The sequence below is a fragment of the Phyllobates terribilis genome, unplaced genomic scaffold, assembly GCF_046119375.1.
Source record: "Phyllobates terribilis strain yellow unplaced genomic scaffold, ASM4611937v1 Scaffold_203__1_contigs__length_3528282, whole genome shotgun sequence".
NCBI classification, from domain to species: Eukaryota; Metazoa; Chordata; class Amphibia; order Anura; family Dendrobatidae; genus Phyllobates; species Phyllobates terribilis.
Genome location: NW_027362963.1, coordinates 1343055 through 1487233, shown reverse-complemented (window position 1 = coordinate 1487233; position 144179 = coordinate 1343055).

The window sequence follows — 144179 nt, the reverse complement described above, 5'->3', positions numbered from 1 at the left end:
AGATGGTCGGCAGCACCAAGGCGGCAGGCATGTGAGGGTGGGGGAGATGGTTTTACCAGGGCGCATGGTAGCAGCCAAACTAGTGAGGAAGGTGGAGGACGAACTGATGGAAGACTCATCAGATGAGGGAGACCTTGATCACATTTCTGTTGTGCGAGGTTGGGGGGAGAGGGCAGAGGAAGGAAGCATGATTGTTACCTCGCCACCAACACAACAGGGACTTGGTGCTCCTGGGTGCGCAAGACACATGAGTGCCTTCTTGCTGCACTACCTGCAACATGACCCTCGAATTGTGAGAATTAGAAATAATCCTGACTACTGGGTTGCCACACTTAGATCCCCCGGTACAAAAGTAAATTTGCAGAAATTATTCCTGCCATAGAAAGAGATGCACGCATGCTGGAGTATCAGCAGAGACTGTTTCAGAATCTTACATGTGCTTTTCCACAAAACACTAGTGGTGCACGTAGTGAGTCTCACAGTTCCAACTTGCCAACCGTGGGACCGTCGAGTGTTCAGCACTCAAAACTTAACATAAACACAGTATCTGCTGGTAACATCAATTTTGCGGAATCATTTCACCACTTTTTTAGCCCATCCTTTGCAAGGCCACAGGAGACAAGAAGTCTGACATAGTCAACGCCTAGAGACGATGGTACAGGAGTATATCCAAGTAAACATTGAAGCCATGACTGTGTCACTGGACCCTTGCTCTTTTTGGGCTTCCAATCTGGATAAATAGCCGGAGCTTGCCACTTACGCCTTGGAGATCTTGTCATGCCCCGCAGCCAGCGTTCTGTCTGAACGTGTGTTCAGCGCTGCTGGTGGTGTGCTGACAGATAAGCGCACGGGGCTCTCCACTGATAATGTAGACAGATTCACGTTCATAAAGATGAACAAATCATGGATCCGAAACGACTTTTCTACCCCTGTGTCATGCTGGGGAGAGTAAAAGCTTGATGATTTGTTAAAATCACCTCACCAACCGTTATAAGCTTTCAAATTACTAATCATGTTTATCTGTATCTTGGCTGGAAAATAATTTGGGCCTTGTAGCAGTTTACAGCACTGATTCTATTAGACCATCTATACTAAACTCCACCAGCTTTCAAATTAATAATAATTTTTTGCTGCATCTAGCCCGGAAAATAATTTTGGGGCTCCGAGATGCGCAAGACACATGAGTGCCTTCTTGCTGCACTACCTGCAACATGACCCTCAGATTGTCAGAATTCGAAATAATCCTGACTACTGGGTTGCCACACTCTTAGATCCCCCACACTCTACGATCAACCTTTTCATTTTAATAAAGAGCAAAAAAATGGTCATTTTTGAAATTATAAGCATTAGCCGGTTATTACAAACTGTAATCAAACAGTTTTCAGCTCAAAAAACTTTATTCTAGGTGATGTTACATTTGCACATAGGACCCCTTGTTCGAAAGGAGCTTCTGAACTCTCTCGTCCATTGAATTTGTCAGGTTTTGGATGGTTTCTGCTTCAATTGTTTTGCATGAGGACAGAATACCCTCCCAGAGCTGTTGCTTAGATGTGAACTGCCTCCCGCCATCATAGGCACTCCTTTTGATGATGCTCCAGAGGTTCTCAATGGGGTTGAGGTCAGGGGAGCATGGGGGTCACACCATAAGTTTGTCCCCTTTTATGCCCATATCAGCCAGAGATGCAGATGTTATGTGCAGCATGAGACTGTGCATTATCATGCATGAAAATGATCTTGCTGCGGAATACACGGTTCTTCTTCTTGAACCATGGCAGGAAGTGCTGTTTGAGAAACTCCACATACATTATGGAGTTCATATTTACCCCTTCAGGGATCCTAAAGGGGCCGACAATCTCTCTCCCCATGATTCCAGCCCAAAACATTACTCCACCTCCTCCTTGTTGGCGCCGTAGCCGTGTTTGCATGGGGTGTCCATCAACCAGCCATCCTCCACTCCATCCATCTGGACCATCGAGCGTTGCACGGCACTCATCGGTGAACAAAACAGTTTTGAAGTCAGTCTTCATGTATTGTTTGGCCCACTGCAGCCCTTTCTGCTTGTGTACATTAGATAGAGGAGGTCGACAGGATAACTTGCGCACAGCTGCAAACCTCTGAAGGACCCTGCATCTTGTTGTTCGGGGGACGTTGGAGGCACCAGCAGCTTCAAAAACTTGTCTGCTGCTATGACAAGGCTTTTTTGCCGCTGCTCTTTTAACCTGACGTAATTGCCTGTAGGAAAGAGTCCTCAATTTTCCCTTATCAGCACGCACACATGTGTACTGTGAATCAGCTACATACTTCTTGATTATGCGATGATCAGGATGAAGTGTCTTGGCAATGTTGATTGTAGTCATGCCTTGACCTAAACAATCCACAATTTGTTGCTTCTCAGCAGCCGACACATCCTTTTTCTTTCCCATTTTGGCAGAAAATGTAGGCTGCTTAATGTGGGACAGCCTTCTTAAGTAGTCTTGCCTTTCATTGGACACCCCTGCCAAACTAATTAGCACAGGTGTCTGCAATTGCTTACATTGATATAAAGAGCCCTGACACACATCACCATCAATGAGTTTAACTGACAAACAAATTCTTCCCTTATCACTCCTAAACACTTTTTGCATAATTTGGAACACAGTGTACATGTGCTTTTCCACAAAACACCAGTGGTTCACGTAGTGAATCTTACAGTTCTAACTTGCCAACCGTGGTCTGTATGGAGTTGTTCAATAAAGGGCCCAAAATTAAGATTACATAGACGGGAGAGGTCTCTATGAATATGAATTCCTAAGTATTTGATACCCTGTGAGGGACAGGCAAAGGGAAAGTTGGACTGGATGGAATCCTGTATGGATTTGAGGAGGGAGACATCGAGGGCCTCAGACTTCGCTGCATTGATTTTAAAATTTGACCATGTAACAAAGTGATCTATTTCAGCCATAACAGCAGGGATGGATATATGTGATTGAGTGCTATATACTAGGACATCATGAGCAAATGCAGAGCACTTGTACTCTGTGCCTGCCACCTCAATCCACCTAATATTGGGGTTATGGCGAATTGATGAGAGCAGGTGCTCCATCACTAGGATGTATAAGAGGGGACAGAGGACATCCCTGCCTTGTCCCATTGGTGATTATGAAAGGTGATGAAAATGTTCCATTCATCTTCAGCCTAGGTGACGTATTGCGATACCGGGCTGTGATTTTGCCTATGAAAGGGTCCCCTAGATCCCTACACCAAGCTTTTTAAGAGAATAATATATGGCGTGCCAGGAGACTCTATGGAATGCTTTCTCAGCATCCAACGAGAGTATCTAATTACAAATTTTTAACTGTATCTAGCCCAGGAAATACTTTGGACCTAGTAGCAGTGTCTGCTAGTCAGCGGATTATCCCAACTGTTAAGCAAGCTGCACCACCTGTAGTTTGGACGCTTAATTTTTTCAAAGGAAATGCATCGGGCCCCCGGGACACTCAGTGAAGAGCATCGGGGAGGCACCCCAAGGCACAGGGCCTGGGACTGGCGGTAGGACGCCTTGCGGTGGACCGCCGAGCTCGATCTTATAAAAGCTTTTTAACTGCAGCAGCTTTAGTGGACGCTACTAGAGCTGGAATTCCCGCGGCTGCTGGCATCAGACTTGCCCTCCAATAGATCTTTGTAAAAGGATTTAAAGTGTACTCATTCAAATTAGAGAGACAATTTAAATTAAAAAGCTTAGACCTGCCTCCACCGCAGGGGGGCTCGCTCGACCCACCAGCGGACAGGCACCAGTATTGGGAGAGGGTGCTAGCCGTCAGGGTCCACCGCAGCTCTGGCACAAATCCGGCGACACGGAGGTCGCACGGGCAGGAACGGACTGGCCGTGTTAGCTTCGCATTTTTGGGGTTTTAGAAGGGCATGACATGCCTATATCTGTGTCTCCCCCTCCTTTTACTCCTCCACCTCTTTTCTTTTCGCATGACTATTTGTACATGTCACTTTTCCATGTGTTAGTTGTGTCTACTGAGCAGTTTGTCAGCTTTTGGACACCTTTTGTGTTTTTGTTTGCCTGCCATTGGTTTTAAGTGTTCGAAGGTGTTCGGCGAACATACGGGTGTTCGACGAACCGAACTCTAACACTACGGGGGTGGCTCAACACTACTTTTCAGATCCTATATGGAGAACCTAATGGTAAACCCTGGATAAATGAAGCTTGTGACCTGGTTCCTGTTCCCCACTAGGTTTCTGGCACTTCTGATAAGACAGACGAGCAGCAGTACCCCGACACTGAGAAGTTTGTTCCCTACAATCCTGCAGGTAACTTTTCCACACTTTGCTGTACCTATTGCCTGCCATTAGCCACTGGCCATTACATTTAATTTTGAGCATCAGAATCAATTCTAATACTTGCATCTGAAGCTGGATGGGGTTAGTGAATTTGTCACCAGGATTTTGCTGCCCCATCTGAGAGCAGGGTGATTTAGGGGCAGAGACCCTGATTACAGTGATGGATCGCTTGGTGCAGTTCAGAGTAAGGCTATGTTCCCATGCTGTGGAAATGAAGCAGAAATTTTCTGCTTCATTTCTGCATGTCCTCTCCCGGATAAACGCATGCGGAATTGCCTTGAGTTTTTAATTGCACTGCAAAGGCAATTCCGCTTGCGGAAACGCAAAATTAATGAGCGTGCTGCGGATTTTTCCCCGCCGGAAAAACGCTGCGGAAAAAAACGCAGCATGGGCATTGAACTTGCGTAATCACATTGGGGACCATGGGGGGCGGATAACATAGCGCTAAAAAAGCCTTTACGCTGCGGAAATTCTGCAGCATATCCTCTTGAAAAACGCTTCGTGGGCACATACTCTAACTGTGTCTGCTGCAGATCTAATTCTCTGAATGCTGGGCTCTGTATAACCCCACCCACACCACTGATAGGCAGAAAGCTACCAATGCACAGTGTACAGAGCTATTCATCAGTTGTGGGGACAGGGTTGGACTACATGGCAGCAGCTTTACTAGTCCTCTGGTGGCAGTCTCCTGCTGGTGGAGGATCACTTATCAAAACTACATCAGTCAGCCCAGAGAGCAACACGTCGCTGGAATTGGGGATCTTTGTCCACACGTTGTGCTGTGCTCAGATCAGGTGGCAATAAACCTAGTGACATTCCCTTTGTCAGGCAAAATGTATTTTTGTCCTAGTTTTAAAAATGTTGAAAGGACAGCCAGAGATGTCTTAAATCTCCGTCCCCTGTTCACTTGGAAGGGACCTCCATAGAACTCTACTCTTGCTTCCCCCAAACAAGGAATTTTTATAACCGCCATAAACCTCAGCCCAGGGCAAGCATACTGGTTTACACTGGATTTCCCCTCCAAAGCTCTATTGTGTAACTGTACAAACTTTTAATGTCAAGTTTAATAATGCACATGACTGTCACAAACACATGGACCACATTTTTGGGATGCTCGCCTTTTTCCAGTTATGATGGTGTATCTTTCATAACTGGGAAACCACCAGAAACCTAGGAAATGGTTTCTGAGCTTCTGAACGTCATAGAAATATTATATTTGGTATCAATCTCCGTCAATATTGGTGACGGCAAACTTGCCTTTGGAAGTGCATTGAGGTGAAGGGTGTATTGCTGGAAAAGGGGAAAAAACAAAACCTCTTTAAATCTCTTAATTTGCGAGTGTGAACGAGCGGAGTGTGACCAGAGCGTAAGTGTGTGACTTATTTTTCAGTGACTTGGATTCAGGAAGTTTGGAAGGGAGGACTTTGGACTGAATTGCTGTCTGTATTTCATTAATTCTTTGCTTTTCTTTTTACTTAACATTCTGTCTATTGCAATCCCCATTAGGAAATGAGCTCCATTATTGACAATGCTATCCAGTGTACATCTTGCCACATGTATGCAATCCTGAACAGCCGGTCGTGGTTGCTTACTGCTGCGCGAGATGTGAGCACGTTGTGCGTTTGGAAGCCCAGATACTGGATCTAAATGAGCAGCTGGCAACACTGAGATCCATTGACAACATGGAAAGGAGTCTGCTGCTCGCTGAGCAGCCGCTCACTGGGGTAGATGTGGGGGAGGGTGGTAGTCTGGAGCTGCAGGACAGTGAGGCTGTTAGTTGGGTGACAGTTAGAAGGGGGGGTAGAGGGAAGAGTGCAAGGGAGGCTAGTCCTGATCTGGCACACCCCAATAAGTTTGCAAAGTTGGCAGATGAGGGGAGTGATGGTACAGGGGTAGCACTGCTGCAGCAAGGCATGTATCCTGAAAGCCGGAGGAGTGTCAGCTCCAGTAAAGAGGGAAATAGGAGAGTAGGGCAGGCCAGGCAGGTGCTGGTAGTGGGCGACTCAATTATTAGGGGAACAGATAGGGCAATCTGTCGCAAAGACAGGGATCATCAAACAGTGTGCTGCCTAGCTGGCGCTCAAGTCCGGCACATCGCTGATCGGGTTGACAGATTACTGGGAGGGGCTGGTGAGGACCCAGCGGTCATGGTGCACATTGGCACAAATGACAAAGTTAGAGGTAGGTGGAAGGTCCTTAAAGATGACTTCAGGGAATTAGGCTGCAAGCTGAAAGCAAGGACCTCCAAGGTGGTATTCTCTGAAATACTACCGGTACCACGTGCCACGCCAGAGAGGCAACGGGAGATTAGGGAGATAAATAAGTGGCTCAAGAACTGGTGTAGGAAGGAGGGATTTGAGTTCCTGGAGAACTGGGCCGACTTCTCAGTTGGCTACAGACTCTACGCTAGGGACCGACTGCACCTTAATGGGGAGGGTGCAGCTGTGCTGGGGGAGAAAATGGCTAGAAGGTTGGAGGAGTGTTTAAACTAGGGATTGGGGGGGGGGGTATTCATTTTATAGGTGGGGAAGATAGTGCAGATAGTGACCTGGGCACAAATAAATTGGGGGTGGGGTTAGAACAGCCAATAAAGTAAGAAGGAATAGAGGTACAGAGAGATACATAAAATGCATGTACACTAATGCCAGAAGCCTCACCAACAAAATGGAGGAATTAGAATTAATTTTGTTGGAAAATAATTATGACATGGTAGGAATATCGGAGACGTGGCTGGACGAGAGCCATGACTGGGCAGCTAATTTACAGGGCTATAGTCTGTTCAGAAATGACCGTACAAACAAGCGAGGGGGGGGGGGGGGTGTTTATATGTAAAATCATCCTTAAAACCTGTCTTGCGGGAGGATATATGTGAATCTAATGAAAATGTAGAGTCCCTGTGGTTGGAGATAAGGGGAGGGGGAAAAAATAATAAATTACTGATAGGGGTTTGTTATATGTCTCCAAAAATAATGGAAGTAGCGGAGAATATCCTCGTAAAGCAAATAGATGAAGCAGCGACTCAAGGAGAAGTCATTATTGTGGGAGACTTCAACTACCCTGAAATACGTTGGGGGACAGAAACATGTAGTTCAAGCAAAGGTAATAGATTTTGACAACTATGAGAGACAATTACCTTTCACAACTGGTTCAGGACCCAACAAGAAGGGGGGCACTGCTAGACCTAATATTAACCAATAGGCCAGACCGCATATCAAATATACGAGTTGGGGGTCACTTGGGTAATAGTGATCACAAAATAATACATTTTCATGTAACCTTTAATAAGATGTGTAGTAGAAGGGTTACAAGGACACTAAACTTCAGGAAGGCTAGTTTCCAACGGTTGAGAGATGATCTTAGTGCAATAAACTGGGACGATATCCTGAGACATAAAGCTGCACAAAGCAAATGGGAGACATTTATTAACATCCTGAATAGGACCTGTGCACAATATATACCCTTTGGGAATAAACATGCTAGAAATGGGAGGAAACCACTATGGCTAAATAGAGCTGTAAGGGGCGCAATAAGTGACAAAAAGAAAGCATTTAGAGAACTAAAGCATGTAGGTAGTGATGAGGCATTAAATAAATATAGAAAATTAAATAAATTATGTAAAAAGCAAATCAAGGCGGCAAAGATTGAGGCAGAGAGAATCATTGCCAGAGAAAGTAAAAATAACCCCAAAATATTCTTTAACTACATAAATAGTAAACAACTAAAAAATAATAGTGTTGGCCCCCTTAAAAATAGTCTGGGTGAAATGGTGGATGAGGATGAGGAAAAAGCCAATATGCTAAATGATTTTTTTTTCAACCGTATTTACACAAGAAAATCGCATGACAGAAAACCTGATTAGTGATAACAAAAATTCTCCATTAAATGTCACTTGCTTAACCCAGCAGGAAGTACGGCGGCGTCTAAAAATCACTAAAGTTGACAAATCCCCGGGCCCAGGTGGGATACACCCGCGAGTACTGCAGGAATTAAGTAACGTCATAGACAATTATTTTTAATCTTTAAAGATTCAATAATAACAGGGTCCACACGACTGGCGTATAGGAAATGTGGTGCCAATATTCAAAAAGGGGACAAACTGAACTTGGAAATTTATAGGCCAGTAAGCTTAACCTCTACTGTGTGTAAAATCCTGGAGGGTTTCCTAAGAGGTGCTATAATAGAGTATCTGAAGAAGAATAACCTCATGACCCAATATCAACATGGATTTACGAGGAACCGTTCCTGTCAAACTAATCTGATCAGTTTTTATGAGGAGGCAAGTTCGGGACTGGACCAAGGAAATGCAGTGGATGCTGTGTATATGGACTCTTCAAAAGATTTTGATACGGTTCCACACAAAAGGTTGATACATAAAATGAGAACAATGGGGATAGGGGAAAATATATGTATGTGGGTTAAGAATTGGCTCAGTGATGGGAAACAAAGGGTGGTTATTAATGGAAAACACTCAGACTGGGTCTCAGTTAACAGTGGGGTACCACAGGGGTCAGTATTGGGCCCCCTTCTTTTTAACATATTTATTAATGACCTTGTAGGGGGCATACAGAGTAATATTTCAATATTTGCAGATGACACTAAACTCTGCAGGGTAATCAATACAGAGGAGGACAATTTTATATTACAGGAGGATCTATGTAAACTAGAAGCTTGGGCTGATAAATGGCAAACGAGCTTTAATGGGGATAAATGTAAGGTAATGCACTTGGGCAGAGGAAATAAAATGTATAATTATATGCTTAATTGTAAAACACTGGGCAAAACTGTAACTGAAAAAGACCTGGGTGTATTGGTGGACGACAAGCTCACGTTTAGTGGCCAGTGTCAGGCAGCTGCTGCAAAGGCAAATAAAATAATGGGATGCATTAAAAGAGGCATAGATGCTCATGAGGAGAACATAATTTTACCTCTATTCAAGTCACTAGTGCGACCACACTTAGAATACTGTGTACAGTTCTGGTCTCCGGTGTATAAGAAAGACATAGCTGAACTAGAGCGAGTGCAGAGAAGAGCGACTAAGGTTATTAGAGGACTGGGGGGTCTGCAATACCAAGACAAGTTATTACACTTGGGGTTATTTACTGCGGAAAAAGAAGGCTTAGAGGTGATCTTATTACTATGTACAAGTATGAGGGGACAGTACAAAGACCTTTCTACTGATCTTTTTACTCTGAGGCCTGAGACGGGGACAAGGGGACATCTTCTACGTCTGGAGGAAAGAAGGTTTAATCATAATCACAGACGGGGATTCTTTACTGTAAGAGCAGTGAGACTATGGAACTCTCTGCTGCATGATGTAACGAGTGATTCACTTTTTAAATTTAAGAAGGGCATGGATGCCTTTCTTGAAAAGTATAATATTATAGGTTATAAATACTAGATTCCTTGATAGGGCGTTGATCCAGGGAACTAGTCTGATTGTCGTATGGAGTCGAGAAGGAATTTTTTTCCCCAATGTGGAGCTTAGTGTTTTCCACATGTTTTTTTTTTTTTCCCTTCTTCTGGATCAACATGTTAGGCTATGGGTTGAACTAGATGGACTTAGTCTTCCTTCAACCTTAAAAAAAAAAATAAAAAAATGATGTATTCATCTTGGATGTGGGGCTCCCCCATACCAAGATATGGAAGATGAAGGATTTTTATGTCTTGTGCAGCTGGGTGGGTTCACAAAACAGAGCCCCCGTGTGAGGTAAACATGGGTGTGTCCTAGTGTTTTGCCTCCTTACTAAAAACCAGAATGTCCATGTTGGCTCATTCCAACCCAGGGACGTCAGATGCAAGCACTCCTCGCTGCGTGGAGGAATCACACCTAATTTCCGGGGAGCCGTCCCGCCACAGAATCTGAGACCATCACCTCGTGGCGCAGGTTTTGCTATTTACCCCTTTTATTTTAACTGTTTTATGCATATATGTAAATTCTTTTATAAAATCTTGTATATCTTTTGTAAACACTGCCAACTTTCGGGAGTAAATTATTATTTACCAGCTTCGTTCTTCTTGTCCTATGTCGAGCAAACACGTTCCTCACCCGCTAATTCACGTTACCTAACTGGTACCCGATCCACCTGTTAAGAGATCGGTGGTGGCAGCATACGGTGTATTTATGTGATATTGTGGTTGAGGGTGGTGGGATTGAGGTATATATACGTTCCTGGACGGAACTGGTGGTATATATACGTCCTGTCACATCACGTGCCACAATAGTCGACATAAATGAGAGCAGCTGCGCCCTGTTGCTTATCCTCAGTCAATACCGTGTTTGACCAGCAGGATAAGGGAGCGCCAGAGGGCTGCAAAGTCTGACTAAGTTTTCCTGACACCCTTTAAATGCAGTTTAGGGCCATCTCTGTTGCACTCTTACTCTCTATTAGCTGCAGTGTCCCATCTGCCTAATGCTGCCACAGATCTCATGGCTGCAGTATCCAGATCTTCAGCAACTTGCTGACATCGTGTCAGTTAATCCAATGAGTGTTTGCAGTGACAGCAATGTCTGTTAGCTGGGTTTCTGATGCTGCTCAGTTGTGGAGGAGAGCAGACAGATGTCAGTGTGGTGTTCGGAGGCTCCTGAGGCCCCTGCACATGACCTCATGAGTGCCAGAGATCCAGCATGTGATCTTGTGATCTTGTGGTCTTGGGCTCCAGTATACAGGTGGGACTTTGCAGCTATTTGGGGGGGCGGGGGAGAAGGGCACAACACTGACGTGTGCAGTGAAGGTGGTTAAAGTTCATTGACGCTAGATGACTCATTTTGGTGCATTGACCCCATAGGCAAACTAGGAATGTCAAAGAACCAATCAAGAACAACCGAACAAAATTGTCAAATTATGCATAAATAGGAAATTAAAAAACGTATAATAAATACACGGTTAAGTAAGACACCCTAGAGACAGGCACTCACACCAATGTACATACAATAGTTAAAATCGAAAAATATAGAATAGATGTATACTACCAGGAGTAGTTCTAGAAGCGCCCACCAGGAGCAGTATTAGAACCACACACTAGAAGAAAGTTCTAGAACCGATCATGGCACCAGGGGTAGTTCTAGAAGCGCCCTCCAAGGGTAGTTATAGAAGATCACATCGGCATCAGGGGTAGTTCTAGAACTGGACACTAGGAGTACTTCTAGAAGTGCCCACGAGGGGTACTTCTAGAAGTGCCCACGAGGGGTACTTCTAGAAGTGCCCACCGGCACCAGGAGTATTTCTAGAACCGTACACCAGCAACGAGGGTAGTTTTGGAACTGCCCACCAGGGGTAGTTTTGGAACTGCCCACCAGGGGTAGTTTTGGAACTGCCCACCAGGGGTAGTTTTGGAACTACTCACGGCACCAGGGGGTGGTTCTGGAAGCACCCACCAGGAGCAGTATTAGAACCGCACACTAGAAGTTCTAGAACCGCTCACGGCACCGGGAGTAGTTTTACAAACGCCCATCGGCACCGGGGGTTGTTCTATAAACGCCCACCAGGAGCAGTATTAGAACCGCACACTAGAAGTTCTAGAACTGCTCACAGCACTGCGGGTAGTTCTAGAACTGCACACCGGGTGTAGCTCTAGAAGCGCCCGATGGCAACCCGGGGGTAGTTCTAGAACCGTCCATCGGCACCGGGAGTAGGTCTAGAACTGCACACTAAGAGTACCTCTAGAAGCGCCCATCAGGGGTAGTTTCAGAACCGCTCACCGGCACTAGGTGTAGTTCTAGAAGCACCCCCAGGGGTAGTTCTAGAGCTGCACACTAGGAGTAGTTTTAGAAGAGCTCACCGGCACCAGGGGTATTTCTAGAACTGCTCACTAGAGTACTTCTAGAACCACCTACCAGGAGCATTATTAGAACTGCACACTAGTAGAAGTTCTAGAACCACTCACAGCACCAGGGGTAGTTTCAGAACCACCCACCAGGGGTAGTTCTAGAACCGTCCACCGGCACCAGGTGTAGATTTAAAAGCGCCCACCAGGAGCAGTATTAGAACCGCACACTAAAAGAAGTTCTAGAACTGCTCACGGCAACAGGGGTAGTTCTATAACCGCCCACCAGGTGTAGCTCTAGAACCGCCCACAGACACCAGGGGTAGTTCTAGAAGCGCTCTCTATGGGTAGTTCTAGAACCCCCACAGGCACAAGGGGTAGTTCTAGAACTGCATATTAGCAGTAGTTCTAGAACTGCACATTAGAGGTAGTTCTAGAATCACCCACCTGCACCGGGGGCAATTCTAGAACCGCCCACAAGATGTAGTTCTAGTAGCGCCCACCAGGGGTAGTTCTAGTAGCGCCCACCAGGGGTAGTTCTAGTAGCGCCCACCAGGGGTAGTTCTAGTAGCGCCCACCAGGGGTAGTTCTAGTAGCGCCCACCAGGGGTAGTTCTAGTAGCGCCCACCAGGGGTAGTTCTAGTAGCGCCCACCAGGGGTAGTTCTAGTAGCGCCCACCAGGGGTAGTTCTAGTAGCGCCCACCAGGGGTAGTTCTAGTAGCGCCCACCAGGGGTAGCTCTAGCAGCGCCCACCAGGGGTAGCTCTAGCAGCGCCCACCAGGGGTAGCTCTAGCAGCGCCCACCAGGGGTAGCTCTAGCAGCGCCCACCAGGGGTAGCTCTAGCAGCGCCCCACGGGCACCAGGGGTAGTTCGAGAACTGCACACTAAGAGTACTTCTAGAAGTGCCCATATGGAACAGTATTAGAAACGCACACTACACTGCGGGTAGTTTTATAATCGCCCACCAGGAGCAGTATTAGAACCGCCCTCCAGGGGTAGTTCTAGAAGCGCCCACCTGGAGTCGTTCTAGAAGTGCACTCTGGCACCAGGGATAGTTCTAGAAGCGCCCACCGGCACCAGGGGTAGTTCTAGAACTGCATACTAGGAGTACTTCTAGAACCGCCCACCAGGGTTAGTGCTAAAAGCGCCCACCAGAAGCAGTATTAGAACCGCTCATGGCACCAGGTGTAGTTCTAGAACTGCCCGCCAGGGGTGGTTCTAGAACTGCCCGCCAGGGGTGGTTCTAGAACTGCCCACCAGCACAATGGGTAGTATTAGAGCCGCAATCTAGAAGAATTTCTAGAACCGATCATGGCACCAGGGGTAGTTCTAGAAACGCACACAGACACCAGGGGTACTTCTAGTACTGCACACTAGGAGCACTTCTAGAACCGCCCACCAAGGGTAGGTCTAAAAGCGCCCACTAGGAGCAGTATTAGAACCGCACACTAGAAGTTCTAGAACCGCTCACGGCATTGGGGGTAGTTCTAGAACGGAACACTAAGAGTACTTCTAGAAGCGCCCACAAGATGTAGTTCTAGAAGCGCCCACCTGGAACAGTATTAGAACCGTACACTACACTGCGGGTAGTTCTATGACTGGCCACCAGGGGTAGTTCTATGACTGGCCACCAGGGGTAGTTCTAGAAGCGCCCATCGGCACCAGTAGTTTCAGAACCACCCACCAGGGGTAGTACTAGAACTGCCCACCAGTACAATGGGTAGTACTAGAACTGCCCACCAGTACAATGGGTAGTACTAGAACTGCCCACCAGCACAATGGGTAGTACTAGAACTGCCCACCAGTGATAGTATTAGAAGCGCCCACCAGGAGCAGTATTAGAACCGCAATCTAGAAGAAGTTCTACAACCGATCATGGCACCAGGGGTAGGTCTAGTACTGCACACTAGGAGTACTTCTAGAACCGCCCACCAAGGGTAGGTCTAAAAGCGCCCACCAGGGGTAGTTCTAGAAGCGCCCATCGGCACCGGGGGTAGTTCTAAAAGTGCCCACCAGGAGCAGTATTAGAACTGCACACTAGAAGTTCTAGAACTGCTCACGGCACTGCGGGTAGTTCTAGAATTGCACACTAGGAGTACTTCTAGAAGCGCCCGTGAGGGGTAGTTCTAGAAGCGCCCACCGGGGGTAGTTCTAGAGCTGCACACTGAGTGGTTCTAGAAGAGCCCACCGGCACCAGGGGTATTTCTAGAACTGCTCACTAGAGTACTTCTAGAACCACCTACCAGGAGCATTATTAGAACTGCACACTAGTAGAAGTTCTAGAACCACTCACAGCACCAGGGGTAGTTTCAGAACCACCCACCAGGGGGTAGTTCTAGAACCGTTCACCGACACCAGGTGTAGATCTAGAACCGCCCACCGGCACCAGGGGTAGTTCTAGAACTGCATACTAGGAGTACTTCTAGAACCGCCCACCAGGGGAAGTTCTAAAAGCGCCCACCAGGAGCAGTATTAGAACCGCACACTAAAAGAAGTTCTAGAACTGCTCACGGCACCAGGGGTAGTTCTATAACCGCCCACCAGATGTAGCTCTAGAACCGCCCACAGACACCAGGTGTAGTTCTAGAACTGCACACTAAGAGTACTTCTAAAAGCGCCCACCAGGGGTAGTTCTAGAAGCGCCCACCGGAGGTAGCTTCAGAACCGCTCACCGGCACTAGGTGTAGTTCTAGAAGCACCCCCTAGGGGGAAGTTCTAGAACTGCACACTAGGAGTAGTTCTAGAAGAGCCCACCAGCACCAGGGATATTTCTAGAACTGCTCACTAGAGTACTTCTAGAACCACCTACCAGGAGCATTATTAGAACTGCACACTAGTAGAAGTTCTAGAACCACTCACAGCACCAGGGGTAGTTTCAGAATCACCCACCAGGGGTAGTTCCAGAAGCACCCTCCGGCACCAGGGGTAGTTCTAGAACTGCATACTAGGAGTACTTCTAGATCCGCCCACCAGGGGAAGTTCTAAAAGCGCCCACCAGGAGCAGTATTAGAACCGCACACTAAAAGAAGTTCTAGAACTGCCCACCAGGACTAGTTCTAGTACCGCTCACTGCACCGGGGTAGTTCTAGAACTGCACACGGAGTACTTCTAGAAGCACCCACCAGGTGTAGTTCTAGTAGCGCCCACCAGGGGTAGCTCTAGAACCCCCCACGGGCACCAGGGGTAGTTCTAGAACTGCATGTTAGCAGTAGTTCGAGAACTGCACACTAGAGGTAGTACTAGAACCGCCCACCTGCACCAGGGGTAGTTCTAGAACCGCACACTGAGTACTTATAGAAGCACCCACAAGATGTAGTTCTAGAAGCGCCCACCTGGAACAGTATTGGAACCACACACTACGGGTAGTTCTAGAAGCGCCCACCAGCACAATGAGTAGTACTAGAACTGCCCACCAGTGATAGTATTAGAAGCGCAATCTAGAAGAAGTTCTACAACCGATCTTGGCACCAGGGGTAGTTCTAGAAGCGCACACCGGCACCAGGGGTAGTTCTAGTACTGCACACTAGGAGTACTTCTAGAACCGCCCACCAAGGGTAGGTCTAAAAGCGCTCACCAGGAGCAGTATTAGAACCGCACACTAGAAGTGATAGAACCGCTCACGGCACCAGGGGTAGCTCTAGAAGTGCCCATCGGCACCGGGGGTAGTTCTAGAACCGTCCATCGGCACCGGGAGTAGTTCTAGAACTGCACACTAAGAGTACTTCTAGAAGCGCCCAGCGGGGGTAGTTTCAGAACCGCTCACCGGCACTAGGTGTAGTTCTAGAAGCGCCCACCGGGAGCAGTTCTAGAACTGCACACTAGAAGTTCTAGAACTGCTCACGGCACTGCGGGTAGTTCTAGAACTGCACACTAGGAGTACTTCTAGAAGCACCCATCGGGGGGTAGTTCTAGAAGCTTCCATCGGCACCGGGAGTAGTTCTAGAACTGCACACTAAGAGTACTTCTAGAAGCGCCCACCGGGGGTAGTTTCAGAACCGCTCACCGGCACCAGATGTAGTTCTAGAAGCACCCACGAGGGGTAGTTCTAGAAGCACCCCCAGGGGTAGTTTTAGAGCTGCACACTAGGAGTGGTTCTAGAACTGTCCACCGGCAGCAGGTGTAGATCTAGAACTGCATACTAGGAGTACTTCTAGAACCGCCCACCAGGGGAAGTTCTAAAAGCACCCACCAGGAGCAGTATTAGAACCGCACACTAAAAGAAGTTCTAGAACTGCTCACGGCACCAGGGGTAGTTCTATAATCGCCCACCAGATGTAGCTCTAGAACTGCCCACCAGGAGTAGTTCTAGTACCGCTCACGGCACCGGGAGTAGGTCTAGAATTGCCCACCAGGGGTAGTTCTAAAAGCGCCCACCAGGGGTAGTTCTAGAAGCGCCCACCAGAGGTAGCTTCAGAACCGCTCACCGGCACTAGGTGTAGTTCTCGAAGCGCCCACGAGGGAGTAGTTCTAGAAGAGCCCACCGGCACCAGGGGTATTTCTAGAACTGCATACTAGGAGTACTTCTAGAACCGCCCACCAGGGGAAGTTCTAAAAGCGCCCACCAGGGGTAGCTCTAGAACCCCCCACGGGCACCAGGGGTAGTTCTAGAACTGCATGTTAGCAGTAGTTCGAGAACTGCACACTAGAGGTAGTACTAGAACCGCCCACCTGCACCAGGGGTAGTTCTAGAACCGCACACTGAGTACCTATAGAAGCACCCACAAGATGTAGTTCTAGAAGCGCCCACCTGGAACAGTATTAGAACCGCACACTACACTGCGGGTAGTTCTAGAAGCGCCCACCAGGGGTAGTTCTAGAACTGCATATTAGCAGTAGTTCTAGAACCGCCCACCTGTATCAGGGGTAGTTCTAGAACCGCACACTAAGAGTACTTCTAGAAGCGCCCAAGAGATGTAGTTCTAGAAGCGCCCACCTGGAACAGTATTAGAACCACACACTACACTGCGGGTAGTTCTAGAACGCCCGCCAGGGGTAGCTCTAGAAGCGCCCACCTGGAACAGTATTAGAACCGCACACTACACTGCGGTTAGTTCTAGAAGCGCCCACCAGCACCAGAGGTAGTTCTATGACTGCCCACCAGGGGTATTTCTAGAAGAGTCCATCGGCACCAGTAGTTTCAGAACCACCCACCAGGGGTAGTTCTAGAAGTGCCCACCAGCACAATGAGTAGTACTAGAACTGCCCACCAGTGATAGTATTAGAAGCGCCCACCAGGAGCAGTATTAGAACCGCAATCTAGAAGAAGTTCTACAACCGATCATGGCACCAGGGGTAGTTCTAGAAGCGCACACCGGCACCAGGGGTAGTTCTAGAACTGCACACTAAGAGTACTTCTAGAAGCGCCCACCAAGGGTAGGTCTAAAAGCGCTCATCGGCACTGGGGGTAGTTCTAGAACCGTCCATCGGCACCAGGGGTAGTTCTAGAACTGCACACTAAGAGTACTTCTAGAAGCGCCCAGCGGGGGTAGTTTCAGAACCACTCACCGGCACTAGGGGTAGTTCTAGAAGCGCCCGACGGCACCGGGGGTAGTTCTAAAAGCGCCCACCAGGAGCAGTATTAGAACTGCACACTAGAAGTTCTAGAACTGCTCACGGCACTGCGGGTAGTTCTAGAACTGCACACTAGGAGTACTTCTAGAAGCGCTCCCAGGGGCAGTTCTAGAGCTGCACACTAGGAGTGGTTCTAGAACCGCCCACCGGCACCAGGTGTAGATCTAGAACCGCCCACCGGCACCAGGGGTAGTTCTAGAACTGCTCACGGCACCAGGTGTAGTTCTATAACCGCCCACCAGGAGTAGGTCTAGAACTGCACACTAAGAGTACTTCTAAAAGCACCCACCAGGGGTAGTTCTAGAAGCGCCCACCAGAGGTAGCTTCAGAACCGCTCACCGGCACTATGTGTAGTTCTAGAAGCGCCCACGAGGGATAGTTCTAGAAGCGCCCACGAGGGATAGTTCTAGAAGAGCCCACCGGCACCAGGGGTATTTCTAGAACTGCTCACTAGAGTACTTCTAGAACCACCTACCAGGAGCATTATTAGAACTGCACACTAGTTGAAGTTCTAGAACCACTCACGGCACCAGGGGTAGTTTCAGAACCACCCACCAGGGGTAGTTCCAGAAGTACCCACCGGCACCAGGGGTAGTTCTAGAACTGCTCACGGCACCAGGGGTAGTTCTATAACCGCCCACCAGGAGTAGGTCTAGAACTGCACACTAAGAGTACTTCTAAAAGCGCCCACCAGGGGTAGTTCTAGAAGCGCCCACCGGGGGTAGTTCTAGAAGCGCCCATTGGGGGGTAGTTCTAGAAGCTTCCATCGGCACCGGGAGTAGTTCTAGAACTGCACACTAAGAGTACTTCTAGAAGCGCCCACCGGGGGTAGTTTCAGAACCGCTCACCGGCACTAGATGTAGTTCTAGAAGCACCCACGAGGGGTAGTTCTAGAAGCACCCCCAGGGGTAGTTCTAGAGCTGCACACTAGGAGTGGTTCTAGAACCGTCCACCGGCAGCAGGTGTAGATCTAGAACTGCATACTAGGAGTACTTCTAGAACCGCCCACCAGGGGAAGTTCTAAAAGCACCCACCAGGAGCAGTATTAGAACCGCACACTAAAAAGTTCTAGAACAGCTCACGGCACCAGGTGTAGTTCTATAACCGCCCACCAGGAGTAGGTCTAGAACTGCACACTAAGAGTACTTCTAAAAGCGCCCACCAGGGGTAGTTCTAGAAGCGCCCACCAGAGGTAGCTTCAGAACCGCTCACCGGCACTATGTGTAGTTCTAGAAGCGCCCACGAGGGATAGTTCTAGAAGAGCCCACCGGCACCAGGGGTATTTCTAGAACTGCTCACTAGAGTACTTCTAGAACCACCTACCAGGAGCATTATTAGAACTGCACACTAGTTGAAGTTCTAGAACCACTCACGGCACCAGGGGTAGTTTCAGAACCACCCACCAGGGGTAGTTCCAGAAGTACCCACCGGCACCAGGGGTAGTTCTATAACCGCCCACCAGATGTAGCTCTAGAACCACCCACAGACACCAGGTGTAGTTCTAGAACTGCACACTAAGAGTACTTCTAGAAGCGCCCACCAGGGGTAGTTCTAGAAGCGCCCACCGGGGGTAGTTCTAGAAGCGCCCATTGGGGGGTAGTTCTAGAAGCTTCCATCGGCACCGGGAGTAGTTCTAGAACTGCACACTAAGAGTACTTCTAGAAGCGCCCACCGGGGGTAGTTTCAGAACCGCTCACCGGCACTAGATGTAGTTCTAGAAGCACCTACGAGGGGTAGTTCTAGAAGCACCCCCAGGGGTAGTTCTAGAGCCGCACACTAGGAGTGGTTCTAGAACCGTCCACCGGCAGCAGGTGTAGATCTAGAACTGCATACTAGGAGTACTTCTAGAACCGCCCACCAGGGGAAGTTCTAAAAGCACCCACCAGGAGCAGTATTAGAACCGCACACTAAAAGAAGTTCTAGAACTGCTCACGGCACCAGGGGTAGTTCTATAACCGCCCACCAGATGTAGCTCTAGAACTGCCCACCAGGAGTAGTTCTAGTACCGCTCACGGCACCGGGAGTAGGTCTAAAAGTGCCCACCAGGGGTAGTTCTAAAAGCGCCCACCAGGGGTAGTTCTAGAAGCGCCCACCAGAGGTAGCTTCAGAACCGCTCACCGGCACTAGGTGTAGTTCTAGAAGCGCCCACGAGGGAGTAGTTCTAGAAGCACCCACGAGGGAGTAGTTCTAGAAGCGCCCACGAGGGAGTAGTTCTAGAAGAGCCCACCGGCACCAGGGGTATTTCTAGAAGAGCCCACCGGCACCAGGGGTATTTCTAGAACTGCTCACTAGTTGAAGTTCTAGAACCACCCAACGGCACCAGGGGTAGTTTCAGAACCACCCAACGGCACCAGGGGTAGTTCTAGAACTGCATACTAGGAGTACTTCTAGAACCGCCCACCAGGGGAAGTTCTAAAAGCGCCCACCAGGGGTAGCTCTAGAACCCCCCACGGGCACCAGGGGTAGTTCTAGAACTGCATGTTAGCAGTAGTTCGAGAACTGCACACTAGAGGTAGTACTAGAACCGCCCACCTGCACCAGGGGTAGTTCTAGAACCGCACACTGAGTACATATAGAAGCACCCACAAGATGTAGTTCTAGAAGCGCCCACCTGGAACAGTATTAGAACCACACACTACACTGCGGGTAGTTCTAGAAGCGCCCGCCAGGGGTAGCTCTAGAAGCGCCCACCTGGAACAGTATTAGAACCGCACACTACACTGCGGTTAGTTCTAGAAGCGCCCACCAGGGGTAGTTCTAGAAGCGCCCACCAGCACCAGAGGTAGTTCTATGACTGCCCACCAGGGGTATTTCTAGAAGAGTCCATCGGCACCAGTAGTTTCAGAACCACCCACCAGGGGTAGTTCTAGAAGTGCCCACCAGCACAATGAGTAGTACTAGAACTGCCCACCAGTGATAGTATTAGAAGCGCCCACCAGGAGCAGTATTAGAACCGCAATCTAGAAGAAGTTCTACAACCGATCATGGCACCAGGGGTAGTTCTAGAAGCGCACACCGGCACCAGGGGTAGTTCTAGTACTGCACACTAGGAGTACTTCTAGAACCGCCCACCAAGGGTAGGTCTAAAACCGCTCACCAGGAGCAGTATTAGAACTGCTCACGGCACCAGGGGTAGTTCTAGAACGGGACACTAGGAGTACTTCTAGAAGCGCCCACCGGGGGTAGCTCTAGAAGTGCTCATCGGCACCGGGAGTAGTTCTAGAACTGCACACTAAGAGTACTTCTAGAAGCGCCCAGCGGGGGTAGTTTCAGAACCACTCACCGGCACTAGGGGTAGTTCTAGAAGCGCCCACGAGGGGTAGTTCTAGAAGCGCCCGACGGCACCGGGGGTAGTTCTAAAAGCGCCCACCAGGAGCAGTATTAGAACTGCACACTAGAAGTTCTAGAACTGCTCACGGCACTGCGGGTAGTTCTAGAACTGCACACTAGGAGTACTTCTAGAAGCGCCCGTGAGGGGTAGTTCTAGAAGCGCTCCCAGGGGCAGTTCTAGAGCTGCACACTAGAAGTGGTTCTAGAACCGTCCACCGGCACCAGGTGTAGATCTAGAACCGCCCACCAGGGGTAGTTCTAGAACTGCATACTAGGAGTACTTCTAGAACCGCCCACCAGGGGAAGTTCTAAAAGCGCCCACCAGGAGCAGTATTAGAACCGCACACTAAAAGAAGTTCTAGAACAGCTCACGGCACCAGGTGTAGTTCTATAACCGCCCACCAGGAGTAGGTCTAGAACTGCACACTAAGAGTACTTCTAAAAGCGCCCACCAGGGGTAGTTCTAGAAGCGCCCACCAGAGGTAGCTTCAGAACCGCTCACCGGCACTATGTGTAGTTCTAGAAGCGCCCACGAGGGATAGTTCTAGAAGAGCCCACCGGCACCAGGGGTATTTCTAGAACTGCTCACTAGAGTACTTCTAGAACCACCTACCAGGAGCATTATTAGAACTGCACATTAGTTGAAGTTCTAGAACCACTCACGGCACCAGGGGTAGTTTCAGAACCACCCACCAGGGGTAGTTACAGAAGTACCCACCGGCACCAGGGGTAGTTCTAGAACTGCTCACGGCACCAGGGGTAGTTCTATAACCGCCCACCAGATGTAGCTCTAGAACCACCCACAGACACCAGGTGTAGTTCTAGAACTGCACACTAAGAGTACTTCTAAAAGCGCCCACCGGGGGTAGTTCTAGAAGCGCCCACCGGGGGTAGTTCTAGAAGCTTCCATCGGCACCGGGAGTAGTTCTAGAACTGCACACTAAGAGTACTTCTAAAAGCGCCCACCGGGGGTAGTTCTAGAAGCGCCCACCGGGGGTAGTTTCAGAACCGCTCACCGGCACGAGGGGTAGTTCTAGAAGCGCCCACGAGGGGTAGTTCTAGAAGCGCCCACGAGGGGTAGTTCTAGAAGCGCCCACGAGGGGTAGTTCTAGAAGCGCCCACCATGTAGACGGGCCCCGATCACCTGTCCCGGTGGGCAGACGGGCCCCGATCACCTGTCCCGGTGGGCAGACGGGCCCCGATCACCTGTCCCGGTGGGCAGACGGGCCCCGATCACCTGTCCCGGTGGGCAGACGGGCCCCGATCACCTGTCCCGGTGGGCAGACGGGCCCCGATCACCTGTCCCGGTGGGCAGACGGGCCCCGATCACCTGTCCCGGTGGGCAGACGGGCCCCGATCACCTGTCCCGGTGGGCAGACGGGCCCCGATCACCTGTCCCGGTGGGCAGACGGGCCCCGATCACCTGTCCCGGTGGGCAGACGGGCCCCGATCACCTGTCCCGGTGGGCAGACGGGCCCCGATCACCTGTCCCGGTGGGCAGACGGGCCCCGATCACCTGTCCCGGTGGGCAGACGGGCCCCGATCACCTGTCCCGGTGGGCAGACGGGCCCCGATCACCTGTCCCGGTGGGCAGACGGGCCCCGATCACCTGTCCCGGTGGGCAGACGGGCCCCGATCACCTGTCCCGGTGGGCAGACGGGCCCCGATCACCTGTCCCGGTGGGCAGACGGGCCCCGATCACCTGTCCCGGTGGGCAGACGGGCCCCGATCACCTGTCCCGGTGGGCAGACGGGCCCCGATCACCTGTCCCGGTGGGCAGACGGGCCCCGATCACCTGTCCCGGTGGGCAGACGGGCCCCGATCACCTGTCCCGGTGGGCAGACGGGCCCCGATCACCTGTCCCGGTGGGCAGACGGGCCCCGATCACCTGTCCCGGTGGGCAGACGGGCCCCGATCACCTGTCCCGGTGGGCAGACGGGCCCCGATCACCTGTCCCGGTGGGCAGACGGGCCCCGATCACCTGTCCCGGTGGGCAGACGGGCCCCGATCACCTGTCCCGGTGGGCAGACGGGCCCCGATCACCTGTCCCGGTGGGCAGACGGGCCCCGATCACCTGTCCCGGTGGGCAGACGGGCCCCGATCACCTGTCCCGGTGGGCAGACGGGCCCCGATCACCTGTCCCGGTGGGCAGACGGGCCCCGATCACCTGTCCCGGTGGGCAGACGGGCCCCGATCACCTGTCCCGGTGGGCAGACGGGCCCCGATCACCTGTCCCGGTGGGCAGACGGGCCCCGATCACCTGTCCCGGTGGGCAGACGGGCCCCGATCACCTGTCCCGGTGGGCAGACGGGCCCCGATCACCTGTCCCGGTGGGCAGACGGGCCCCGATCACCTGTCCCGGTGGGCAGACGGGCCCCGATCACCTGTCCCGGTGGGCAGACGGGCCCCGATCACCTGTCCCGGTGGGCAGACGGGCCCCGATCACCTGTCCCGGTGGGCAGACGGGCCCCGATCACCTGTCCCGGTGGGCAGACGGGCCCCGATCACCTGTCCCGGTGGGCAGACGGGCCCCGATCACCTGTCCCGGTGGGCAGACGGGCCCCGATCACCTGTCCCGGTGGGCAGACGGGCCCCGATCACCTGTCCCGGTGGGCAGACGGGCCCCGATCACCTGTCCCGGTGGGCAGACGGGCCCCGATCACCTGTCCCGGTGGGCAGACGGGCCCCGATCACCTGTCCCGGTGGGCAGACGGGCCCCGATCACCTGTCCCGGTGGGCAGACGGGCCCCGATCACCTGTCCCGGTGGGCAGACGGGCCCCGATCACCTGTCCCGGTGGGCAGACGGGCCCCGATCACCTGTCCCGGTGGGCAGACGGGCCCCGATCACCTGTCCCGGTGGGCAGACGGGCCCCGATCACCTGTCCCGGTGGGCAGACGGGCCCCGATCACCTGTCCCGGTGGGCAGACGGGCCCCGATCACCTGTCCCGGTGGGCAGACGGGCCCCGATCACCTGTCCCGGTGGGCAGACGGGCCCCGATCACCTGTCCCGGTGGGCAGACGGGCCCCGATCACCTGTCCCGGTGGGCAGACGGGCCCCGATCACCTGTCCCGGTGGGCAGACGGGCCCCGATCACCTGTCCCGGTGGGCAGACGGGCCCCGATCACCTGTCCCGGTGGGCAGACGGGCCCCGATCACCTGTCCCGGTGGGCAGACGGGCCCCGATCACCTGTCCCGGTGGGCAGACGGGCCCCGATCACCTGTCCCGGTGGGCAGACGGGCCCCGATCACCTGTCCCGGTGGGCAGACGGGCCCCGATCACCTGTCCCGGTGGGCAGACGGGCCCCGATCACCTGTCCCGGTGGGCAGACGGGCCCCGATCACCTGTCCCGGTGGGCAGACGGGCCCCGATCACCTGTCCCGGTGGGCAGACGGGCCCCGATCACCTGTCCCGGTGGGCAGACGGGCCCCGATCACCTGTCCCGGTGGGCAGACGGGCCCCGATCACCTGTCCCGGTGGGCAGACGGGCCCCGATCACCTGTCCCGGTGGGCAGACGGGCCCCGATCCGATTTCAAAGGTATAAAAATTTAAGACGCGGAAGTAGCATTTAATCAATTCGCCATATAAAACGTTAAATTATTGAACCCATAATATTAGCACCATAACAAGTATTTACCCCTTTAATAACCATATAACATACCCAAATAATGATTTTAAAAAAGAATCAAAATCTTCTTTGTTCTCCAAACTTTTGTCAATAAAAACATGAGCTTCACTCACACAAACTAAATCCGCATTTTGCTTTACCAATAGGAAAATATTTGGCCACAGAAAATAGTGGGAAACGAGTTATTTTCTTTGTTGCAAAATGAAACAAAATAAAATGTTTTCACCACTAAGATAAAAACAAACTATACAACTATATATTTATCATATGTCTGAAATGTGGAGAGAAACAAAATCTGTGTTGGGATGAAATAATGAGATAAAAGCAATTCCACTATTGTCTTTTAAGGATTTGTTTTTAGATTATAATATAATTCTCCAGGTCATTGAGATAAAACACCTTGAGTTTGGTATTGTGGTTATCTCCCACGGTGGTTAAACAACTATGTAACAACACTAAAGAAATTGGTTTGGGTCACCATATTCTGAGACCTTTTACATTTTTTTTTCTGTTGATGGACCTTTGTGAGGGCGTGATTTTGCGTAGCTTTTATTGATACAATTTTGGGGTATATTAAAAGGTTTGCCCAGGTTTGGGGCGCCATCTGCAGTCAGACTTGTGGCTCCTTAAAGTGCACAGTGTGCGAGCGGACAGAATTTCTCTAGTACTGGCGCCGCAAGATTGCAATTTGCATACACGCTATCACGTGCCGACTGGATGTGTTCGGCCTCTCTCAATACAAGTGAATTGATCCGTTTTTGATACCTTTTTGGGTTGCATTAGATGTCATTGCTTTTGATTGTGTTTTTTGTGAAGAAGAGCATTTCATTTTATGTTTTGGGGGGTATTTTAACATAACGGTTGAAGTATAATTTAAACGTTCATATTTTTCAAAACTTTTTCAATTTTTACTTTATTTTTAAGTTAACTTAGTGGACTTATGTGATCATTTAACCCCTTATACTATATTTTGTAATTTTGTATTATTGCAGTATATGCATGTATTTTAATTGACATTCTCTTGTGAAGCCGAGCTTTATAGGAGTACTAAGATGGCAGTGATTGAATCCTTCTTTAAGGCCCCTGACTGCCATGGTAAATCTTCGGCAATCACTTCTATGGAGCGATGGGAAGAGGTACATGAGTGAAGTAGCTACCAGGACACTTAAATGCCTCTGTTAGTGATTAGCCATGGTATTGACTGAACGGCAGCATTTAATGCTCCCTCCCTCCTGCATCTGACACAGCGGGCACGATGACGACACTTCATCGCACTCCATGCTGTGTCAGATAGTGTAGCTGCTGAGGTGAGTATATGCGCTGCAGAGACTGAAGCAGTGGGGGAACAAGGAGCGGTGAGTATTGTATTTTTCTTAAAAAAAAATCAGTGAGTACGTGGTGCCCATAATACTGGAAAACTGTGGGCTGCGTTTTACCCTATGGGCGGGGGTTTGCGTTTCACCCTATGGGGGGGTGCATATTACTGTGTGGAGGACCATGGGGAGTGTATTATTCTGTGAGGAGGACCATGGGGAAGTGAATTATGCTCTGTGTAGGACTATAGTGAGTATTTTATTGTATGGAGGATTATGGTGGCGTGTTATACTATGTGGGGCCATTATAATATGTGAAGGGTTATGTGGGGGGGCCATTATAATATTTGAAGGGTTATGTGGGGGCCATTATACAGTATGCAAGCAATTATACAGTGTTAAGGTTTGTGTGGGGTCCATCATGCTTGGATTGAAGTGAATATCCAGCTCCAGTAAAAAAACAAATGGATTGTTGTGACACCATTTAGCTGTAGTTGGGGGTTTGGAAGGTGTAGAAAATGTGCAACACCGAACGCGTTTCAAACACTCTGCATGTTCTTAGACTCATATTTTGTGCACCTTCCAAACCCCCAACTACACCTAAATGGTGTGTCACAACAATGCCATTGTTTCAATCGTTCTTATAAAGACTTTTTTTGTACTGGATTTGGATGCACCTTGCTTCTACATCTGGCGGAGTCTGGATCCTGTGCTTCGTTATATGGAACCCACTGGGAATCCTTCAAGGGTGAGCTGAATATTACTCTGACCTATGTGGTGTCCATCATACTGTTTGGAGGGCTAGTGCAGACTATTATACAGTGTGGGGCCATTATACTGTATGTAGGCCCATTACTCTACATGGAGGGCTGTGTGGGGGTCACAGTTGGGGGATTGCTGTGTTGTGGTCACCTTACTTTGCCTTGGGAGTTGAGGGGGGCATAGTTTGATGACCCTACTGTACATGTGGAGGCTAAGGTAGAGGAATTCACCATGGGGGGTATCATACTGTGTTTGGGGGGCACTTTTGTTGGCATCATACGTTATGGTGGCAATGAGAGGGGAATCTAGGACTTCAGCAGGGGGAAAATTACTATGTAAAGGCTGGAAAGTTGTGACACTGACAAATACAATTTTTTTAAAAATATCTTTTGAAGGGGGAGGCCTCAACTCAAACTTCTGCTATGGGCCCGATGATTTCTATGTACGCCCCTGCCCCACAGCATCAATATACGCGCACAGCACTGCTACAGCAATACACAGAATCAACAAAATGAAGGTGAGTGACCCCCTAACCTATTAGCCCCCTGTGCAGCTGCACTGGTAGCACCAATGATATCCACTTAGTCTAGTAAAATCTGTCATCCCTTATCAAAGCTGAGCAACAAACTCTCCTAGTTACCCATAGCAATCAGAGATTAAAAGGGTATTCCCATCTCCAAGATCCTATCCCAATATGTAGTAGGTGTAATAATAATATTAGAAAAACCTCAATTAGAAATGTAGAATAGTTTTTCTGCTTCGCTGTGTCTCTTTCCTCATGTGCAGGCATTGCAGGACCTTAGGTATCCATGGTTACGACCACTAGCAACTAGATAACTGGTGGTTGTAAGCATGGATATCTAATATTATTATTATTACACCTACTACATATTGGGAGAGGATTTTGGAGATGGGAATACCCCTTTAATAAAAGCTGAGCTCTGACTGGTTGCTATGGGTAACAAGAATAGTTGTAATGCTGCTACATAATCTACATAATTTCTCACCTTTCTCATCAGTCAGGTGGATGTGACGGGGTCCTGGGTCTCCTCCTCCGCTTCCATCCGCTCAGTCTTGTCATGGCTCAGTGAAGGCTAAGAAGCGGGTTATTCTGTTCTTCTTGGCTTCTCCTGTCCCTATTCTCCAATCGATTCTTCTTGCCTTCCTTGTGGTTTGTGAGCTCCCGTGTGTCTCCTCTCACCTGCGCTCCTGTGTATATAGGCGCCTGCCATTGTGATGTCATCGCTATGTCATAGATTCCACATTCCGGCACCTGCCATTGTGATGTCATCGCTATGTCATAGATTCCACATTCCGGCACCTGCCATTGTGATGTCATCGCTATGTCATAGAATCCACATTCCGACACCTGCCATTGTGATGTCATCGCTATGTCGCCATGCTTCCACATGCTGGTATGTGCCTCTGTGATATCACAGCTTTGGCCAATATGGCTGTAGTCCTGGGGCAGCATAAGTCACATGACTGGTACAAGTCGTATGGTTCAGGACATTGCAGTCCAATTGAAGAAATCATTGCTTGATTACAATCCGGTTTTCCACACAATTTACCTCACACACATTATTTACACCAGTGCATTATTAATGGCCGTACAGAACTAGGCCTCAAAAAGGCTGGGTTTATTGAGGTCCTGACAAGACCAGGTAATGAAGGGTTTATTACAGGGTTTGATATGGAGGTTGGATGTGGAACTAGGAATGTGATAGGCTGGTGGTGGAGTTCTAGTGAGATTTATATAATAGGAGGGCAGCCATCTTTGGCGTGACATTCAGCGCTGGCTTCACTTTCCTCTCCTACAGACATCATTGACATCTGGAGGAAGTGGGAGAGCAGCTGCAGCGGTCAATTCCTCCAAAGTACGAGAGAGTGAAGACACCTCTGATTGGCCGCAGGGATCGCGGACCCCGGGAGAGCCAGTGCTGACACTGCTGGAATGGCACAGAGTAGAATAGTTATTATTTTACTCAGGGGAAACAGTGATTGAGAAGTTGTCTGAATAGTGGAAAAGCCTTTTAAGTTTGGGGGTGGCGCGTTCTCATGAAGCCTCAGCACCTCCTGATGGTGTTTAGGTTTTCTACAATAGGGGGCTAGTTAATGTTGTGACTTCGTTGCCACCTGCTGGTCATTCGGTGCAATGCAGCGTTTACTTTTTTATTATTATTATTTTTCATTATTGCAGACTTCATCAGAGGTCGTTAATCCAGAAGATACTTTGCATCAGGTCCTCAGAATGCCCAGAGTCCGTTAGGATGGACGATTAGTGGGTTGTGGTGATGACCTCCGGTGAGACATGCCAGTTACACGCTTTCACACCTCACGTACGGTAACCTGGGTACATCTTTTAGGCCACCGGGTGTTGCAGTTGGGACCACAGTGTGAGGGGCCTGTAGCAGCATGGTCTGTTAGGGTTGATGATGCAGAAGGATGTGTTGGGACTTGGCCAGTGGCAGCAGAGACTGTTACCAAAAATAGGCTTGTCCGTCTGCAACAAAGTCTGACTTGGGAGCGTGTGTGTATGCTTTCAAGGACCATTAGGGCCTCATTTAAAAAATGGAAGTTAAAAATATTTGGAAAAGGAAAACTGCAGCTATATCTACTTTACTGCCACTTGAGTGTTTCGTCACTGAAATGTGGGAGCAGGGAAAAAGCATAGGGAGGTGGAGGGTGAGCAATGTAGGAGGCACTTTTGGAAATTGGCTACAGGCATTTATTATTCTCGGCAGGGTGCTAGGTGAGGAGAATCCTGAGCACTGTTCAGATCTGTTCTGTAGTGATAAGCTAACGTGCTCCGATAAGGCGTTATCCGAGTATTCTCGGGTGCTAAGAGTATCTTCGGCGTGCTTGAAAAATGTTTGCGTCACCGTGGCTGCATGTCTCACGGCTGTTAGACCGCCGCAATACATGCAGGGCTTGCCAGTTTGTGTGGAGCCGCGGCGGTGTGAACATATTATTAGAGCACGCAAAAGATAATCTGTTAGCACCCGAGCATGCTCAGATGACACCTTATCCAAGCACGTCTGCGCAACACTACTGTTCTGTTATCTTGATGCCAATTGGGAGGCTTATAGTGTGTATAATAATGATACTGGCTACTGGATGCCATACCATAATGATACTGGCCACTGGATGCCGTACCATAATGATACTGGCCACTGGATGCCATACCATAATGATACTGGCCACTGGATGCCGTACCATAATGATACTGGCCACTGGATGCCGTACCATAATGATACTGGCCACTGGATGCCATACCATAATGATACTGGCCACTGGATGCCATACCATAATGATACTGGCCACTGGATGCCATACCATAATGATACTGGCCACTGGATGCCATACCATAATGATACTGGCCACTGGATGCCATACCATAATGATACTGGCCACTGGATGCCATACCATAATGATACTGGCCACTGGATGCCATACCATAATGATACTGGCCACTGGATGCCATACCATAACGATACTGGCCACTGGATGCCATACCATAACGATACTGGCCGCTGGATGCCATACCATAACGATACTGGCCGCTGGATGCCATACCATAACGATACTGGCCGCTGGATGCCATACCATAACGATACTGGCCGCTGGATGCCATACCATAACGATACTGGCCGCTGGATGCCATACCATAACGATACTGGCCGCTGGATGCCATACCATAATGATACTGGCCACTGGATGAGCTTGAGAGCAGAAGTCGGTGCAGACTTCTGGACAAACCAGGTCTTCATAGGTAATTGAATAAAATGGAGGTTAATTTAGAATAAACTTACAATTAAAAAAGGTATAGATAAGGCTAAGATATAAAAACACTTATACAGAAACCTCTATGAATGAGGAGTGGGTCGGCCTTCTTGCAAAAGGATGAAATATTTAAATGTAAATTTCTCTCCTGCATGGAGTTTCCACGCACGCCCAGACAATATAATGAAATGACATGGAAATCTGTATTCCAAGCAAAACATCCATATTCACAGGTGATCAGAATGAGAGAAAAATGTAATTTGAATAATAGTTACAGTTCAGAGATGGAGATGAGACATAAATTGTGTATACAGGACCCCTATGAATGAGAGAGGGACCTACTCTGTTACAGAAGAGTGCAGTATCTAAACCAAAGTTCTGGCTCACAGTAACAAAGTTTCCATGCATGTTCAGATTAAACATTACAATTCTTAGTTCTCAAGGATAAGTCTGTTGCAGGAGACCTCCAGACGCCTGGTTTCTGTGAGTACATTTTATCCATAGAATAACATGGTACAGAACTTTCTAACAATATCTGCAGGCTCAGCCTCGATTTCCTTTACAGAAACAAAACATGATTTAATAAAGCTAGACTATATCAGACGTATCACAAGTAATATAACATATTGGAATATTATGGATTATAATTACTGTATTGATTATTTTCTTTATTAGAAATATTTAAAGTAAAATATAATTAGTTCTTAAGCATAAATCTGACAAGGAGGCTTCCAGGCGGTTTGTTTCTGGAAGAATATCTGATCTATAGAGCAATGTCTTACAGAACCTTCTGACCATATCTGCAAGCTTAGCACAGAGGCAGATCTGTTTTCCGGCACCCGGAGCAGGAATTCAGTTTGGCGCCCCCCACACACACCGCTCATGCAGTTTGAATAGTAGTCATGTGACCGCTCATATACGATTTGCTTTTTGACAGTCACGTGACTAGCTACTCTTCCTAATTCTCTCAATTTCAGTAAAAAACTACAGCTCCTATTTCATAAAGAGAAGCAGGATTAAAGGCTAGTTGTCACATAACCGTAAGTATGAAAATCACATACGAGTGGTCATGTGGTGTCTGCTGGACCCAGCTAGCAGAGCTGAATCCTGACATTGAGTATATTACACGCTCTTAGGATTGGGCATGCTACAGTACTTAATTGTATAATTAAAAGGGTTGTCCAGGTTTGTGATTAAAGTCGGAAGAACTCTAGGTGACTGCAGACTTCTGAATACTCGCAGCGCATGCACTGCACACTTTCACCTTTCCTCCAGTACAGGAGAATCCTGAAAGGTCATGTGCGTGCAAGTATTAGATTTTCATACTTCTGGCCACATTCCAACTAAACGTGACCAGCCTCACTCAAGTAATTTGTATAGAATGAGGCCACGCATGTCTAGTCGGCATGTGATCATGTGTATGCAATTCGCATAATTGTGGTTTCAAGACTTCCTGCTCTCACCACTAGCACCAGAGAATCCTGACCGCATGCAGTGCACATGCACACGGTGAAAATTCAGAGGTATGCTGTCAGTGATTGCAGACTTTCATCACAAACTTGATCTAACCCTTTAATTTTCCTAAAACAAATAAAAACAGTAACTCTTCTCAGACAGCACAACACTTTATTAACATGGCCATGTATCATGTAATCTTACAAGTTATGGACTGTTCCATGTGTACAGGATCAGAACCAATAGCTGCACAAAAATACATCAATAGAACTACCAGCAGTATGCAGAAATACAGCATCACAACCCTCATCAGTACAGTACAACATCACCAGAACCACCATCAGTACATGTTCTGTCTCCTCTTTGGTATGCCCTCACACTGTCTCTTCATGTTAACCCTTTCTCCACATTACCCAGTCTCTATTATGTGCCCGCACAAACTTTTCTCCCCCCTACTCTGTCTCCTGACATATTACCCCCCTGTTCCTTATATTTCCACACACACATTCCCCCTTGCTCCTCACCCCCGCTCACTATGCTGGGGGTAAGGAAAGGGCAGCAGTGTTTACCTGGCCTGATCTTCAAAGCCAAATGCACTACTAGGATGCAGCAGGCCCACATAAAGATAGCAGATGTGTGACGCTGGAAGCCCTACCCTGGGGGATGGGGGACTCGGAGCCGGGTCCTATGTTGTCGATAGGGTGCAGCCATGGCCCAGACCCGCTCCGTGCCCAGGGCCGGATACTGTGCACTACCCTAGTGTGAACAGCACCCTATACAAGCCTATCTTTGTGCAATTCTAATACTAGGCAGTCACCCCCTCCATGAAATTGTAGGTTGTGAGTGATTGTTTCATCAGTATTTTGCACCTGTGTATCCGCCATCTTAAAATGGGGGACCCAAAAAAAAATGACGTGGGTTCCCCCTATTTTAATAGCTAGCAAAGGCTAGGCAGACAGCTGGGGGCTGATATTAATAGCCCAGGAAGGGTGCCATGAATATTGTCCGCCTCACAGGCTAGAAACACCAGCCGTCAGCCGCCCGAGAAATGACACATCCATAGGATACGCCAATTCTGGCACTTAGCCTCGCTCTCCCACTGCCCTGTAGCGGTGGCACTGGAGTAATAGGGCTGGGGTTGATGTCAGCTTATAATGCCAGCTGACATCAAGCCCAGGTTAGTAATGAGGAGGTGTCTATAAGACGTGCCCATTACTAACCCCATAGTGAAAGTGAATAAAACACCAACACCCAGAATAAAATCCTTTAATTGAAATAAGCACACAATACTTTAATATCCTAAATTAAACCATACTTACCATCACGCCCATTCCAGCTGAAGCCAATGTCTCCTGCAATAGAAGTAAAATAATTAACAAACCTCATCTTTACCTTTCCATGGTTCCCACGACGGCTCCAGCTCTGCTACATTGAGATGGCAGGCTGGATCGTAGCAGAACGCTGCCATCCAGCCTGCCATGCCGCAGACACTGAGAAGCCTATCCAGAGTAATATGGAAACTACTAAACCAATATTGACCCCTCACTGTTTTATATAGTATAAATATGCTCCAAGATAATTCTGCAGTATTTCAGTCAAATCCAATGGGAGTAAAATATAAAAAATAACCTTTATTCAATATTTTAAAAAGGATTTTTTTTTAAGTGTCCAAAATCCGTGACAAATTTCCTAAAATTATCCTAAACATAGGACTATTGTGTATGGTTTTAATTTATCTCACCGGCTAACCATTTATATATATGGTCTTGTTGGGAGGCCAGGGATTAGTCACAATTCCTAGGGGTATCTCTTTATTTATATTTATAACTCCCTTTTCAATTTAGCCTCTGGCAATTAGAAATCATGCCATCTCATTTCTCCTCATTGTGAGTCTGCAGTCTGATAATGGCATTAATAATCTTCATTTTACCATGTCCTGTGCTATTCTCTTCAGAACGGCTTTATAGTGCTGCCGTCATATACCGGTGCGGTGCTTGTTTCTCCTGATCTAGGAGCTTTATATTGAGGTAGCCTGGCTAATCATCTCTTGTAGTACTTTCTATAGAAATGCTCAGCCCTACACGTTTCATCATTCTTATATGAGACTCTCATGGTCATCAGGGGCTCACAGTCTATGATCTTTTTTGGTTTGATAGTACGATAGTTTTGTAATAAACTTATCGGCAGGGTTGCCAGCAGCGTCTGGCGGCTAAACCAGCGTGACTTTATAGGAAAGTTGGTGCCACCTCTTGTGCGCCCCCCCTTCTGTCATCCAATCGAGTGACTCGGGTGCGTTGCAGGCGTATTATGTTGCGATCATATAATCATGCAGGGACTCGTCTCATTCTTCCAGTAGGATCTTTTTCTCACAGATGTCTTGGCTGCACTGCGATCTCACAGTATTAATATGTCTTTTATATCTAGGGAAGGAGACTGGTATATTGCATTGCATCTTATAATGTCGTCTCTACGAGTTTGTTGCGATATGAGTTGTTAATAGTGTTTGTTCGGAGTTTGTCATTTGTTTTGTTTACAGACAGATCTGCCTGTTTCATGTGCTACCTCGTCCCACCTACACTTACATCGATGCAGAACTTCCTTTCATCGTGACAAATGCCATCTGGCTATGTCACTGCTTCCGCACCAGCAAACGCTTGCGGACGTCTATTTCCTCAAAGTTCATTTCATTTGATCGTATCAATATGTCCATAATAGACATTGGGATGACTTTTATTCTGATTGTATCAGTGTGTCTGATTGTATCGATGTGTCTGTATTATTAAGTCTTCAGATGAGTATTTTATAATCTAAAAACAAAGGAAGAAATTCTGATGAAATTTGTCCAATTGTTATCAAAGTTCAATTTGTTCAAGAGGTCATTTTGTGATTTTAAAGTATAATAACTTTAATAGTTTTGGTCCTATAAGGCGCTGATTTGATAGTTATGTGGACCAATATCCATTATGAAGAACATGGACTGGATTCTACATATTATATTTTAGAGAGTTTTTAGGTCTAGCGAGGTTGAAGAGGTTTCATAGGGGGTGAAAATGTTATTATGTGTCAATGAAACATGAGAAGGACAATGTTTCATTTATGTAGTGTGGGTTATAGGATTTCATTCTATGGATCCATCTACTTTCTTTCTGAAGCAGCAGTTGGTCCCAATTACCTCCTCTCGGGGGGGCGTACTACTTCAATGGCTTGAAAGTATAAAGAAAACGGGTCCAAGGTGTGTTTCTCAAGCATGTGTCTCGAGAGAGTTGTGTCCTCCCTACGTCTGACATAACCGATATGGTGCAATATCCGTCTCCGGAACTCTTTTGGTTTTGCCGATGTAGTTCATCGGACATTGGCGAGTTGCCATATAGATTACTCCTTGCGTCTTGCAGTTTGTGAATTCGTGATTTTGGTCTTCTAGTTTGGTTGTGGCACTGATACATTTCTTGCTTTTACAGATGTATTTGCAGGCTTTGCAGTCACCACATCTATAAGTCCCCGTGGTGTCACTGCTCAGCCACGTTGTTTTGCCCGTGTTGTCCTCCACAAAGTGGCTGCGCACAAGGTGATCTCTAAGGTTCCTGCCTCTCCTGTATGTGACCCTGGGGCTCTCAGGGACCACATCTTGCAGATCTTTATCTGATCTCAAAATTGCCCAAAGATCATGGAGTATGTTCATCACCCCCTGATTTCGGTCGTCGTAGGTTCCTATTAGATGGATCTCATTATCTTGTTGTTCTCGTGCTTTAGGGGTCAATAGAGAATTTATGTCTCTTGTAAGGGCGTTGGCCTAGCACTTTTTTAGGATATCCCTTTTGTAGGAAGCGTTTTTGTAATTCCCTCGATTTTATCATGTACTCATTCACCGTTGAGCAATTTCTCCTTAGGCGTATATATTGGCTTTTCGGTATTCCTCTACGTAGGGGAGCCGGATGGTAGCTCTGCCAGGATAGTAACCCACTTGTGGCTGTCAGTTTTCAGTGTTGTGGTAACCGGCCTTGGTTGGTATTTATTATTGTAATGTCAAGGAAGTTTAAATTGTGTTTTTGAATCTCACTGGTAAAATACAAGCCGAACTGGTTCTGCTCTCACTGTTCTACTTCAATACATCTACATTGGGCTGTGGAGATCTATGAATGATTACTTGAGTCAGGTAACCTAATGACTAGTAGATTCACAGCCATCTGGATAAAAAATCCTGTTATGTGACCTTGTGCTGCCACCTAGTGGCTTCCCATTCTTTTACATAACCGTCTACACCACAGGTCTCAAACAGGGGGCCCGCGGGCCACATGTGCACAAAGGAAGCAGAGGGAACGGAGGACAGGTGAAAGGAATCTTTTTTTTTTTTTTTTACTTTATGTGTGTGAAGAACAACGCAGAGGACAATTCTACTAGATGGGGACCACAAGTATGGGGCATATTACTGCAAGATGGGGACCACCAGGATGGGGCATATTACTGCAAGATGGGGACCACCAGGATGGGGCATATTACTACAAGATGGGGACCACCAGGATGGGGCATATTACTGCAAGATGGGGACCACCAGGATGGGGCATATTACTACAAGATGGGGACCACCAGGATGGGGCATATTACTGCAAGATGGGGACCACCAGGATGGGGCATATTACTACAAGATGGAGACCACCAGGATGGGGCATATTACTACAAGATGGGGACCACTAGGATGGGGCACATTACTACAAGGTGGGGACAAGAATGGGGCACATTACTACAAGATGGGGACCACCAGGATGGGGCATATTACTACAAGATGGGGACTACCAGGATGGGCCACATTACTGCAAGATGGGGACCACCAGGATGGGCCACATTACTGCAAGATGGGGACCACCAGGATGGGCATATTACTGCAAGATGGGGACTACCAGGATGGGCCACATTACTGCAAGATGGGGACCACCAGGATGGGCCACATTACTGCAAGATGGGGACCACCAGGATGGGCCACATTACTGCAAGATGGGGACCACCAGGATGGGCCACATTACTGCAAGATGGGGACCACCAGGATGGGCCACATTACTGCAAGATGGGGACCACCAGGATGGGCCACATTACTGCAAGATGGGGACCACCAGGATGGGCCACATTACTGCAAGATGGGGACCACCAGGATGGGCCACATTACTGCAAGATGGGGACCACCAGGATGGGCCACATTACTGCAAGATGGGGACCACCAGGATGGGCCACATTACTGCAAGATGGGGACCACCAGGATGGGCCACATTACTGCAAGATGGGGACCACCAGGATGGGCCACATTACTGCAAGATGGGGACCACCAGGATGGGCCACATTACTGCAAGATGGGGACCACCAGGATGGGCCACATTACTGCAAGATGGGGACCACCAGGATGGGCCACATTACTGCAAGATGGGGACCACCAGGATGGGCCACATTACTGCAAGATGGGGACCACCAGGATGGGCCACATTACTGCAAGATGGGGACCACCAGGATGGGCCACATTACTGCAAGATGGGGACCACCAGGATGGGCCACATTACTGCAAGATGGGGACCACCAGGATGGGCCACATTACTGCAAGATGGGGACCACCAGGATGGGCCACATTACTGCAAGATGGGGACCACCAGGATGGGCCACATTACTGCAAGATGGGGACCACCAGGATGGGCCACATTACTGCAAGATGGGGACCACCAGGATGGGCCACATTACTGCAAGATGGGGACCACCAGGATGGGCCACATTACTGCAAGGTGGGGACCACCAGGATGGGCCACATTACTGCAAGGTGGGGACCACCAGGATGGGCCACATTACTGCAAGGTGGGGACCACCAGGATGGGCCACATTACTGCAAGGTGGGGACCACCAGGATGGGCCACATTACTGCAAGGTGGGGACCACCAGGATGGGCCACATTACTGCAAGGTGGGGACCACCAGGATGGGCCACATTACTGCAAGGTGGGGACCACCAGGATGGGCCACATTACTGCAAGGTGGGGACCACCAGGATGGGCCACATTACTGCAAGGTGGGGACCACCAGGATGGGCCACATTACTGCAAGGTGGGGACCACCAGGATGGGCCACATTACTGCAAGGTGGGGACCACCAGGATGGGCCACATTACTGCAAGGTGGGGACCACCAGGATGGGCCACATTACTGCAAGGTGGGGACCACCAGGATGGGCCACATTACTGCAAGGTGGGGACCACCAGGATGGGCCACATTACTGCAAGGTGGGGACCACCAGGATGGGCCACATTACTGCAAGGTGGGGACCACCAGGATGGGCCACATTACTGCAAGGTGGGGACCATCAGGATGGGGCAAATTACTAGATGTTTGCCAGAATTACTATATATGGTGCTAATTCTGAAACAATATTACTCTATGTGGCCAAAAGAGGGAAACAAAATTGTAAAAATAAAAATAAAGCATGAAAAAATATTTTGCCACTAAAAATGCTGCTTTATATATAAACTAAATATATAAACTAAAGTAAACACAAAAAGTGCACATTTATTATCGCCATATCCGTAACGACCCAAGCTATAAAAAAATAAAATAAACACAGCAAAAATGTTCAGACGGTGTATACAAAAAAAATGGCATCACTAAAAATGTCACTTTGACCTGCAAAGAATGCAGCCCCCCAAATTCCAATTTTTTCCATATGCGGCCCATATACCCAGCCGAGTTTGAGACCCCTGCTCTACACTGTCCGTGTGGAATGTCCATTGGACGCACACATTTTTGGATGTCGTTATATTTACAATGTGATTGGACATTTTTGCTAATATTTATAAGCTGTATGTAGAAACAGGAGGTCAGTTTTCCTTGTATGAGTCATAAGTCCCTGCAAAAGTCCCTGGCAGGGGGATGAGAGCAGCTGGGTCAGGAGGGGACCCTGCTAATTCTACATAGAGCAGAGAAAAGAGAATAATTAGCCCAGTAGAAAGGTATAATGAGCAGCTGTAAGTGCAGTGCTGTATAATCTGATTACAATATAGTAAGAGGATAAGCTCTGATGGGAGAGGGTCTTTAAGCCGGTCATGTATTGGGTAATGAGTTGGGGTGTCAGTCTCCATCAGTGCTGGCTGAACACTGACTATCCTGCTCAGATTACTACACATGGCGCTGCGCCTCCTCCCTGTAGTATGGGCTCCGCAGGACGGTGCCGAGGCTCCAGATTCTACCTGCACAGCAACAAGGTCCCAACACTTCTACCTCTATAACTTGCCTAATGCAGACGCAAACCTGCAGCCTTTCCACTGAGATCTTGTCGGCCTTCTACACTGCCATGGCTTTGTCTGCACAATGTAGCTTAAAGGGATTGTCCACTTCTTAAGCATCCTAGAAGTCTACAATATAAGGTCGGTATTCCTCTAACCCTCTGCCTTATTTGGCTGCCATTGAAGGCAGTCAGCGAAATGGGTTCAATTTTCTATAGAAGTGGCAGAATTTAACCCCTTCCTGACCATGTTATTTCCCGGCTCTGCATTTTTCTTATTCTTCTAAGAGCAGTAGCTTTATTTTTCTGTCCATACAGCCATATGAGGGTGGTTTTTGTTTTTATGCCGTTCACTGATCAGGTTAATTATTTTTATATTTTGATTGGATAACGCCCATATGTTTTATTTTAAAATGGGTCATAGAGGGGCAGGAGTGATTTGAATGTTCAGATTAAACTTTTTCCTTTTTGTCCCCTTAGGCTGTGTGCCCACGATTCCTTTTTAAGTGTTTCCGCAGCGGCAAAAACGCTGCAGAAATGCTTAAAAAACGCATGGTAGAAGGCCTGCCATGTTCCCCAATGATGATCCGCATGTGCTGTGCACATGCTGTGGAAATTTCCGCTGCGGATTATCATTGCGGAAAAAAAAACAGCACTACCAATTATTTTGCGGAAGTGCTGCGTTTTCGCCACCATTATATAGTAACATAGTTTTTAAGGTTGAAGGAAGACTAAGTCCATCTAGTTCAACCCATAGCCTAACATGTTGATCCAGAGGAAGGCAAAAAAAAACCATGTGGCAAACACCAAGCTCCACATTGGGGAAAAAAATTCCTTCCCGACTCCATACGACAATCAGACTAGTTCCCTGGATCAACGCCCTATCAAGGAATCTAGTATTTATAACCTGCAATATTATACTTTTCAAGAAAGGCATCCATGCCCTTCTTAAATTTTAACAGTGAATCACTCATTACAACATCATGCGGCAGAGAGTTCCATAGTCTCGCTGCTCTTACAGTAAAGAATCCCCGTCTGTGATTATGATTAAACCTTCTTTCCTCCAGACGTAGAAGATGCCCCCTTGTCCCCGTCTCAGGCCTCAGAGTAAAAAGATCAGTAGAAAGGTCTTTGTACTGTCCCCTCATATACTTGTACATAGTAATAAGATCACCTCTAAGCCTTCTTTTTTCCACAGTAAATAACCCAAAGTGTAATAACTTGTCTTGGTATTGCAGACCCCCCAGTCCTCTAATAACCTTGGTCGCTCTTCTCTGCACCCGCTCTAGTTCAGCCATGTCTTTCTTATATACCGGAGACCAGTACACAGTATTCTAAGTGTGGTCGCACTAGTGACTTGTATAGAGGTAAAATTATGTTCTCCTCATGAGCATCTATGCCTCTTTTAATGCATCCCATTATTTTATTTGCCTTTGCAGCAGCTGCCTGACACTGGCCACTAAACGTGAGCTTGTCGTCCACCAATACACCCAGGTCTTTTTCAGTTCCAGTTTTGCACAGTGTTTTACAATTAAGTATATAATTATACATTTTATTTCCTCTGCCCAAGTGCATTACCTTACATTTATCCCCATTAAAGCTCATTTGCCATTTATCAGCCCAAGCTTCTAGTTTACATAGATCCTCCTGTAATATAAAATTGTCCTCCTCTGTATTGATTACCCTGCAGAGTTTAGTGTCATCTGCAAATATTGAAATATTACTCTATATGCCCCCTACAAGGTCATTAATAAATGTTAAAAAGAAGGGGGCCCAATACTGACCCCTGTGGTACCCCACTGTTAACTGAGACCCAGTCTGAGTGTTTTCCATTAATAACCACCCTTTGTTTCCTATCACTGAGCCAATTCTTAACCCACATACATATATTTTCCCCTATCCCCAATGTTCTCATTTTATGTATCAACCTTTTGTGTGGAACCGTATCAAAAGCTTTTGAAAAGTCCATATACACAACATTCACTGCATTTCCTTGGTCCAGTCCAGAACTTGCCTCCTCATAAAAACTGATCAGATTAGTTTGACAGGAACGGTCCCTCATAAACCCATGTTGATATTGGGTCATGAGGTTATTCTTCTTCAGATACTCTATCATAGCATATCTTAGGAAACCCTCCAGGATTTTACCCACAGTAGAGGTTAAGCTTACTGGCCTATAATTTCCAAGTTCAGTTTTTGTCCCCTTTTTGAATATTGGCACCACATTTGCTATACGCCTTTGACTTGCATTAGAACGCATGGACTACGCATCACTGTATTTGTAGATGCGCAATCCACGTGTTCCAATGTGCGGATGGTACCCAGGTCTAGAGGAGAGGAGACTCTCCTCCAGACCCAGGTACCATAGAAACTGTGAAAAAAAGAATAAAATAAAAAATAAATATGATACTTACCTTCTGGCGGCCCCCGTTGCGCTCCTCCTCTCATGCCGGCAAATCGCGATGGACTGAAGGACCTGCGCTGACGTCATATTCTTGTGACTGGTCACGCGACGCTGACGTCGGCAGGTCCTTCAGTGCACTGTACCGCGATCTGCCGGCAGTCAGCACCGAGTGAAGCAAGACTCCGGGGGCCATCGCAAGGTAAGTAGAGATTTATTTTTTATTTTTTTGACATTCTCTCGGGTCACACTCCATTTGCATGGATTTATATAGTGTGACCAAGTTGACAAGCACTTTCCAAGTGATGCTAAAATCGCTTGAAAAGCGCTTGTCAACCCGCATGCAGAAATGCATGTGAAGAACGCTTCACATCCGCATGTCCCTGGCAGGAAAAACGCATGTACAATCCGCATGTACTATCCGCATGTACAATCCGCATGCGTTTTGTCTGCCAGGAGAGATGCAGAAAGGCTCAGGAAAAATCCGGAGCATTTCTGCATCGTGGGCACATAGCCTTAGGGGACTTGAACATGCAATCATCTGGTTTCTTGTGTTATGTACAGCAATACTGCAGTATATAGCCAGCATTCACAGATCTGTCATGACAGGCATGGGTCTTTTCAGCAGACTCCTTCCTGGCAGTGATGGCATCCCACGATCGTGTTACAGGGGCACAGTTGGGCACATGGCATGACTCCCTTCTCAGTTCGCTGTTAATGCTGCTGTCCATCTCTAACAGGTGGAGCTCTGCTCTACATGTGTCTATTAAAGGCAGATGATGGCTAAATATCACAGCCATCATCTTCCAGGCAAGAAGTCAGAGCTGGCATATGATGTAACTGCAAATCATGTTGGTAAGGGGTTAAAGTGCCACTTCAGTGGGGTTTTGACACGTGAAATACTTTTAGTGCAGAAATGACGTAGTCCTTTTGGGCATGAGGGTTGGGTGCTGGGATTACTAGTACACCTGACATCCAGGTGGGCATAATTCTGTTTCTTGTGTATTGGAAGACTTTTGCCTCTGCAGCTTTGGTGTTGGCAATCTTTCACTTTCATGCCCATTGATGCTCCACATGGTTGGCTCAGGAACCGTCCTCACATGATCTATATTTCCCTAAAGTAAAGTCACTTGTCAAAAGCCACCAGGACAAAGTGCGCGGTTCTGTATCATGTGGGAAAACATCAAGAAAAGCTCTAGGAAATGGCAACAAGCAAGTAATGACCCAGAAGAACGGGCAGCCTCTGAAAGGAGACCGGAAAGTGCCAAAGCCTGCGCCAATTGTTATACAGGTATAATGTATTACCGCAGCTCGGATCATACACCGCTCTTGTGTTCTCCCCTGTACTGATGTACAGACTTGTATCTACATAAAATTTGTTGTGCAATTTCCCCTGGGCACGCAGATACCCCATATGTGGGGAAAAAACACTGTTTGGGCTCACGGCAGGGCTCGGAAGGGAAGGAGCGCCATTTGACTTTTTGATTGTAAAATTTGCTTGAATAATTAGCGGACGCCATATTGTGTTTGGAGAGCCCCTGATGTGCCCAAACATTGGAGCTCCCCCACAAAGTGACCCCATTTTGGAAACTAGACCCCCCAAGGCACCTATCTAGATGCATAGTGAGCAGTTGGAACCCCCAGGTGCTTCACAAATTGATTCGTAAAAATGAAAAAGTGGAAAAAAAATACTTTTCCATTTTTATGAATCAATTTGTGAAGCACCTAAGGGTTCCAAGTGCTCACTATGCATCTAGATAGGTGCCTTGGGGGGTCTAGTTTCCAAAATGGGGTCACTTGTGGGGGAGCTCCAATGTTTGGGCACACAGGGACTCTCCAAATGCAACATGGTGTCCGCTAACAATTTGAGCCGACAATTTGTTAGTGGACACCATGTTGCATTTGGAGGTACGACACAGAATTTGATAACATTAGGTCATCATATTGAATAAGTTGTCATTAGTCTTGAGCGCAAGTGCTCGCTACTTGAGTTTGCATCGGGTACTCAGGTATGCACCATGTACTGCGTGTGCTTGAGTGAAATGCTCGAGTCCCCGCCCGGATGTTTCACGGTTATTAGACACCCAAAAAAAAACATGCAGGGATCGCTCGTGCATGGCAGGCAATCCCCGCAAAGTTTTTTGGGCCGTGAAGCATATGGGGCGGAGACTCGAGCATGTCACTCAAATACCCACGATACTCAATGCATACCAGAACACCCGATGCAAACTCAAGTAGCGAGCACTTGCGCTCAACACTAGTCGCCATATCGTCATCTTTTTTTCTTACTTTTGAAAAAAATCCCAACCCCATCACAACCCTAACCGTAGCACAACCCTAACCCTAGCACAACTCGAGAGTTTATTTTTTACGCCGTTCCTCATGCGGTATAAGTGATTAGATGACCTTATTCTTCAGGTCGGTGTGATTACAGAGATACCAGAATCATATGGGGTTTTTATGACTGACAGCTGTCACACACTAAAAGACGCATTTTTTGTAAAATCTAGTTTTTGCATCGCCATATTTTGAGAGCTATAATTTTTCCAGATTTTGGCAGACAGTCATTTGACGGCTTTTTTTTTGCGGGATGAGTTGACGTTGTTATTGGTGCCATTTTCAGGCACGTGACATTTTTTGATCGCTTTCTATTCCGATTTTTGGAGGCAGAATAAACAAAAAACAACAATTCAGGAATTGTTTTTTTTGTTTATTCTGCCTCCAAAAATCGGAATAGAAAGCGATCAAAAAATAATTCAGGAATTGTTTTTTTTGTTTATTCTGTTCCGCGTGTGGTAAAATTGATAAGGCAGCTTTATTCTTCGGGTCAGTACGTTTACAGCGGTACCACATTTATATCGTATTTCTATGTTTTGCACTTTTACATAATAAAAGCAATTTTATAGAAAAAATTATTTTTTAGCATAGCTTTATTCTGAGAGCTATAACTTTTTTATTTTTTGGCTGATGGAGCTGTATGGCAGCTTGTTTTTTGCGGGACGAGATGACTTTTTCAGCGGTACCATTATTTATATTTGTCTTTTTGATCGCGTGTTATTCCATTTTTTGTTTGGCGGTATGGTGATAAAGCATTGTTTTTTGCTTCGTTTTTTATTTTTATTTTTTAACGTGTTCACTGAAGGGGTTAACTAGTGGGACAGTTTTATAGGTCTGGTTGTTCCGGACGTGGCGATACCAAATATGTGTACTTTTATTGTTTTTTTTTTTTTTTATATATAATAATATTCATTGATGGGTACATTATATTTTTATTTTTGGTGGATTATTTTTTTTTTATTTTTTTATATATATATTTTTTCAATTTTTTTTATTTATTTTTTTCACTTTCTGATAGTTTTTATACTTTATTACTTTGTCCCACTATGGGACTTTCACTTTTTTTTCTCTGATCGCCTGCATGGCACAGGAATGCAGCACCATCCCTGTGTCATGCAGGCTGTCAGCGCTGGACAGGGAGAAGATTTTTGGAGATGCACTGCGCATGTCCAAAAAATCTTCCTGCTGTCTGGTGACCCGGATGTTGTCATGACAACATCGGGTCATCATGGCAACATCCTGGAAGCCACGGCAGACAGCGCTGGAAGCCGGAAGAGGAGGTGAGTATCTGCGATCACCTCCCCTTGCCACCGCAATGCTGCGATCGACTTCGATCGCAGCATCGCGGGGGTTAATGTGCTGGGAGCGGTGCGTGACCGCTCCCTGCACATAGTACCGGGTGTCAGCTGTGACAATCAGTTGACACCCGGCGGCGATCGCGCCCGCACAGCCTGTATGCGCGCGCGATCGCCATGACGTACTAATACGGGTCTGGCTCTTAAGTCCCAGGGCACAGACGCGTATTAGTACGTCAAATGTTAAGGGGTTAACAATGCACATGACTGTCACAAACACATGGACCACATTTTTGGGATGCTCACCTTTTTCCAGTTATGATGTATCTTTCATAACTGGGAAACCACCAGAAACCTAGGAAATGGGTTCTGAGCTTCTGAACATCATAGAAATATCAAATTTGATATCAATCTCCGTGAATATTGGTGACAGCAAACATGATGTATCCATCTTGGATGTGGGCCCCCCCATACCAAGATATGGAAGATGAAGGATTTTTATGTCTTGTGCAGCTGGGTGGGTTCACAAAACCGAGCCCCCGTGTGAGGTAAACAACATGGGTGTGTCCTAGTGTTTTGCCTCCTTACTAAAAACCAGAACGTCCATGTTGGCTCATTCCGACCCAGGGACGTCAGATGCAAGCACTCCTAGCTGCGTGGAGGAATCACACCTAATTTCCGGGGAGCTGTCCCCCCCACAGAATCTGAGACCATCACCTCGTGGCGCAGGTTTTGCTATTATTTACCCCTTTTATTTTAATAACTGTTTTGTGCATATATGTAAATTGTCTTTTATAATATCTTGTATATCTTTTGCAAACACTGCCAACTTTCAGGAGTAAATTATTATTTACTAGCTTCGTTCTTCTTGTCCTATGGTGAGCAAACCCGTTCCTCACCCGCTAATTCACGTTACCGAACGGGTACCCGATCCACCTGTTAAGAGATCGGTGGTGGCAGCATACGGTGTATTTATGTGATATTGTGGTTGAGGGTGGTGGGATTGAGGTGTATATATACGTTCCTGGACGGAACTGGTGGTATATATACATCCTGTCACATCACGTGCCGCAATAGTCGACATAAATGAGAGCAGCTGCGCCCTGTTGCTTATTCTCGGTCAATACCGTGTTTCACCAGCAGGATAAGGGGGTGCCAGAGTGCTGCAAGGTCTGACCAAGTTTTCCTGACAATTGGTGGCAAGCGGTGGGATCATAGGACATTAGTGATCTGGTTTGAGCAATCATTCCTCTCACTAAAAACTTGCACGGTTCTTACCTGGACCCTGCACAAAAGTTTTGAAGATTGAACTCAGTGTTTATTAGATCTGAGACAATACTGTATGTGCAGCAGTCACCCCTACCCTTCTTCGTTTTTTCTTTCTATTTGTATTTTGGTGATCAAGGTCATTGTTGGGGAGTTCTGGTACAGCCAGCAGAAAATGGACACTCTTATTGGAATATGTATAACCAAAGGCATGGACCCCCTCGGCAAAAACAAAGAACAAATGGCTGCTGCGCTGGCGCAACTGGAGGCAGAGCAAGCCCTTCTCCAGACCTCAGCAGGGCCAGGGGTCAGCCAAGATATGGACAGTACTGCTGCAGGGGTCCCACCTGTAGACGCATGCCGCGTCAGCGACCAGGGCAGCCTGGACCCTTATCTGCAGATGGCTCTACAGCAACTTCCTGCAGAGGATCATGAAGGACGGCTGAAAGTAATTCAGCAGCACCAGGAGGCTGACGAGCGGAGTCCCAAGCCCAGTCAGAGGCAGAGAGAGCCAAGCGAGAGGCCGAGCGGCAGGCCCAAGCTCAGAAGGCCCATGAACTGCAGATGGCCCAGCTCAGGATCTCACCATCCACCTCACGGAACGGTGAGACCAACAATGCGACCCTGTTTAAACCCCGTCCAGAGCATTTTCCTGTGATGTTAAAGGACAGCGACCTCGACACCTTTCTGAGGGGTTTTGAAAAGACTTGCAGACAGTACCAGCTGCCTGTGGACCAGTGGGCCCGGTACTTAACTGCAGGGCTGCGAGGCAAAGCTCTGTATGTGTTTGTGGCTCTTCCTCAGGGCCTAGATGGGAACTATGATGCCATTAAGCAGGCCCTAATCAAGAGGTTCCAACTGACTCCTGAGGTGTACTGTAAAAAGTTCCGTAACCTCCAACGTGGACCGCACGACAGTTACAGCGATGTGGTGCATGGGCTCAGAACCAACTTCAAGCAGTGGATCCAAGGACTGTCAGCGACCACCTTTGAGCAGTTAAAGGACCTGATGGTGAAAGACCAGTTCCTGCATCTGTGTCCGACTGAGGTAATGGATCGGGAGCCACCAGATGCCAATAAAGCAGCGCAGATCGCAGACACCTACAAGGCCAACCGGAGGTGCGGAAGCCGGGCGTTGCCAGCTGGAAAGGAGGTAAGCCATCAACCGCCATCCCTGCCCCAGCATCCGACCTTCTGGAGGCCTTGTCCCCGTTACCAACGCCCGGCCTGCATCTGATGCCCGCAAGTGTTATTTCTGCAACCAGACTTGTCATCTCAGCGCCACTTGCCCAGAGAAGCAGAGGAAGAACCCCCCATCCAAGGTCCCAGGGCCTAATGCATCAATTCTTTTGGTGGGTGGGCCGGTTGGGAGGGCCTGTGAAAACTTGCAGTCTGTCACTGTGGTGGATACTGTCACTGTAGGCCTCAAGGACACTGGGGCCGAACGAACCCTCATCCGACCCGAAATGGAGTCCGCTGAAGAGCTTATTCCAGGAAAGACCCTGACTGTCACCGGGATTGGTGGTGTCCGATGCCCCTTGCCCAGGTTTTTATTGATTAGGGTGCGGGGAGTGGGGTGAAGGAAGTGGGAGTATCTGAAAACCTGCCTGCAAATGTTTTGTTGGGATCTGATTTGGGGAGGATATTTGCTTATTATATCCCTGACACCCCTGCCCGATCTGATACAGTTGTTAAGGTTAATGCTGATAATGTGAATGTCAAAGCTTTACCTGATGATGATGTATTTGAAGGTACAGGAGAACTCAGCCATGTCACGCTGCAGAGTGATATTGCTGAAGATCCCCTAGCAGGAGCAAGTGTCAGTGCTATGGGTAATGGAGAGAGGCACGGGGACCATGAAGCAGGTGGTGCTGTGCCAGCGACCAGTGTCACAACAGACGGTGATCTGGCTGATGGTAGCTGCCCCATAAGTAGCACTGCGCCTGAGGTAATGGGGGAGGATGGGGAAGTGGCACGCATAGCCGCGCAGGCTGATGGGACGGTGTTATTCCCCGGGGAGACGGCCTATATAGCCGCTGTTACCCGCAGTCAGAGTGCCCAGAACGCAAGTAACGCCCTGCCTTCTGGACCCTCCTCGGACAGAGGAATAACGGAATCAGTTAGGGACCCAGAGCCGGTCCCAGTGAGGACTTGGCCTTAACCTCACTTCTGGCTTCCTCCACCCAGGAGTTTCAAGCAGCTCTGCACTCAGATGCTAGCCTAGAGGCGTTAAGGAGCCTCACTGAGAAACCCACCTCCGAGTCGGATAAGGAGAGGGTATTGTGGGACCATAGGAGGTTGTACTGGGAGACAGTTCCCTGTACACCCCAACAGGAGTGGCTGAGGGGAAGACAGCTGGTCGTCCCCTACCAATTCAGGGGTGAGTTGTTGCAGATCGCCCATGAGATTCCACTTGCTGGACACTTGGGGGTCAGCAAAACCAAGGCCCGGCTGTCTCACTACTTTTATTGGCCCAAAATGAGGACAGATGTGGTGAACTACTGTCACTCCTGTACCACGTGTCAAAGAGTGGGAAAGTCGGGGCCGGCTCCCAATGCCCCCCCTGATATCTTTGCCAGTGATAGAGGAGCCTTTCCAGAGGATTGTTGTGGACATTGTGGGACCACTGGCCATACCCAGCAGCTCTGGAAAACGTTTCATCCTTACTGTGATAGACTATGCTACCCAGTATCCGGAGGCAGTAGCCCTGTCCTCAATTAGGGCGGATAAGGTGTCGGACGCCCTCTTGGCCATCTTTTCGTGAGTAGGCTTCCCCAGTGAGATGCTTACCGACCAGGGGACCCAGTTCATGTGTTGCTTAATGGAGGCCCTATGTAAGAAAATGCAGGTGCAGCATCTGGTATCGAGCACGTATCATCCCCAAACCAATGGTTTGTGTGAGCGATTCAACGGTACCCTCAAACGGTTCTAGGAAGTTTCGCCCCCAGGTACATTTCGCCCCCGCACATTTCGCCCCCAGGATGTTTCGCCCCCGCACATTTCGCCCCCAGCATTTTACCCCCAGGATGTTTCGCCCCCGAACATTTCGCCCCCAGCTTTTTGCCCCCAGATGTTTTGGCCCCAAATTAGGCAGGGAATTTCGGCCTTGTGTTTTAGCCCTATGACCTCTTTCACAGTAGGCACTTTCCCAAGTGCTAAGCACTGGAAAATTGCTAAGAAGATTGCCAATTTTGAATATATAAGTCAATGGCTGGAAAAGCGAGGTGTTGTTTTGGCCAGCTCTTTTTATTTTATTACAGGAGCTATTTTTGAGCACTTAGCGTTCATCAATAGCCTGTATCTTATGGGTCATTACCGAGAGCGCTCACAAAAGTGCCCTCAAAAATGCTAGTAAAGCACGTGCTTTGGAGTTCTAAAACAGTGGCAGCATAAGGGTGCTTTCACACTTCCACTACATATGTACTACAGGCCTCCCGTTCGCTTCTGTAATGCCGCCGTTCCGCTAACCTGCAGCGGAATGAAAAGAAGAAAATGCTTTTCTTTTTGTTCTGACACTGATAGCGGAATGCGGTATTACGAAAGCGAACGGGCGGCTGCAGATCGCGGAACCCAGCCGTTCACATCTATGGGCAATGCAAGCAGAATGCCAGCATTCTGCCAGCATTGCCCCGGGGTCAGCTGGATGTCAGATCCAGAGCGGATCGACCTCTGGCGGCCCCAAACACAAGTGTGAAACCACTCTAAAATTACAGTGTGCAAGAGGCCTAAAATCAAAACAATTTTCAACTTTTACCTGACCCAGCACGGGCCTGCTTTGTTGCAAGTTTTGTTGCAGATGTAACAAGTAGCAGGTCAGGTGTCCTGCAAGTTACATTAGACTAGCTTTTATTCCATTTGTACATCAGAATATAGCAGTGTCTGAAATCTCCACAAAGAGAGAAGTGTACTGCCACAAAAAATCAGTCCGCTTCCACATCAATTCACTTTCTACAACTATGAATTCAGTTCTGTCCAAACGTGGAAGGAGGAAGTTGGTCCATGAGAATCACATTTACTTATTTTCCAAACGAACTGCTGATGATGTCCATTCCATCTGGGTATGTGAAAAACGGTCGACTTGCATGGGACGTGTTTGGACCAATGAAGAATCTGGCAAAGTTGTGAAAGTAGTCAATCTTCACAGTCACGCAGCACCAGCTGCAAGACCTGAAGCAATCCGACTTGTTAATGTGGCAGTCACCAGGGCAAGGACAACACAGGAGACACCACAACAGATTCTCACAGACGTCGTTTCAGGAGCCCATTCTAATGTTGTAGCACTTCTCCCAAGGAAAGCATCACTGAAGAGAACAATACGATTAGCAAGGCAGCTTAGCAATATCCCAAGGTTCCCTCAAACCCTTGGTCAACTTGTAATCCCCCAGGAGTTTCAGGAGATCAGTATTGATGGTGTCCAGCAGCAGTACCTTCTGCATGACTCTGGTAAGCTACTTAACTATTTAACATTGTATTAAAACAATTCCATTATGCATAATTTTTTTTTTAAACAAAAATATATCATTTTCCACTGGGACAATATGTTGTCAAAAAGTATTGGTTGGCCCCTTTACACTAGATTTTGCTTCAGTTATGAAATCAGAAAATCTGGAGCAAAATGTGAGTTTTTAATGTGAGATATGAACAGAAGCTTCTGATTAGGATATTTTTTTTTGTGAATTCATCCCAAAATTATCTGTTTGATGCTTGTTACACTTTTTCTGTTATTTCCTCTACTAATACTTTCATTTTAAATTAGGAAATGGACACAGCCGTATGTTGATATTTGGAACAAGAGACAATCTCCATCTACTGGCACAAAGTAAAGAGTGGTTTGCTGATGGCATGTTTTTCACTACACCAGCCTTGTTTAAGTAACTTTACACAATCCATGTAGTCCATAGCGGCCTTGTTGTTCCGTTAGTGTGCACCTTGCTGACAGACCAGAGCTGTTCTACATACCAGAGGTTGTTGCAAAAGCTGAAGAACTTGCAGCCTGGACGGCAGCCAGACAACCTGATGTTGGATTTTGAACTAGCTGCAATACAGGCATTTGAAAGTGAATTCCCCAACCTTGAGAAGACTGGTTGCTTTTTCCACCTATCACAGTCGGTTTGGCGTAAAGTTCAAAATGAAGGACTCAAGATGCAATACCAAGGTGACCATGAATTTGCCCGTTGGATACGCATGATACCTGCCCTGGCCTTTATACCACCACAGAATGTTGTGCAATCATTTGAAGAATTGGTGGAAGATCCTGACTTTCCACAAGAAGCAATACCTATCGCCAACTATTTTGAAGACGGCTAATATCGGTCGAATGAATCGCAGAGGACGTCAAGCACATTTGTTTCCAGTTCAACTCTGGAATGTGTATGAACGAACATTGAATGATCAACAGCGAACAAATAATGATGTCGAAGGATGGCACCGTAGCTTTCCAGAAACATGTGGTACTCTTTTCCAAAATATATACCGGTTCATTAACTGTCTGAAACATCAGCAAGAGCTCCATAGTTTTGAAATTATTCAGATAATAGCAGGAAATCCCATCGCTGCAAGAAACAAAAAGTATGCTGCAATTTCAGCAAGGGTTAAACGTATCGAGCAAGATTTCAATAATAGAAGCGTGATGGATTATCTGAGAGGCATTGCCTACAGCTTTGGATTTTAGTTCATGGTCACATATTGTATGTTTTGAGAGCAGTGTTTTTAGCTGTAAAATCATTCAAGCATTATAACCTGTAATTTGTCTTTTCTCTTTTTCTCTAATCCTTCCCCTCTATACCTTTTTATGTTTCTTGTTACAACAGTTTTGATATATACAGTTAAAGCAGAACTCTCCAAAAAACATAAGTTCTGTTATAGTACCTGTGCCCATGATATTCATTTCCAAAGGAGACCTTCCAGCAGCTTCACTTCTGTGTGAAAAGTCTCCTCCAAGTTAAAGCTCCATGTGCTGCAGGATTTCAGTGGTGGCTAAGGAGGTTGTTTCTCCTTAGTAGCAGAACTTGTGGATGGATTCTAGAGGCTGTGGCTGCACAGGAGCATGCAACTACCGTAACAATAGATTCCCTATGATGTATAAAGGGCTGCTGGTTTACAGCCTTCTGCAGAGCCCCCCCCTATGTGTTCCGTCCTGTAACGGCTTTACACAGGCGGGGGGGAGCCCTCCTCTTGTCCAGGACAGAGCACATGAGCGGAGGGTGAAGGGGAGCTTTGCAGAGGGCTGTGGACAAGCAGCCCTGAATGTATCACAGGGAGCCAGGATCCGTTCTGCTACCAAGGGGGCTCGACCTCCTTAGTAACCAATGAAATCCTACTATTTTCCTGTCTGTTTGTAAAATGACTTATCTAGAAAACAATGTTTTAGAATAAAAAAAAATCATTTGATCAGAATTCTATATCTTAGACTCATATGGTGTATTATTAGTGATAAGCGAACCTGCCAAAGTTCAGTTCAGGCAGGTCTTTCCCGTATGCGAAAGATCCAGGAGCAAATTGCTAGAGACAAAACATCCAGGGATGAAATGCTGGGGGCAAAATGTTCGGGGCGAAACATCCTGGGGGCGAACTGCTGGGGGTGAAATGTTCGGGGCGAAACATCCTGGGGGCGAAATGTTCGGGGCGAACTGTGCGGGGGCGAAATGTACCCGGGGGCGAATTGCTGGGGGCGAACTGCTGCGGGCGAAACATCCAATTCCCGGCCCCCACATAGTCCCCCATACAGAATTATGGGCACCACAAAGTCCTCTATAAAATGTAATGGGCCCTACATAGTCCTCTATACAGAATAATGGCCCCACATAGTCCTCCATACAGAATAATGGGCCCCACATAAACCTCCATACAGTAGAATGGGCCCCATAGATTGCTCCATACTGTAATGGCCCCATAGATTGCTCCATATTGTATAATAGCCCCTAGATTGCTCCATACATTAATTGCCTCATAGATTGTTCCATGCAACATAATGGCCTCATAGATTGCTCCATGCTGCATAATGGCCCCCTAGATTGCTCCATACTATAATGGCCCCACATGATGCTGCATACTGTATAATGGCCCCATATATAACTCCATACTGTATAATGGCCCCACATGATGCTGCATACTGTATAATGGCCCCATATAGTGCTGCATACTGTATAATGGCCCCATATAGTGCTGCATACTGTATAATGGCCCCATATAGTGCTGCATACTGTATAATGGCCCCATACAGTGCTCCATACTGTATAATGGCTCCATAGATTGCTCCATACTGTATAATGACCCCATAGATTGCTCCATGCTGCATAATGACCCCATAGATTGTTCCATGCTGCATAATGACCCCATAGATTGTTCCATGCTGCATAATGGCCCCATAGATTGCTCCATGCTGCATAATGGCCCCATAGATTGCTCCATGCTGTATAATGGCTCCATACTGCATAATGGCCCCATAGATTGCTCCATACTGTATAATGGCTCCATACTGTATAATGGCCCCATAGATTGTTCCATGCTGTAATGGCCCCATAGATTGCTCCATACTGTATAATGGCTCCATACTGTATAATGGCCCCATAGATTGCTCCATACTGTATAATGGCTCCATACTGTATAATGGCCCCATAGATTGCTCCATACTGTAATGGCCCCATAGATTGCTCCATACATTAATTGCCTCATAGAGTGCTCGATGCAACATAATGGCCTCATAGATTGCTCCATGCTGCATAATGGCCCAATAGATTGCTCCACACTGTAATGGCCCCATACATTGCTCCCTACTGTATAATGGCCCCCTAGATTGCTCCATACTATAATGGCCCCACATGATGCTGCATACTGTATAATGGCCCCATATATAACTCCATACTGTATAATGGCCCCACATAATGCTGCATACTGTATAATGGCCCCATATAGTGCTCCATACTGTATAATGGCCCCATATAGTGCTCCATACTGTATAATGGCTCCACAGATTGCTCCATGCTGCATAATGGCCCCATAGATTGCTCCATGCTGCATAATGGCCCCATAGATTGCTCCATGCTGCATAATGGCCCCATAGATTGCTCCATGCTGCATAATGGCCCCATAGATTGCTCCATACTGTATAATGGCTCCATACTGCATAATGGCCCCATAGATTGCTCCATACTGTATAATGGCTCCATACTGTATAATGGCCCCATAGATTGTTCCATGCTATAATGGCCCCATAGATTGCTCCATGCTGTAATGGCCCCATAGATTGCTCCATGCTGTAATGGCCCCATAGATTGCTCCATGCTGTAATGGCCCCATAGATTGCTCCATACTGTATAATGGCCCCATAGATTGCTCCATACTGTATAATGACCCCATAGATTGTTCCATGCTGCATAATGGCCCTATAGCTTGCTCCATGCTGTAATGGCCCTATAGCTTGCTCCATGCTGTAATGGCCCCCTAGATTGCTCCATAAGTATAATGGCCCCCTAGATTGCTCCATAAGTATAATGGCCCCCTAGATTGCTCCATGCTGCATAATGGCCCAATAGATTGCTCCATATTGTATAATAGCCCCGTAGATTGCTCCATACTGTAATGGCCCCATAGATTGCTCCATACATTAATTGCCTCATATATTGTTCCATGCAACATAATGGCCTCATAGATTGCTCCATGCTGCATAATGGCCCCACATGATGATGCTGCAAACTGTATAATGGCCCCATATATAACTCCATACTGTATAATGCCCCCACATGCTGCTGCATAATGTATAATGGCCCCATATAGTGCTCCATACTGTATAATGGCCTCATATATTGCTCCATACTGTATAATGGACCCATATATTGCTCCATACTGTATAATGGACCCATATATTGCTCAATACTGTATAGTGGCTCCATACATTGCTCCATGCTGTAATGGCCCCATAGATTACCCCATACTGTATAATGGCCCCATAGATTGCAACATGCTGTATAATGGCCCCATAGATTGCTCCATGCTGTATAATGGCCCCATAGATTGCTCCATGCTGTGATGGCCCCATAGATTGCTCCATGCTGTGATGGCCCCATAGATTGCTCCATGCTGTAATGGCCCCATAGATTGCTCCATGCTGTAATGGCCCCATAGATTGCTCCATGCTGTAATGGCCCCATAGATTGCGCCATACTGTATAATGGCCCCATAGATTGCTCCATACTGCATAATGACCCCATAGATTGTTCCATGCTGCATAATGGCCCCATAGATTGCTCCATGCTGCATAATGGCCCCATAGATTGCTCCATGCTGTATAATGGCCCCATAGATTGCTCCATGCTGTATAATGGCCCCATAGATTGCTCCATGCTGCATAATGGCCCCATAGATTGCTCCATACTGTATAATGGCCCCATAGCTTGCTCCATGCTGTAATGGCCCTATAGCTTGCTCTATGCTGTAATGGCCCTATAGCTTGCTCTATGCTGTAATGGCCCTATAGCTTGCTCTATGCTGTAATGGCCCTATAGCTTGCTCCATGCTGTAATGGCCCTATAGCTTGCTCCATGCTGTAATGGCCCTATAGCTTGCTCCATGCTGTAATGGCCCCATAGATTGCTCCATGCTGTAATGGCCCTATAGCTTGCTCCATGCTGCATAATGGCCCCATGGATTGCTCCATACTGTAATGGCACCATAGATTGCTCCCTACTGTACAATGCCCCCCTAGATTGCTCCATACTGTATAATGGCCCCATAGATTGCTCCATGCTGTATAATGGCCCCATATATAGCTCCATACTGTATAATGCCCCCACATGCTGCTGCATAATGTATAATGGCCCCATATAGTGCTCCATACTGTATAATGGCCTCATATATTGCACCATACTGTATAATGGCCCCATATATTGCTCCATACTGTATAGTGGCTCCATACATTGCTCCATGCTGTAATGGCCCTATAGATTGCTCAATGCTATAATGGCCCTATAGATTGCTCCATGCTGTAATGGCCCTATAGATTGCTCCATAAGTATAATGGCCCCATAGATTGCTCCATGCTGTAATGGTCCCATAGACTGCTCCATACTGTATAATGGCCCCATAGATTGCTCCATGCTGTATAATGGCCCCATAGATTGCCCCATGCTGTATAATGGTCCCATAGATTGCTCCATACTGTATAATGGCCCCATAGATTGCTCCATGCTGTATAATGGCCCCATAGATTGCTCCATGCTGTATAATGGCCCCATAGATTGCCCCATGCTGTAATGGCACTATAGATTGCTCCATGCTGCATAATGGCCCCATAGATTGCTCCATACTGCATAATGGCTCCATAGATTGATCCATACTGTATAATGGCCCCATAGGTTGCTCCCTACTGTATAATGGCCCCATAGATTGCTCCATACTGTATAATGGCCCTATAGATTGCTCCATGCTGTAATGGCCCTATAGATTGCTCCATAAGTATAATGGCCCTATAGATTGCTCCATGCTGTAATGGCTCCATAGATTGCTCCATAAGTATAATGGCCCCATAGATTGCTCCATAAGTATAATGGCCCCATAGATTGCTCCATAAGTATAATGGCCCCATAGATTGCTCCATAAGTATAATGGCCCCATAGATTGCTCCATAAATATAATGGCCCTATAGATTGCTCCATAAGTATAATGGCCCTATAGATTGCTCCATAAGTATAATGGCCCTATAGATTGCTCCATGCTGTAATGGCCCTATAGATTGCTCCATAAGTATAATGGCCCCATAGATTGCCCCATGCTGTATAATGGCCCCATAGATTGCTCCCTACTGTATAATGGCCCCATAGACTTCTCCATACTGTATAATGGCCCCATATATTGCTCCATGCTGTAATGGCCCCATAGATTGCTTCATGCTGCATAATGGCCCCATAGATTGCTCCCTACTGTATAATGGCCCCATAGATTGCTCCATGCTGTAATGGCCCCATAGATTAACCCATGCTGTATAATGGCCCCATAGATTGCTCCCTACTGTATAATGGCCCTATAGATTGCTCCATGCTGTATAATGGCCCCATAGATTGCGCCATGCTGTAATGGCCCCATAGATTGCTCTATAAGTATAATGGCCTTATAGATTGCTCCATGAGTCTAATGGCCCTATAGATTGCTCCATGCGGTAATGGCCCCATAGATTGCTCCATAAGTATAATGGCCCCATAGATTGCTCCATGCTGTAATGGCCCCATAGATTGCTCCATAAGTGTAATGGCCCCATAGATTGCTCCATGCTGTAATGGCCCTATAGATTGCTCCATAAATATAATGGGCCCATAGATTGCTCCATGCTGTATAATGGCCCCATAGATTGCTCCATGCTGTAATGGCCCCATAGATTGGTCCATGCTGTAATGGTCCCATATATTGCTCCATAAGTATAATGGCCCCATAGATTGCTCCATGCTGTAATGGCCCTATACATTGCTCCATGCTGTAATGTCCCTATAGATAGCTCCATGCTGTATAATGGCCCCATAGATTGCTCCATGCTGTAATGGCCCTATAGATTGCTCCATGCTGTATAATGGCCCTATAGATTGCTCCATGCTGTATAATGGCCCCATAGATTGCCCCATGCTGTATAATGGCCCCATAGATTGCTCCATGCTGTATAATGGCCCCATAGATTGCTCCATGCTGTAATGGCCCCAGAGATTGCTCCATACTGCATAATGGCCCCAGAGATTGCTCCATACTGCATAATGGCTCCATAGATTGCTCCATACTGTATAATGGCCCCATAGATTGCTGCATGCTGTAATGGCCCTATAGATTGCTCCATAAGTATAATGGCCCCATAGATTGCTCCATGCTGTAATGGCCCAATAGATTGCTCCATAAGGATAATGGCCCCATAGATTGCTCCATGCTGTATAATGGCCCCATAGATTACCCCATGCTGTATAATGGCCCCATAGATTGCTCCCTACTGTATAATGGCCCCATAGATTGCTCCATGCTGTATAATGGCCCCATAGATTGCTCCATGCTGTATAATGGCCCCATAGATTGCTCCATGCTGTATAATGGCCCCATAGATTGCTCCATGCTGTATAATGGCCCCATAGATTGCTCCATGCTGTATAATGGCCCCATAGATTGCGCCATAAGTATAATGGCCCTATAGATTGCTCCATGCGGTAACGGCCCCATAAATTGCGCCATAATGTAATGGCCCCATAGATTGCTCCATAAGTATAATGGCCCAATAGATTGCTCCATGCTGTATAATGGCCCCATAGATTGCTCCATGCTGTATAATGGCCCCATAGATTGCGCCATGCTGTAATGGCCCCATAGATTGCTCCATAAGTATAATGGCCCCATAGATTGCTCCATGCTGTAATGGCCCCATAGATTGCTCCATGCTGTAATGGCCCCATAGATAGCTCCATGCTGTATAATGGCCCCATAGATTGCTCCATGCTGTATAATGGCCCCATAGATTGCTCCATGCTGTATAATGGCCCCATAGATTGCTCCATGCTGTATAATGGCCCCATATATTGCTCCATGCTGTATAATGGCCCCATAGATTGCTCCATGCTGTAATGGTCCCATAGATTGCTCCATAAGTATAATGGCCCCATAGATTGCTCCATGATGTAATGGCCCTATAGATTGCTCCATACTGTATAATGGCCCCATAGATTGCTCCATAAGTATAATGGCCCTATAGATTGCTCCATAATTATAATGGCCCCATAGATTGCTCCATGCTGTATAATGGCCCCATAGATTGCTTCATGCTGTAATGGCCCTATAGATTGCTCCATAAGTGTAATGGCCCCATAAATTGCCCCATGCTGTATAATGGCCCCATAGATTGCCCCATGCTGTATAATGGCCCCATAGATTGCTCCATGCTGTATAATGGCCCCATAGATTGCTCCACGCTGTAATGGTCCCATAGATTGCTCCATAAGTATAATGGCCCCATAGATTGCTCCATGCTGTAATGACCCTATAGATTGCTCCATGCTGCATAATGGCCCCATAGATTGCTCCATACTGCATAATGGCCCCATAGATTGCTCCATGCTGTATAATGGCCCCATAGATTGCTCCATGCTGTAATGGTCCCATAGATTGCTCCATAAGTATAATGGCCCCATAGATTGCTCCATGCTGTAATGGCCCCATAGATTGCTCCATGCTGTAATGGCCCTATACATTGCTCCATACTGTATAATGGCCCCATAGATTGCTCCATAAGTGTAATGGCCCTATAGATTGCTCCATTAGTATAATGGCCCTATAGATTGCTCCATAAGTATAATGGCCCCATAGATTGCTCCATGCTGTAATGGCCCCATAGATTGCTCCATGCTGTAATGGCCCCATAGATTGCTCCATGCTGTAATGGCCCTATAGATTGCTCCATAAGTATAATGGCCCCATAGATTGCTCCATGCTGAATAACGGCCCCATAGATTGCCCCATGCTGTATAATGGCCCCCTAGATTGCTCCCTGCTGTATAATGGCCCCATAGATTGTTCCATGCTGTATAATGGCCCCATAGATTGCTGTATAATGGCCCCATAGATGCCTCCATAAGTATAATGGCCCCATAGATTGCTCCATGCTGTAATGGCCCTATAGATTGCTCCATGCTCCATAATGGCCCCATAGATTGCTCCATAAGTATAATGGCCCCATAGATTGCTGCATGCTGTAATGGCCCTATAGATTGCTCCATAAGTATAATGGCCCCATAGATTGCTCCCTACTGTATAATGGCCCCATAGATTGCTCCATGCTGTAATGGCCCCATAGATTGCTCCCTGCTGTATAATGGCCCCATAGATTGCTCCCTGCTGTATAATGGCCCCATAGATTGCTCCATGCTGTATAATGGCCCCATAGATTGCTCCATGCTGTAATGGCCCCATAGATTGCTCCATAAGTATAATGGCCCCATAGATTGCTCCATGCTGTAATGGCCCTATAGATTGCTCCATAAGTATAATGGCCCTATAGATTGCTCCATGCTGCATAATGGCCCCATAGATTGCTCCATACTGTATAATGGCTCCATAGATTGCTCCATACTGTATAATGGCCCCATAGATTGCTCCACGCTGTATAATGGCCCCATAGATTGCTCCATAAGTGTAATGGCCCTATAGATTGCTCCATAAGTATAATGGCCGCATAGATTGCTCCATGCTGTAATGGCCCCATAGATTGCTCCATGCTGTAATGGCCCCATAGATTGCTCCATGCTGTAATGGCCCTATAGATTGCTCCATAAGTATAATGGCCCCATAGATTGCCCCATGCTGTATAATGGTCCCCTAGATTGCTCCCTGCTGTATAATGGCCCCATAGATTGTTCCATGCTGTATAATGGCCCCATAGATTGCTGTATAATGGCCCCATAGATGGCTCCATAAGTATAATGGCCCCATAGATTGCTCCATGCTGTAATGGCCCTATAGATTGCTCCATGCTCCATAATGGCCCCATAGATTGCTCCATAAGTATAATGGCTCCACAGATTGCTCCATGCTGTATAATGGCCCCATAGATTGCTGCATGCTGTAATGGCCCTATAGATTGCTCCATAAGTATAATGGCCCCATAGATTGCTCCCTGCTGTATAATGGCCCCATAGATTGCTCCCTGCTGTATAATGGCCCCATAGATTGCTCCATGCTGTATAATGGCCTCATAGATTGCTCCATGCTGTAATGGCCCCATAGATTGCTCCATAAGTATAATGGCCCCATAGATTGCTCCATGCTGTAATGGCCCTATAGATTGCTCCATAAGGATAATGGCCCCATAGATTGCTCCATGCTGTATAATGGCCCCATAGATTGCTCCCTACTGTATAATGGCCCTATAGATTGCTCCATGCTGTATAATGGCCCCATAGATTGCGCCATGCTGTAATTGCCCCATAGATTGCTCCATAAGTATAATGGCCCTATAGATTGCTCCATAAGTATAATGGCCCTATAGATTGCTCCATAAGTATAATGGCCCCATAGATTGCTCCACGCGGTAATGGCCGCATAGATAGGGCCATTACAGCATGGCGCAATCGATTGCTCCATAAGTATAATGGCCCCATAGATTGCTCCACGCGGTAATGGCCCCATAGATTGCGCCATGCTGTAATGGCCCTATCGATTGCTCCATAAGTATAATGGTCCCATAGATTGCTCCATGCTGCATAATGGTCCCATAGATTGCTCCATGCTGTATAATGGACAAATAGATAGTTCCATACTGCATAATGGCTCCATAGATTGCTCCATACTGTATAATGGCCCCATAAATTTCTCCATGCTGTAATGGCCCTATAGATTGCTCCATAAGTGTAATGGCCCTAAAGATTGCTCCATGCTGTATAATGGCCCCATAGATTGCTCCATGCTGTAATGGCCCTATAGATTGCTCCATGAGTGTAATGGCCCTATAGATTGCTCCATGCTGTATAATGGCCCCATAGATTGCCCTATGCTGTATAATGGCCCCATAGATTGCTCCATGCTGTATAATGGCCCCATAGATTGCTCCATGCTGTAATGGTCCCATAGATTGTTCCATAAGTATAATGGCCCCATAGATTGCTCCATGCTGTAATGGCCCTATAGATTGCTCCATGCTGTAATGGCCCTATAGATTGCTCCATGCTGCATAATGGCCCCATAGATTGCTCCAAGCTGCATAATGGCCCCATAGATTGCTCCATACTGCATAATGGCTCCATAGATTGCTCCATACTGTATGATGGCCCCATAGATTGCTCCATAAGTATAATGGCCCCATAGATTGCTCCATAAGTATAATGGCCCCATAGATTGCCCCATGCTGTATAATGGCTCCATAGATTGACCCCTGCTGTATAATGGCCCCATAGATTGCTCCCTGCTGTATAATGGCCCCATAGATTGCTCCATGCTGTAATGGCCCTATAAATTGCTCCATGCTGCATAATGGCCCCATAGATTGCTCCATGCTGCATAATGGCCCTATAGATTGCTCCATGCTGCATAATGGCCCTATAGATTGCTCCAAGCTGTAATGGCCGCATAGATTGCTCCGTGCTGTAATGGCCCCATAGATTGCTCCATGCTGTAATGGCGCTATAGATTGCTCCATAAGTATAATGGCCCCATAGATTGCTCCATGATGTAATGGCCCTATAGATTGCTCCATAAGTATAATGGCCCCATAGATTGCTCCATGCTGAATAATGGCCCCATAGATTGCTCCCTGCTGTATAATGACCCCATAGATTGTTCCATGCTGTATAATGGCCCCATAGATTGCTCCATGCTGTAATGGCCCTATAGATTGCTCCATGCTCCATAATGGCCCCATAGATTGCTCCATAAGTATAATGGCCCCATAGATTGCCCGCTACTGTATAATGGCCCCATAGATTGCTCCATGCTGTAATGGCCCTATAGATTGCTACATAAGTATAATGGCCCCATAGATTGCTCCCTACTGTATAATGGCCCCATAGATTGCTCCATGCTGTAATGGCCCTATACATTGCTCCATAAGGATAATGGCCCCATAGATTGCTCCACGCGGTAATAGCCCCATAAATTGCTCCATGCTGTAATGGCCCTATAGATTGCTCCATGCTGTATAATGGCCCCATAGATTGCTCCATGCTGTATAATGGCCCCATAGATTGCTCCATAAGTATAATGGCCCCATAGATTGCTCCATGCTGTAATGGCCCTATAGATTGCGCCATGCTGCATAATGGCCAAATAGATTGCTCCATACTGCATAATGGCTCCATAGATTGCTCCATACTGTATAATGGCCCCATAGATTTCTCCATGCTGTAATGGCCCTATAGATTGCTCCATAAGTGTAATGGCCCTATAGATTGCTCCATGCTGTATAATGGCCCCATAGATTGCTCCATACTGCATAATGGCCCCATAGATTGCTCCATAAGTATAATGGCCCCATAGATTGCTCCATAAGTATAATGGCCCTATAGATTGCTCCATTAGTATAATGGCCGCATAGATTGCTCCATGCTGTAATGGCCCCATAGATTGCTCCATGCTGTAATGGCCCTATAGATTGCTCCATAAGTATAATGGCCCTATAGATTGCTCCATGATGTAATGGCCCTATAGATTGCTCCATGCTGTATAATGGCCCCATAGATTGCTCCATGCTGTATAATGGCCCCATAGATTGGCCCATGCTGTATAATGGCCCCATAGATTGACCCCTGCTGTATAATGGCCCCATAGATTGTTCCATGCTGTATAATGGCCCCATAGATTGCTCCATAAGTATAATGGCCCCATAGATTGCTCCATGCTGTAATGGCCCTATAAATTGCTCCATGCTGCATAATCGCCCCATAGATTGCTCCATGCTGCATAATGGCTCCATAGATTGCTCCATACTGTATAATGGCCCCATAGATTGCTCCATAAGTATAATGACCCTATAGATTGCTCCATAAGTATAATGGCCCTATAGATTGCTCCATAAGTATAATGGCCCCATAGATTGATCCATGCTGTAATGGCCCCATAGATTGCTCCATAAGTATAATGGCCCCATAGATTGCTCCATGCTGTAAAATGGCCCCATAGATTGCTCTATGCTGTAATGGCCCTATAGATTGCTCCATAAGTATAATGGCCCCATAGATTGCTCCATGCTGTATAATGGCCCCATAGATTGCTCCATGCTGTAATGGCCCCATAGATTGCTCCATGCTGTAATGGCCCCATAGATTGCTCCATAAGTATAATGGCCCCATAGATTGCTCCATAATGGCCCCATAGATTGCTCCATATTGTATAATGTCCCTATAGATTGCTCCATAAGTATAATGGCCCCATAGATTGCTCCATGCTGTATAATGGCCCCATAGATTGCTCCATGCTGTATAATGGCCCCATAGATTGCTCCATGCTGTATAATGGCCCCATAGATTGCTCCATGCTGTAATGGCCCCAAAGATTGGCTCCATGCTGTAATGGTCCTATAGATTGCTCCATAAGTATAATGGCCCCATAGATTGCTCCATGCTGTATAATGGCCCCATAGATTGCTCCATGCTGTATAATGGCCCCATAGATTGCTCCATGCTGTATAATGGCCCCATAGATTGCTCCATGCTGTATAATGGCCCCATAGATTGCTCCATGCTGTATAATGGCCCCATAGATTGCTCCATGCTGTATAATGGCCCCATAGATTGCTCCATACTGTATAATGGCCCCATAGATTGCTGCATGCTGTAATGGCCCTATAGATTGCTCCCTACTGTATAATGGCCCCATAGATTGCTCCATGCTGTATTATGGCCCCATAGATTGCTCCATGTTGTAATGGCTCCATAGATTGCTCCATAAGTATAATGGCCCCATAGATTGCTCCATGTTGTAATGGCTCCATAGATTGCTCCATAAGGATAATGGCCCCATAGATTGCTCCATGCTGTATAATGGACCCATAGATTGCTCGATGCTGTATAATGGCCCCATAGATTGCTCCATGCTGTAATGGCCCTATAGATTGCTCCATAAGTATAAAGGTCCCATAGATTGCTCCATGCTGTATAATGGCCCCATTGATTGCCCCATGCTGTATAATGGTCCCATAGATTGCTCCCTACTGTATAATGGCCCCATAGATTGCTCCATAAGTATAATGGCCCCATAGATTGCTCCATAAGTATAATGGCCCCATAGATTGCTCCATGCGGTAATGGCCCCATAGATTGCTCCATGCTGTAATGGCCCCATAGATTGCTGCATGCTGTATAATGGCCCCATAGATTGCTCCATGCTGTAATGGCCCCATAGATTTCTCCATAAGTATAATGGCCCCATAGATTGCTCCATGCTGTAATGGCCCTATAGATTGCTCCATAAGTATAATGGGCCCGTAGATTGCTCCATGCTGTATAATGGCATCACAGATTGCTCCATGCTGTTTAATGGCCCCATAGATTGATCCATGCTGTAATAGCACCATAGATTGCTCCATAAGTATAATGGCCCCATAGATTGCTCCATGCTGTAATGGCCTTATACATTGCTCCATGTCGTAATGGCCCTATAGATTGCTCCATGCTGTATAATGGCCCCATAGATTGCTCCATGCTGTAATGGCCCTATACATTGCTCCATGCTGTAATGGCCCTATAGATTGCTCCATGCTGTATAATGGCCCCATCGATTGCTCCATGCTGTAATGGCCCTATAGATTGCTCCATTAGTCTAATGGCCCCATAGATTGCTCCATGCTGTATAATAGCCCCATAGATTGCTCCATGCTGTATAATGGCCCCATAGATTGCTCCATGCTGTATAATGGCCCCATAGATTGCTCCATGCTGTATAATGGCCCCATAGATTGCTCCATGCTGTATAATGGCCCCATAGATTGCTCCATAAGTATAATGGCCCCATAGATTGTTCCATGCTGTAATGGCCCTATAAATTGCTCCATGCTGCATAATGGCCCCATAGATTGCTCCATACTGCATAATGGCTCCATAGATTGCTCCATACTGTATAATGGCCCCATAGATTGCTCCATAAGTATAATGGCCCTATAGATTGCTCCATGCGGTAATGGCCCCATAGATTGCTCCATAAGTATAATGGCCCTACAGATTGCTCCATAAGTATAATGGCCCTACAGATTGCTCCATAAGTATAATGGCCCTACAGATTGCTCCATAAGTATAATGGCCCCATAGATTGCTCCATGATGTAATGGCCCTATAGATTGCTCCACAAGTATAATGGCCCCATAGATTGCTCCATGCTGTAATGGCCCCATAGATTTCTCCATGCTGTAATGGCCCCATAGATTGCTCCATGCTGTATAATGGCCCCATAGATTGCTCCCTACTGTATAATGGCCTCATATATTGCTCCATGCTGTAATGGCCCTATAGATTGCTCCATAAGTATAATGGCCCCATAGATTGCTGCATGCTGTAATGGTCCTATAGATTGCTCCATGCTGTAATGGCCCCATAGATTGCTCCATGCTGTAATGGCCCCATAGATTGCTCCATGCTGTAATGGCCCCATAGATTGCTCCATGCTGTAATGGCCCCATAGATTGCTCCATGCTGTAATGGCCCCATAGATTGCTCCATGCTGTAATGGCCCCATAGATTGCTCCATGCTGTAATGGCCCCATAGATTGCTCCATGCTGTATAATGGCCCCATAGATTGCTCCATGCTGTATAATGGCCCCATAGATTGCTCCATGCTGTATAATGGCCCCATAGATTGCTCCATGCTGTATAATGGCCCCATAGATTGCTCCATGCTGTATAATGGCCCCATAGATTGCTCCATGCTGTATAATGGCCCCATAGATTGCTCCATGCTGTATAATGGCCCCATAGATTGCTCCATGCTGTATAATGGCCCCATAGATTGCTCCCTGCTGTATAATGGCCCCATAGATTGCTCCATGCTGTAATGGCCCCATAGATTGCTCCATAAGTAGAATGGCCCCATAGATTGCTCCATGCTGTAATGGCCCCATAGATTGCTCCATGCTGTAATGGCCCTATAGATTGCTCCATGCTGTAATGGCCCTATAGATTGCTCCATGCTGTATAATGGCCCCATAGATTGCTCCATGCTGTAATGGCCCTATACATTGCTCCATGCTGTAATGGCCCTATAGATTGCTCCATGCTGTAATGGCCCTATAGATTGCTCCATGCTGTAATGGCCCTATAGATTGCTCCATGCTGTATAATGGCCCCATAGATTGCTCCATGCTGTATAATAGCCCCATAGATTGCTCCCTACTGTATAATGGCCCCATAGATTGCTCCATGCTGTATAATGGCCCCATAGATTGCTCCATGCTGTATAATGGCCCCATAGATTGCTCCATGCTGTATAATGGCCCCATAGATTGCTCCATAAGTATAATGGCCCCATAGATTGTTCCATGCTGTAATGGCCCAATAAATTGCTCCATGCTGCATAATGGCCCCATAGATTGCTCCATACTGCATAATGGCTCCATAGATTGCTCCATACTGCATAATGGCTCCATAGATTGCTCCATAAGTATAATGGCCCTATAGATTGCTCCATAAGTATAATGGCCCTATAGATTGCTCCATGCGGTAATGGCCCCATAGATTGCTCCATGCGGTAATGGCCCCATAGATTGCTCCATGCTGTAATGGCCCCATAGATTGCTCCATGATGTAATGGCCCTATAGATTGCTCCATAAGTATAATGTCCCCATAGATTGCTCCATGCTGTAATGGCCCTATAGATTGCTCCACAAGTATAATGGCCCTATAGATTGCTCCACAAGTATAATGGCCCCATAGATTGCTCCATGCTGTAATGGCCCCATAGATTGCTCCATGCTGTATAATGGCCCCATAGATTGCCCCATGCTGTATAATGGCCCCATAGATTGCCCCATGCTGTATAATGGCCCCATAGATTGCTCCATACTGTATAATGGCCTCATATATTGCTCCATGCTGTAATGGCCCTATAGATTGCTCCATAAGTATAATGGCCCCATAGATTGCTCCATCCTGTAATGGCCCCATAGATTGCTCCATGCTGTATAATGGCCCCATAGATTGCCCCATGCTGTATAATGGCCCCATAGATTGCTCCATGCTGTAATGGCCCCCATAGATTGCTCCATGCTGTATTATGGCCCCATAGATTGCTCCATGCTGTAATGGCCCTATAGATTTCTCCATAAGTATAATGGCCCCATAGATTGCTCCATGCTGTATAATGGCCCCATAGATTGCTCCATGCTGTATAATGGCCCCATAGATTGCTCCATGCTGTATAATGGCCCCATAGATTGCTCCATGCTGTATAATGGCCCCATAGATTGCTCCATGCTGTAGAATGGCCCCATAGATTGCTCCATAAGTAGAATGGCCCCATAGTTTGCATTATACTTATGGATTGCTAGATAAGACAGAGGGCGCACGGTAGTGACGACAGACTCCGAAGACGCTGAAGACACAGGAGTTGCTGGGAACGGGAGAGGTAAGTATTTGAGGAGGGGGCCCCGATGCCAGCGCGCAGGGTAGGACTGGCCTGGTGTGATAGCTGGAAAAATTCCCGGTGGGCCCCGATGAGAGAGTGAGAGAATTGGTAGCGGAGGCTATTAAAAAGTGCGGGCCCTTTAAAAGCGCAGCCGAAGGAAATGTAGCGTCGCGTGCGGCGCTCATACTATTCAGTGGTGACAGCGGGTGACGCGCATAGTCACATGACTGAGGACGTGTTCTTGGTGGGCGGTGACACGCTTCGCGCTCTGCTTTGCCGCTGGTGGCTGGCAGTGGTGTGTTGTCAGGTGACACGCTGACGTCGCGCTCTCCTCTCCCTGCTCCCCTGCCGGCTTTTGATACGCCGACGCCGCGCTCTGCTCTCCAGTCCCGGCTCCTGCTCCCTTGGAATTGGCCTTGTAACACCGGCTCCCGTCCGGGTATGGAACACCGCACCAGCACCGCGCACCGCCCTCTTCTCTCCTGCTCTCTTGCCTTTTAAGCCGGCTCCTGGGCTGAGTATGCGGTGACCAGCACTCTGCTCTCTCACCATCACCCTGGAAACAAGGCTGCAGGTCTGGCTACAGCTCTCCCTGCTTCAACTTCAAGTCAAGTGCAATATCCACGTTTTTCTGGGTGAGTGTTCCCAGCATTGGTCATCATCCATATATGGAGGGGTCGCAGGCTGGTCACATGGGGACATGGATGGGGACATGGGGCTGAAGGGGGGGCTGGTTGGACCCATGGGGACATGGATGGGGACATGGGGCTGAAGAGGGGGCTGGCTGGACCCATGGGGACATGGGGCTGAAGGGGAGGGGGCTGGCTGGGCCCATGGGAACATGGATGGGGACATGGGGCTGAAGGGGGGGCTGGCTAGACCCATGGGGAGACATATGGATGGAGGCACGGGGCTGAAGGGGGGGCTGGCTGGACCCATGGAGACATGGATGGGGACATGGGGCTGAAGGGGAGGGGGCTGGCTGGGCCCATGGGAACATGGATGGGGACATGGGGCTGAAGGGGGGGCTGGCTGGACGCATGGGCGACATATGGATGGAGGCACGGGGCTGAAGGGGGGGCTGGCTGGACCCATGGAGACATGGATGGGGACATGGGGCTGAAGGGGGGGCTGGCTGGACCCATGGGGAGACATATGGATGGAGGCATGGGGCTGAAAGGGGGGGGCTGGTTGGATGCATGGGGAGACATATGGATGGAGGCACGGGGCTGAAGGGGGGGGCTGGATGGACGCATAAGGGGACACATGGTGGTGAAGGGGGCCAAGTTGGGGACCTGGATGGACACATGGAGGTGAAGGGGGGCAAGCTGGACACATTGGGACCTGGATGGACACATGGAGGTGAAGGGTGGCAAGCTGGACACATGGGGACCCGGATGGACACATGGAGGTGAAGGGCGGCAAGCTGGACACATGGGGTCCTGGATAGATATATGGGGTGGGGTGGGATGCATATATGAGTGGGACAGGATGGATATATGAAGGGGGGCAGGCTGGACACATGGAGGCCCGGATGGATATATGGGAGGGGCAGACTGGACACATGGAGACCAGAATGGATATATGGCGAGTGGGGAACATTATTACTTTAGAGTCCAATTAGGGACATTATTACTTCTGTAATATAATTTTATTTTTAGGAAACTGTTTTCCGTAAGAGGGGACAAAAGGGGGGTCCTGTTACTGTGCAGGGCGCCACTATGTCGCTTTATTTCTTCAACTGGTGTAGTGTAGAAGCCTGGGGAAAAGTGGGAATGTGCTCTAAAAGAGATCAGTTATTGATAACTGTGTGTTATTTTCTGCAGAGATGATTCCTGGCTGGAAGAAGTGATGGTGGACTGTGCCAGATGAGGAAAAGCGAAGATGAAGAACTTCACCTAGAGACATCACTGGTGAGTCAGTGTATTACTGTACACTTACACTATATAGTATATACAGAGCTCCTGTGTATGTCACTGGTGACCAGTGTATTACCTATACACTATATACAGAGCTCCTGTGTATAATGTCACTCGTGATAACTGTATTACCTGTACACTACATACAGAGCTCCTGTGTATAATGTCACCGGTGATCACTGTATTACATGTACACTGACACTATATACAGAGATCCTGTTTATAATGTCACTGGGGATCACTGTATTACCTGTACACTGACACTATATACAGAGCTCATATGTATAGTGACAGTGTTGTTAGTATTGTGGTTTGTATTCCTGATCAGTATTGTATTATTTGGTCACTATATGGTGGTAATATGTGGTCTGGTCATGGTGTGGTGATATTTGTCCCTTTTGTATGTGATATTATTGGTGTTGTTATAGTGGATTATGTTGTGTATGGCGGTCATTTGTTCTCGCTGAGATTAACTAGGAAAAGATTTTTTTCCATGAGGCCACGGCTTCACTATCAGTATTTGGTCAGTATTTTTTCTCAGTAGTGAGAGCCAAAAGCAGGAGTGGGTGATAAATACAGAATTGGTGACTTGTTTCTATTCTACCTTTTCTCTGATTGTTCCTCACCTGGTTTTGGCTCCCACTCCTGAGAAAAAATCCTGACTGAATACTGATAGTGGGGCTGTGGTCTTAGAGATGAAATACTTGGAGCAGAGCGTCAGAGATGCACTCACAGGGGTTCTCCGGGGAGAACAAGTAATCCCCTCTCCACAGGATAAGTGATAACTTATTGATTGGTGGGGGTCTGACTACTGGGACCTGCAGCGATCGGCAGACTGTGGAGCTTTTCTCCCCATTACACTGGAGCTCATGTGCGACTCGACCACTGATCCATTCATTCCCTCAGGGGCTGTGAGCGCTGCTCTTTTTTGGAAGCCCCCAAGAGAAAGAATGAGGCTGTGGTCAGACGTCCCACCTGTCGCTGCATTTTAAAATGGGGATAAGTGTCCTGTCAGGGATAAAACTTCCCCATTCTTCCAATCAATAAGTGATCACCTATCCTGTGTAGCCCATGAATCTGTGATGACTTGTTTTAACCAAAGAAGCTCTTTCATGTAAACTACAGAAATTGTCCATCCCTGTTGTAGTCTGTGCAGAGTAGATGTGAGGAGCCGCCGGTCACTGCTCCACTATAACAGGGAGAGCAGAGAAGAGAGATCTGCATATTGCTGGAGGTGGGCCCCTAGAGTCAGCGTCCCCTGTGGGCCCCAGACACCCCAGTCCGACCCTGCTGACATCTGATTAAGGCCCCGTTCACATGTCAGGTTTTAATCAGTGTTTTTTTTCTAATTTTCATCTGATTTTGGTCAGTGTCAGTTTTTCTCCTCAGTGGGGCATATTTTTTTATATGTAAAGTAAAAAGCTAAAGGTTTCCTCGCCTCGCTTGCCCGGCCTATAGACACTGGAAAACAAGCAGTACAGGCAACATGGTTGGTTCTGGCCATTTTTCTGACAGACTCGTTGACTTCAATAGATGATCTTTATCTACAAATCGGATGAAAATCGGACCGGTCTCCGTTCTGATTTGCAGATCAATCGTCCACAATAAATAGAGCTGTAAACCTGTCCACGGTCTATAACGGAGCATATTCTACCTGCTAGAGAAATAACCAGACGTGAAAAGAGCCATGTGCTATTCTTACAGGGAAGGGGCCACGATTTTATGTTTTGTATTAATAATTATGTAATCAATTATTTTTAATACAAAATTAAATGTACCACTTTATTAGTTTTTTATTTATTTTTACATTGGCCACTAGGGGCTGCCATTTTTATTTGGGGGGTGTGTAAGAAGCGCTCTTACACACCTCATTTACGGCAGCCCTGGCCATAAGAGACAGTAGTCTGTCACCGACCCTTTCTCTAACATTACAGGCCGCTCCTCCTGCCTCTAGCTGTGACCTGGGCACGCCCCCTTGGCTGTTCAGGTCGCAGCCGTGGGAGGAGATTGCAGCCATCTTTGTGGAGCCTGCAGTGTAAGCTGTACATTCCCCCTGTCGTCGCACGCACTGCTCAGTCAGAGCATGCCATGACAGGAACTGCCGGGGAGGAAATGCCTAGGAGTGGACGTCCCGAGTGAGTATCTGCAGCGGCGCCGTGCGGTGATCTCAGCCTCTCAGCTGTTATCACCGCCGACATCTTCAGGCAACACAGACACAGCGCTGCGTGGGAACGTGGAAGGTGAGTAGAAGCGTTTGTTTTGTTTTTTTTACCTTCGCATTGAATATATGGGGGCATATACCCACCAGGATGGAGGAGGAGGCATATACTCACCAGGATGGATGGAGGGGGGGGGCATATACTCACCAGGATGGATGGAGGGGGGGGCATATACTCACCAGGATGGATGGAGGGGGGGGGCATATACTCACCAGGATGGATGGAGGGGGGGGCATATACTCACCAGGATGGATGGAGGGGGGGGGCATATACTCACCAGGATGGATGGAGGGGGGGGGGCATATACTTACCAGGATGGATGGAGGGGGGGGGGCATATACTCACCAGGATGGATGGAGGGGGGGGGCATATACTCACCAGGATGGATGGAGGGGGGGGCATATACCCACCAGGATGGATGGAGGGGGGGCATATACCCACCAGGATGGATGGAGGGGGGGCATATACCCACCAGGATGGATGGATGGAGGGGGGCATATACTGACCGGGATGGATGGAGTGGCATATACATCTACCCAGGATGGATGGGGGGTGTGTGACGCCTAGCTGCGCTTGGTATCACAGATCTTAGCAGGGTGTATTGATGGATTCCTCCACAAGAGGCCCCCATAACCATTCACACATCTCCACCTTCCACCTCAGACCATCAGAGGGAGCCCGTTAGGGATAGATATATAAGGGAAGGTGGAGCCAGGCAGCAGTTAGTCTAGACTGGAGTCGACAGAAAGCAAACCTGTTGAGAGAGTTCCTGCAGTGCAAAAGCCTGAGAGAGGTCAGTCTGCAGTGGAGCACGTTCTAGACTCAGTTGTAGCTCAGAGAGGTGAGCTTTAGGTGTGCCGGCGCCATAAGATCGGTGAAGCGCGGCAAGCTGCCGTTAGTGTGTATAGCCTAGTGAGGGCCCGAGTAGGCCGAAGGCGAGTGGAGAGTTAATACATAGGGGGCAGAGGAGCTTAACTAGCTCACCCCGAAGAAGCAGTTACCGGACATCGGGTCCGAAGCTTACCGGGATCTCCACGACCCAGTAAGATATAACCAGAATCCCTGGAGAACTACAAGTCCCAGTATTGCAAAAGTGCTGATACATAATAGAGCCAGGAGACACATAGGCCCCTTAAGTCGGGAGCGTGTAATCCAAGAAAGGCCCTACCACAAGGTCAGCCAGCGCAGGACAGAGACAAAGTTAGGCCTTGCTCCAGGAAGGTCAGAAACTTACTACGCAGAGGCAAGAAACAGGAGGCCCAAAACCCGCTCATTGGGGAGGATCCTGACGTGCACCCTTCACCCTACAGTGCTCTGGGACGTGCCTGAATTTCCATCAGTAAAAGGTACTGAAGTGACAATCGTGTCTGTCCCTGTTCTTGCTCTGACCCGGCTGGGTCTCTCCGTCCTGCTTTCCCCGTCCATACGCTGCCCTGAGGCCTAGCTCCACCTGTGGGAAGCTATACCATCGAGCTGCCTTATCACCGGCCTCAGTGGACTGCGCAGCGCTGGTGATCCTCACCAGAAACCACAGGTGGCGTCACAAACTCTTTTATAAACTTCACAAATCACCAACCCTTTTAAAGGAGCGACCCCAGGGTACGGGCCCGGGAGCCGACCACCGCGACATCCCTAAAGGCCCGGGTACCGAGTCATACCCATTCCCCTGGGCTAGTCAGGGGCATATAAACCTACCCAGCATGGATGGATGGAGGGGCATTTACACCTACCCAGGATGGATGGATGGAGGGGCATTTACACCTACCCAGGATGGATGGATGAAGGGGCATATACACCTACCCAGGATGGATGGATGGAGGGGGCATCTACACCTAACCAGGTTGGATGGAGTGGCATATACACCTACCAGAATAGACTACCCAGGATGGATGGATGGATGGATGGAGGGGCATCTACACCAAACCAGGATGGATGAATGGAGGGGGCATCTACACCTAACCAGGTTGGATGGAGGGGCATATACACCTACCAGAATAGACTACCCAGGATGGATGGAGGGGCATCTACACCTACCCAGAATGGATGAAGGGGCATATACAGCTACCCAGGATGGATGGCTGGAGGGGCATATACAGCTACCCAGGATGGATGGATGGAGGGGCTGATACACCTACCCAGGATGGATGGAGGGGAATCTACACCTACCCAGGATGGAAGGGCATATACACCTACCCAGGATGGATGGAGGGGCATCTATGCTTACCCAGATTGGATGGATGGAGGTGCATATACACCTACCCAGGATGGATGGATGGAGGGGCATATACACCTACCCAGGATGGATGGAGGGGCAAATACTCCTACACTGGATGGATGGAGGGGGCATATACACCTACCCAGGATGGCTGGAGGGGCCGATACACCTACCCAGGATGGCTGGAGGGGCCGATACACCTACCCAGGATGGATGGAGGGGAATATACACCTACCCAGGATGGAAGGGCATATACACCTACCCAGGATGGATGGATGGAGGGGCATATACACCTACCCAGGATGGATGGAGGGGCAAATACTCCTACACTGGATGGACGGAGGGGCATATACACCTACCCAGGATGGATGGAGGGGCATATACACCTACCCAGGATGGATGGATGGAAGAATGGATGGAGGGGTATTCGCATCTACCATGGATGGATGGAGGGGCATCTACACCTACCCAGGATGGATTGATGGATGGAGGGGCATATACACCTACCCAGGATGGATGGATGGATGGAGGGGCATCTACACTTGCCCCTCCATCCATCCATCCTGGTTAAGTGTAGATGCCCCTCCATCCATCCATCCATCCTGGGTAGGTGTATATGCCCCTCCATCCATCAATCCATCCTGGGTAGGTGTAGATGCCCCTCCATCCATCCATGGTAGATGCGAATACCCCTCCATCCATTCTTCCATCCATCCATCCTGGGTAGGTGTATATGCCCCTCCATCCATCCTGGGTAGGTGTAGATGCCCCTCCATCCATCCATCCTGGTTATCTACACCTACCCAGGATGGATGGATGGATGGAGGGGCATCTACACTTAACCAGGATGGATGGATGGAGGGGCATCTACACCTAACCAGGATGGATGGAGGGGCATATACACCTAGCAGAATAGACTACCCAGGATGTATGAATGGATTGAGGGGCATCTACACCTAACCAGGATGGATGAATGGAGGGGGCATCTACACCTAACCAGGTTGGATGGAGGGGCATATACACCTACCCAGAATGGATGAAGGGGCATATACACCTACCCAGGATGGCTGGAGGGGCATATACAGCTACTCAGGATGGATGGATGGAGGGGCCGATACACCTACCCAGGATGGATGGAGGGGCCGATACACCTACCCAGGATGGATGGAGGGGCATATACACCTACCCAGGATGGATGGATGGAGGGGCATATACACCTACCCAGGATGGATGGATGGAGGGGCATATACACCTACCCAGGATGGATGGATGGAGGGGCATATACACCTACCCAGGATGAATGGAGGGGCATATACACCTACCCAGGATGGATGGATGAAAGAATGGATGGAGGGGTATTCGCATCTACCATGGATGGATGGAGGGGCATCTACACCTACCCAGGATGGATTGATGGATGGAGGGGCATCTACACCTACCCAGAGTGGATGGATGGAGGGGCATATACACCTACCAGAATAGACTGCTCAGGATGGATGGATGGATGGAGGGGCATCTATGCTTACCCAGATTGGATGGATGGAGGTGCATATACACCTACCCAGGATGGATGGATGGAGAGGTATCTACGCCTACCCAGGATGGATGGAATGAGGGGCATATACACCTACCCAGAATGGATGGATGGAGGGGCATCTACCCCTACCCACGATGGATGGATGGAGGGGCATCTACACTTACTCAGGATGAATGGATGGATGGATGGAGGGGCATCTACACCTACCCAGGATGGGTGGATGGATGGAGGGGCATCTACACCTACCCAGGATGAATGGATGGATGGAAGGGCATCTACACCTACCCAGGATGGGTGGATGGATGGAGGGGCATCTAGACCTACCCAGGATGGATGGATGGAGGGGCATATACACCTACCCAGAGTGGATGGATGGAGGGGCATATACACCTACCAGGATGGATGGAGGGGCATATACACCTACTCAGGATGGATGGATGGAGGGGCATATACACCTACTCAGGATGGATGGATGGAGGGCATATACAGCTACCCAGGATGGATGGAGAGGCCGATACACCTACCCAGGATGGATGGAAGGGCATATTCACCTACCCAGGATGGATGGATGGAGGGGCATATACACCTACCCACTATGGATGGAGGGGCAAATACTCCTACCCAGGATGAATGGAGGGGCATATACACCTACCCAGGATGGATGGAGGGGCATATACACCTACCCAGAATGGATGGATGGAAGGATGGATGGAGTGGTATCTACACCTACTATGGATGGATGGAGGGGCATCTACACCTACCCAGGATGGATTGATGGATGGAGGGGCATCTACACCTACCGAGAATGGACGAATGGAGGGGCATCTACACCTACCGAGAATGGATGGATGGAGGGGCATATACACCTACCCAGGATGGATGGATAGAGGGGCATATACACCTACCAGAATAGACTGCGCAGGATGGAGGGGCATCTACGCCTACCCAGAATGGATGGATGGATGAAGGGTCATATACACTCACCCAGGATGGATGGATGGAGGGGGAAATACACCTACTCAGGATGGATGGAGGGGCATTTACACCTACCCAGGATGGATGGATGGATGAAGGGGCATATACACCTACCCAGGATGGATGGATGGAGGGGGCATCTACACCTACCAGAATAGACTACCCAGGATGGATGGAGGGGCATCTACACCTACCCAGAATGGATGAAGGGGCATATACACCTACCCAGGATGGCTGGAGGGGCATATACAGCTACTCAGGATGGATGGATGGATGGAGGGGCCGATACACCTACCCAGGATGGATGGATGGAGGGGCATATACACCTACCCAGGATGGATGGAGGGGCAAATACTCCTACACTGGATGGATGGAGGGGCATATACACCTACCCAGGATGAATGGAGGGGCATATACACCTACCCAGGATGGATGGATGGAAGAATGGATGGAGGGGTATTCGCATCTACCATGGATGGATGGAGGGGCATCTACACCTACCCAGGATGGATTGATGGATGGAGGGGCATATACACCTATCAGAATAGACTGCTCAGGATGGATGGATGGAGGGGCATCTATGCTTACCCAGATTGGATGGATGGAGGTGCATTTACACCTACCCAGGATGGATGGATGGAGAGGTATCTACGCCTACCCAGGATGGATGGAATGAGGGGCATATACACCTACCAGAATAGACTACCCAGGATGGATGGAGGTGCATCTATGCAAACCCAGAATGGATGGATGAAGGGGCATATGCACCTACCCAGATTGGATGGATGGAGGGGCATCTACCCCTACCCACGATGGATGGATGGATGGAAGGGCATCTACTCCTACCCAGGATGGGTGGATGGATGGAGGGGCATCTACACCTACCCAGGATGGATGGATGGATGAAGGGGCAAATACTCCTACCCAGGATGGATGGATGGAGGGGCATATACACCTACCAGAATAGACTACCCAGGATGGATGGAGGTGCATCTACGCAAACCCAGAATGGATGGATGAAGGGGCATATACACCTACCCAGATTGGATGGATGGATGGATGGATGGAGGTGCATATACACCTACCCAGGATGGATGGATGGAAAGGTATCTACGCCTACCCAGGATGGATGGATGGAGGGGCATATACACCTACCCAGAATGGATGGATGGAGGGGCATATACACCTACCCAGAATGGATGGATGGATGGAGGGGCATCTACCCCTACCCAGGATGGATGGATGGAGGGGCATCTACACTTACCCAGGATGAATGGATGGATGGAGGGGCATCTACACCTACCCAGGATGGATGGATGGAGGGGCATCTACACCTACCCAGGATGAATAGATGGAGGCGCATCTACGCCTACCCAGAATGGATGGATGGAGGGGCATATACACCTACCCAGGATGGATTGATGGATGGAGAGGCATCTACACCTACCCAGAGTGGATGGATGGAGGGGCATATACACCTACCCAGGATGGATGGATGGGCATATACACCTACTCAGGATGGATGGATGGAGGGGCATATACACCTACTCTGGATGGATGGATGGATGGAGGGGCATATACAGCTACCCAGGATGGATGGAGAGGCCGATACACCTACCCAGGATGGATGGAAGGGCGGGCATATTCACCTACCCAGGATGGATGGATGGAGGGGCATATACACCTACCCACTATGGATGGAGGGGCAAATACTCCTACCCAGGATGAATGGAGGGGCATATACACCTACCCAGGATGGATGGATGGAGTGGTATCTACACCTACTATGGATGGATGGAGGGGCATCTACACCTACCGAGAATGGACGAATGGAGGGGCATCTACACCTACCCAGGATGGATGGATAGAGGGGCATATACACCTACCAGAATAGACTGCGCTGGATGGATGGATGGATGGAGGGGCATCTATGCCTACCCAGAATGGATGGATGGATGGATGGATGGATGAAGGGTCATATACACCTACCCAGGATGGATGGATGGATGGATGGATGGAGGGTGAAATACACCTACCCAGGATGGATGGAGGGGCATATACACCTACCCAGGATGGATGGAGGTGCAAATACTCCTACCCAGGATGGATGGATGGATGGAGGGGCATATACACCTACCAGAATAGACTACCCAGGATGGATGGAGGTGCATCTACGCAAACCCAGAATGGATGGATGGAGGTGCATATACACCTACCCAGGATAGATGGATGGAAAGGTATCTACGCCTACCCAGGATGGATGGATGGAGGGGCATATACACCTACCCAGAATGGATGGATGGAGGGGCATATACACCTACCCAGGATGGATGGATGGAGGGGCATCTACCCCTACCCAGGATGGATGGATGGAGGGGCATCTACACTTGCCCCTCCATCCATCCATTCATCCTGGGTAAGTGTAGATGCCTGTCCATCCATCCATCCTGGGTAGGTGTAGATGCCCCTCCATCCATCCATTCATCCTGGGTATCTACACCTACCCAGGATGGGTGGATGGATGGAGGGGCATCTACACCTACCCAGGATGTATGGATGGATGGAGGGGCATCTACACCTACCCAGGATGGATGGATGGAGGGGCATCTACACCTTACCCAGGATGGATGGATGGAGGGGCATCTACACCTACCCAGGATGAATGGATGGAGGGTCATCTACGCCTACCCAGAATGGATGGATGGAGGGGCATCTACGCCTACCCAGAATGGATGGAGGGGCATATACACCTACCCAGAATGGATGGATGGATGGAGGGGCATCTATGCCTACCCAGAATGGATGGATGGAGGGGCATATACACCTACCCAGAATGGATGAATGGAGGGGCATATACACCTACCCAGAATGGATGGATGGAGGACCATATACACCTACCCAGGATGGATGGAGGGGCAACTACACCTACCCAGGATGGATGGATGGAGGGGCATCTACTCCTACCCAAGATGGATGGATGGCGGGGCATCTACTCCTACCCAAGATGGATGGATGGCGAAGCATATACACCTACCCAGGATGGATGGAGGGGCATGTACACCTACCCAGGATGGATGGATGGAGAGGCATATACACCTACCCAGGATGGATGGATGGGGACGCATGGATTCCACTCAGTATCAGCAGATTCTTGACAATAATGTTCAAGAATCAGTGATAAAGTTGAAGTTACGCAGGGGATGGATCTTTCAGCAAGACAATGATCCAAAACACGGCTCCAAATCTACTCAGGCATTCATTGACTATTGTGCCAATAGTTCATATTAAAAAAATAATTACAACATACAGTTATATGAAAGTTTGGGCACCCCTATTAATCTGAAGCTTAATGTTTTATAAAAATTGGTGTTTTTGCAACAGCTATTTCAGTTTGATATATGTAATAACTGTTGGACACAGTAATGTTTCTGCCTTTAAATGAGGTTTATTGTACTAACAGAAAATATGCAATCTGCATTCAAACAAAATTTGACAGGTGCATAAGTATGGGCACCTCACCAGAAAAGTGACATTAATATTTAGTAGATCCTCCTTTTGCAAAAATAACAGCCTCTAGTCGCTTCCTGTAGCTTTTAATGAGTTCCTGGATCCTGGATGAAGGTATTTTTGACCATTCCTCTTTACAAAACAATTCCAGTTCAGTTAAGTTTGATGGTCGCTGAGCATGGACAGCCCTCTTCAAATGATCCCACAGATGTTCAATGATATTCAGGTCTGGGGACTGGGATGGCCATTCCAGAACATTGTAATTGTTCCTCTGCATGAATGCCTGAGTAGATTTGGAGCGGTGTTTTGGATCATTGTCTTGCTGAAAGATCCATGCCCTGCGTAACTTCAACTTTGTCACTGATTCTTGAACATTATTGTCAAGAATCTGCTGATACTGAGTGGAATCCATGCGTCCTTCGACTTTAACAAGATTCCCGGTGCCAGCATTGGCCACACAGCCCCAAAGCACGATGGAACCTCCACCAAATTTTACTGTGGGTAGCAAGTGTTTTTCTTGGAATGCTGTGTTTTTTTGCCGCCATGCATAACGCCTTTTTGTATGACCAAACAACTCAACCTTGGTTTCATCAGTCCACAGGACCTTCTTCCAAAAGGAAATTGGCTTCTCCAAATGTGCTTTTGCATACCTCAGCCGACTGTTTGTGGCGTGCTTGCAGAAACGACTTCTTTCGCATCACTCTCCCATACAGCTTCTCCTTGTGCAAAGTGCGTTGTATAGTTGACCGATGCACAGTGACACCATCTGCAGCAAGTTGATGCTGCAGCTCTCTGGAGGTGGTCTGAGGATTGTTCTTGACTGATCTCACCATTCTTCTTCTCTGCCTTTCTGATGTTTTTCTTGGCCTGCCACTTCTGGCCTTAACAAGAACTGTCCCTGTGTTCTTCCATTTCCTTACTATGTTCCTCACAGTGGAAACTGACAGGTTAAATCTCTGAGACAGCTTTTTGTATCCTTCCCCTGAACAGCTATGTTGATTAATCTTTGTTTTCAGATCATTTGACAGTTGTTTTGAGGAGCCCATGATGCCACTCTTCAGAGGAGATTCAAACAGGAGAACAACTTGCAAGTGGCCACTTTAAGTAGCTTTTCTCATGATTGCATACACCTGGCTATAAACTTCAAAGCTCAATGAGGTTACAAAACCAAAAAAAGTGCTTTAGTAAGTCAGTAAAAAGTAGGTAGGAGGATTTAAAACAAGAAAATGATAAGGGTGCCCATACTTATGCACCTGTCAAATTTTGTTTGAATGCAGATTGCACATTTTCTGTTAGTACAATAAACCTCGTTTCAAGGCAGAAACATTACTGTGTCCAACAGTTATTACATATATCAAACTGAAATAGCTGTTGCAAAAACACCCAATTTTTATAAAACAATAAGCTTAAGATTAATAGGGGTGCCCAAACTTTTTCATATAACTGTATAGGAATGTTTTTGCATCTGTATGTGTCGGCATCCCCGTATATGACTCATTGCCACAATTGATATTCTTTATAGTCAGTGGTTTGGATGGCCTAGGTGCGGTTTGTAATATTTTCTATCAATGGTGTGTGTGCCCTCCTCTGTGCGGTGTCCTTCCATAACCATGGATGTACTAATAAAGGGTTTTTATGTCAATTCCTTTAATGACCTTTTGTTCGGTTTCTTTGTAGGTATTATGTAATTCTCCGAATGGTCAGCCATTCTAAGCCTGAGCAGACATATGGCAATGTAATTGATGTGTGACTGACATTGTTCTTCCCTATGTTGCGGTGACATATTTATGCTGCCATTGTGCAGTATTTGTTCTAATTAATCATCCTAAAGGTGTTTAGTGGGGTTGAGGTTGAGAACGTGTGTGAAACAGTTCTGCTCTTCTATTCCCTTAGGGTTGGAAGCTACAATTGTTTAAAATGTCTTGTGCTGAAGCATTAAGATATCTTTTCACTGGAACTAAGGGGCCTAGACCAACCCCTAAAAACAAGGCCATACCCCCACCAGCAAACTGTACAGCGGGCATAATGCAGTTAATAGGGTAACGTTCTCCTGGCATTCACCAAATCCAGACTCGTCCATCAGATGCCAGATAGAGAAGTGTGATCCGTCACTGCACAGAACAGGTCTCCTCCAGAGTCCTGTGGTGGTGGCTTCACACCACTCCATCTGACGCTCGGCATCGTGCTTGGTGATGTAAGGCTGCATGCAGCTGCTCGGCCATGAAGTTCCTGGCGGGGGCGCAGTGTTTGTGGTGATGTTGTTACCAATGGAGTCAGGAAAGCGTTCTGCCCTCTGCTCCTCAGCACTCAGTGACCCTGCTCTGTAATGTTCCGGGGTCTCCTGAGTTGCTGCAGTTCCTTCTACTCCTTAATAATATCACTCACATGTGATGTGGGAAGATTTAGGAGGGAAGAAATGTAATATCCAGACTTGTTACCCCGGTGGCTCCTATTACAGGACCGCGCTGGTATCAGAGAGCTCTGCACCACCAGCCGTTCTGTCATATGTTAGTAACAGCACACAGCATGGGAGGGCGGATGTTATACACCGGGGGGGCGAGGGGATTGATGTTATACACTGGTGGGGGCGAGAGTCTTAATGTTATACAAGGCCGAGGGGCCAGATGTTATACCCTAGGGGTACGAGGGGCTAGATGTTATACACTGAGGGGCGAGGGGACGGATATTATACACCATGGTCGAGGGGATTGATGTTATACACTGGTTGGGGGCGAGAGTCTTAATGTTATACAAGGCCGAGGGGCCAGATGTTATACACTGGGGGTACAAGGGGCTAGATGTTATACAAGTCCGAGGGCTGTATGTTATACACTAAGGGGCGAGGGGACGGATATTATACACCGGGGTGAGGGGACGGATATTATACACCGGGGTGAGGGGACGGATATTATACACCGGGGCGAGGGGACGGATATTATACACCAGGGGCGAGGGGACGGATATTATACACCAGGGGCGAGGGGACGGATATTATACACCAGGGGCGAGGGGACGGATATTATACACCAGGGGCGAGGGGACGGATATTATATACCAGGGGCGAGGGGACGGATATTATATACCAGGGGCGAGGGGACGGATATTATACACCGTGGGCGAGGGGACGGATATTATACACCGTGGGCGAGGGGACGGATATTATACACCGTGGGCGAGGGGACGGATATTATACACCGTGGGCGAGGGGACGGATATTATACACCGTGGGCGAGGGGACGGATATTATACACCGTGGGCGAGGGGACGGATATTATACACCGTGGGCGAGGGGACGGATATTATACACCGTGGGCGAGGGGACGGATATTATACACCGTGGGCGAGGGGACGGTTGTTATACACCGTGGGCGAGGGGACGGATATTATACACCGTGGGCGAGGGGACGGATATTATGCACCGTGGGCGAGGGGACGGATATTATACACCGTGGGCGAGGGGACGGATATTATACACCGTGGGCGAGGGGACGGTTGTTATACACCGTGGGCGAGGGGACGGTTGTTATACACCGTGGGCGAGGGGACGGATGTTATACACCGTGGGCGAGGGGACGGATGTTATACACCGTGGGCGAGGGGACGGATGTTATACACCGTGGGCGAGGGGACGGATGTTATACACCGTGGGCGAGGGGACGGATGTTATACACCGTGGGCGAGGGGACGGATGTTATACACCGTGGGCGAGGGGACGGTTGTTATACACCGTGGGCGAGGGGACGGATATTATACACCGTGGGCGAGGGGACGGATATTATACACCGTGGGCGAGGGGACGGATATTATACACCGTGGGCGAGGGGACGGATATTATACACCAGGGGGAGGGAGCGAGGGTGCAGATGTTATACACCGGGGCTGGGGGCCGGATGTTATGCAAAGGAGGGCTTGGGGTTGGATGTTATACAGTGGGGTTGAGGGGATGGATTTTATACACTGGCGGGGGGCGAGGGGACGGATGTTATACACCAGGGGGAGGGAGCGAGGGGACGGATATTATACATCGTGGGCGAGGGGACGGATATTATACACCAGGGGGAGGGAGCGAGGGTGCAGATGTTATACACCGGGGCTGGGGGCCGGATGTTATGCAAAGGAGGGCTTGGGGTTGGATGTTATACAGTGGGGTTGAGGGGACGGATATTATACACCGGGGGAGGCGAGAGGCCGGATGTTATACACCAGGGGGAGGGAGCGAGGGGACAGATGTTATACACCGGGGGAGGCGAGAGGCCGGATTTTATAAACTGGGGGCTGAGAGTCCGGATGTTATACACCGTGGGCAATGGGACTAAATGAAAAAAGCAGAATTCGGTGACTAGGAGTTTTGTCCTATAATGTATGTGCATTTACCTTCCCTTTAGAAACTCTCCCTTGTGATTCTGCAGTGTCTTAGAGGTTGACTATCTTTTCCTACATTGCTCAGGAGTTTCTCATGAAACAGACTTCCAGTGGCTTGCCCAACTCCGCTATTACTGGGAGAATGAGAATGCGAGAGTGCGAATCATCAACTGCAATGTGAAGTCCGCCTATGAGTACCTGGGCAACTCCCCACGCCTGGTCATCACTCCCTCACTGACCGATGCTAGTGGACTCTGCTATGATGTGATGGGTTATGCTCAGAAATCTTTTTGACTTTTGTATGATGCATGAAACTTCTTAGAAAGTTTATTGATATTTCATACCAGTTCTTTCATGTTTCATTGGTAGATCGGTGCTTTTTATCTAAATCTTGGTGGAGCTCCAGAAGGTCCGGCCGGCACAGGAAAAACTGAGACCACCAAAGATTTGGCCAAGGCGCTGGCCGTGCAGTGTGTGGTCTTTAACTGCTCTGATGGTTTGGACTACATAGCAATGTCAAAGGTACATACAATGTTAAGCTGCTCCATTGCAGATAATAAACTGACTCCAACCGATGTTCTGCTGACATCTTTTGATTATATAGTACAGACCAAAAGTTTGGACACACCTTCTCATTTAAAGATTTTTCCGTATTTTCATGACTATGAAAATTGTACATTCGCACTGAAGGCATCAAAACTAAGAATTAACACATGTGGAATTATATACTTAACAAAAAAGTGTGAAACAACTGAAAATATGTCTTATATTCTTGGTTCTTAAAAGTCGCAGGTTAACAGCAGCTCAGATTAGAGACCAGGTCAATGCCACACAGAGTTCTAGCAGCAGACACATCTCTTCAACAACTGTTAAGAGGAGACTTTGTGCAGCAGGCCTTCATGGTAAAATAGCTGCTAGGAAACCACTGCTAAGGACAGGCAACAAGCAGAAGAGACTTGTTTGGGCTAAAGAACACAAGGAACGGACATTAGACCAGTGGAAATCTGTGCTTTGGTCTGATGAGTCCAAATTTGAGATCTTTGGTTCCAACCACCGTGTCTTTGTGCGACGCAGAAAAGGTGAACGGATGGACTCTACATGCCTGGTTCCCACAGTGAAGCATGGAGGAGGAGGTGTGATGGTGTGGGGGTGCTTTGCTGGTGACACTGTTGGGGATGTATTCAAATTTGAAGGCATACTGAACCAGCATGGCTACCACAGCATCTTGCAGCGGCATGCTATTCCATCCGGTTTGCATTTAGTTGGACCATCATTTATTTTTCAACAGGACAATGACCCCAAACACACCTCCATGCTGTGTAAGGGCTATTTGACCAAGAAGGAGAGTGATGGGGTGCTACGCCAGATGACCTGGCCTCCACAGTCACCAGACCTGAACCCAATCGAGATGGTTTGGGGTGAGCTGGACCGCAGAGTGAAGGCAAAAGGGCCAACAAGTGCTAAGCATCTCTGGGAACTCCTTCAAGATTGTTGGAAGATCATTTCCGGTGACTACCTCTTGAAGCTCATCAAGAGAATGCCAAGAGTGTGCAAAGCAATCATCAAAGCAAAAGGTGGCTACTTTGAAGAACCTAGAATATAAGACATATTTTCAGTTGTTTCACACTTTTTTGTTAAGTATATAATTCCACATGTGTTAATTAATAATTTGATGCCTTCAGTGTGAATGTACAATTTTCATAGTCATGAAAATACAGAAAATCTTTAAATGAGAAGGTGTGTCCAAACTTTTGGTCTGTATTGGGTATATACTTTTTTTTTAGTTTTTCCAAGGGCTGGCATCATCGGGAGCATGGGCGTGTTTTGATGAGTTTAACCGTATTGAGCTGGAGGTGTTGTCCGTGGTGGCCCAACAGATTCTCCGCACCCAGAGAGCCATCCAGATGAAGATGGACATGTTCAACTTCGAAGGAACAGAACTGAAGCTTAACCCAAATTACTTCGTAGCCATTACCATGAATCCTGGCTACGCGGGACGTTCTGAGCTGCCGGATAACCTCAAGGTAAAGAGTCCCAGTGCCTTGCATCGGGTCCTTCCACAACATTTCTATAGGATTAAGCTCAGGACTATGACTCGGCCATTCCAAAACTTTATGTTTATTCAACCATTCTTTTGTAGAACGACTTGTGTCTTTGGGCCATTGTCTTGCTGCATGACCCACGTTTTCTTGAGATTCAGTACATGAACTGATATCCTGATATTTTCCTTTAGCATTTGCTGATAGATTTTAGAATTCATTGTTCCATCAATGATGGCAGCCGTCCTTGGCCAAGTGCAGCAAAACAGGCCCAAAGCATGTTACGATTACCATCTTTGTGTTTCATAGATGATAGGAGGTTCTTATGCTGTAATGCAGTATTTTCTTTCTGCAAACATATAGCTTCTCACTTAAAATCTCTATCTTGGCCTCATCCTTCCACAAAGCATTATTCCAGTTACCTATTGATGTGCCCAGGTGAGTTTTAGCAGTGACATTTTAAATCGCATTGCCTTTCTCCTTGCAATCCTGCCATGCTCGCCATTGTTGTTCATTGTCCTTCTGATGGTGGACTCATGAACAATTACATTAGCTAATGTGAGGAGAGGCCTTTAGTTGCTTAGAGGTTACCTTGAGTTCCTTTGTGACCTCACAGACTGATGTAGCTTTAAGTCAAATTTATGCAGTAATCCAGAAATTTTTGAGGGGTTCACAAACTTTCAAGTAAATACTAGGTTTACAAAAGAAACATAAGATTTCATCAAAGGGATTATTCTCCCCCAAACCTATATGAGATTGTACATTTCCTATGTATAATCACAAGACCGGATGCCCTCATTTCTGCAAGCTCCTTAATATTGATGTCCCGTTCTCCTATTTTCCAAAATGGACACAGTAGAGGTGTGGAGAGAGATTTGGAAAGTGTTAAAGGAGTATTCCCATCTCCAAGATTCTATCCCAATATGTAATGGGTGTAATAATAATATTAATAGCAAATACCTCCAATTGGAAATGTAGTATAGTTCTTCTGATTAGCTATGTCGCTTAACCCATGTGCAGGGCATAGCAGTAGCTTAGGTATCCATGGTTACGACCACTAGCAAGTAACTAACTGTTACTATGAGTGGTCGTAACCATGGATACCTAAGCTACTGCAATGTCCTGCACATGGGGGTAAGCAACATAGCTAATCAGAAGAGCTATACTACATTTCTAATTGGAGATATTTGCAAACATTATTATTATTACACCTATTACATATTGGGACAGGATCTTGGAGATGGGAATACCCCTTTAACCACACTTTGACTGTCTTTCCTCTGATGTGGAATAGACACATCACTTTTAGGTCTGGGGTGGAGGATAGTGTAAATGGACATAATGGGTTCCCCGGCTCTATGCCTAGTTTACAGTAATTTAGTTTCATTTGTTGACTGACCCATCTGGTTTGCGCATTTCAGGTTCTTTTCCGGACTGTAGCAATGATGGTCCCCAACTATGCTCTGATTGCGGAGATCTGCCTGTATTCTTACGGTTTTCTGCACGCTAAACCTCTCTCGGTGAAGATGGTAATGACTTACCGGCTGTGCTCGGAGCCGCTCTTGTCCAGTTCCATTATGATTATGGGATGCGTGCAGTAAAGGCTGTGCTGATCGCTGCTGGCAATCTGAAGCTGAAATTCCCCCATGAAAATGAAGAGATTCTTGTAAGTTCTGAACTGTTGGTCGCTTTACATCTCGTATAGGATAGCATTACCATCTTACCGAGAAGCATTTGCATCACAAAAATTAGAGCTGTATGATTTTATAGTAGCAGACAGAGACTTACAAATAATTTCTGCACATTACTGTTCCTGGCTTGTTAGATCTCATCTGTGCAAAAGTGTCAAAACTATAGTTGTTAAACACGTAGCTTGTTCATCTTATGGGACAGTTTTGATTTTTAACTTAAACACATGTATTTTAGGCTAAAAATCATTTTAACAATTGGGTTTTATTAAAAATGTTGCATCGCTTGGCTTTCACCGGCTTTTTGATTCCCTGCACATTCAATTTTGATGAGGTCTGTGGTCATAAATAAACTGAGAGGAGCTCAGAAAAAGACAGATAAAACATTTACAAACTCCCTGTCAGCCAGCAAAAGCGAGTTCACTGACAGTATCTCACTTAACTCATTCTGCAGCCGGCAATTAACAGTGCAACACAGAGGCCACATGTATTCCCTATGGAAAAACAATTCTGCAGCATATTTTAGTGCAACTCAGCAGCGTTCCATTCCTCTTTTATCATTCCTGGAAATGTAGGAATTAATTGAAATCTGTCAATAACGAGTCCCCTACACAGTCTGACAATGTCACCACTGTTTGGGCGCAGTCAGATTGTATAGGGTTGTCCCCTATATAGATTATATATACATTATATATCATTTACACATACATTTCCAGGAGGTATAACAGAGGGACGATACAATGTAGAGTTTTAGGAAAAGAGGTTTCATACTTACTTTTTGGAGAATACTATTCTTTACTAATACAGACATACCACAAGAACTGACGGCTCCTTTGTAATGGGGTTCCTCACTTTTAATATTGTTTCATGTCATATTGTATATGAATTATTTTATCATTTAATCCTTTTTCATTCTATTTAGCTCTTGCGGTCAATTAAGGATGTAAACGAACCCAAATTTTTGTCTCATGATATTCCTCTGTTCAATGGGATTACCAGCGACCTGTTCCCTGGCATTCAACTTCCGAAAGCCGACTATAAGGTATTAAAATATAATAGTGTCTTAAAGGGGTTTTCCAAGACTTAAAGAGGACTTGTCCCTCGCCATAAATATGTAAATGCCGCTGTTCTCCTGACTCCGGCATTGTTTTTCTTTTCTTCCTGCTCCTCTCCGTTCCTGACATCTGTCACTCTCCTCTAGCCCTTTAAGCCAACTGGGCAAGGCCTTCCTGAAGACTCCCACAGAGAGGACTTGATGACCACGCCCAATTGGCTATTAAAAATTATGAACTAGATTTCTATAAAGAGGCTATATCTCAGGAATGGAGAGGCGCAGGAGCAAAAGAAAAACACCGGATTCAGGAGAACGGCGGCATTTACACCAGGTAATAAAACTGCATATTAATGGCAAGTGATAGGTCCTATATAGCTGGCCAGCTATCATTTGGATGACGGTTATCTTTCCCGGCTCCCCCATATTCAGGAATGCTCCCTCCTCTGTTCTCTATGACAGAGTCGCTGCCAGAATCTTATGGCAGCTGCTAATTTCAGGGCCAGAAAGTAAGGATCGGGTGATTAAATTCCAATCGCCCGATTTTTATGTCCCCCAACATAATCTGTCATGAGGCCCCCATACACAGTAGATGGTAGACCAATCCCATTGAAATCACCCGATCCTGATCCACTGCTTTGGAATTGGGTTACATGACCTTGTTACTCATCGTCCGGTCCCATTAGTGCAACCTGGGCAGCTGCACAGGGGCACCAGAGGTAAGGGGGCTCACTTATACCTCCAATGCAAGATGATTTGATGTAGAAAAAAAAATGGTTAAAACATCTGTGAGTGATTTATCGCTAGTTTAGTTGTAGGTTATGGAGACTTTTTTTTTTTAGATGAATGAGTCGATTCGCAGGAGACTGATCCAATGGCCAGGTGTCATGGGTGCGTCAGATGTGACAGACAGTTGCCCTGCAGTTGGTTGCAGGAGATCCCTTCGTTTGGCATTACAGACATAGTAACATAGTTTTTAAGGTTGAAGGAAGACTAAGTCCATCTAGTTCAACCCATAGCCTAACATGTTGATCCAGAGGAAGGCAAAAAAAAAACATGTGGCAAACACCAAGCTCCACGTTGGGGAAAAAAAATCCTTCCCGACTCCATACGACAATCAGACTAGTTCCCTGGATCAACGCCCTATCAAGGAATCTAGTATTTATAACCTGTAATATTATACTTTTCAAGAAAGGCATCTATGCCCTTCTTAAATTTTAACAGTGAATCCCTCATTACAATATCATGCGGCAGAGAGTTCCATAGTCTCACTGCTCTTACAGTAAAGAATCCCCGTCTGTGATTATGATTAAACCTTCTTTCTTCCAGACGTAGAAGATGCCCCCTTGTCCCCGTCTCAGGCCTCAGAGTAAAAAGATCAGTAGAAAGGTCTTTGTACTGTCCCCTCATATACTTGTACATAGTAATAAGATCACCTCTAAGCCTTCTTTTTTCCACAGTAAATAACCCCAAGTGTAATAACCTGTCTTGGTATTGCAGACCCCCCAGTCCTCTAATAACCTTGGTCGCTCTTCTCTGCACCCGCTCTAGTTCAGCTATGTCTTTCTTATACACCGGAGACCAGAACTGTACACAGTATTCTAAGTGTGGTCGCACTAGTGACTTGTATAGAGGTAAAATTATGTACTCCTCATGAGCAGCTGCCTGACACTGGCCACTAAACGTGAGCTTGTCGTCCACCAATACACCCAGGTCTTTTTCAGTTACAGTTTTGCCCAGTGTTTTACAATTAAGCATATAATTATGCATTTTATTTCCTCTGCCACATCTTCTTAGCGGTCTCACTGTAGGACCCAGCGGCTACCTCCCTCCTGTTCTAATTGACAATCAGGCCTTGGTGTTTAAATACTTCCTGGTTGCTACACAGAGGTGCCAGTGATATTCACATGACCCCTTGTGAAGGCTTGGAGCAAGTGCAGTTCTTACTTCCTCTCTGGTGCTAAGAGGATGTGTGTGCCATCTTTCTGAAGTCGACTCTAGCTAAGCTACTTCCCCTGTGTCTGTCTCCCCTTGCTGTCTTTAGTTGTCAGTGGGGATCGACTAGTGCTCACCCCCCTTTCCCTATCCAGGGCCAAGCGCTAAGGAAATACAGGGATAGGTTCCTGTGCGGCAATTGGTGAGGAACCAATATAGAGTCGGTAGGGGAGACAGGGTGACTGCAGATCAGCCTAGGAGGTTTCCATTTCCCTCTTTCCCTAGTGTCTGGGCTCCCTTCCCCTTTGTGTCGCACTTTGTCTTTCCTACACTGTGCGTGACATCAGGTCAGTGGTGGGCACTGAATGAAACCCCTGAGAGCCACCTTATTTCTTCCTGCCCCCCGGCTCTTCTTCAGATTAGCCGGCCTGGCATGACGTTATGGTTGCAGCATGATGTACACCAGGCCATATAATCAGAAGAGGAGCCGGGGATGCCGGCAGCTAAGAGGCGGCTCTCAGGAGTCCCGTCCAGCGGCCACAGAATACTGATCTGGGTCCTGAAAATGTATTCTCCCACCTCTAATTGGATCCACTGTAAACAGACTGATGAAATATTTTACCTTCCTTTTGCTCAGGATTTACTGGAATGCGCACAGGAGAGCTGTGCTGGACACAACATCCAGCCCGAGAAGGTCTTCCTGGAGGACATGATCCAGACGTATGAGATGATGATTGTCAGACACGGGTAAGCTGGAACTACAGAAGTCCATGGGACGGGGGATTTATTCTTCGCTGTTTCCATTTTATACAATGGACCATGCTGCATTTTGTTTATCCCGTACAGTTTTATGTTGGTTGGAGAGCCGTTCTCTGGAAAAACGAAGGTCCTCCACGTCCTCGCTGATACGCTGTCTCTTATGAATGAGCGAGGGTGCGAAGAAGAAAAAGTGATTTACCGGACAGTGAACCCTAAAGCCATCACCATGGGGCAGCTGTTCGGGCAGTTTGATCCAGTGTCACATGAGGTTCGTCTATGATTGGAATTATTGTTTATAATACTAATATCTTTGCTGAAAATGGGAAAATCTCCCCTTTTATGGCTTATGGACATGGTAGAAGGGGTTCCTTCAGAGACATAGACCCCAGCCATACATTGCCGGGCAATCATTTTATTATGACTTACTCCCTGTTTGCACAAAAATTTTATTTTCCTCATCAGACATGGAAGCAACAAATTGTATTATTTATGCCAGAAATTAGCATAAATTTGCATACTTCCAGCCACATTCTGACTAGACTGTGTCTGGCCTCACTCAATACACTTGCTTTGAGTGAGGTCACGCACTTCTAGTTGGCATGTGACCGCATATATGCAAATCACTTACTTGCGGTCTCTCCCGGTGCCGGCACATTCACTTCAATAGGGGCCACGTGTAGTCAATACATGTGTATCATCAATATCATAATCCCAGGCGTTCCCTTTAATAATCCTTTCAATTGTGGGATTGTATTGGATTTTATGGGAAGAGCAATTTTATTGATGCCTCTCTTCATTTGCAGTGGACCGATGGGATAGTCGCTAATACTTTCCGGGAGTTTGCGTTATCTGAGACCCCGGAAAGAAAATGGGTTATCTTTGATGGACCTATTGATACGCTAGGGTTAGAAAGTATGAACACAGTCCTAGATGATAATAAAAAGGTAACTCTCTATTTTACTTTGTGAAAACTTTTTTTTTTAAATTTAACCACTTCCCGACCGCCCACTGTAGATAAACGTCGGCGCTGCCAGGGCTCTGTGCAGCGCGGACGCTTAAAAACGGTGGGTGGTCCCGCAGTGCTCAGCACCCCGAGGGTCCTGCAAGCGCTACGGGTGCGGTGCAGAGCGATAGCTCTGACAGGGAACATGATCGGGACCTGATTGGATCATGTCCCAGTGATGTTAACCCTTTGCTGTCTTCTATATGCCGCGATCTATAGTGATCGCGGCATATAGAAGACAGCAGGAGGAGAAGGGGGTCTTCTACTTACCTCTCCGACGACCCCTGATACCTTCCAAGACCTGACGTTGCTATGGCAGCTGGAGGTCACATGACCGCCTCCAGATCTGCCATATATGGTGTCCTGCCAGGCTCAGCCTGCAGCTGAAGCCTGGCAGGAGACACTGACTGTGAAACAGTCAGCAAAGATCTCATGTAATGTAATATATGTCTATTACATTACATGAGATCAGTGATCAGAAAAATAAAAATTAATGTCCCATACAGGTACTAAGTAAAAATGTAAAAAAAAAGTAACAAAAAATGTTTTCAAACTACTAAAAAAAAAAAAATCACAAAATAAATAAATAAAATATTAAACCGATAAATCCGTATATTTATGCAAAAACAAAAAAAGTACACATATTTGGTATCGCTGCATCTGAAACAACCCGAGCTATAAAACTGTCACACTAATTAACTCCTTCTGTGCACAACGTAATAAAAATAAATAAAAAACGGAGCATGACGCATGACTGTCGGCCCAAATATGGAAAAATTATAGCTCTCAAAATATGGCGACGCAAAAACTAGATTTTACAAAAAAAAACGTCTTTTAGTGTGTTACAGCTGTCAGTCATAAAAACCCGATATAAATCTGGTATCTCTGTAATCGCACCGACCCAAAGAATAAAGTAATCTCTTCACTTATACCGCACGAGGAACGGCTTAAAAAATAAATAAAACCAATTCTTCACCTGCTACTGATTTGTTTATTATGTCTCCCAATGTGCTCACCACACATCTAGATAAGTTCCCTAAGGGGTCTAGTTTCCAAAATGGTGGCACTTGTGGGGGGTTTCCACTGTTTAGGCACATCAGGGACTCCCCAAATGCGACATGGCGTCCGCTAATTATTCAAACAAATTTTACATTCAAAAAGTCAAATGGCGCTCCTTCCCTTCCGAACCCTGCAGTGTACCCAAATAGTGGTTTTCCCCCACATATGGGGTATCGGCATACTCAGGAGAAATTGCACAGCAAATTTAATGGTGCAATTTCTCCTGTTATCCTTATGATAATGCAAAATTAGGGGATGAAAAACATTTTTTGTGGGAAAAATGTGAAAATTTTATTTTTACGGCTCAATATTATAAACTTCTGTGAAGCACCTGGGGGTGCAAGGTGCTCACCACACATCTAGATAAGTTCCCTAAGGTGTCTAGTTTCCAAAATGGTGGCACTTGTGGGGGGGTTTCCATTGTATAGGCACATCAGGGGCTCCCCAAATGCAACATGGCGTCCGCTAATTATTCAAGCAAATTTTACATTCAAAAAGTCTAATGGCGCTCGTTCCCTTCCGAACCCTGCAGTGCGCCCAAACAGTGGTTTTCCCTCACATATGGGGTATCAGCGCGCTCAAGAGAAATTGCACAAAAAATTTAGGGGTTCATTTTTTCCTGTTACCCCTGCAAAAATAAAAAAAAATTGGGTCTAAAGTAATATTTTTGTGAAAAAAGTAAAATGTTAATTTTTTTCTTCCACATTCCAAAAATTCCTGTGAAGCACCTGAAGGGTTAATAAAGTTCTTGAATGTGGTTTTGAGCACCTTGAGGGGTGCAGTTTTTAGAATGGTGTCACTTTTGAGTATTTTCTGTCATAAAGACCCCTCAAAGTGACTTCAAATATGATGTGGTCCCTAAAAAAATGGTTTTGTAAATTTTGTTGGAAAAATGAGAAATCGCTGGTCAACTTTTAACCCTTATAGCTCCCTAACAAAAAAAAAATTTGGTTCCAAAATTGTGCTGATGTAAAGTAGACATGTGGGAAATTGTTATTTATTAACTCTTTTGTGTGACATATCTCTCTGATTTAAGGGCATAAAAATTAAAATTTTGAAAATTGCAAAATTTTCAAAATTTTCGTTTTTTTCACAAATAAACGCAAGTGATATCGAAGAAATTTTACCAAAATCATGAAGTACAATATGTCACGAAAAAACAGTCTCAGAATCAGGGGGATCAGTTGAAGCGTTCCAGAGTAATTACCTCATAAATTGACAGTGGTCAGAATTGTAAAAATTGGCCTGGTCATTAACGTGCAAACCACCCTCGGGGGTAAAGGGGTTAAACACTGCACCCCTCAACGTATTTAAAATTGCTTTCATATAGTTCATTAACCCTTCTGGTTCTTTTCAGGAAGTAATGGAAAGTGGAATGACAAGAATGAAAAAGTTTATTTTTACAATCTAGATTTTGATAACTTCTGAACAGGCAATTATAGCCGGCATACTTTAAAGGTAGTTATTTGGCCATGAACTGCCAAGGCAAACATCAGGACCACACAATCAAGATATCAAGGTGCCGATAAAGTTAAAATGAAGCCCCCACACTGTGTTAACTATTTAGATTCTATAATCACTATTGACAACAGAATCAAAGGGGTTAAACGTCCATGGTCTGTGCCAACACTGATCATGGCTGATGCAGCAAGTTGTCAGCTATAATGTACAGGTGACCGCTACAGGATAGTCACCTGTCGGGGAACGCTAGTCTCTTATATTGCAGACCAGTAAAAAGACGTCTATTGGTCAATAAGGGGTTAAGGATAACAAAGTCAATGTTTTGGAGCGGCCATCACCAAGCCCTGATCTTAGTCCTATTGAAAATGTATGGGCAAAGCTGAAAAGGCCGGTGCGAGCAAGACGACCTACAAACCTGGATCAGTTACAGCAGTTGTGTCAGGAGAAATGGGCCCAAATTCCAACCTAAGAGTATGTGCCCACGTAGCGTTTTACAAGCGTATATGCTGCGGACTTTCCTCAGGGTAAACGCTTGTGAAACGCTAGGTAATCTGCCCCCCATGGTCCCCAAGGGGAATCCGCAAGTTCTATGCCCATGCTGCGGATTTTTCCGCAGCGTTTTTGATGCGCGCAATAATCCACAGCATGTCAATTAATTTTGCGTTTCCGCAAGCGGAATTACCTTTGCAATGCAATAAAAAACGCAAGGCAATTCCGCATGTGGAAAACGCGCGATAAACGCAGGATAAACCCGCGTGGAATTCCGCATGTGGAAAACGCGCGATAAACGCAGGATAAACGCGCGTGGAATTCCGCATGTGTTTTTCCGGGAGAGGACATGCGGAAAGCAACGTGGGCACATAGCCTTATATTGTGAGAAGCTTGTGGGAGGAAATCCCAAATGTTTCACCCAAGTCATTCACTTTAAGGACAATGGTACCAAATACTAATGAAATGGATGGAAAGTTTTGACTTTGTTTTAAGCATTTTTATTACTTACTGCATTCTCGCTCTCTCATTATTCTGGCATTTGGCAAATATTACAAATGATGGTAATCCTAATTGACCTAAAACAGGAAAGGTTTATTCTGATTTCATGTCAGATATGGAGAGAAACATGCAGATACTGTGTGTCTTTTTATATAGTGTATGGAAACTTCTGGTTTCAACTGTATATGAGATATTGAAATGTAATTGGTCATATTGTAATTTATTTTGAATGAAGTAAGTGAATTCCCACATTAATTTGACATTATATAATAATGTCTTTATATTTAAATAAATCTCAGTAATTTCAACAATACAACAGGATGTTATTTTCTTATAATAAAAAAATTAAAATAAAAAATTCTATTGTGGTGTTAATTTTGTAATATTGATTTCTTTATCTGTTTCATTTATGTCTCAGTGTTTGAAAAAGGCCTTTTGCATAAGGCTGAAACGTTACATTGAATTTTGGGATTTCTTTATGAAATAAAGAATTGCATTATCATTATGAATATTTGAGTGCCGAGTATCTATATATACACTGGCATGCCAGGCATGTCAATCTCCACAAGGAGAAAAATGACCCTTTAGATCCCAGTGAGAAGCCTCTCATACAGTCAAATCGGATCTCATGCTTTGTACTGACGAGGAGCAATACCCTGAAACACCGTGGCTGCAAATTGAGATTCTGGTTTGGCTTTTCTCCCAAGTCATGTGACAAGGCTCGTTAAAGGGTCGATATTGACTTTTAGGATTGCTACTTCCAATAGACTTGTCACTTATCTCACTTTCAGCAAATCAGAATATACCGTAGATCATATATAATAGAAATAATCATTATCCACTGTCTGTCTTTCCAAAAGTAATAATAGGAAGTGCAGCCATATCGGTTGTGACCTTTGAATTAATTTCTCAGAAACAGACAGTGAACAGTCATTTTGTCAGGATGTTATATCAATGACTAAGTCATTAGTTTCCAAGAAGCTGCTTTAAAATTGACAAACTACTTCTTCCTATTTTTGCAGCGGTGCAATATTGCCATCTTATTAGAGAAGAGCAGTTAAAGAGAATGTGTTATCAAACAATAACCAATTGTTTAAATTACCTTTTTACATGAAATTTATTTATTTTTTTATTTTTTTTCACTATAGTAACCATCTAAACTAAAAAAACACACCCACAGATCCTGCAATTATCACCCTGGCCAAAATTAGTTTCATATTTCCTGTTGTATGCAGAAGATTTTTCAGCAGTTTTATTATCATGACTGAAAATGACAATGAAAGATGACACCTCTATATAAAGCAGATAAAGTAGCCACCATTCACAAGAAATGATAGTCACAGCTCACCTCCTCACCCTTCCTTCACAATGAGTCTATTCTTAGGACGAGTGGCCAGTGTGAAAATTGTAAGACTTCAGGATTGGTTTTTTTGATTGTGATGTTAAAAAGTGAAAATCTAAAAAAATGACATTTACAGTAAATTTAATGTAATCCCTTCTCACCATGGACAGTTTTAGTTTTTGCGCTTTTTCTTTGTTCCTCTCCTTCTTTCTCCCCTTTCGTGTGACATAGCTGTATGAGGGCTGTTTTTTTTTACCCTACAATATACTGGAAAACTGGAACAAAAATTCCAAGCGAAGTTAAATGGGATTGCGTTTTTCATTGTATTTGGGTTTTGTTTCTAAGGTTTCATTGTGCAGTGAAAATGACCTGTGAACATGATTCTTCATGTCGAGCAAACTTGAAAAACCAGATATCAAACTTGTATAGTTTTATTTTGATGGTGAAAATATTTCAGCGATTCGGTCGATAGAGCTTTATGAGGGCTTGTTAATTGCTGAGGTTTTCATTAATAACATGTTTTGGGTTATATACGATGTTTCAATCCCACTTTTTCATGTACCAACATGGCAGCCATGGGGGCGGTCAGCAGGCTCATGGTTGCCACTGAAATCCATAAGCAGCACTTTCACTTAGTGAAGGGGGGTGGAAGGCAACATCCCATGGGCATCCAAAATGGTGAACCTCTGGGAGATCGCACCTTAACTACCACGGTCAGGGATTTACTGCAGCATCTAAGGGGTTAACAGCAGCAACCAGAGCTGCTCTAACAGCGGCTTTTACAGACAAATACCGGCAGTATAACACAGCTGGAATCTGCAGGTATATTGCGGGTGGAGTTGCAGAGTCCACTCCACACACTCGCACCCAACATGCACTATACATGTAGGGCAGATAGGGGTTAAACAACAGAGGACACGTTCCTGTTAAGCACTTAAGAATTTATTTATTTTTTACTTTGCAGATAGTATACTGGCATATGCTCTGTACTTAAAAGGAATGTCTGTATTAGTTAATGTCTTTTTGTTAGAAGGGCCCCAATATGCCGACTAAAGGATGATCTGTTGCTGGCAATCTCAGCGATAAGCCATTTGTTGAAAAATCTGGCAACAAGCATTTAATTCTCCTGCACTGCCACCAAAGGAAACAGGAGGTACTGCACAGTATCCAGTGAAATCAATAAGCTGACTATGTAATGAATGAAGTACTGGGACCTTCAAAGTGGGAATGACTCCATGTAACTGCTCTCTAGTCTGCATAAAATGGGTTCAGGTTTACAACGGAGAATCCCCACTATTAACCTGTATAGTGCCCCAAGTATGTGCAAGTGGTTTCTAAACCAGACAACCTCATTAATTCTCATAACACCTTTGTCAATAAACAGGTATTCTCAAGTTACTAAGTTGCTTTAATTAGTTAAACAGCATGAAAATACGCAAGTTTGCCACTGACTTGCTTTTTCTATCTGCTGTCATTCTCCTGCAATGAGAGCTTTTATCTTACATAGTGTAAAGCTCATTTCCATGGAGTTCAGCCACTAGTAGACCTTGGTAGAGAGTGTGCAGTAGTCACATTCCAGGAGAAAAGTTAATTCCTAACATACCGTTATCTCTGTCCAGCCCATTCATTTCTATACACCAGTTAGCTGCTCCCTGCCTTCTCCCTTTAGGCTTTTGACGAGATGCTCTTATCCATCCTGTAGAATCACAATTCCTGCACCCAGCATCTAGGCTCTCACTGTCTGTGGCTGTGTGCTTGCTCATCAGAGCTATCACTCAGGGAGAAGAGCCCGTCCTGCCAGAAATCAGGAAGTAAGGAGACTGCACAGCTCTGAGCTGCTCAAGAGATCACTTATGAAAACTCCTTATAGGCATCAAGCATTTCCTTTGTTCAAATAGAAAGAATATAGATCTACATATTTTAGAATGTGTATGAACTACATGTCTGAAATAAAAATAAATGATTCTAAATTATATATATATATATATATATATATATATATATATATATATATATATAATATACACAGTACAGACCAAAAGTTTGGATACACCTTCTCATTTAAAGATTGTTCTGTATTTTCATGACTATGAAAATTGTACATTCACACTGAAGGCATCAAGACTATGAATTAACACAGGTGGAATTATATACTTAACACAAAAAAATTGGGAAACAACTGAAAATATGTCTTATATTCTAGGTTCTTCAAAGTAGCCACCTTTTGCTTTGATGACTGCTTTGCACACTCTTGGCATTCTCTTGATGAGCTTCAAGAGGTAGTCACCGTAAATGGTCTTCCAACAATCTTGAAGGAGTTCCAAGAGATGCTTAGAACTTGTTGGCCCTTTTGCCTTCACTCTGCGGTCCAGCTCACCCCAAACCATCTCGATTGGGTTCAGGTCTGGTGACTGTGGAGGCCAGGTCATCTGGCGTAGCACCCCATCACTCTCATTTTGGTCAAATAGCCCTTACACAGCCTGGAGGTGTGTTTGGGGTCATTGTCTTGTTCAAAAATAAATGATGGTCCAACTGAACGCAAACCGGATGGAATAGCATGCCGCTGCAAGATGCTGTGGTAGCCATGCTGGTTCAGTATGCCTTCAATTTTGAATAAATCCCCAACAGTGTCACCAGCAAAGCACCCCCACACCATCACACCTCCTCCTCCATGCTTCACGGTGGGAACAAGGCATGTAGAGTCCATCCGTTCACCTTTTCTGCGTCGCACAAAGACACGGTGGTTGGAACCAAAGATCTCAAATTTGGACTCATCAGACCAAAGCACAGATCTCCACTGGTTTAATGTCTATTCCTTGTGTTCTTTAGCCCAAACAAGTCTCTTCTGCTTGTTGCTTGTCCTTAGCAGTGGTTTCCTAGCAGCTATTTTACCATGAAGGCCTGCTGCACAAAGTCTCCTCTTAACAGTTGTTGTAGAGATGTGTCTGCTGCTAGAACTCTGAGGAAGCCATACGGCGAGAGCGTGGGTTCGGGGATAGGCTGACGACCTGGTGCGGGCTGCACACACATGGGTATGCATTGTTTCTGACTGTTTCTCTCTCTACTTTTTGGGGAAGCTCCTCTTATATTCATGCTTTTATGGCATGCCTAATACATTCTTTACTGAGGGCTCCCATGTATAGGTATCTCACCTGTCATTAGTGGCACATTATTGCAGGGACTGTGATTATACAATCTACTGGGTAATCTATTGCATAGAGCTTTTGCATGGAACATTGAATGGATTACTACTATTATTATTTATTTTTCTTTGCGCAAGACACCTGCACTTTATGATTCATTGGGGAGATTATTACATGGACCTCTGCACGTAATATTGTATGGACTACCAATATATGTTTAACCCCCCCCCCCCCTTCCCCTTTTTTTTCTCTCTGCAAAGTGCCTGCTATAAGTACTGCCCCATTTTTGTCCAATAAATGCAGCTGATCTCTGCGACCTGTGTATGTGCTGTGTGACTGGGCACTTCAGCCCTCACTGGGTACCCATCTTTACATCTTAAACTGTATGTTAAATTATGTATGCAAGTTTTTAAGAAATTGAATTAATAAAAATTATGTTTTTTATCGCTAAACTCAATGTCCTCCTCTCTTTCTGCTAGAACTCTGTGTGGCATTGACCTAGTCTCTAATCTGAGCTGCTATTAACCTGCGATTTCTGAGGCTGGTGACTCGGATAAACTTATCCTCAGAAGCAGAGGTGACTCTTGGTCTTCCTTTCTTGGGGCGGTCCTCATGTGAGACAGTTTCTTTGTAGCGCTTGATGGTTTTTGCAACTTCACTTGGGGACACTTTCAAAGTTTGCCCAATTTGTTCGGACTCACTGACATTTATTTCTTAAAGTAATGATGGCCACTCATTTTTCTTTAATTTGCTGTTTTTTTCTTGCCATAATACAAATTCTAACAGTCTATTCAGTAGGACTCTCAGCTGTGTATCCACCTGACTTCTGCACAACTGATGCTCCCAACCTAATTTATAAGGCAAGAAATCCCACTTATTAAACCTGACAGGGCACACCTGTGAAGTGAAAACCATTTCCGGTGACTACTTCTTAAAGCTCATCAAGAGAATGCCAAGAGTGTGCAAAGCAGTCATCAAAGCAAAAGGTGGCTACTTTGAAGAACCTAGAATATAAGACATATTTTCAGTTGTTTCACACTTTTTGTTTAGTATATAATTCCACATGTGTTAATTCATAGTTTTGATGCCTTCAGTCCAAAATTTATCCAAAATTAATGGGTATGCTTCAGATTTTTCCGCAATGATAATCCGCAGCGTAAATTTCCGCAGCATGTGCACAGTGTTGCACAGCTTCTGGATACCCACAGTTGCAGTATAAAACTTCACAAAGCAGATTACATGGGATAACAAGCTTTTCCTTCTCAGAACATGAGGTAAAGGAAAAAACGCACAGTCACACAGTACTGCATCAGGAAGTAAGAACAAAATAGAAAATACAAGAGAGACTTTTTTTCTTTCACAATACAGTAAACAAGGAAACTTTACACAACATCGCCATCTACTGTCAGATCAGCATAAAGTCCTCCTTCACACAAACAAAGAAGTCCACAACTGTTGCATATACCAACACACAGCACATGCGGGTTATCAGTGAGGACCATGGGGCACGCATTACCAAGCGTTTAAGCGTTTTCGCTTCGAAAATTCCGCAGCAAAAACGCTTGAAAAACGCACAGTGGGCACGCAGCCTCAAAGTCACTTCAAAACTGAACAGGTCCCTATAAAAATAAGTTTTGTAAATTTCCTTGAAAAAAATGAAAAATAACTGCTACATTTTTAAATCTTCTAAAATGCTAACAAAATAAAACAACATTTTACAAATGGTGCTGATGTAAAGCAGACATGAGGGAAATGTTATTTAGTACTGTTTTTGTGTGGTATGACTATTGGGATTAAAGGCATAATCAATCAAAGTTTGAAAAGTGCAATTTTTAAAACATTTTTGCCAAGTTTCTGATATTTTTATAAATAAACGCAAACCATATCAGCCTAAATTTACCATTATTATAAAGTATCATGCATCACAAAAAACAGTCTCGAAAGCTATGGGATATGTTGAAGCATTCCAGAGTTATTACTATATAAAGTGACACTGGTCAGATTTAAAAAAAATTGGTTTGGTCATGAAGGGGTTAAGCCACTTTGTTACCATTTTGGCAGTATGCTTCGGGTCATTGTCCATTTGGAGGACCTATTTCTGCTCAAGCTTTAACTTCCTGGCTGATATCTTGAGATGTTGCTTCAGTATTGCCACATAATCTTCTTTTCTCATGAAGCCATCTATTTTGTGATGTGCACCAAGTCCCTCTTGCAGCAAAGCAACCCCACAACATGATGCTGCTGCCCCCGTGTTTCACAGTTGGGATGGTGTTCTTAGGCTTCTAAGCTTCTCCCTTTTTCCTCTAAACTTAACGATGGTCATTATGCACAAAAAGTTAAATTCTAGTTTCATCAGACCACAGGACATGTCTCCAAAAATTAAGGTCTTTGTTCCTGTGTGCATTTGCAAACATTAATCTGGCTTTTTTATGTTTCTTTTGGATTAATGGCTTCTTCCTGGCAGAGTGGTCTTTCAGCCCATGTTGATACAGTACTCGTTTCACTGTGAATTGTCACTCTGCCAATCTTACTAGCTTCTGCCATCCTCTTCACAAGGTCTTTTGCTTTTGTCCTGGGGTTGATATGCACATGTCGGACCAAAGCACGTTCATCTCTGGGACACAGAACCCGTCTCTTTCCTGAGTGGTATGATGGCTGGACATTCCAATCTTGTTTGTACTTGCATATAATTGTTTGTACAGATGAACGAGGCACCTTCAGATATCTTGAAATTGTACCTAAGGATAAGCCAGACTTGTGCAAGTCTACAATTCTCTTCCTGATATCTTGGCTGATTTCTTTACACTTTCCCATGATGCTACACATAGAAGCAGTGTGTTTCAGGTGTGCATTAAAATACATCCACAGGTGTGTCTCTAATTAACTCAGATGTTGCCCAAAAAACTATTAGAAGCTTCCAAACACATGGCATCATCATATGGGCAGTCGAGAATTGTTTAAATACATAGTAATCTTAGTGTATGTAAACTTTTGACTTTGCAGTAAGTAATAAAAATGCCTTAAAACATTATCTCTCTCTCATTATTCTGGCATTTGGCAAATATTAAAAATGATGGTAATCCTAATTGACCTAAAACGGGAAAGGTTTATACTTATTTCATGTCAGATATTGAGAAAAACATGCATATGTGTCTTTTTATATAGTGTATGTAAACTTCTGGTTTCAACTGTATATATGTATATATGTGCACATCTCATTGCTATAGCAAATCAGTGGGAGTCATCAACAGTGATAAAGTAATAGAAAAAAGGAAGAAAATTGAATCCTTAGAGGAAAAGTAAGATAATTTGTCTAAAAAATGCCAGTGTAAGGAGGCTTGTAAGCTCCCCGGGGAGCCATTGCATGGTTTATAAGCCTCCTTACTCTGGCATTTCACTCTCCTCACTGGGATCTAAGGGGTAAAGTTTTTCCTTCTGAAGTCTCTCACACAGCTAAATCAGATCTCATGCTTTGCACTGCTGAGGGGCAACACCCCGAAACACCATGGCTGCAAATTGAGATTCTAGTTTGCCATTTATCCTAAATCATGTGGCAAGGCTTGTTAAAAGGTTGATATTGACTTTTAGGATTGCTACTTCTAATAGGTTGCACTGGAAGAGACAGTTTGCAAGTTTTAGGTGGAATTTCTCTTCAATAAAAATACTTTTTGATTACACCAGTGATTTTTTTCCTTTCTTACAGACTGGACCAGTCATTGGGGAAGCCCTCGCTGTTTCTTTCTGGATAGATTCCACTTCCTACCACTATGAAATGGAATAAATGCTATGTTTTAGAGAAATTAACAATAGTAATGGTAATAATCTGACACCATATGATGGCAAATCCAAGCAACATGCCGTCATTTGTAACAATGGGAAAGCCTTTTTTTTAAGAGGTTGTCCAGAATAAGGATGCCATATTTCATCGCTTTGTGGAAAAATAGGTAAATCGTTTCTCATGTTATATTCTCTGAACTGTAAATCGTAAACGGTTTCACAAATTTGGTTGAATGCCAGTGGACCCAAAAAATGCTAATTTCTAATAGTAAATTTAAAAATGACTTTTTTTTACTTTTATTTATTTCCAGATAAAGTGAAAGATCGAGGCTCTAATACAATTGGGTCAAGATTGAACCGTGTCGAGGACAAGGTAAGAAAATAAGATAAAACCATATATATTTATATTATGCACAGCTACTACTTACACATACACACATGGAGTACAGGATATACAGACAATTACCACATACTACATACAGAAGATTCCTCACTCTCTGAAAAAGTGTAAAATACATAATGGTGCATCCAGACACCAATTCTACAGCGCTGCTCATACACTGCAGAGAGTCTAAATACCTGTGGTCATCTGTGACTTGCACACACAAGTTAAGGTGGCCACACACAATAACTGAACGTTGATTGCTGGTTCGGCCGTCCACTACCTCTCCCAACTCTCATACACGAGAAGGTTTGGCTTGGTTAAATGTTCATGTGTTTTCAAAGGGGAGAACTGTGAAAATCACTGCCAAACGGCTCTGGCAGCAGCTTATCACCTGAATAACAAAAGGGTCGGGCATAAAGGGTCAGGCAGTTTGAATTTTACCTCCTCTGACCTCATCTGTCAGGGAAGAGTCTGGATGTCCCCTTAGACTATTAGCTTAGTCTATTGTGTATGGAGGCTTAAAGGGGTTTTCCATTACTCAGACAACTACATCTCAATCCATATGTGTGTCCCCCAGTAAAATAATAACACCTATACTCACCTCCAGTGCCAGCACTATTCCAGCGGTGTCTGCACTGGCTCTCCTGGGGATTGCGTGTGTCATGGGTGTGTCAGAAGTGACAGACAGTCATCCTGCAGTTGGTTGCAGGAGATCTCTTCATTTGGCCTTACAGACAACTTCTTAGAATATGTATCTCTAGGACCCAGGGGTTAGCTTCCTCGGGCTAATTAACACCCTGGCCTGGATGTATAAATACCTGTTGTGAGCCAGAGGGAGGTGCCAGCGATATTCATTGCCCCTTGTGAAGGCTTGAGCAAGAGCAGTACTTCTATCTCTCTGGTGCTAGAGAACGTGTGCGCATTTGTCTGGAGTTGAGTAAAGCTAAGCGATTTTCCCTTGTTTGTCCCCCCTTGTTGTCTTTAGTGTTCAGTGGGGATCAACTAGTGCTCATCCTTTCTGTTCCCTAGCCTGAGCCTAATGCCAGGGATAGACAGGCTGAGGTATGCGTGCGGCGATTGGTGAAGAACCAATAAAGGGACATTAGTGGAGACAGGGTGACACTAGATCAGCCTAGGAGTTCTCCACTCCCCACTTTCCCTAGTCTGGGTTCCCTTTCCGTTTTCCCTTTGTGTTGCACTTAGTCTTTCCCACACCTTGCGTGACAGCATGACATTATGTCTCATGATTCCTAGGGGCAATCAGTGCTGACTTTACTCTCCCCGCCTTTGGCCAACTTGCATACATCCAGAGGAAGTGAGAGATGTTGCTGCTCTTACTTCCTCCGGATGTACAGGTATGTGCTATAACTGGAGGCAGGAAGAGTGAAGCCAGCGCTGATTGGCAGCAGGGATCACTTGACATAACAATGTCACGTGATCCCAAGGAGAGCCAATGCCGACACGGCTGGAACACTGGAAGGGAGTATAGGTGTTATTATTTTACTGAGGGCAAAAATATATATATGGAGAAGGAGATGTCCGAGTAGTAGAAAACCCCTTTAAGTGTTGGCTACTACTTTCATGGATGTGGACAGAAAGCTCTTTCTGAGTTCATTAAGTAGTTCAATCTGACAAAGGTTTCCAATAGAGTTGGTGCGAGTCAATTCGCAGGACCCAGTGCATCAGCCACATCCATAATCTGTGACCGCTGCATCGGAGCCCTGAAAACCACCTCCTACATCCCGGCATCCACTGCTGTTCTACTGATTAGCCGGCCTGATGCAATGTCACATATGCATCATGCTGTAACCATAAAGATGCAGCTAATCAGAAGAGAAGCAGGGAATCTTGGAAGGTAGAAGGCAGGTCTTGAGGCTCCTGTCCAGCATCCAAAGATTACTGACGTGGCTGATGGACCCAGTGCTGCGAAAAGAATCGCACCAACTATAGTTTTCAATTAAAACAACAATGTCTAAATGGCTAACCAATATTGCATTAAAGGATCTATCTACTTTATTTCTCCCCAAAACTGTGCCTCTCTTGTCCATGGGGTGTGTCTGGTATTGCAACTCAGTGCCCCATTGATTTGGTTAGGGATAAGCTACAATATCAGGCAGCGCTCATGGGTAGTGTGAAATGTGTATGGAGTGTGGTCTGTATCTATGCTATTTTCTTTGTTTGAATTTTTTTTTATATATTTGTAGGTAACTCAAATGGATCATAAACTCAATCTCATAACCGATATGATTCACCACCTGATAGCAAACCAACAAAGCGGTCAGTCTACCAACAGAACACCGCACCGGAGCAACTCTCTGAACGACGGGAGCAACCTCTCCAGTACTCTGCCTACCTACCAACAGTTACAGTGCCAAGACGAGACCAAGATAATGCATCTTGATGAACAAACACAAACTAGTTCTTCTACTGTCCTCAATGCAGATATTCATTATTTTAATGAAAGCATTTATAAGCAGAAAGTAAAATGAATGATGAAATTAGACTGAGTATCGAGTAAGTGTGTAACACTGTAAAGGACGTCTTGTCTATTCTCTGTAGATCCTATCAGGGTTCATTGAAGGTTTCTTAGAGGAAGGGACATGGAACATATGTGTATTGCTCCATGTAGAAACATGCAAGAAAGCATCTGATACATTGATGAATCCTTTCTCAGGAAGATTGTAGCTCATCGGCCTGTGGGATCGTAAATCGCTACGGGTCGTGCTGTAAAACTGGCAATACAACTGAACAATTACCCTGATTTTTTTTATTGTATTAAAATACACTTTTTACATTGATTTTCAATTTTTGGGGGGCCTAAAATGACAATTCATTTGAGAAAAATAGAAATAAATATTGTACTGTAGAAAATTACACTTCTTTTTTTTTACAATGTATTTTTGGTAAAAATGGTATTAAAGAGTTAATTTTTCTTTATGATTTCTGATCACAATTTTTTTTTCTGGAATATTTTTTGACATCTGATCAAATGTATTGTATTTTCTCAAAAATGTTGATATTTGCACATTGATTGGTTTAAAACAGTGATGGCGAATCTTTTAGAGACCGAGTGCCCAAACTGCAATCCAAAACCCACTTATTTATCGCCAAGTGCCAACACGGCAATTTATCCTAAATATTGAGGTTTTACTGATACAAACAACTGATACAAAGAGCAGGCGAGGGCAGCATAGAGCAGCCACAGACAGGAGCAGGGGTAAGAGACTGCAGAAATAAAGAATGTGCTCACCCACATCCTGGTATATATGCTGGCCCTCCCCTCAATCCTGGTATATATGCTGGCCCTCCCCTCAATCCTGGTATATGTGCTGGCCCTCCCCTCAATCCTGGTATATATGCTGCCCCCCCGTCAATCCTGGTATATATGCTGGCCCTCCCCTCAATCCTGGTATATATGCTGGCCCTCCCTTCAATCCTGGTATATATGCTGGCCCTCCCCTCAATCCTGGTATATATGCTGGCCCTCCCCTGAATCCTGGTATATATGCTGCCCCCCCTCAATCCTGGTATATATGCTGGCCCTCCCTTCAATCCTGGTATATATGCTGCCCTCCCCTCAATCCTGGTATATATGCTGGCCCTCCCTTCAATCCTGGTATATATGCTGGCCCTCCCTTCAATCCTGGTATATATGCTGCCCCCCCTCAATCCTGGTATATATGCTGGCCCTCCCTTCAATCCTGGTATATATGCTGCCCTCCCCTCAATCCTGGTATATATGCTGGCCCTCCCTTCAATCCTGGTATATATGCTGGCCCTCCCTTCAATCCTGGTATATATGCTGGCCCTCTCCCCTCAATCCTGGTATATATGCTGCCCCCCCTCAATCCTGGTATATATGCTGGCCCTCCCCTCAATCCTGGTATATATGGTGGGCCTCCCCTCAATCCTGGTATATATGCTGGCCCTCCCTTCAATCCTGGTATATATGCTGGCCCTCCCCTCAATCCTGGTATATATGCTGGCCCTCCCCTGAATCCTGGTATATATGCTGGCCCTCCCTTCAATCCTGGTATATATGCTGGCCCTCCCCTCAATCCTGGTATATATGCTGGCCCTCCCTTCAATCCTGGTATATATGCTGGCCCTCTCTTCAATCCTGGTATATATGCTGGCCCTCTCCTCAATCCTGGTATATATGCTGGCCCTCCCCTCAATCCTGGTATAAATGCTGGCCCTCCCCTCAATCCTGGTATATATGCTGCCCTCCCCTCAATCCTGGTATATATGCTGGCCCTCCCCTCAATCCTGGTATATATGCTGGCCCTCCCCTCAATCCTGGTATATATGCTGGCCCTCCCCTCAATCCTGGTATATATGCTGGCCCTCCCCTCAATCCTGGTATATATGCTGGCCCTCCCCTCAATCCTGGTATATATGCTGGCCCTCCCCTCAATCCTGGTATATATGCTCCCTCTCCCCCCCCCCCCCCAGCCATTGTGCATCCCATATTAAAAAAAAAAAAAAAAACATAATAAACCCTCCTCCTCACCTTCCTTCTTCTCCCGCGCAGCGTCCTCTCCTGTAGTCGGCACATCTAGCTGAAGTGTATTGCCGCGCACGTACTAGCCAGGTCCGTGCGCGCTGCAGTACACGCTGCCGGCCAATCAGAGGCCAGCTGCTGCTGGCCTCTGATTGGCCAGCTGCTGCTGGCCTCTGATTGGCCAGCCGACGTCATGCTGGCCTCTGATTTGCCGGCAGCCGCTTCTGATTGTCCGGAAGTCGCTAGCCTCTGATTGGCCGGCCAACGTCATGCTGGTCTCTGATTGGCCAGAAGCCGCAGGTCTCTGATTGGCCGGCCGAATTCATGCTGGCCTCTGATTGGAAGGAAGCCGCTGGCCTCTGGCCGGCTGACGTCGTGCTGGCCTCTGATTGGCCGGCAGACGCTGGCCTCTGATTGACCGGTCGACGTCATGCTGGCCTCTGATTGGCCGGCAGCCGCTTCTGATTGTCTGGAAGCCGCTAGCCTCTGATTGTCCGGCCGAATTCATGCTGGCCTCTGATTGACCGGCCGACGTCATGCTGGCCTCTGATTGGCCGGTAGCGTGTATTGCCGCGCTCGGGCCTGGCTAGTTCGTGCGCAGCAATACACTTCAGCTCGATGTGTTTCCGTCCGAGAGAGATCGCACATCTAGCTGCAGTAGCGGAGCTGGTGCCGGCACTCGGCGGCTCAGAGTTCTCCCCGCCGGCCCGATCCAGTAGCGCTAGTGCTGCGGCCATGGTGCCCCCCAGGAGGGCTCTGCTGCCCCCTCTGCACACTGCCATAGGTTCCCAGCACTGGTGTAAAGCATTTCTTCTTTTACAGCTGACGACCCAAAATTGGGGATATTCTGAAAAAAAATAAAATGGCCAGTCTGCATTATATATGGTGGAAGTGAGAATGTATCATCTGGATAAGGGGGTGGTCTTCACAGAGGGGTCTATGGAGAGATGTCACTTTATAAGGAGCACATAGCATGGAATACTGGGGGGAAGCCTTCTGGCTCCTTATGTTGCTCCAGTCCGGAATGCTCCACTATGGTCCATCCTTCTATAGTTCTTCTCTTACACTTTCTGCTGGTCGGTATATGGACGTATTCGCTCTATGCTGACAGGCGCTCCCTTAGTATAGCCCATGTAATGCACGGCACCACAATGTTGTAGGTTCTGACTACTGTGTAAAAAAACACCCACCCAGAGACCGCCATAATCTTATAGTCTGGGTGTGAATACGCTGTAGGTAGAGCTACACTTTTGTTGTGGAAATTTTGGTAATTTTATTTACCTTTTTGCATTTACCCGAATGAGGCTTGTGAGAAATCCTTAAATATGCTGCAGATTTCTCCTGTATGATGCTGACCAATCATAAGCAAGCAGCAACACTCAAAGAAAAGAAGAACACGCCCCCACCATAGCTCAAAGCGGGTTTCTTAGGGTATAAAGCTACGTTCTCACTATGAGTTTTTAGTGAGTTTTTACGCTGCATATTTTAGAAATAATGCAAGTAACCTATCTTAATGGGTGCAGAAATTCTGCAACATCAAAAACTCACCAAAAGCTCATTGTGGGAACCTAGCCTAAGATGTGTAATGATGGAGAGTCCTGATCTCCTGGTCTAACCTTCTGCATGATTAGAAAGCAGAGGTAACAGCTCTTAGACAAGGAAGGAGCCGCACAGCTGAGTTTCTCTGTGTCACATTACAAACCCTTTTATTGACTCTTCTGATTATGGAGTGTGCCAGTATCACACTTATGTCTTCTGTGCTCAAGCAACTTGTATTCTTTCTGCAGTGATATTAGGCTGTTATTACACCTCACACAGGAGCAGTGTGTTCTGGGTTACTTCTATGGTGAAATGCAATGACAGTCTGCTCTAATCTCACTGCAGAATGAGTACAAGTTGAGCACAACGGATCTAAGTGTGATACTGACACTGTGCTCTCATTTCTGGACAGGCAGTTTGGGATAGGCGCAGAACAACAGAGGTGACAGTGCAATAAGAGGAGGAAAGCTGTTAGAAAGGTTTGTAATGTTGCACAACTAAACTCTCTTGTGCTGCCCCTTCACCCACAGAGACCTTAACTGAAAGGTATTAGTCAGTTGTGTGCTCTAATCATGCAGGAGGTTAGCCCAGGAGACCAGGTCTGTATCCTTACATCTTAGACACTGAGAAATCTGCTCTAAGCTATGGTGGGGATGTGATCATCTTTCTTTTCAGTGTTGTCGTCTGCTTATAATTGGTCAGCATCATGCAGGGAGAAGAATTTCGCACCCCCAGTGAAAACTATGATAACATCTACTTGGACTTAATTTTTTTTAACTCATTAGGCGCCAAATACTTTCATTGCTAATATCTCTGCAAATGAAAGATAAAATAGAGCATGGATGAGATACCAGGACACTGTGTGTGGCACTTTATTATTATTATTTATTATTCTAGCTCCATTTATTCCATGGTGCTTTACATGTGAAAAAGGGGGTATACATAGCAAACACAATTGCAAAAATCTTGAACAAAAACGCAATGGCAAACTGGTACTGGAGGAGAGAGAACCCTACCTGCGATGTCTCACAATCTTCAAGGGATGGGTGAGGATACAGTAGGTGAGGGTAGAGCTGGTCATGCAGCGGTGTGGTGGAGCAATGATTACTGCAGGTTGTAGGCTTTTCGGAAGAGGTGGGTTTTCAGGTTCCTTTAGAAGGTTTCCACGGTAGGCGAGAGTCTGATGTTTTGGGGTAGAGAGTTCTAGAGTAGGGGATGCACGGGAGAAATCTTGTATGCAATTGTGAGAAGAAACGATAAGAGGGGAGTAGAGAAGGAGATCTTGTGAGGATCGTAGGTTGCGTGTAGGTGTGTACCGGGAGACTAGGTCACAGATGTATGGAGGAGACAGGTAGTGGATGGCTTGGTATGCCACGGTTAGGGTTTTGAACTGGAGTCACTGGGCAATGGGGAGTCAGTGAAGCATTTGACAGAGAGGAGAGGCCGGGGAGTAGGCGGAAGGCAGGTGGATTAGTCGGGCAGCAGAGTTTAGGATAGATTGGAGGGGTACGGGAGTGTTAGCGGGGAGGCCACAGAGCAGGAGGTTGTAGTAGTCGAGGCGGGAGATGATGAGGGCATGCACTAGTGTTTTTGCAGATTCATGGTTGAGGAATATGCGGATCCATGTTTTTGAGTTGGAGTCGGCAGGAGGAGGAAAGGGCTTTGATATGTGGCTTGAAGGAGAGGTTAGAGTCCAGGGTTACTCTGATGCAGCGAGCTTGTGGGACTGGGGAAAGTGGACAGCCATTGATTTTGATGGATAGGTCAGATGGGGAGGCTGAGTGAAATGGGGGAAAGATGATGAATTCTGTTTTATCCATGTTAAGTTTTAGAAATCTAGCAGAGAAGAAGGATGAGATAGCGAACAGACATTTTGGGGTTCTGGTTAGTAAGGAGGTGATATCAGGTCCAGAGAGGTAAATCTGTGTGTCGTTAGCATAGAGATGATACTGAAAGCCGTGGGACTCTATGAGCTGTCCCAGGCCGAAGGTGTAGATGGAGAAGAGCAGGGGTCCTATGACTTAACCTTGGGGAACACTGACAGATAGGATGCGAGATGAGGAGGTGGTGTGTGAGTGAGAAACACTGAAGGTTCTGTCTGTTAAGTATGAGTAGATCCAAGATTATTATGATCTGCAACATAAACTAGGGAAAGAAGGGGAGAGCTGTCCCCACAGTAAGACTAAGCTGAGTCCCTACGTTGTAGCAGGCAACCTGTTCCTTGTGAACAGGCCCGCCTTCGTCCTCGGCTAGTCTGAACGGAGACCTATAGAGAAAGGAAGGGGTCCCTAAAAGAACTAAGGACTGGGACAAAAATGGGACACCTCCTAACAGAAGTTGTTGCAGAGCAAAAGAAAAACTGACAAAAGTACTAGAGGTCCAGAGGACCAAGCAAACTAGAGATAGATAGGCACAAAAGCACCTGGCTAGAAAGACAGTCTAAACAACACTGAAGTCTAGCAAGGCCAGAAGGGCGGAGCTGGAATAAATAGGAAGATGGTCACGTGACCGCAAAACACAAGATAGAAACAAAAACAAACAGGAGGGTTCTAACAGTACCCCCTCTTTTATGAGGATCCTCCGGATCCTCCAGGCCCAGGCCTATCTGGAAATCTCCTGTGGAAAGCTCTGACAAGTCTAGGGGCAGAGACATCATCCGCCTTAACCCAGGAGTTATTCCTCGGGACCGAAACCTTTCCAAGCGACGAGATACTGCAATCTCCCTCTATGCTCTCTGGAATTCAGGATACGAGAAATTTCATATTCGCCGTCTTCCACCACCGGAGGAACTGTGACAGTGGCCTCCCTATCCGATACATCAGCCTTTTTCAACAAGGAAACATGAAACACAGGATTAATCTTCCAGGAGGAGGGAACCTCCAACCTAACAGCAGACTGGTTAACCACCTGAAGCACCTTAAAAGGCCCCACAAACTTCGGACCCAATTTTTTAGAGGAAATCCTCAATCGCAGATTCTTTGAGGACAACCAAACCATGTCACCCACAGTAAACAAAACCTCTTTACATTTCCTGTTAAAATACTTCTTGGACTTTTTGTTAGCCTCTTGAAGGTTACAACGTACATTAGTCCAAACTCTCTCCAAATCACCGGAAAAATTCTCCTCCTCCGGCACCGCCGACCGCAATTTGGAGAAAGAACCAAAAGACGGATGTCTCCCAGTACAACAAAAATAGAACACCCAGCAGAGGAGGATGTATGGTTGTTAAGAGCAAATTCTGCGAGTGGCAGAAACTCAGACCACCCCTCTTGATTGTCTGCCACAAATCAACGCAAAAACTGTTCCACATCCTGGTTCTTTCTTTCAGTCTGTCCATTAGACTCAGGATGATAACCAGACGAAAATGACAAATGGACTCCCAACCTGTCACAAAAAGCACGCCAAAAGCGAGCCACAAACTGAGGTCTCCTATCAGAAACAATGTCGGTGGGAACGCCATGGTGCCTGACAATTTCCTTAACAAACGCCTTAGCGAGAGTCTTAGCGCAGGGTAGCTTAATGAATGGAACCAAATGACACATCTTGCTAAAACGGTCCACGACCACCCAGATGTCAGTGAAACCCTCGGACATAGGAAGGTCAGTAATAAAATCCATTGCCAAATGCGTCCAAGGCGCACTAGGAACCTCCAGAGGTCAAAGCAACCCCGCAGCAGGGGTATGGGAAGCCTTTGACCTAGCACACACCGTACACTGACGCACCCACTTGATGACTTCCTTCTGCCACCCGGGCCACCAAAAACTGCGACTGATAAGTCTCTTAGTCCCAGAAATTCCTGGATGACCTGCCAACCAAGACTCATGATACCCCACAAACAAATCTCTCCTAGAGGTTCTAGGCACAAACAATCTCCCATGAGGAGTGTTAGATGGGGCATCCTCTTGGGCTTTCAGAATCCCTTCTTCCAAAACAGAGTCTAATGCTGCTACCACAACTCCTTCCTGTAAAATGCTCTCCTCCTCCTCGGTACCAACCATGGGGGAAAAGCTGCGAGATAAAGCATCGGCTTTAACATTCCTAGTACCAGGGATATAGGTAACAGAAAAATTAAACCGAGAAAAAAAAAGTGCCCACCTAGCTTGACGGGCATTCAAGCGTTTGGCAGCATCCAGATAGATCAAATTCTTATGATCTGTGAAAACCTGAACAGGAAATTTAGCACTTTCCAAGAAATGATGCCAATGTTCATACGCAAGTTTAATAGCCAACAATTCCCGATTACCAACATCGTAATTAAGTTCGGTTTCTGAAAATTTTTTTGAAAAAAAATCACAGGGATGTACTCCATCCTTGTTCTCCTGAGACAAAACTGCACCGACCCCCACCGAAGAAGCATCAACCTCGACCAAAAAAGGCTTGGTCTCATCAGGCTGCATAAGGATAGGGGCAGAACTGAACCTCTCCTTGAGATACACAAAAGCTTCAATGGCCTCAGTAGTCCACTGGACCGTATTCGCACCTTTCCTGGTGAGATCAGTCAGTGGCTTAACAATTATAGAAAAATTCTTAATGAATTTCCAGTAATAATTGGCGAAACCCAAAAATCTCTGTATCGATTTCAAACCAATAGGCCTAGGCCATTCCTGCACAGCCTGAACTTTCACCGGGTCCATCTCAAAGCCCTCGCTGGAGATAATGTAGCCCAAAAAACTAATTCTCTGCACAGCGAACTCACATTTCTCCAGCTTAGCAAAAAGTGAATTATCACTCAATAACTGCAACACCTCACGTACGCTCTGCCAATGGGAATCCAGATCTGGTGAATAAATCAGAATGTCATCCAAATACACAACCACATTCTTGCCAATCAAAGGTCTCAGGATGTCATTAATAAGGTTCTGAAAAAACGCGGGTGCATTGGTAAGACCGAAGGGCATCACCAGATTCACAAAATGACCTACCGGAGTGTTAAAAGCAGTTTTCCATTCATCACCCTCCTTCATTCGTAACAAATTGTATGCCCCCCGGAGATCAATTTTATAGAACCACTTGGTCCCCACTAACTGGTTAAACAAGTCTGGAATTAACGGCAATGGGTAGGAATTGCGTACGGTAATCTTATTAATTTCACGAAAGTCCAGACATGGACGTAAACCACCGTCTTTTTTTTTAACAAAGAAAAATCCAACGGCCACAGGCGACTTAGAAGGTCTAATGTGACCAGCAGCCAAGCTCGTCTGTATGTATTCCTCCAAGGCCTTTCTTTCAGGGATAGTCAGATTTAATAAGCGACTCTTGGGAAGAGTAGCTCCAGAAACAAACTCAATGGTGCAATCATAGTCCCTATGAGGAGGTAAAACTTGCGACTCCTCCTCTGAAAAAACCTTCCAAAAATCCTGAATAGGTACAGGTAATTTCCCTTTTTCCACAGCCGCAATGCGACCATTACAACATTTATCATAGCACTTAGGACTCCAAGACTTAGGCTGAGTTCACACGATGCGTTTTTCATGCGTTTCCGTGGCGTTTTTGCAGTTGCGTAAACGCCGCGGAAACGCATGAAAAACGCATGGTAGAAGGGCAGCAATGTTCCCCAATTGAAATCCGCATGTGCTGTGCCCATGATGCGGATTTTTCCGCAGCGTAAACGCTGCTGTCAAAAATCCGCAGCATGTCAATTAATTTTGCGGAAACGCTGCTCTTTTGCCGCCATTGACTTGCATTAGACCGCATGGAATCCGCATCACTGTATATGTTGATGCGCTTTTCATGCGGTCTAATGTGCGGATGGTACCCGGGTGTGGATGAGAGGACTCTCATCCAGACCCAGGTACCATTAAAAAAAAAAGAATAAAATAAAAAATATATATATTCTCACCTTCTGACGGCCCGCGCTGCGTCCTGCCGGCTTCCCGGGCACTTCGCGGTTGAATGAAGGACCTTCGCTGACGTCAGAGTCATGTGACGGGTCACGTGACGCTGACGTCGGAAGGTCCTAAAGTCTTCACTGCCGGCAGCCGGGACCGATGAAGCCGGACACCGGGGGCCATCAGAGGGTAAAGTATATATTTATTTTTTATTTTTTGACATCACACACTATATAAATCCATGCCGGCTGCATGGATTTATATAGTGTGAAGTTGACAAGCACTTTCCAAGTGATGCTAAAATCGCTTGGGAAGCGCTTGTCAACCCGCATGCGGAAATGAAAGTGAAGACCGCTTCATTTCCGCATGTCCCTGGCAGGAAACCGCATGTACAATCCGCATGCGTTTTTTCCTGCCAGAGAGATGCAGAAACGCTCAGGAAAAAATCCTGAGCATTTCTGCATCGTGTGCACATACCCTTAATCTCATTAGTAGACCAGTCCAGTAAAGGATTGTGCAGTTTTAACCAAGGCAAACCTGCACATGCGGATTTCAATTGGGGAACATTGCTGCCCTTCTACCATGCGTTTTTCATGCGTTTCCGCGGCGTTTACGCAACTGCAAAAACGCCGCGGAAACGCATGAAAAACGCATCATGTGAACTCAGCCTCAGGCTATGTGCCCACGTTGCAGAAATGAAGCAGAAAATTTCTGCTTCATTTCTGCAAGTCCTCTCCCGGAAAAACGCATGCGGAATTCCGCACGCGTTTATCGCGCGTTTTTCATGCGTTTATCTCGCGTTTTCCACATGCGGAATTGCCTTGCGTTTTTAATGCATTGCACAAGGCAATTCCGCTTGCGGAAACGCAAAATTAATTGACATGCTGTGGATTTTTGAACGCAGCATAAAAGCTGCAGAAAAATCCGCAGCATGTGCATAGAACTTGCGGAATCCCCTTGGGGACCATGGGGTGCGGATTACCATGCGTTTTACAAGCATTTCCGCTGCGGAAATTCCGCATCAAAAACGCTTGTAATCCGCAACGTGGGCACGCAGCCTAAAAGCAAAAGTATAAATACTAATTATTTATCAAAGCTGGACAAAATCTAGAAACCATATAATAAAACTGGCATAAAATATAGTGCTGAACAAGAGTTTAGGGAGAGATGTACAACTGGCACTGGCCTTTGAAAGGGATTGTGTAATCGCACAAAACTAGCAAAAATGTAAAGTGCCTGTAAAACAAGGAACGTGCAATTTACCTCTTAGTAAAAATCCTATTCTTTCTCAAGAACGGGAGGAATTTTAATTTCATGATTTTTTTTTAATCAAATAATTTTTATTGAAAAACTCCAAATACAAATTTTCCATCTTTCAAATAACATACATGACATAGTAATTCCATAGTATAAAACATAAACAAAGTATCTGAACTTCAATTCCCTAACCCACCCTAAACCCAAATCCCAACACTCCAGAGAGAACCATTTTCAGAGCAGTTCTAGAATAACGGACTACAGTATTCGTAGAAGGGGAAGAAGATAAAAAAGTGACTAACAAAGGGATAGCAGCGTTTTAATTTTATCATTTACTGCTTGATGCCTGAGCCGGGAAGTGCACGCTTGAAAACTGTTGCAGGCTGCTGTAATCACAGGACACAAGCAAACAGCATGGCATTTCCTATCAGCAGGGAGGAAGTAAAGGGAACAGTAATGAAAGTCTCCTCCTACTCCGCTCCATAATGAAATGAACAGTGTGCATGCTACAAATGCGATGCATACAGCAAACAATTCATTTTCCATACACAGGTTTTGAGTTGACCACTGGATATACACATGTGTATAACTAATTACCAGAACTGGAAATTGAAAAAAACGACGAGCAAGTTTGGGGTGAATCCTGCCTTCATTACTGCACAGCCGCTCATAGAGGGATCGGTACTAGGAACAGCAGGAGTGCCGGCGATGTTCACAGATTTACCTGCTGCGGGACTGAAGGAGTCTGATAGTGTTCGGCTCTAAGCTTTTTACCTTGTTTACGACAGGAATAATTGAAAGCTGTGCTTCAAAGGCGAGGAAGAAGTTGGTCACTGTCTGCGCTTGAATACCCTTAAGAGGGGAAAAAATATATATATACATATATACAAATACTGAAACATCTAAATGCATTAGAACATCAAACCTGGTGAAGCGGTAAATGACTTGTCCTCCAGGGATACAGGCTACTGTCATTCAGTAATTATTTAATAGGAATTTTACATTTTATGTGATCACCACGCTAGAATGTAAATGATGAAAACACAACACAACTCCTCACCATATGAAGATATTTTGTGTTTTAGGCTATGTGCCCACGATGCAGAAATGAAGCAGAAAATTTCTGCAGCATTTCTGCATCTCCCTGGCAGAAAAAAACGCATGCAGATTGTGCATGCGTTTTTCCTGCAGAATACATGCGGATCCACATGCGGATTCACATGCATTTCTGCATGCAGATTGACAAGCACTTTCCAGGCGATTAGCATCACTTGGAAAGTGCTTGACAACTAGGTCACACTGTATAAATCCATGGAAACAGCATGGATTTATACAGTGTGAACCGTAAAAATTAAAACAAATAAAGCTATACTCACCCCCGAGGCCCCGGCGTGGCTGCAGCGCTGCTTCCTGGCTGGTTCCCGGCTGCCGGCATATCGCGAGACAGAGCGGTGAAGGGCCTGCGGTCACATGACTGTGACGTCACCGAAGGTCCTTCAGCGCTGCTGGCATTCAGAGAGAAGACGCCGGATAGGTGAATATAAACTTTATTTGTTATTTTATTCTTTTTTTTACAGGTACAATGGTACCCAGGTCTGGATCAGAGTCTCCTCTCCTCCAGAACTGGGTACCATCCGCACATAGAGACGCATAGAAGCCGCTTGTAAAAATGTACAGTCACGGTTTCTGTGCGTCTCAATGCAAGTCAATGGCGGGAGTTCCGCTGCGCTTCCGCAAAATTAAATGACATGCTGCGGATTTTTGTACGCAGCATAAACGCTGCGGAAAAATCCGCAGCATGTGCATAGAACATGCGGAATCCCCTTGGGGACCATGGGGTGCGGATTACCTAGCGTTTTACAAGCGTTTCCGCTGCGGAAATTCCGCAGCATAAACGCTTGAAAAACGCTACGTGGGCACACAGCCTTATAGAACAGCATTTCTGTGGAATAACACGACTGATTTACTGTGTATGCACCATAGCCTTCATTTGATGTCACTTACTGTCACCTGTCACCTTGCCCCAACTCTGCAATCCCCAATATCAGTCCATGACCTCAATGGGGTCACTATAAAATTCTAAAGAGAACTGGTCATGTCTCTATTAGAAAATAGACAAACTTAGGATAGAAACAATATGAGCATATACCCTGCTATAAGTAAGTAAAAAGCAATAGTGAATATATATAATATAGGATACTTAGTAAACATGGTTTTTGATTTAAAAAAAGCCATCCCACCCACACCAAGGTGTACCCAGTCAGTTATGTGAAATATATAATAAAATACACTTTAGTACAATATTAGTGTTTTGTCCCTTTAAATCTGCTGCTACTTCTGTCACCATGGTAACTGCATTCATACTCAGCCAATAGGATTGCTCGGTTTGAATTTGGAAAAAAAAAAAAAAGTCCTATATCGTCAGTTTGTTCCTTCTCATCTGAGTGTGAAGACAGACACCTGCGATCAGCGAGAGATTATAGGTATAAGACGTGATATAATATAACGGACGGAGCCACATCCCATCACACGCACTCAGCGATCACAACTGACAGGAATCAGCACATTTACCAGACAATAAGTTATTATTCCCCAACACATAATACGCTGAGACACCAGTGGGGGGCGCCGCACTCGTTACATCTCCCATCTGGATGGATCCAGCGACGAGATCCTGATATTTACCCCCAGCTCCGCTCCTCCATAGGGAATGGCCCAGATGCACGCAGAACGGACCGAAGTGTAATACTGCTAGAACTCTGCATGATATCACATCCTCCATATATACCACATAATAAAGGGGTGCTCCCACTGGGACAGGTCATCACCTATCCAGAGATCAGTGATAACTTGTTCCAACTAGACATCCCCTTTAATGGAAGAGATCACATCTCTAACAGTCAATACGCTATTCATTCCCAATCTTCCCTGGCCCCAGTAATGCCCCTGAGTATATCGCCAATATGAGCCAATCATCAAACCCTCTGCTGACTGTTCCCGATGTTTTATAGAGTTTGGAGACGTTTCTACAAGAGAAGATATCAGCGGACACCATGGGGGTGGAGTATTCTGCCAGCGATGGAGCAGGTAGTATCCACCAGTCTGTGATATCTGACCTTCCTCCATATTCTGCTCTTACATGCGTTTCTTCAGCTTTACCCCTTCCCGACATAACCAATTTATGGTTTTTTTCTGTTTTTTCCTCCGCTTTTTCCAACTTTTCTAACTTTTTGATATCTGTCCACATAGTGTGAGGTCTTGTTATTTTGTAGGATGAGCTGTCCTTATAAATGACACCATTCATTTACCACATAGTCCTAGAAAACGGGAAAAACATTCCAAGTGCAGTAAAAGTGCGGAAAAAAAAGCCTGACATTGTTTTTCTGGGAACGGTTTTAACGGCGCACATTGTGTGGTAAAAATGACCTGGTAATAGGATCCTACTCCTCAGTGTGATTACAGCAAGACCAAACTTCTCCAATAGTTTTGGCAAAAGAAAAAAACTTTTTTTTGATGCTGTCACCATTTTTTCTGAGACCCGAAACATTTTCAGTTTTCGGGTTGATGGAGCTGTGTGGGGGCTTATTTTTTGAAGGGCAAGAGGACTTTATTGATAACATTTTGGGACACATATGTCATGGTCATCGCTTCTTACAGGATTTTCTGCAGTATTGAGGCGAACGAAAAAATGCAATTTTGTCTTTTTGAAGTTTTTTCTGTGTTCACTGATCGTTTTTTTTTTTTATATTTTGATAGATTGTATTTCTCTGAAAGAGACCAAACCACAAAATGTGTATATTTTTATTATCTTTATTTTTAGTGGGAGGTGAGTTGAACGTGTGGGGTTTTAATAAATATATATATACTTTTTTTCACTGTATTTGTATACATCATCTGATTGCTTGTGCTATATACAGCGATACCACAGTAATGCTCCATATAGCAAAACCACGGTCTTCTTTACAGCCCAAATGAAGCTTTATGATGACAGGCACGGAGGCTTCAGCAGACCCCCGGATGTCATAGCAGTCCATCGGCGCCCTATGATCGCGTCACAGGAGCGCCGGTGGGCGTATGGAACGACGCGTCCCAATGCTGGCGCGCTGTTAATGCTGCTGTTAGAGATTGACAGCAGCACTGAACAGGTTAACAGTGGTGGGCAGATCTTCGCTCCACTCGCAGCTGTTAGAGGCAGGTCCTGGTTGTTTGTCACAGCCATTATCTGCCATGTACGGGGCGAGCTGACCCTGCTCCATACACCCGCTACTGACTTATACCATACATGTACGGCAGATGTTGGTAAGGAGTTAAAGCGGTTGTCCAGCTTTGGGGCCATTTTTTTTACTTTAATGCAAGTATTTGGGGCTAAAATCGATTTCTGTAATTGAGTTTCATTAAAAATGTTGCCTTCTGTAGCATCTGTGCTGCACTGTCTATTGCTGGCTGCAAAATTAGCTAACTGAGAATCTATCAGTGAGCTCCTTAGTCTTAAGGGAGAGTTTGTAGATCTTTAATCTGTTTTTTTTTCCTGAGTGCCTATTAGCTGATCTATGCCCAAAGAAAACACAAAACTTGAATGTGCAGGGAAACAATAAGTCTGTAATAGTCGGTGTAAAACACTTAATGAAACCTAAATGAAAGAAATTACTTTTAGTAGTAAATACATGACATGAGAAAATATACACTGCTCAAAAAAATAAAGGGATCACTTAAACAACAGAATATAACTCCAAGTAAATCAAACTGCTGTGAAATCAAACTGTCCACTTAGGAAGCAACACTGATTGACAATCAATTTCACATGCTGTTGTGCAAATGGAAGACAATAGATGGAAATTATTGGCAATTATCAAGACACACTCAATAAAGGAGTGGTTCTGCAGGTGGAGACCACAGACCACATCTCAGTACCAATTCTTTCTGGCTGATGTTTTGGTCACTTTTGAATGTTGGTTGTGCTTTCACACTCGTGGTAGCATGAGACGGACTCTACAACCCACAGAAGTTGCTCAGGTAGTGCAGCTCATCCAGGATGGCACATCATTGCGAGCTGTGGCAAGAAGGTTTGCTGCGTCTGTCAGCGTAGTGTCCAGAGGCTGGAGGCGCTACCAGGAGACAGGCCAGTACACCAGGAGACGTGGAGGGGGCCATAGCAGGGCAACAACCCAGCAGCAGGACCCCTACCTCTGCCTTTGTGCAAGGAGGAACAGGAGGAGCACTTCCAGAGCCATGCAAAATGACCTCCAGCAGGCCACAAATGTGCATGTGTCTGCATAAACGGTTAGAAACCGACTCCATGAGAGTGGGATGAGGGCCAGACGTCCACAGATGGGGGTTGTGCCCAATGCCAGACCTCATGTGGCTGGAGTATGTCAGCAGTTCCTGCAAGATGAAGGCATTGAAGCTATGGACTAGCCCGCCCGTTCCCCAGACCTGAATCCCATTGAGCACATCTGGGACATCATGTCTCACTCCATCCACCAACATCACGTAGCACCACAGACTGTCCAGGAGTTGGTGGATGCTTTAGTCCAGGTCTGGGAGGAGATCCCACAGGAGACCATCCGCAACCTCATCAGGAGCATGTCCAGGCGTTGTAGGGAGGTTATACAGGCACGTGGAGGCCACACACAATACTGAGCCTCATTTTGACTTGTTTTAAGGACATTACATCAAAGTTGGATCAGCCTGTAGTGTGTTTTTCCACTTTAATTTTGGGGGTGACTCCGAATCAAGGCCTCCATTGGTTAATAAATTTGATTTCCATTGATGATTTTTGTGTGATTTTGTTGTCAACACATTCAACTTTGTACAGAACAAAGTATTCAATGAGAATATTTCATTCATTCAGATCTAGGATGTGTTATTTGAGTGTTCCCTTTATTTTTTTGAGCAGTGTGTATATATAATATAAATAATTACTGCAGCTTTAATGCTATTTATTACGTCTCAGGAGGAGGACGGAAGAGGAAGAGAACGGAAGAGGCGGAGGACGGAAGAGATGGAGGACGGAAGAGGCGGAGGACGGAAGAGGAGGAGGACAGAAGAGGAGGAGGACGGAAAAGGAGGAGGACGGAAGAGGAGGAGGATGGAAGAGAAGGAGGACGGAAGAGGCGGAGGACGGAAGAGGCGGAGGATGGAAGAGGCAGAGGACAGAAGAGGCGGAGGACCGAAGAGGCGGAGGACGGAAGAGAAGGAGGACGGAAGAGGAGGAGGACGGAAGATGAGGAGGACCGAAGAGGAGGAGGACGTAAGAGGAAGAGGACGGAAGAGGAAGAGGACGAAAGAGGCGGAGGACAGAAAAGGCGGAGGACGGAAGAGGCGGAGGACAGAAGAGGCGGAGGACGGAAGAGGCGGAGGACAGAAGAGGAGGAGGACGGAAGAGAAGGAGGACGGAAGAGGAGGAGGACGGAAGAGGAGGAGGACAGAAGAGGAGGAGGACGGAAGAGGAAGAGGACGGAAGAGGAGGAGGACGAAAGTGGAGGAGGATGGAAGAGGAGGAGGACAGAATAGGAGGAGGAGGACAGAACTGCACCTTAAGATCCCTAGGGGGAAAGGGATGGTAGTAATATAGTGGTAGTATATCCGTATTAGTGTAATATGAGTAATAATACTAGTGATAATAGTAAGAAAGTAATAAAATAACAGTAGTAATAGTAGTAGGTAGAATAGCAGTGTGATCCAGGGTCCTAGGACTGATCGCCTTTTCTCGGGGTCAAGAAGGAATTTTTCCCCTGTGACACAAATTGGCTGAAGGTGTCCTGGGGTTTTTGCCTTCTTCTGGATCAACACTGTAGGTATAGGGCAGTATTAGTAGTGATAGGAAAGAAGAATAATACTGTAATAAGATAGCACAATGTAATAATAACCATATCAAATAGATTTATAAAAACAAATTAAAATAACTCCAGTAGTACAATAATTAGTGTAATATTATATAACTTGTAATAACATTAATAGGTTTGATCCAGGGTCCTAGGACTGATCGCCTTTTCCCGGGGTCAAGAAGGAATTTTTCCCCTGTGACACAAATTGGCTGAAGGTGTCCTGGGGTTTTTGCCTTCTTCTGGATCAACACTGTAGGTATAGGGCAGTATTAGTAGTGAAAGGAAAGAAGAATAATACTGTAATAAGATAGCACAATGTAATAATAACCATATCAAATAGATTTATGAAAACAAATTAAAATAACTCCAGTAGTACAATAATTAGTGTAATATTATATAACTTGTAATAACATTATTAGGTTTGATCCAGGGTCCTAGGACTGATCGCCTTTTCCCGGGGTCAAGAAGGAATTTTTCCCCTGTGACACAAATTGGCTGAAGGTGTCCTGGGGTTTTTGCCTTCTTCTGGATCAACAGCTTTAGGCATAGGGATTTTAGTAATACCATTATTAGAATCACAAGATTAATAAAAAAAAATTAGAATTACATTTTTTTAATTCGTTTTATAACAGTTACAATTAATTGCATTAATGCAATAATAATAAATAGTAAAAATGGTGGTAATAATAGTAATACAAAAAACTAGTCCCAGTTAGTAAGTTAGTGTAATGTTAGTGTAGGGACCCATCTGAAGAGGTCGCCTTGACGTTGGCAGATGGGCTCGCACAATTTGCTCAAAATGTGCGCTAAGAACCTCATATTTCTATGTACAGGAGATCTAGCAGTAATACCATTCAGGAGATATCTGTGTACACACATTTTGTTATATACTTTTGTGCAGCACACAGGGCAGGTATACAAGTACAGGGCGAGAGTGTTACAGTGATATTATAACTCGGCCTTAAGGATAAAATGCTGATAACTACAGATCCTGGAAACACATTCGAAACTAGACCTTGTAAGTAACTGGTTCCCAGCTAGTGGTAAATATGTACAGGGCAGTCCGGTACCAAGACCTGCTCTATAGGACACATTATCATCAGGCAGGTCCTTACAAGATCTGCGGCAGAAGTGTGGCTGTGTAACACAGTCCTGCTCCTGCCTCAGCTGCCCACAGTGGAGCCAACCTTGATCCTGGCAGCTTAATCCATTGTATGACACAGTAGGGGGCTTCCACAGCATTTAGGCACTTTAGACAGGAGAGGGAGGCATGATCATGGTGCCAATGAGTTTCTATGGCAGCTGAGATCTAACAATGGACCCCATGACGGCCATTTTACTGCTCCTATTAGACCCCGGCTGAGGAAAGGTCTATGAGGACACCGGTCAGACTTATGTCGCCTGCTCTGCACATATTAGAAATACCTAGGGCTGATTAGTTTGCCATTTGTAAATCTGATCCAGCAGCGCTGGGCTACCACTTACGTGATCAGGGCTATTGAGCTCCTAGATTGGGCAGAGGAGCTCAGTATTCAGCAGGAGCTGGCCGAGGAGAGCAGAGCAACTTGCATGGGGCTGCTGCACAAGAAGCAACTCACAATGTGGAGATTTACCCGGAGACGCTGTGCTCGGGCTGTGATCTGCTGCGCAGGCTGCATAGTAGATGCCTTGAAGGACCCGAACTTCACCCCTAACAGGCACAGCAGAGCTCGGACGGCTGCAAGTGAACAGAGAGCGGCTGATTAGTAACTGCTGCGTCTCCTGCAGCTCAGATAAGAGCCGCACAGAGCGGGGGTTCAGTAATGATGAATATGGGAAGTGTCCGCCCCTCACATGCCCTAAATGCGGCCTCCAAAGGTAAAGTTTCCCCTGTAACCAGCGCCTCCTCCCACCTTCTCTGCTGGCATGCTCCATTACTTAAAGGGGATGTCTGTAGAAAACAAGTTATCACTTATCCACAGGCTCGGTGATCACTTACTGATCGTGGGGTCTGACCGCTGCGAGCCATCGTCTGATCGGGAAGGAGTGGAAAGTCAGGGATCAACTGCTGCTCCATTCATTCTCTATGGGGCTCCGGAAAAGCCGAGCTCAGCGCTTGAATGCCACATAGGGAATGAATGGAGCGGATCCTGGAGTAATAACATGTCCTCCTCTCTTCAGCTTTCTGTCTGTGTAAGTGGCTCAGCCCTTGTCTCCCCTTCTGCTCCGGCTTCTGTGCTGGTCCCTGTGAGGAAGAGGAAACCCTCTGCCCTTCTGCTCTCAGTCCTCTGCGACTTTTCACAATCGCTCAGTGCATCCATTATATGTAATAAGGATCATTCTTCATCCCTTGTCCAGCTTTCATCCCCCCCAGTCTGACCAGCGGACAAGATAATAAACATGTGAGTGGAAGGTTCACAATTATTAGATGTGTTGTGAAAAGTCTCCACAGCATTATCCGGAGAAAACTGCAGGGTGACCGCTTGTGAAACCAGCACAAAATCCAGCGGACAGCGCTTCCCTGCCCCCCGCCGGTCTCTGTATCCTGGCATTCAGCTATTCCATTTGGTGCTTATTCTGGAAGGAAAACAAAAATGTGATGTTCTTACACAGACGCCTGAAGACGCAGCTTTTCATCATCCATGTTGGGCTGTTGTATGACGTGTGGATTACTCTGCTTGCTGGATTCTTGCATTACCACAAACACTGCCTTTATTTTGTGATTTCTGTGCCGCTTCCCACTTCTATTGGCACTGTGATATATCAGCACGTGAGGGCTGCCACAATCATGTGTCAATAGGTTATTGCTGGAGCCTGTGATATAGAGACCATCCTGGACCAGGGAAGACTTGGTACAGAAGCACCTAGAGAGGGGGGTACAGGGGCTTCATTTCAATTTTAAACTTAGCTGGATTGTGTTTAGCTACAAGAATGGAAAGTAAAATAATAAAATCTTAATTTTTTTTTTCTATTTGGCAAAATCGTCCATCAGAGGTTTGGCCACTACCGAAAAGTTTTTGATGAACTTACAGTAGTAGCTGGCGAAACCCAAAAAACTTTGTAATGCCTTTAAGTCTTGAATATAATACCAATCCAGTACCGTCCGGACTTTGGCCAGATCCATGCAAAAACGGTGAATGATAAGAACTAACCCTGAATGGAGAACATACATTTCTCTGGTTTGACAAATAATTTATTATCTTTGAGTATCTGTAAGACCTGCCTGATATGTACCTGATGTGACTGGAGGTAAGTAAATTAATATGTCATCAAGATTGGTTTGTTGTGATCTACCTGCCAGATGACTAAAAATGTCACTAACAGTGTTGAAAGAAAGCGGGAGCATTAGTCAACCCAAATGCCATCACAAGCTTTTCATAGTGCCCCTCAGGAGTATTGAAGGCCATCTTCCACTCATCTCCTCAATGTGAATGAGATTATAAGCCCCCCTGAGGTCTAGTTTAATCAAATCGTAGGAGCCAAATTTTTTTCTAAAGAGGTCGGGGATGAGAGGGAGAGGATATGCATCCCAGACCGTGATCCGATTAAACTCGCGAAAATCAAGGCGGGGGCGCAACCCCCAGTCTTTTTTTTTGACGAATAAAAACCCCACTGCAACGGGAGATGAAGAACGTCTTATAGGGCCCAATGGTAGACTGACTGACCATTCTGTTCTGAACTGCCACCCTAAGATGGCTTCCCATTATATACCTATTGTATAAGTGCTCCCTCTAACGGCTTCCTCCACCCACACCCACTACTGGTTCCCCCTACCTTTGGGTTCCCCCCACTCCAGCCAGGGACAGGGCTCAGCAGCTGCACTCTGCATGTTGGATGCAGGTGTTTTGGGGGGTTCTGTGCAGCACTCCCATCTTACCTGAGTGAAGGGAGACACCACACCTCTGGGTGAGGTGCAGTACCACTGTGGCGACTGAACACTCAGGGGCGCCACATTCCCCCCCCCCGGTAAAACACAGCACGTCCGCGGGCTGGAACAGAGCAAAACCAGGCATAACTGACATGCAAAATTTTTAAGATTCATCAGCATATTTGACCATAAAACAACATTTCTTCCCTTTATGGGAGGCACATTTCTTTTAACGTTACTGGTTACATTATAAAACATCATAAGAGTATTGTCATATAAAACAATTTTCAAGACAGTTCCAGCACCAGGGTGCAACAGTAGCAGCATGAGGGACCCGTCCACAAACCCTCAACGTAGGCCCTGGGCATGGCTGCAGGGCATAGACGATCCAATCCTGGACCTCGTCTTCCACCACGCCAAACGGGTTTTTGTTCTGAGGTATATTTGTAATTATAAAACCAATAGGATGCACTTTAAGAAGTGCTAAACTATGTACAATGTCAACGTCCGGCTTCTCACAGTCCTCAGCCTGTCAGTCTCTGTACCCTGACGGGTAACTGGGTAGCAAACATGAAGTCAACTGCACCCTTCCGGGCAACTTATGTACAGTCCAGTTAACTAAAACAGTTTAACAGTGGGGCCCCCTCAGGGGGAACCCCTGGTTTCTGCAGGCTGACCCAGCCTGGTCATCAGCCTCAGGCTGCAGGGGGACCAGGGACGGAGCAGCGCCAGCCGCATTTGGGACAGGGACATCACTCCGACCTGCTCCCGCGACTGCGTCAGCTCGGCCTGACACCTCCCGGTCTTTACGCAGCTTCTCTCCACCGCCTCTCCTCTTTCGGGGGCGGTCCCATGGCACTTTGCTGTCGGTCACTCCCTGTGTCGGCCTCCCCGCTTTGACGGACACATCTATGCGGACAGTCACTGTTGCAAGGGGCAGGGCCTGCTTTTGGAGCCATTCTGGGACCCGGCCCACGACGGGAGGTTCCATTCTGTTGTTCTTTAGCACGCACATAATGGCGCCCGTTCTTCTGGGGCGGGCGCCACATTCAAGGCAGAAAACACTTCTTTAGGCGCACATTACCCGCAGATGGCAGGCTGGTCACGTATCCTGTTCGTGACGCCAAGTGGTGACTCGCTGCCCCCTGGGCTGCGGGGCACACGGCAGCCGGGCCGTATGGCTGCTTTGGGGAATATCACGGTGGCTGGCCCGGGGCGGTCAGTGCAAAAGGGATTATTTATAGGATTTGTTGTGAAGCCACCTGTGGTGTCTGGTGAGGATCACCAGCGCTGCAACAGTCCTCTGAGGCAGATATTAGGGCAGCTAGAGATGGAACGGCTCCCCACAGGTGGAGCGGACCTCAGGGCAGTGTAAATAGATGGAGGGTGCGCTGGGCGTTGTAGTGCAGGGAGGGAAATGGCACCAGTGAAGGAATAGACGGAGGCAACTCAGTGCAGTCGTCCAAGATTTTAATTCACAGTTCTTCAGGAAACACAAAAGTGCAAGTTACAGGTGAAGGCCTCCCACGTTGCGCCGTGTTCACCCTGGCAGGGGTTCAATCCTTCCTCAGGAAGTTTAGGAATGCTTGGCAGAACCCCACTTTCTCGTGTTCCTACTTTGACCGTCTTCACACTAGGTCCTTCTCCCTGCTGCCCTGCGCTGCCCACTCTCAATCCCGCTCGGGTATGCTGAAGTCCTTCCTGTACGTCGGATCCGGGGCCAACCTGACCCCCTGGAGATTAGAATGGGGCAACCGATCCCTCTGTCTTCTGACAGATGCGGGGCGTATGGGTGCTGTCCTGCACGCGCCGTACCCCTGGGATCCCTTCTTAGAATGGAGCCTACTCCCTTCTCCCCTCCGGGGCCTCTATCCCGGGCCCTTCTTGTGGAGCAGAGCTCCTGCTGAGCCTCTGCTCCCAGACAGTCCTCACTGACCGTCTGTACTGTACTGACTGACCATTCTGTTCTGAACTGCCACCCTAAGATTGCTTCCCATTATATACCTACTGTGTGTTCCTTCTAACTGCTTCCTCCACCCACACCCACTACTGGTTCCCCCTACCTTTGGGTTTCCCCCACTCCAGCCAGGGACAGGGCTCAGCAGCTGCGCTCTGCATGTTGCCCTTCCAGCCGGTCTGAAGCAGTGTAATGTTGGATGCAGGTGTTTTGGGGGGTTCTCTGCAGCACTCCCATCTTACCTGAGTGAAGGGAGACACCACACCTCTGGGTGAGGTGCAGTACTTCTGTGGCGACTGAACCCTCAGGGGCGCCACATTCCCACGATGCAGAAATGCTCCGGATTTTTCCTGAGTGTTTCTGCATCTCCCTGGCAGAAAAAACGCATGCAGATTTTATATGCGTTTTTCCTGCCAGTGACAAACGTAAGTGAAGCATTTTTCACATGCATGTCCGCATGCGGGTTGTCAACCGCTTTCCAAGCGATTTTAGCATCACTTGGAAAGTGCTTGACAACTTGGTCACACTATATAAATCCTTGCAACCAGCATGTATTTATATAGTGTGAACAAGTTAATAGTTGAAAAAAAGAATAAAAATGGTAAAAAAAAAAAAATAGAATTAGACTTACCGGTAATTCTGTTTCTAAGACCCTCCACGACAGCACACCTGGAGGTAGCCTCCCCATCCTAATTAGGGACCGGAAAACAAGATGTTAAATAGCCCCTCCCTGCTACAATCCCCAGTGTTTTCAAAGGACCACACAGTATGAATGCTCTAAATATTTATTAACACTAAGGATTTTTCCAATCAAAGAAATGGAGGGAACTACCCATGCTGTTGTGGAGGGTCTTAGAAACCGAATTACTGGTAAGTCTAATTCTATTTTCTCCAATCCCCTCCATGACAGCACACCTGGAGTAATACCAAAGAATGAATATTAGGGAGCGACAACAGCCTGAAGGACTTTCCTTCCAAATGCTAAGTCTCTATTAGATATTACATCTAGTCTATAATGTTTAGCAAAGGTATGGACAGACGACCATGTAGCTGCCCTGCAAATCTGCTCAATGGATGCACTAGCTTTTTCCGCCCAGGAGACCCACATAGCTCTAGTAGAAAGAGCTTTCAAGGATTTCAGAGGAGGCAAATCTTGAACTATGTATGTTTCACAAATTGCTTTCTTAATCCAATTTGCTAGCATATTTTTGCAATTTTCTTTCCTTTATTGGGGCTTCCATATTGGACAAATAGGTTCTGATCCTTCCTCCAGGTTTCAGTCTGCCTCAAATAGCGGATTATAGTCCTTCTTACATCCAACGCGTGGAATTCTTCTTCCTTGCTATTTGATGGATTTTGACAGAATGACGGAAGAATTATTGGCTGAGACATATGAAAATTAGACGACACTTTAGGTAGAAAAGAAGGATCCAACTGGAGGATGATCCTGTCCTCCAAAATACGACAATAAGTCTCTCTGATAGACAGGGCTTGGATTTCACTCACTCTTCTGGCTGTAGTCAGAGCTATAAGCAATGCCGCTTTCCAAGACAATTTGTCTATGTGTGCCTCGGCTATTGGCTCGAAAGGATGCATAGTTAGGCCTCTAAGAACTACGTTGAGATCCCAAGGTGGAACTATTTTAGCTCTTGTTGGATTAATCCAAGAAGCAGCTATCATGAACCTCTTAATCCATCTGTTTTGGGCCAAATCAGCATCAAAATAGGAACTTAAAGGCGAGACTTGGACCTTCAGCGTGCTTGGTCTTAATCCTTTAGACAGACCGTTCTGTAGGAAATCCAAGATTCTGGCCACGTCAGGCCGAAAGGGATCTAATGGACGAGGCTCATACCATAGCTTGAAAGCTTTCTAGATTTTTCCATAGATGGAAATTGTGACTGGTTTTCTGCTTTTCTGCAGTGTATGTGACTCGCCCCCAGGGGTGTCGCGGGGCACCCGGCAGCCGGGCCTAAGACTGCCTGCGGGGATTATCGCGGTGGCTGGCCCAGGGCGGTCAGTGCCAAAAGGAATTATTTGTAGGGAATTTGTTGTGACGCCACCTGTGGTGTCTGGTGAGGATCACCAGCGCTGCAACAGTCCTCTGAGGCAGATGTCAGGACAGCTTGAGATGGAACGGCTCCCCACAGATGGAGCAGGCCTCAGGGCAGTATAAATGATGCAGGTTGCGCTGAGCATTGTGGTGCAGGGAAAGCGATGGCACAGCAGGAGTAACGGACAGAGACAGGGGATTTGCTTCATTTCCTTTACTGGTACAGCTGTTAGGTACGGTCCAGGGTACTCCAGATGAAGGGCGCACTTTTGGACTTCTCCCCAGGGAGCAGGTATAGGGCCTCCTGATCCGTGTCTGTCCCTATGTATGCTCCTGGCCAGCCTGCAACTGGGCCTAGCTTATGTGTCCTGCTTTTACTTCACCAGATGCTCAGAAATAGGACCTCTGGTTGGTAACCACTTTCCCTGGACGTCGGGGCCTTCGTGGTTCCTGATCCTGTGTGTGTCTAGCCTTCAGGTTTGTCAGGGACTTGTAGTCCTCCTGGGATTCCGGTTATCCCCACTGGGTGTAAAGGGTCCCTGTAGGCGCGGATCCGGTGTCCGGTAGATATAATGGGGTGAGCTTATTGTGCTCCTCTGCCCCCTTGGTTTCACTCCCCTTTTTCTCCTTGCCGTCGGCCACACTCGGGGCCCTCACTACTAGGCAGCTGACGTGCTGCGTCTTCACCGCTGAGTGTCGGCACGCTCTCAGGCTCTCTCTCAGCCTGCCTGCTCTGCTCTGACTCTGAGCACTCACTAATCAACTGAGCTGCCTGGCTCCACCTTCCCTATATATATCCCTATCTGGGCTCCCTCTGCTGGTATGAGTTGGAAGGTAGAGGTGTTTGTATCTAGTGAGGGCCTCTTGTGGAGAAATCCATCCATGCACCCTTCTGGGTTCTGTGGCACCAATGCACAGCAGGGCGCCACATTTGGATCACCTGTACTGAGAAGCCTCTGGCTTTTCAGAGGGCGGTCTCAGAAGCCAAGCTGCTAGAGCCAAATTCTGAGGGGCCGGATGGAAAATCTGGCCCTAATGCAGCAGATCGTGGATTCGAGGAAGCATCAATGGATCATCCATTCTTAGACTGCTCAATGTTCCGAACCATGCTCTTTTTGGCCACATTGGAGCTATTAGGATAGTCTTGAGCCCTTCCGACCTGATTTTTTGTAAAGTCCTTGGTATTAACAGAATCAGGGGAAAAGCATTAGCGAGCCCAACTTTCCAAGGGTGAGCGAATGCATCTATCCCTGTTGCTGAATCCTCGGGTTTCAAAGAGAAAAAGGCTCTTACTTTTGCGTTTTCCTGGTTCGCAAACAGGTCCACATCTGGGTATTCCCACTTTTGAACAATCATCTGAAATATCTTCGAGTTCATGCTCCACTCCCCTGGATGAATGTATTTTCTGCTCAGAAGATCTGCATGATAGTTGTCGGAGCCCCTCAGATGCAGAGCCGATAAGGATAGTAGATTATGCTCCGCCCAGTGGAAGATCCTTTCGGAGATCATCTGTAACCTCCTGTTTCTTGTACTTCTCTGATGTCTCAAGTGGGCTATAGTTGTCATATTGTCCGAGTAGACTCTGACATTCGACCCCTGAAGCACAGTAGTGGCTGCCCATAGGGTTTCTTCCACCACTTTCATTTCTCTTAAGTTTGAGTACTGCTCTGCTATTTCTTGCGACCAGACCCCTTGGAAGGCCACGTGGGAGACTACTGCTCCCCATCCTCTTTTGCTTGCGTCTGTTTTGACGGATAACAAGGGAAGTTGAATCCATGCTGAACTTTTCTCCAGATTTCCTGGACAGAGCCACCAATTTAAAGATGCTTTCACCTTCTCTGGCAGATGAATTCTGTTGGAGAGGGAACTTGGAGATCTGTCCCAACAGGAAAGGATGTAGTTTTGAAGGACCCTTGAATGCGCTTGAGCCCAAGGTACCGCCTAAATAAATGAGGTCATGGACCCGAGGACGGACATGGCGAATCTTAATGACACTCCTCTCTGGTTCTTTAGTGCATAAACTTTCGACCTCAACTGAATCTGCTTCTCTTTTGGCAGAAAAGAGGCTTGTTGCTGAGAATCCAGGAGAATTCCCAAGGAGGTCTTCCTGGTGGAGGGAATCAGATCTGACTTTTGGTAGTTTATCAACCATCCCAAGGATTCCAGGATCTGGAGGGTCATCTGGAGGTCTCTTTCCAAACTTGAAACCGAGGGAACCATCACCAAAAAATTGTCTAAATATGGGACGATGCAGATATTCAGTTTCCTTAGATAAACCTACTACCTCTGCCATGATCTTTGTAAACAGGCGGGGTGCTAACGAAATGCCGAAGGGGAGTACATTGAATTGAAAATGAAGTACCTCTCGGTTCTGAGTTACAGCAAATCTGAGAAATTTTCTGTAATCCGGATGAATTGGCACGTGGTAGTAAGCCTCTGGCTGGTCTACTGTTGCCACGACAAATCCTTTTCCAATCAATAAGCTGCCATTGAGGAAGGAAGCTCGCAATTCTGCCTCCTACCTTCTTGGCGTCATTGTCTGTCCTGCCTAGAACCTTGAAAGATATTCCTACCTCTTCCCCCTTTTGTGTAACTCCAGCGACCAGTTTTACCCTTGCCTCTGTACTGAAATGCTTGCTGCTGTTGTTGTTGAGGGAGAAGAAATGGTCTCTTTCTGAAACTTTTTGGATTCTTTGGCTCTGGCAGAGACTTCTTCTTGTCGGATGCTTTCTCCAACAACTCGTCTAGCACCGCCCCAAACATATACTCTCCTTTAAATGGAATGGAACAAAGCTTAGATTTTGATGCGTTGTCCCCACTCCACATCTTCAACCACAGAGCTCTTCTCATAGAATTTGATAATGCTGCCGATCTTGCCGCAATCTTGACCGACTCCGCCAAGGCATCCTCTAGGAATCCAGTGGCCTTCTGCAGAAAAGGAAGAGATGCTAGGAGGTCCTCTTGAGTGGTACCTTTCCAGAGATGTTCCTCTAGTTGTTGGAGCCAGAGGAACATGGAACGAGCTACACAAGTTGAAGCGATATTAGTCTTCAGTGAAGCCGCCGATGTTTCCCATGCCTTCCTTAGAAGGCTGTCCATCTTCCTATCCATAGGATTTTTGAGCTGTGACGAGTCTTCAAAGGGAAGAGTTGTTTTCTTCGCAACCCTTGCCACCTGTACATCAACCTTCGGGACTTCCATCCATAGCTTAGCCGCCTTTTCATCTAGAGGGAATCTATCCTTCATTTCTCCTGCCATACTAAGCCTTTTCTCAGGTGACTCCCATTCATCCAAAATAAGACTCCAAATGTTGTCATGCACAGGGAACACTACCTTCTTCTTGGATTTCAGACCGCCAAACATTTCATCCTGAACTGTACGGGTTTCCTTCTCCTCTTCCACCTGCATCGTGTCTCTCACCTGCGACAACAATTCCTCCATATTCTCAGACGAAAAGTAATATTTCCTATCTTCCTCATGATCTTCACTTAGGACCCCTTCTTCCGGTTCCTCCATAGACCCTAATTCTGAATCAGAGGTCTCCCTAACCGTATATTTTCTCCTTTTGGGGGGAGATGGACCTTCAGCTCTGGCTTGTGAGAAGGAGGCTAGGGAAGATTGTATTTCCTGCTGAACCATTCCCCTGACTTCTTCCATAAGGGAAGGCTGTTCTTCCTTCACAATGTTGTCAGTGCATTTCCAGCATAGGGGTTTCTTATTCCCTGAAGCCAGCTTTTTTATACAGATGGCACATTTGCGAACTGTAGTGCTTTCTCCCACTGTCGGTGCCGGATCCTTGTCTCCCTAAATTAAAAATAAAAAAAGGGGAGATTTAAAATATATTTAGGATCCTGCTCAAAAGAGAGTGGGGAATAACCTAGGACCTAGTACTTACTGGGGCCGGGTTAGCGCTGGGCTCTGCAGACGCAGGCTTTGGAACAGCACCCTCCATAGTAGCAGAATATTCTGTCCTACCTTAATGGAGTCTTCTCATCTGGGTCTTTTATAGGGGAGACCGAGATCCAGTGCCAAATTTTCACCTATCTGGTGAAGGATCCTCATTTTCAGGGCAAACCGCGGCTTCTCCTTTTGAATTTCCCGCCGCGGCCCCATGCGTTCCACGGTGGAACGCACCAGAAGTGAAGTCCCGCTGGCCAAAAGCCTGACTTCCGGCACGCCGCCATGGAGGACAGAGGAGACTCCGGCCGGGGAGCTACAGGAGGCCCCCAGCCCCCAAAACCCTACTCGGCTTTACACGCAGGCGAGTGTGTGTGTGGGGGGTCCCGCTCTCAAGGAGACACGGGAGCTGCAAAGGAAGGAAGGTCGGAGGCGATCGCTCCCTGCAGCCCGGCAGGTAAATTTAATAGGGCCCTGCTTGCCGGCTGCAGGCACCCCAGGTAACCTCTTCATCCCATAGGGACAGGAAATCACTGGGGATTGTAGCGGGAAGGGGCTATTTAACCTCTTGTTTTCCTGTCCCTAATTAGGATGGGGAGGCTACCTCCAGGTGTGCTATCATGGAGGGGATTGGAGAAAATAACATTATACTTACCTTCTGATGGCCCCCGGTCTTTTCTCCACTGCGTCCGGTCTCTTGTACGGCTCGCGGTGGTGTGAAAGGACCTTCCATGACATCATTTAGTTATGTGACAGGTCACGCGACCGCCGTGACCAGTTGAACATCCACAACAAGACCACAGAGAAACAAATCAAGAAGAAACGTCACACTCACCGGAGTGTTGATCAGGTTCAGGAGATACTTCTTTCCCTCGTAAGTGTAAAACAGAGACGCAGTCAGGGCCTTCACCGTAATCCCGCACTCCCTCTCCACCTGCAGCTTGTCCAGAACTTGCTTATTGGAGGAGGCTTTTGGAATACACCCTGAGGGAAGGAGCGAGACACCAGAATCCACACTGTTAGATCGTAGTGGCAGTGTCTCCCTCCATGCTAGTCTGTCAATGGTAGCTTGTTTCTGTGTTTTATATATGTATTTTAGGTGTGTAAACCCTCTTCATGTGTACAGCAGCCTGGAATGAACGCTGCTTAAAAAATAAATAATAGAGTAAGGCCTCATTCAGACTTTCATCAGCTTTGTTTTGCATCCGAGAAGCTCTAAACTTTGATTTGGATCAAAGTCCGACAGGTCAACGTGTTTCGGTGAAAAATACGCGGTCCACAGAAATATGTGAACAGCCCTAGACTATAATAGATATGAGCTCTGTGAAAAACATGGATCGAGCTCGTACGAAATCCAACATTTCATTCTATAAATCTACATAAATTAAGTAACGTGCCAAATTGCTTTTTTTTTGGTTTATGTTTTGTTTATGTACGGAGGGAAAGTTCCCAGTGCTAGTGTCTAGCTCACTGATTTTCCTTGCTTGGTGCCTGACGTCCCAAAAAACTGACAGTGAGCTATCAATCAAGATAAAGAGGCTGGTGCTGGGCAGGGAAGCAACCTTGGAAGGCTGAGGCTTGGTTAGTGCTCCGTTACACCCAGAGCACTCAGAAATGCAGCAACAGATAAAAGATATAGAGGTGTCTATGGATTTAGCTTTCCAAATCCTGCATGGTCATGAATGGGAATTGGAGGGAGGGGTATATCTGATGGATACCCTTAAATTGTTAATTGGCAATTGCAGTTCACATAGTTGCATATTACTTAATCATTAGAGCTACAAAAATTTGCACTTCAAGCACCAGTAAAACAGAGGCCAAAAAAGATTCCTTAGAGGCATCTGGTCACTATTAGTGATGATCGAGCGTGTTCTATCAACCCCTTCGGCGAGCACGCTCAGGTGCTCGCCGAGTATTTTGGCATGCTCGGCATTTCTTTTAAGGTCGCCGTGCCTGCAAGTGTCACGGCTGTTAGACAGTGTGCTTGCTGAATGGGTTCATAGAACACGCTCAATCATCACTAGTCACTATACATTAGTATACAATAAAAAAACACATATCACATAGTGAATAACACAGACACTATTCAATACAGCAGGGTTGAGGTGTACTTTGTGGGACAAAATTACAGCATTTTTGAAAGACCCTATTCACTTTACTGTGCAACATATAGAAAAAAAAGGGCAATGAATTCCAAATAAAGTGAAATGGTGCAGAAGAAAACGAAAACATTTTACTGCTTTTAAAAAATTCTAAACTTTGCAAACAAATTGTTTGGCTTGTGTTTCAATTTTCTAAGACCGTTTTTAATACCATTTTGGGGTACAACTTTTTGATTGCTCCATCAAATGTATAGTCGTAAGTTACTTACCGGTAACGGGATTTTTCAGAGACAGAACCACGAGAGAGGGGATCCGCCCACCAAGGAGAGGAAACCTACAGGCTTAAAAGGGCGCCACCTCTCTCCCGCCTCAGTTGGGATTACAGAGCATTGAGAGGACTGCCAGGTTAATAAACACAGCAAACAATCACAAAATTGCCATACCAGACGACACCTATTGAGTGTGATATTATAATTAATAAAAGGGGAGTGTTCCCACAAACGTGAAAGGAGGGAATATAAGGGTGCTGTCATGGTCTCCGAAAAATTCCATTACCGGTATGTAATTTAAGATTTTATCGGTCGACCATGACAGCACCACGAGAGAATTACAGAGATGAAGTAATCTATTGAAGGACCACAGCCTGGAACACTCTTCTCCCAAAGGTGAGGTCAGCCGATACACCCATATCTAACCTATCGTGTCTATGGAATGTAGAGGGACAGGACCAGGTAGCAGCCTTACATATGTCTTCTATCGAGACACCTGTCTTCTCAGCCCAGGAGGGGTGGGGTGGGATGAGCCTTCAGCCCTTCTGGCACTTCCTCGCCGCTAGATGTACAGACCAAAAGATTGGACACATCTTCTCATTTAAAGATTCTTCTGTATTTTCATGACTATGAAAATTGTACATTCACACTGAAGGCATCAAAACTATGAATTAACACATGTGGAATTATATACTTAACAAAAAAGTGTGAAACAACTGAAAATATGTCTTATATTCTAGGTTCTTCAAAGTAGCCACCTTTTGCTTTGATGACTGCTTTGCACACTCTTAGCATTCTCTTGATGAGCTTCAAGAGGTAGTCACCGGAAATTGTTTTCACTTCACAGGTATGCCTTGTCAGGTTTAATAAGTGGGATTTCTTGCCTTATAAATGGGGTTGGGACCATCAGTTGTGTTGTGCAGAAGTCTGGTGGATACACAGCTGATAGTCCTACTGAACAGACTGTTAGAATTTGTATTATGGCAAGAAAAAAGCAGCTAAGTAAAGAAAAACGAGTGGCCATCATTACTTTAAGAAATGAAGGTCAGTCAGTCCGAAAAATTGGGAAAACTTTGAAAGTGTCCCCAAGTGCAGTTGCAAAAACCATCAAGCGCTACAAAGAAACTGGCTCACATGAGGACCGCCCCAGGAAAGGAAGACCAAGAGTCACCTCTGCTTCTGAGGATAAGTTTATCCGAGTCACGAGCTTCAGAAATCGCAGTTTAACAGCAGCTCAGATTAGAGACCAGTTCAATGCCACACAGAGTTCTAGCAGCAGACACATCTCTTCAACAACTGTTAAGAGGAGACTTTGTGCAGCAGGCCTTCATGGTAAAATAGCTGCTAGGAAACCACTGCTAAGGACGGGCAACAAGCAGAAGAGACTTGTTTGGGCTAAAGAACACAAGGAATGGACATTAGACCAGTGGAAATCTGTGCTTTGGTCTGATGAGTCCAAATTTGAGATCTTTGGTTCCAACCACCTTGTCTTTGTGCGACACAGAAAAGGTGAACGGATGGACTCTACATGCCTGGTTCCCACCGTGAAGCATGGAGGAGGAGGTGTGATGGTGTGGGGGTGCTTTGCTGGTGACACGGTTGGGGATTTATTCAAAATTGAAGGCATACTGAACCAGCATGGCTACCACAGCATCTTGCAGCGGCATGCTATTCCATCTGGTTTGCGTTTAGTTGGACCATCATTTATTTTTCAACAGGACAATGACCCCAAACACACCTCCAGGCTGTGTAAGGGCTATTTGACCAAGAAGGAGAGTGATGGGGTGCTACGCCAGATAACCTGGCCTTCACAGTCACCAGACCTGAACCCAGTTGTTTCACACTTTTTTGTTAAATATATAATTCCACATGTGTTAATTCATAGTTTTGATGCCTTCAGTGTGAATGTACAATTTCCATAGTCAAGAAAATACAGAAAAATCTTTAAATGCGAAGGTGTGTCCAAACTTTTGGTCTATACTGTATATGATAGAGAAATGGCCTCCTAATTCCATCTAGCTATGGTGGACTTCGTGACCTTAGACCGTTCCTAGCCCCTTGGTAGGATATAAACAACGAGTTATCTTTCCTAAAGCTTTTGGTAACTGAATGGTACCTAACCACACATCTCCTCACTTCTAACGTATGTAACTCCACCTCTTTCTGGTTACTAGGATGTGGACAAAAGGAGGGTAGGAGGACTTCCTGAAGTCTGTGGAAACGAGTAGCTACCTTAGGGAGAGAGAGTGATTTTTAGACCAGATCCTGCCTATCATCCAGAATTTGAGTAAACGGCGAGGCCATAGACAGGGTCTGGATGTCACTAATGCTCCTGGCCGAGGTTAAAGATATTAAAGCGGTCTTAAGAGAGAGGGATTTAAGGGTTGCTGACTATTAGCTCAAACGGCGAGCTAGTCAAGGCCTTTAGAACCAAATTTAAATCCCAGGGAACCAAGCTGCTTTTAATAATGAGTCTAGATCTAAAAGCTGCCTTAATGAACCGAGAAACCCAGTAGCTACAAGCTACATCACAGCTATATAGGGCACCCAAGGCAGAAATCTGTACTTTAAGGGTGCTGGTGGATAACCCTAGTTCAAGACCTTTTTGTAAAAACTCCAAAGATTTGTCCTATTGGCACCCCTTCCCCATCAACCCCAGAACCAGAGAAGGACAAAAACTTTCTCCAACTTGTGGCATAAATCTGGGTTGTAACAGGTTTTCTGCTGTGCAGGATGGTTACTAGACCTTTGGAAAAACCTTTCTGATTTGGCAGTGTCCTTTCAAGTTCCACACCGTCAAGTGGAGGCCAGTTGCTTGAGGATGGAATATCGGACCCCGGAGAAGGAGATATGGAATCTCTGGAAGAACCCAAGGATCAGAGATGGACATGTTCCTCAGGCATGAGAACCAGGGCCTCCTGGGCCAAAAGGGTGCGATCAGCAGAACCCTGGCCTTCTCCTCCCTGATCTTTCTTATTACCATGAGAAGAACAGCCAACCAGGGGGGGAGGAGTCATACGCCAGGCTGAAATACCAAGGTATCAGGAAAGCGTCCACAGCTAGAGGATTTAGGGAACACAAGATCTTTGTCTTCCGATTTAGTTTTGTGGCAAACGGATCTACCTGACCGGAGGCCCCCCCATCTTCGGCTATTTGGGTAAAAATTCCTTGATTTAGTTCCCATTCCCCTTGCATCAGAGGATAGCAGCTTAGGAAATCTGCTCTCATGTTTTCTTCTTCCATTATATGGAGGGCCATCAGGGAAAGGAGGTGACTTTCTGTAATCTGGAAGAGATGATCTGTCACTCTCATCAGCGATCTTGACCATGTATCCCCCTGGTGGTTCACATATGCTACCGCAACTAGATTATCCAAGAGGATCTTTATATTCTGGCCCAGAAGGAAAGGTAAGAAATTATTCACCGCCTTGTCTACCGCCAGAAGTTCTTTTGAATTGGAGTAGAGACCCTTTTCAATATCTGACCAGGTCCCCTGGGCTACCATATCTCCCAGATGGGCTCCCCACCCTCTCGGACTCGCATCTGTGGTAATTGTTCTAGTGACCCTAAGTACCCAGGGAACCCCTCGAGATAGGTTAGGCTCATCCTGCCACCACTATAAAGATTTTACTGACCGGGGTGATAAGGACATCTTCCAAGTGCCCCTTAAGAGAAACTTCATTATGTAGCACATCCCACTGTAGAACTGTGGCGCCCCTGAAGGTTCGACCGCCACAGGGATGCTGCACTTCTGTAATGGAGTGTAGTGTTCCTCCTCCGAGGTAAGAACAGCGTGATGGTCGGGACCCAACCTTTGCATCCAACACCACATTTCTCCACCAGGGGGGCTAGTATGCACCAGGTGCTGCCCTCCTGGTTACAGGGAGACTGGGGAACCAAGAGTGAGGGGAACCAGTTAGTGGGTGAGGGTTGAGGACTTACAATATAGTGACACTTTAAATTTCATATTTAATAAAAAGCCATCTTTGGTTTTGGTCTTTGTGCTGTTAATTACTGTGAGGTATTGTGATCTCCCACCCTGAACGTGGATCCTGTGTGGACCTGCAGTGGATGGAGACACAGCCCTCATACCCCAGCCTTGGGACGGGGGGCAGGTTGCAGACGAGGAATGTCTCAACCCGGTCAAGGACCACGACCAAGAAGGCCCGGAGCTTAAGAGTGTAGCTCCACAGCTAATGG